General features: G+C 36.5%; 8 protein-coding genes, 2 long non-coding RNA genes and 1 other non-coding gene across 28 annotated transcripts; 6 read left to right on the forward strand and 5 right to left on the reverse strand.

Annotated features, from left to right (window-relative positions):
- The first annotated feature begins 9,563 nt into the window (after positions 1-9,563).
- LOC110819577 (pentatricopeptide repeat-containing protein DOT4, chloroplastic-like) lies at positions 9,564-11,474 on the forward strand. Its single transcript, XM_022048820.2, has one exon. It carries the CDS (start codon positions 9,564-9,566, stop codon positions 11,472-11,474), a length of 1,911 nt encoding a protein of 636 aa, XP_021904512.2.
- On the forward strand, positions 11,358-14,228 carry LOC148253707 (Calcium-dependent lipid-binding (CaLB domain) family protein). Its single transcript, XM_088220266.1, has 6 exons — positions 11,358-11,497; positions 12,677-12,796; positions 12,932-12,997; positions 13,097-13,235; positions 13,642-13,777; positions 13,877-14,228. The coding sequence occupies exons 2-6, from the start codon at positions 12,730-12,732 to the stop codon at positions 14,033-14,035; spliced, it is 567 nt and encodes a 188-aa protein (XP_088076392.1). The 5' UTR covers positions 11,358-11,497; positions 12,677-12,729; the 3' UTR covers positions 14,036-14,228.
- A 5,083-nt stretch (positions 14,229-19,311) lies between these two features.
- On the forward strand, positions 19,312-26,727 carry ROPGEF3 (RHO guanyl-nucleotide exchange factor 3). Of its 5 annotated transcripts, none has more exons than XM_088219499.1 (7): positions 19,312-19,937; positions 20,038-20,154; positions 20,250-20,404; positions 20,593-20,667; positions 20,741-21,034; positions 21,134-21,478; positions 24,174-24,334. In XM_088219499.1, exons 1-7 carry the CDS (start codon positions 19,610-19,612, stop codon positions 24,195-24,197), a joined length of 1,338 nt encoding a protein of 445 aa, XP_088075625.1. In that variant the 5' UTR covers positions 19,312-19,609; the 3' UTR covers positions 24,198-24,334. The 5 variants fall into 5 exon arrangements, with proteins under 5 accessions (XP_088075625.1, XP_021906313.1, XP_088075624.1 ...); XM_022050621.2 differs by lacking the exon at positions 24,174-24,334 and adding an exon at positions 26,402-26,727 and having other exon boundaries at positions 19,313-19,937; XM_088219498.1 differs by lacking the exons at positions 19,312-19,937; positions 20,038-20,154; positions 20,250-20,404; ... (1 more) ...; positions 20,741-21,034; positions 21,134-21,478 and adding an exon at positions 21,485-22,841 and having other exon boundaries at positions 24,174-26,180.
- LOC110820976 (uncharacterized) lies at positions 20,952-28,225 on the reverse strand. Of its 2 annotated transcripts, XR_002540986.2 has the most exons (3): positions 27,764-27,921; positions 27,029-27,447; positions 20,952-21,456 (listed from the first exon to the last, which is right to left on the reverse strand). It is a non-coding gene; the product is annotated as an uncharacterized LOC110820976 (long non-coding RNA). The 2 variants fall into 2 exon arrangements; XR_002540985.2 differs by lacking the exon at positions 20,952-21,456 and having other exon boundaries at positions 26,935-27,447; positions 27,764-28,225.
- LOC148253708 (small nucleolar RNA Z247) lies at positions 22,256-22,391 on the forward strand. The gene has a single exon (XR_015820855.1). It is a non-coding gene; the product is annotated as a small nucleolar RNA Z247 (small nucleolar RNA).
- A 2,957-nt stretch (positions 28,226-31,182) lies between the features above and the next one.
- On the reverse strand, positions 31,183-45,758 carry CCT (RNA polymerase II transcription mediator). Of its 3 annotated transcripts, none has more exons than XM_088219399.1 (13): positions 45,555-45,758; positions 43,738-43,918; positions 43,020-43,079; positions 41,813-41,918; positions 41,286-41,354; positions 41,124-41,177; positions 40,912-41,019; positions 40,140-40,289; positions 39,691-40,038; positions 36,949-39,374; positions 33,519-36,155; positions 32,988-33,318; positions 31,183-32,058 (listed from the first exon to the last, which is right to left on the reverse strand). In XM_088219399.1, exons 2-13 carry the CDS (start codon positions 43,863-43,865, stop codon positions 31,606-31,608), a joined length of 6,870 nt encoding a protein of 2,289 aa, XP_088075525.1. In that variant the 5' UTR covers positions 43,866-43,918; positions 45,555-45,758; the 3' UTR covers positions 31,183-31,605. The 3 variants fall into 3 exon arrangements, with proteins under 3 accessions (XP_088075525.1, XP_088075523.1, XP_088075524.1); XM_088219397.1 differs by having other exon boundaries at positions 43,738-43,932; XM_088219398.1 differs by lacking the exon at positions 45,555-45,758 and adding an exon at positions 45,352-45,525 and having other exon boundaries at positions 43,738-43,932.
- Positions 45,759-52,495: 6,737 nt separating this feature from the next.
- LOC110820888 (pre-mRNA-splicing factor CWC22-like protein (DUF3245)) lies at positions 52,496-59,192 on the forward strand. Of its 3 annotated transcripts, none has more exons than XM_088220119.1 (5): positions 52,496-52,893; positions 55,561-56,367; positions 58,210-58,311; positions 58,612-58,688; positions 58,771-59,192. In XM_088220119.1, exons 3-5 carry the CDS (start codon positions 58,243-58,245, stop codon positions 59,033-59,035), a joined length of 411 nt encoding a protein of 136 aa, XP_088076245.1. In that variant the 5' UTR covers positions 52,496-52,893; positions 55,561-56,367; positions 58,210-58,242; the 3' UTR covers positions 59,036-59,192. The 3 variants fall into 3 exon arrangements, with proteins under 3 accessions (XP_088076245.1, XP_088076246.1, XP_021906193.1); XM_088220120.1 differs by having other exon boundaries at positions 58,214-58,311; XM_022050501.2 differs by having other exon boundaries at positions 52,504-52,893; positions 58,234-58,311.
- Positions 59,193-59,757: 565 nt separating this feature from the next.
- On the reverse strand, positions 59,758-66,341 carry TRM15 (GPI-anchored adhesin-like protein, putative (DUF3741)). 2 transcript variants are annotated; one of them, XM_088219724.1, is made up of 7 exons: positions 65,060-66,341; positions 64,015-64,235; positions 63,668-63,735; positions 61,903-63,532; positions 61,572-61,735; positions 61,167-61,350; positions 59,758-61,088 (listed from the first exon to the last, which is right to left on the reverse strand). In XM_088219724.1, exons 2-7 carry the CDS (start codon positions 64,163-64,165, stop codon positions 60,451-60,453), a joined length of 2,835 nt encoding a protein of 944 aa, XP_088075850.1. In that variant the 5' UTR covers positions 64,166-64,235; positions 65,060-66,341; the 3' UTR covers positions 59,758-60,450. The 2 variants fall into 2 exon arrangements, with proteins under 2 accessions (XP_088075850.1, XP_088075851.1); XM_088219725.1 differs by lacking the exons at positions 64,015-64,235; positions 65,060-66,341 and having other exon boundaries at positions 61,903-63,555.
- A 16,837-nt stretch (positions 66,342-83,178) lies between these two features.
- Positions 83,179-88,571, reverse strand: PRD3 (putative recombination initiation defects 3). 7 transcript variants are annotated; one of them, XM_022050518.2, is made up of 12 exons: positions 88,279-88,570; positions 87,558-87,711; positions 86,927-87,080; positions 86,636-86,770; positions 86,207-86,259; positions 85,913-86,107; positions 85,693-85,755; positions 85,546-85,595; positions 84,870-85,023; positions 84,559-84,640; positions 83,844-83,946; positions 83,179-83,408 (listed from the first exon to the last, which is right to left on the reverse strand). In XM_022050518.2, exons 1-11 carry the CDS (start codon positions 88,341-88,343, stop codon positions 83,846-83,848), a joined length of 1,206 nt encoding a protein of 401 aa, XP_021906210.1. In that variant the 5' UTR covers positions 88,344-88,570; the 3' UTR covers positions 83,179-83,408; positions 83,844-83,845. The 7 variants fall into 7 exon arrangements, 4 of the variants coding, with proteins under 4 accessions (XP_021906210.1, XP_021906204.1, XP_088076157.1 ...); XM_022050512.2 differs by having other exon boundaries at positions 83,844-83,952; positions 88,279-88,569; XM_088220031.1 differs by having other exon boundaries at positions 87,558-87,708; positions 88,279-88,568.
- A 20,772-nt stretch (positions 88,572-109,343) lies between these two features.
- On the forward strand, positions 109,344-115,819 carry LOC110820940 (U-box domain-containing protein 33). Of its 2 annotated transcripts, XM_022050581.2 has the most exons (9): positions 109,344-110,017; positions 110,497-110,618; positions 111,248-111,369; positions 111,505-111,609; positions 111,853-112,303; positions 112,420-112,557; positions 112,830-113,357; positions 114,253-115,017; positions 115,515-115,819. In XM_022050581.2, exons 1-9 carry the CDS (start codon positions 109,747-109,749, stop codon positions 115,698-115,700), a joined length of 2,688 nt encoding a protein of 895 aa, XP_021906273.2. In that variant the 5' UTR covers positions 109,344-109,746; the 3' UTR covers positions 115,701-115,819. The 2 variants fall into 2 exon arrangements, with proteins under 2 accessions (XP_021906273.2, XP_021906275.2); XM_022050583.2 differs by lacking the exons at positions 109,344-110,017; positions 110,497-110,618 and having other exon boundaries at positions 111,249-111,383.
- Positions 115,820-137,218: 21,399 nt separating this feature from the next.
- On the reverse strand, positions 137,219-138,666 carry LOC148253709 (uncharacterized). Its single transcript, XR_015819104.1, has 3 exons — positions 138,594-138,666; positions 138,254-138,350; positions 137,219-137,356 (listed from the first exon to the last, which is right to left on the reverse strand). It is a non-coding gene; the product is annotated as an uncharacterized LOC148253709 (long non-coding RNA).
- Between the last annotated feature and the right edge of the window lie 5,513 nt (positions 138,667-144,179).

Below are 144,179 nucleotides of genomic sequence, written 5' to 3' on the forward strand. Positions count from 1 at the left end.
TGTTCTTGATTATTTTTGTAGTTTATATGCATGATGGTATCTTATTTATTTATTTTATAGCTTTGAAATGCATGTATGGTTTATTTTACGTGTTTACTGATGAATCGGAAAAAATGAAGTTTAAACGGTAAATAAATTGTGTGATTAAATGATTAGATGAAATGACAGCCTTACTGGATATCCTAAGAGATGGTGGACGTACTGGGTATATAGAAAACTCTACCGTGAAGGTTGTCTCATACCGGACGAGGTATGGGGACAGCCCACTTCACCATCATACTGGACAGGGTATTGAGATTTATTAAATTAGCGCTCATACCGGACGGAGTATGGGGACAGCCTATGATTGAGAATGATAAATGAAAGGGTTCACATGTAGCGGAGACATCCTTATGAACCCCCATGGATACCAGCAGGCTAGTGAAAAAAATGGTAGTTATTATTTAGTTTATTGATAATGGATATGGATTATAATATATATTATGATGGCTTATTATGCATGAAATATTGATCTGTATGATATTATTTTTTTTTACAGGTTATTTTCATAAATTCCACTATGGTAAGTGAACGAGAAATGATTTTATGATTAATAAATGAATTTGCTAAATTTAATGCTCTATTAGTGGTTTTCGATTTTATATCAACCTTTACTTCTGTGTCGGTGATATAGTGTGATATCCTTACTGGGTAGTGTAGCTCATCCCTTATTTAATCATTTCATATTAAAAGAACTAGGTTTCAGAGCCCGATCCGCAAGAAGATTGCGAGTAGATGCTAGATATTTTCTATTTTCCGTTTGTTTTCTTATTTCTTGTGTTTCTTTCAAATGATGAATTTCGTAATACTGTTAGTACTTTTAAGTTATTGTATAATGAATGTAAATCTTAATCTTTTATTTCGCTACACTTAAGTTATTATCTATTTCTTTTAAATATTTTTAGAGTCGTTACAGTTGGTATCAGAGTCGCATTCCTCGGACCCATTCTTTACTCAAAACCCTTAGGAAACACCGAAAATAATGAATTGTTATTCAACCTTTCCTTGTGAAATGCAAGTACAGATAGATGAGGAGAGGAAGACCCCCACTAAACCGAGCAGCCTGAGATGGTTCGCTTAGGGAAGACGTTGATAGAATGTTTGAGATGCTGGAGAGACTCATTGCTGTCCAGCAGAGGCGAGAAGAAAGAAGAGAGCTACTTGACCCTCCCCCGCTGCCACAAGTTGAGCCACCCTTGCAGCGAGAGGATCTTGAGCCACCCCAGTACGACCTTGCTCCTCCACAGTACCACCCGGCACCACCCCAGTATGATCAGGTGCCCCAGCTACAGTACCACCTGGCACCACCCCAGTATGATCAGGTGCCCCAGCCACAGTACCACCCGGCACCACCCCAGTATGATCAGGTGCCCCAGCCACAGTACCACCTAGCACCACCCCAGTATGATCAGGTGCCCCAGCCACAGTACCACCCGGCACCACCCCAGTATGATCAGGTGCCCCAACCACAGTACCACCCAGCACCACCCCAGTATGATCAGGTACCCCAGCCACAGTACCACCCGGCACCACCCCAGTATGATCAGGTGCCCCAACCACAGTACCACCCAGCACCACCCCAGTATGATCAGGTGCCCCAGCCACAGTACCACTCGGCACCACCACAGTACAATTCGATGCCCCCACCGTATCAGCCAGTACCACCGCAGGGTCATCCAATATGTCCTCAGCATGGCCTAGTCCCTCTTTTGCGGGACCCAGCTCCTCCTATGATGGACCCAGGCTATATAAAGAGGTATAAAAGATTAAACTCATATACTTTTGTAAGTAGATCCTCTTTTGAAGATGTTGAGTACTGGTTAGCAGAGACAGAGAAGGCCTTCAAGACTTTGGAGTGACTCCCGAACAAAAAGTCACCCTTGCTACCTATATGCTAGTGCGAGAAGCAGACTATTGGTGGGAACTCAAACAGACCACCCTGCTTGTTCAAATTACTTGTGAATAATTCCTGGCGGCTTTTCGTGCAGAATACCTCTCAGAGCATCTCTGAGATCTGAAGGAGATGGAGTTTGTACAGTTAGTTCAGGGAAACATCACTGTATCAGAATATGCTAGCAAGTTTCTAGAATTGGGCCGATATGCCCCTGAGACATTGTTGGATGAAGGCAGGAAGGCTAAAAAGTTCGAGTGGGGTCTCCACCTAGAGATTAGACAGCATTTATTTGTGCTGGAGCTCAGGACTTATTCAGTCGTTCTGGCCAAGGCACAGCTAGTGGAGAAGAGCTTTTGCACCCTCTTTTAGGCAGCAGGGAATCTCAGACCCTCAGCTCTACCCCACAGACCATCACCTACTATGCTTGTTCAATAAAACACAAGGCCCAGACTGGTGATCCAGACTCTCCCTCAAGCTCCAATGGTAGGACGCGGTAAGATCTGTCAGCATTGTGGTAGAGATCATGGGGACCGACCATACTATCGCCTCAACAACACCTATCACATATGTGGTAGTGCCCAACATTATGTGAGGGAATGTCCAAGGAACCAGAATCAGGGTAGACCTCCTATTCAGGGCAGAGTTTACAATCTCACCCAGTAGGATGCAGAAGCCAACTTGAACATGGTACAGGGTATGTACAGTATCTGTAACTATCTTGCTCATGTTTGGATTGATACTGGTGCATCGCATTCATTTGTTTTACCTATTTTTCCATCAAAATTTAATGTATTACCTGATAAACTTGATTCTATGTTGTTTGTGTCTACTGCTGGAAGTATAACACTATTGGAAAAAGTCTACAGGGCTTGTGTCATAGATATAGCATATAGGAAATTGAATGTGGAGCTAATAGAATTAGACACGTGGGACTCTAATGTAATTTTAGGAATAAATTGGCTGGCAGTGTATCACGTCACCGTAGATTATTTTAGCAAGAAGGTTGTATTCAATCCTTCTAATGAAGAGCCATTTATAAATTAATAAAATCGTTTAGCATTTATTCCTTTATGAAAATTTTTCTTATTTGTCGAGTACTTTAACTCTGTTATTTTCTCTAACTAGGAAAACCCAAGAAAGATATTTGTATTCAAGAGATTCCGGTAGTCTAAGACTTTTCAGATGTGTTTCCGGATGAACTACCTGGACAGCCAGTGGGCAGGGAAGTCGAATTCATCATAGACCTCCAGTCAAGCACTCAGCCTATTTCGGTTGCTCCTTACCGCATGAGCCATGTTGAGATGGAGGAACTGAGGAAACATATAACTGAATTGTAGGACAGTGGGTTTATCCAACATAGTGTGTCCCCTTGGGGTGCCAGAGTCACCTTTGTCAGAAAGGGAGATGCGATGTTGAGGTTATGTATTGATTATAGAGGGTTGAACAGAGTCACAATCAAGAAAAAGTATCACATCCCCAGGATTGATGACCTCTTCGATCAGTTACAGGGTGCCTAGGTCTTCTCCAAAATAGACCTGCGTTTAGGTTACTATCAGGTGAAAATCAGAACAGAAGATATCTTCAAGACAGCCATTCGAACCAGGTACAGACATTATGAGTTCCTGGTAATGCCATTTGGACTAACCAATGCCCCAGCCATCTTCATAGACTTGATAAACAGGATCTTCAGACAATTCTTGGATCAGTTTGTTACTGTGTTCATCGATGACATCCTGATTTATTCAAAAAGTAGAGAGGAACATGTTCATCATCTAGCTCAAGTTTTGCAAGCTCTTAAAAAAAAGAAGTTGTATGTAAAGTTAAGTAAGTGTAGATTATGGCTTGAGCAGACTACCTTCTTGGGACAGATCATATCAAAGGATTGAGTGTCAGTGAACTCTGAAAAGGTTAAAGCAGTGCTCGGCTGGAAAAAATTGATATTAGTTAAGGAGATCTATAGTTTTTTGGGGATGGTGGGTTATTACCATAGGTTTGTGGAAGGATTTTTTAGTCTAGCTACTCCCTGACTCGGCTCACAAAGAAGAATGTCAAATTTGAGTGGAACGAGAACTGTGGAAGGAGTTTTTCAGAGCTAAAGAAGTGGTTGACTATTGTACCTGTGTTGGCCTTGCCGAGTGGATCACGGGGATATATAGTTTACAGTGATGCCTCATACCTAGGCCTGGGTTGTGTTTTGATGCAGTATAGAAAGGTCATAACCTATGGGTATAGATAGTTGAAAAGTCATAAGAAAAACTACTTCACCCATGACTTAGAGCTTGTTGCAATCATACACACCTTGAAGACTTTGCGCCATTATTTGTATGGAGAGACCTTTCAGATCTATACTGATCACAAGAGTTTGAAATATATATTCACTCAAAAGGATCTCAACATGCGTTAGAAAAAGTGGATAGAACTTCTTAAGGTCTATGATTGCGACATCTTATATCATCCGGGTAAGGGCAACGTAGTAGCCGATACACTCAATAGAAAAAGTGCAGGTACATTAACCCATTTGATGGTTTCAAAATACAAGTAGATTGGGGCCATACAACAAATATGGCTTCAAGACTTGAGGAGAGTCACATATTTGGGTCACCTGACCGTTCAGCCTGAGTTAATCTAGAGAATAAGGGAAGCTCAGCCCGTCGATTCCACCCTAGTAGCCCTCAAGAGAGATGCAGAATAGGGAGATAACTCAGAATTTTGAGTCTCCACCAATGGGTTGCTCAAATTTCAGGATAAGGTGTGTGTTTCAGATGACAGTGAGTTAAAAAGGCACATTATGACAGAGGCCCATAACTCAAAGTTTGTCATGTATTCTAGAAACACTAAAATGTACCAAAGTATGCGACCTCAATTTTGGTGGAACGGGATGAAAAGAGATATAGCTTATTTTGTTTCTAAGTGTTTGGAATGTCAGCAGGTCAAGGCAGAGTATTAATGCTCAGACGGGCTACTTCAGTCATTACCAATCCCGGAATGGAAGTGAGAATATATCGCCATAGACTTTATGACAAGATTACCTAAGGCAGGCTCAGGACATGATGTCATTTGGGTAATTGTTGATCGGCTCACCAAGTATTTCCGCTTCTTGGCCATCAGAATGACCGATCCCTTGAACAAGTCAGCAAGAATGTATACCCAAAAAATAGTCAGATTACATAGAGTGCCAGTGACAATAGTGTCCAACAGGGACCCCAAGTTCACTTCTCAATTTTGGAATAGCTTTCAGCAAGCCATGAGAATGAAGTTATCTTTTAATACAGCATTCCACTCTCAGACTGATGGACAGTCAGAAAGGACAATCCGTACACTTGAGGATATGTTATGAGCTTGTGTCATTGAATCCGAGGGCCATTGAGATGACCATCTACCCTTGATAGAGTTCGCCTACAACAAAAGTTACCAAGCGAGTATTGGCATGGCTCCGTATGAGGCGTTATATGGGCGTTCATGCAGATCATCGATTTATTGGGAAAAAGTAAGCGATAGAAAACTGTTTAGCCCAGATCTAGTAGAGGAGACTATATCCAAAATATTTAAGATCAGGAAGAATTTTCAGACAGCTCAAAGCAAGAAGAAGAGTTATTCGGACACCTAGAGGAGAGATTTATAATTTAAGAAAGGCGATCAGATGTTCCTTAAGGTTACTCCTTTTAAGGGAATCAGTAGGTTCGACAAGAGGGAGAAATTGAACCCTCGATTTATTAGATCATTTGAAGTCTTAGACAAAATTGGTACTGCCGCCTACAGACTAACACTACCTCCAGAACTTTTCAAGATCCATAATGTGTTTCATGTGTCTATGTTACGCAAGTACAACTCAGACCCCTCTCATGTCTTAGCCCATGAGCCTCTTCCATTCCACGAGGATCTGTCCTACGAGAAAATACCGATCGACATTGTAGATTGAAAGAGCATATTACTCTGCAACTGGAAAATTCCCTTTGTAAAGGTCATATGGCAAAACCACATACAGAGAGATGCTACATAGGAGCTAGAATCAGACTTTAGAGTCCAATATCCTCAGTTGTTTGATTGAGAGTGAGAGAGAAATTTGAGGGACCAAATTTCTTTTAAGGGGGTAGAGTTGTAACACCAACAAATTTTTTTGTTTTAATTAAATAATTAATAAATATATTTTTTATTATTTTATTTTATTTTATTTTATTTTATTTGGAGTAAAAATGAAATAAAATTGATGGAGAATTAAATTGAAAATAATTTTAGAAAAATGGGTGAAAATTTGGATTTTGGAGGTATTTTTGAAAGAAAAATAAGAAAACAAGGGTTAAAATATAATTTAGAGAAGTTTTACCACGTCAGACGCCCGGTTATTAGCCCCGACCAACTAAAACGCGCCAAGTGGCAGAGACACTGACGCAAGAGACCACGTGGGTGATTTGCGTGCTGATGATCGAATGGCTGAGGTCAGTTCCTGTGCGCACGGACGACCTGGATCTGCTCCCTCCCCAACGCAATCGAACAACCTGATTCAAACACGATCAGACAGTCCAGAGTAGATCGCGATGGACGGCCCAGATTGGATCAATATGAACGACCTAGATTCACTCCTTATTTAATCGCGATCAGATAGTCCAGATTATATGCAATTGACGGCCCAGATCAAAAGCGAACGGATATAAATAAACCCCATACGCACCAAACCTAACCCTAGCCATCAAATCCCCTTGCCGGAAAAGACAACCTTGCCGCCGGAGAGCCGACCGCCGCCACCCGCTGTCGCACTAAAACCCTTTCCGACCGCTAAAAAAGGTAAAAACTTCCTCTTTTGCACTAAACTCAATTTTATGCTCACCCATGGCTAAATCAAAATAAAAAGATCGGTTAATTGGCCGAAAAATGCCGGTGTAGCCTGGCAGTGCCGTCGTGGGGAATTTCACAAAATGCCTCCAATGAGGCCCTTTTCGATTCCTATTTCGCGTAATTTTTCCACCATTGTGATCACTGTTTTCTTCTCTACAGGTTGACCGAAGCAAACACCCAACTGCAATGCGAGCTGGAGGAGCTACCGCACCGGAGAGCCCCCCCCCGGTGAGTTTTGATTTTTCGTATTTTTTCGGCCAACTGAGGCCCTTTAACATGTTTTCTCGCAAGGATCGATGCAAAATCGGTCGAAAACGGTTGACCCAAGGTAGAGCACCGCTGCGAGCGGCAGCGCCGTTGCTGGAGCACGGCAGAGCCGCCGTGCCGGAATTTCAAAATTGGCCAAGTGAACCCTAGGACTGATTTTGGGTTTATTTGAAATATTTGGAGGTACTATTAGTGCGTTTCGATTTTCCAAAAAAAAAAATCAAGGAACTCAGAGACCCCCGTAGGCGCCGTAAACAGCTTAACTTTTCGGGCATCAAAATCGAGTAAGGATCCCTCACCCTATTCTCTATCATAGAACTGAAGTTTAAATAAATAATAATATGGTATTTTATGCGATTTTAGTAAACATGCATAATTAATTACGGATTGCTAATGGTGCCAGAACCAGAAATTATCTATTGGTGTTGTTGATTATTTTTACAGTTTATCTACATGATGGTATCTCATTTATTTATTTTATGGCTTTGAAATGCATGTATGGTTTATTTTACGTGTTTACTGCTGAATCGAGAAAAATAAAGTTTAAATCGCAAAGAAATTGTGTGATTAAATGATTAGATGAAAAAACACCCTTACTGGATATCTTAAAAGATGGTGGACAGACCGGATCCATAAGAAATCCTACTGTGAACGTTATCTCATATTGGACGGAGTATGGAGACTTGATAATTTGGCGCTCATACCGAACGGGGTAGGGGGACGGCCCGCTTCACTTTCATACCGGACGGGGTATTGAAGTTTGGTAAATTGATGCTCATATTGAACGGGGTATAGGGATGTCCCATGATTGAGAATGATAAATGAAAGGGTTCACGTGTAGCAGGGACATCCCTATGAACCCCCATGGATACTAGCAGGCTGGTGAAAAGAGCGGTAGTTATTGTTTGGTTTATTGATAATGGATATGGATTATAATATGTACTATGATGGCTGATTATGTATGAAATATTGATCTGTATGATATTATTATTTTTTTTACAGGTTGTTTTCATAAATTTCACTATGGTAAATGAACGAGAAATGATTTTATGATTGATAAATAAATTTACTAAATTTAATGCTCCATTAGTGGTTTTCGATTTTATACTAACTTTTACTTCTGTGTCGGTAATATAGTTTAATATCTTTACTGGGTTAGTGTACCTCATTCCTTATTTAATAATTTTAGATCAAGAAGATCAGGTTCCAAAACTCAATCTGCAAGAAGATTACGAGTAGATGCTAGATATTTTATATTTTTCGTTTGTTTCCTTATTTTTTGTATTTCTTTCAAAAGATGAATTTCGTAATGCTGTTAGTACTTTTAAATTATTGTGTAAAGAATGTAAATCTTAACATTTTATTTTGTTTCCGCACTTAAGTTATTATCTGTTTCCTTTAAATATTTACGGGGTCGTTACAAAAATAATAAATTAAAAAATTTTAAAAATATAAAAACTAATTTGATGAAAAATTAAAATATGAATTGATTTCGACAAGAACTAAAAATATAAAAACTAAATTATTATTTTTGTGTTTACTATTCTATCAATTCAGGAGTAAATATAATGATATCGATACACAAGCTAATTAGAATCCATAAATATAATTAGTTAAGTTTACATTTACAAAGATAAAGTTTAAAAATTAAAATTTGAGATGAACTTCCTTGTCACAAATAAATAAAACATATCCACATTAGTTTATGTTTTTTTATCAAGAAAGTTATATATTTAATTTTTGTAATCAAATAAGTAAAATTTTAAATATTTGAAATATTTTTTAAAATTTAAATTATACTTTATTCTTTAATTTAATTATAATTTTGTATACCTTTTAATATGCTGAGGGTATAAAACAAGATGTTAGGTATAAAAATAAGATAAATTATTTTTTTATTAGAGTATTTTATGGTTATTTTTATTTAACTTTAAAATTTATAATGGTTGGAGTTTAATTTTTCAATTGTTTTTATCGAAAACTTTGAAACTGGACTTTAATTTTTCAAATTGAGTTATGAATATGTTTTTCTCAAAATGTTTGGAGCATTGCTAAAAATATTTGTTTTCTTTATATACATAAATGTACCTATATGTAAATATATCTTAAAAGTCAAAACGTTGTCGTTGTTTCTTTACTTACCTGGTTGCATAAGCATTTCAAATTAGAGCCGCTCATTAAGTTTCAGCAAGACATTTTACGGGGTCATATTTTATTAGCGTAGATCATAATTGTACTCTGTTTAAGACCAAATAATGTAAAACTGCGTCGTATTAATAGCTTACTCCACACGTTGCTGTATTTTGGTAGTTTATGTGCCTAAAAACGTTGCCGTTTTAGTGCCAGTCGACGCTGCGCTTTGGTAATTCTTCTCTTCTTCCCCACACTACGGTAACCTTTTTCAGTTGTTCGGATGGGGAGAAATTTGTCTCTTCAACAAGAAGGAAAATCCTTTTTCTCCACGCAATTTTCGAAAGATTCAAATAGTTTCTTTGCTCTGAAATCAGTGTAGCCTTGAGTTAATGATATCATGTATTCTCTTATTCGCAATCCATGCAAACTGCTTGTAGAAATTTCTAAGAGACACACTAATAGGAGATGCTGTACAGGAATCTCCTACTGCTGTTCTACTCTATGTAATAAACGGGCAGTTGATTTTTATATCGAAAACGACCATTTGATTTCTTGGACATCGAAAATCTCCGGTTTGGTGAGGAAGAATCAGCCTCAGGAGGCCATTGAGTTGTTCAGATTGATGCTCAGGAGTGCTCAAAAGCCTAATTATGTTACCATATTGACTGTAATAAGGGCTGTTAGTGCATTGAATTGGGAAGATCTGATAACAGTGGTTCATAGTTTGGTGATCAGAATGGGTTTTGAAGCAGAACCATCGGTTTTAACAGCTCTTCTTAGCTCATATTCAATATATAATGATATGGAGATTGTTTGGAAATTGTTTGATCAGATGCACGCTAATAAGGATGTTGTTTTCTGGAGTGTAATGGTCTCGGCTTGTGTCAAGAATGGACTGTACATGGAGGCCATTGATTGTTTCAGGGAAATGCAGTTTAATGATGTGAAAGCTAACCATGTGAGCGTTGTGTCCGTGTTGCCTGCTTGTAGTGTTCTTCGTGCTTTATCCTTTGGGAGGCAGATACATGGGTTTGCTGTAAGAAGAATATTTTTCCATCTCACCAACGTTCAAAATTCACTCGTAGATATGTATGCAAAATGTGGGAATCTTGACAACTCGATCCGAGTTTTCAGTGGGATTCAGCATAAGGATGTCATCTCTTGGAGGACAATGATCCGTGGGTGCATGGAGAATGGGTTTCCTAGTAAAGCACTTGGTACATTTTCAATTCTGCATCTTTCTTGCTCTCAACCAGATGAATGGATTCTTCAGGATACAATTTCAGCCATAGTTCATGAGGGAGAGGCTCAATCTGGACTTGCACTTCATTGCTATGTATTGAAAAGTGGATTCTTGGCTTTCACTTCCGTTGGGACTTCACTTCTACATATGTATGCTAAGTTTGGTGAAGTTGTTTCTGCTAGAAATCTCTTCGATCATCTGTATCAGAAAGATGTTGTTGCTTGGAGTGCAATGATCTCAGTGCATTCCCAAAACGGCCAAGCTTGTAATGCTTTTGAGACATTTAAGCAGATGATATCAATGAATAAGCAGCCTAATGAGGTTACTTTTGTTAGTCTCCTACAAGCATGTTCTTCAATAGGAGCTCAAGATCTAGGGGAAAGCATCCATGCTCTTGTAAGTAAACAAGGCTACTCATCAAATGTGTATTTGACATCAGCCTTGATTGATTTATACTGTCGATTTGGGAGGATGAATCAAGGGAAGGCCGTGTTTGATGAAGCTTCTACCAAAGACCTTATCTGTTGGAGTTCAATGATTAACGGTTATGGAATGAATGGATGTGGCATTGAGGCTCTTGTTACTTTCTCAAACATGTTGAGTCACGGGGTAAAGCCTAATGGTGTTATCTTTCTGGCTGTTTTGTCCGCCTGCAGTCATTGTGGACTGGAATACGAGGGCTGGAACTGGTTTTATTCTATGGAAAAGAAGTATGGTATTGCTCCAAAACTTGCACACTATGCATGCATGGTGGATTTGCTCAGTCGCCAGGGAAATATTGAAGAAGCTTTCGAATTTGTGAAGAAAATGCCAGTGGAGCCCGATAAGAGAATATGGGGATCTCTTCTTGCTGGTTGTAGATTGTCTTGCGGTACAATTGAGATTGCAGAATTTGTGGTCAATCAGCTTAGAATTTTGGATCCGTCAAACAACAGCTATTACTTGGTTTTACTAGATTTGTATGCAAAGGAACAAAGGTGGGATGATGTGGAAAGGTTGAGAAGGTTGGTGAATGGAAGTTTATTGGGGGAAGACAATAGCGTGAAGCATGACCTTGGCCATTAATCCTATTCTTTGTGATATCACAGGTAAACCATCATATTCATTTCTTGTATAACTGAATTTGCTTAAATCATAGTTGCTAAATGATGATATTTTCTGTTGTTTCATGTTTGATTATTCTTGACTAGGAATTCTTAGTGACTAGGAAGGAATAGCCATTGCAGTTTGGAATTAGGTAACAGTAGAAAGAGCTGCTTGAAAGTTTGAAAGGTCTTTTTCCTTGGAAGTCAAGGGGTAAAGTAGGCTGCTACTTGATTTAGAAAACAGACTTTAGGAAAGTCGTTCAGGTAGTTCAGCTGGTTCGGGTATACTAAGGACTGAAAAATCCATCATTGGTTCAAATCTACCTCTAAGTGGGCTAAGCGAAAAGAGGACGCAAGCTAAGAGTGAGCAATAATTTGAAATTCAAGCGAAAGAAGGCAGCTAAAAAATTTGATGTGCAAGAGGCAGATTTCACCAAAAAGGAAAGGCATTTGTTACTTAGCTTGGCTCTTGCTTTCTATGCTCAAAAAGGATGGATGAGTTTGGTTCTAGTGTCTATAAATCTGGTGGTTTCAAATGTTTTAGTTAGTGAAATCAGGTAAAGCCATCTCATCTGCAGATATGGATATGGCGGGCCGTAATCAAATCCTGCGATGATGAACAAGGATTTTAAATATCCTGTGACTCAAGCAAGGAGTGTCGTAAGTGGAGTGAGAGACGAGTAGTGAGAATTGGTTTGCTTCACAAGGAGTGCCATGCGTAAGTGGAGTGAGAGACAAGTAGTGAGAATTCATTTGCTTCATTTCTTCTAGAATTACTCGGTGACAAGTCCTTAATGCTAATAATGGCCAAAAAGAAATCAATCTGAACTGTTACTTCACTGAAGAGTAGAATTAGCTTCAAATGAACTTGGAAAGCAGTACAAACAGACTAGAATATTGTTCACTCAAGATTCCTTTCTCCACTTCAGTGTTTTTTCTTTGAACAATAAAAGATTTGTAACTGATAGATTCGTTCTCTATGCAATTAAATGCGCATTGAATTCTTTTAATGTAATAAATACTTAATGAGCCTAGACATGGCAATTTAGTTGAGTAATTGTCATATTTAAGAAACTTTCTGAAACTGGCACCATTCTTAAATTCTCATTTTCATATAGATTTGCAGTCTTTTTAGATGACTCAATTCTACTCACACATATTTGCACAAACACGTGCATGCAGGCAAAAAGGAAAGATACGTGCATATCTATGCATAAACACAGGATCTCTTGGACATGGAAGGAGGAAAACTTGAAGTAATTCTTGTTAATGCGGAAGGCATCAGACATACAAATCTTGTTGGTATTCTCTTCCCCCTCCCCCCCGATTCTTAATGCTTAGACCATTAGATGCTGTGTGTTTCTTTTGGTTGCAGCTTTTCTTGGATTACAATGTTCTTCCTTGAACAGTTTTTTGCATTTGCTTATTTGGTGATAGGAACGCCAGCCTATTATGTTGTCGTTCAATGTGGAGGCCAGGAATACAGTAGCAAAGTATCATCAGGTTTAGCGCCTTTCTACGCACTTTCAGTTGTTTGTTGGTGCCTTTCAAAATCCATTGTCAAATTTGTTCATGTATCCTAGTAACCATTTTTTTATGCAGGTGAAGATGACAAGCCATGGTGGAATGAGAAGTTCATATTTGATTTCCCACTGTGTGAATGGAGAAAGTATTACCATATCAAATTTAGAATCATGGACAAGGAATTATTCGGAAAAAATGGATTTGTTGGTGAAACCATGTATGGTTCCTTCCTTGACGTGATTACTATGAAATTTTTCCTGTCAAGTATATGCCTTAACATCCCAATTTGCCTTTGCTTCCAAAAATGGAGGTGCAGGAAATATAAATGAAATAATTAATTATGACCAAGCTTAAGATTATAGGAAATGATATTAATCAATTATTTATATTCTAGTAGTATACACACTCAACATGAAGGCTTCAAGATTTTTGTTGCCAACTTCTAACGTGGAAAAAAAATCCTGACTCCTGAAAGAGATGCTAGCCTGTCGAATCTATAAATAGGTTTGCATGAAGATATCAAGATTGTCCTGTGTATAGCAAGTGGTCTAGCTTTATTATCACTTGGAACGTTATGTAAGACAAGTTCACCGTAGATACATAAATTCGTTTTACTGATGCAGAATTCACCTGAGTGGAATAATTACTGAAGGAACTGACAGAGGATACATTGAACTGAAGCCAGCTCCTCACTGTGTAGTGCTAGATGATGATACCTACAAAGGACGGATAAAGATTGGATTTAGATTCACTGCAAATGTAAGTATTATGACACGAAATCTATTAATGCTTATGCCATTAGGTCTGCATCAGCAGTTATGTGTTTTCTCGAGATAGTGAAACAAGTCTGCTTTGCAGAAGGAACTCCAAACAGAGACGAGGGAATTCATCGCGGAGGAGAAGGATAAAAATGTGTCAATATTTAGATGTATCCGCAATCTCTTGAAATGTAGATGGTTGAAGATTTTGTCCTGTTACAACCAGAAGAATTTCACATGTAAGCAGAAGGGAAATTAAGAGGATCATATATTTGTGTTGCTCCATAGATTTTTTTCACTTTTTTTATAAGTTGCAGCATAAAATTTTCTTGATGTAGTGGGAAGGGAAGATAAAATTTTCCTCAGCATATTTTCTGCAATTCTTGGTTTGTATTATTCATGTCACCTTTTATATGCTGAAATAATCATATTTATAGTCAATGTTTATGATCGACTCACTATTGAATTACAATTGCGACTGAAATTATATATTTTGTAAGATATAAAAATCTTTCAAGTACAAAATTTATTACATTACTCATCTTTTTTCACCTTATAATTCTTAAACGTCAAATTTAAATGTTTTACAACGAATAAGATTTTTCTGTCCCATGTAAAATTGTCACTGAACTCGTTTTCTTAACCAACTTTAAAAATCATACTCTGGTTTATTTTATTTTCCAGGAAGAAAAATCATAGTATGTTAACTAAGTCAAGTCCTACCCTCCTCTTAACCGGGGCAAGCCATTTTGGGAAGGTGCAAAAAAATTAGGCCCGACTTCTCCAACCTGACCAATGAGCTTAAAAGCTCAGACTGGTCTGGTCCAATTGTTTTTTTTTTTTTTTTTGTCAATTTTTGGAACATATTTGAAAATATATTTTAATACTTTAAAGATATTTTTATAGTAATAATTTTTATTGAATATTTTTAATATAGTTTTTGATAATAACAAAAATGCATAATTAGGTTAGGTTCTCATTATTTAAGCCTAATTTTTTTTTTTTTAGAAATACCCATAAATGATGAACTTCGTACTAAAGCAAATTTGCAAAAAAAAAAAAAAAATTAATATGTAGTTAATTTTTTAAATAAAAATACGTATATATAAATAATTAAAAAAAATATCGTTAAAAAATAAATAATAATTAGTATTTGTTGTACCATATTATATAAGAATTTATTCAAATTATTAAAAAAAAAAATTAGCTTAAAAGAAAGAGAACAAACTTGATCGTAACATTTTGACCTTAATTTTTTTTATTAATTTTAAAAGATAATTTATTTAATGAATTTATGATTAGGCCGCTAGACTTTTTTGAGACATGGAATGCACGTATGTTTCACTACCCATTTGAGAAAAATTAAAAATTTAACCACCTTCTGTGCATATAATGAACGAATCCACATAGAAAATCTTATATTAATTTTTTAAAAAACCAAATTAATTTCCCTTCTTAATATATATATGTATATATATATATATAAACAGTTCATATTAGTAATATAGCTTTCGAGCTAACCTCCAACAATTGGCTGATGCGATTTTCCACAAAATATAAAGAAGCTGCCTAATTTTTATGTATATTCATATCGAACTCGGATCCTTTGTATGTGAACAGAGTCCCGGGTCCAAAGAATATAATTTTTAAATTATGACAGAATTCACTAATATAATTTTAATTAAAAGAACTTATTTTGACTAATATAGACCTTTAATTGAAAAAAAAAAGTGATTAATGTGAATTATAGTACATTTTATTCAATAATATAACTTTTCGATGATACATAACTGAGATACTCGATTCTACCGTGGTATTTTACTGTAGAGACTCTGGAAATCTAAAAAGAAATATATAATAATTTAAGTGCGGAAGCGAAATAAAATGTTAAGGTTTACATGTGTTACACAATAACTTAAAAGTACTGAACAACATTATAAAATGAATTATCTGAAAGAAACACGAGAAATAAGAAAAATAATAGAAAATAGAAAGTATCTAACATCTACCCGCAATCTTCTTGCAGATCGGGCTCTAGAACCAAGTTCTCTTGATTTAAAATAGTTAAATCAAGGATGAGCTACACTATTTTAGTAAAGATATCACACTATATCACCGGCATAGAAGTAAATATTGATATAAAATCAAAACAACTAATTGAGCACTAAATTTAGCAAATTCATTTATCAATCATAAAACTATTTACCATTCACTTATCGTAGTGGAATTTATGAAAACAACCTATAGAGACAATAATACCATACAGATCATAACTTCATGAACAATCAGCAACACATATCATAATTTCATATTCATTAACAATAAACCAAATCATAACCGTTTCTCATTTTACCAGCCTACTAGTATCCATGGGGGTTCATAGGGGTGTCTCCGCTACACGTGAACCCATTCCCTTAACAATCTCAATTATAGGGTCGTCCCCATATTCTGTCCAGTATGAGCGACAAGATATTAAACCTCAATACCCCAGTCTCGTATGAAGATGAAGCGAGTCGTCCTCATACTCCGTCCAGGATGAGTGCCAAATTACTAAGTCTCCATATCCCTTCTAGTATGAGACAACGTTCACGGTAGAGTTCCCTATGTATTCGGTCTGTCCACTATCTCCTAGGATATCTGTTTGTTTATTTGTCACACAACTTTTATGTTTTCCTTTTGTCTCCATTCTCAAATCAAACATAATCACATAAGCAAATAAACATGCATCAAGTAATGCAATCATGTCTCAAATCCCAAATCAAACGGTAGTCACGTAAGGCAACAATTCATGCATTCAAACTATAAAATAAATCAATAAGACACTATCATACTCTTAGACTATAAAATACATCAACAGAGATTAACAGAGAACAATTTCTAGTTCGAGCTCCATTAGCAATCAGTAATTAATTATGCATGTTTACTAAAATCGCACAAAATATCACATTATTATTTATTTAGACTTCAATTCTATGATAGGGAATAGGGTGAGGGATCCTTACTCGATTTGACGCCGAAAAGGTAAACGGTTTACTGCTCATGTGGGCAGTCCCTAGGTTCCCTAAATTTTTCTTTAGGAACTGAAATACGCTTATAGTACCTACAAATATTCTAAATAAACATAAAATTAGTCCCAAGGCCCGCTCGGCCAATTTCGAAAATCCAGTATAGCGACTCCACCGTGCTCCGGCGCTGCCGCCTGCAGCGGCGGTCTGCCTCGAGTCGGTCGTTTTCGATCGTTATTGGCCAAATTCGACCGATTTTGCATCAATTCCTACGAGCACACATGCTAAAGGGTCTCGGTGGGCCGAAAAAATACAAAAAACCAAAACTCAACCAGCGGCAGGGCTCTTTGGTGCAGCGGCTCATCCGGCTCACGTTGCGATTGGGTGTTTCGATTCAGTCAATCTGTAGAAAAGAAAATGATGATCACAATGGTGGAAAAATTATGTGATACGGGAATCGAAAAGGGCCTCATCGGAAGCGGTTTGTGAAATTTCTCGCGGCGTCTGCGTCGGTGCCGGGCTTCGTCGGTGTTTTCTAGTCAATTGGCCGGTTCTTGTTTAAAATTGAATTTTGTGCAAAAGAATTTTTTTTACCTTTTTTGGCAGTCAGAAAGAGTTCCGGTGTGGCGGCAAGTGGCGGTGGCAGGCTCCCTAGCGGCTGGGTTATCTTCTCCGATGAAGGGTTCTGGCGACTAGGGTTAGGGTTTGGGTGTGGATGGGGTTATTTATACCCATTCGCTTTTGATTTGGGCCGTCCATCATATTTGATATGAACCGTCCGATCGCGATTAAATAAAAAGTGAATCTAAACCGTTCATCGCGATCCAATCTGGGTCGTCCGTGCGCGATTCACTCTGGATCATTCGTGCGCAAAGGAATAGACCTCAGTCGTTCGATCGCACACACGCGGATCGCCCGCGTGCCCCCCCCCCCCCCCCCCCCCCCCCCCCCCCCCCGCGTGGCCTCCCGCGTCAGCGCCTCTGTCACTTGGCGCGTTCTGGTTAGTCGGGACTAATGACTGGACGTCTGACGTGACACAATTTTTCTAAATTATACGTTTTGACTCTTAGTTTTCGATTTTTTTTCAAAAATATCATCCGAACTCAATTTTTTATCTATTTTTTTAAAAATTATTTTCAATTTAATGCTTAATAAATTTTTATCCTTTTTTGTATTAAATTAAAATAAAATAAATTAAATAAATAATTATATTTATTAATAAAAAATAAAAAATAAAGGTTTTGGTGGGTGTTATATTTACAATATATTGTCGAGTTCAGTTAATAAAAATAAATAGAAAAAACACTGTTATATGAAGAAAAATAACAGTCAAAATTTAGATACATAGTTGAAGACTGCAAAATGTGACGCTGGCACAGCTGACTGAAAATCTCTTGTCTTTTGAGTCCGCCAACAATGTAACAAAGTTGCCCATCGCCTTGCTCAGTGCAGCTTGTGCTTCCTCTAGTTTTTCATGTTTGGAATGATTAAAATTTTATACGATCAATATGGCTTTTAAAAAACTTTATAATAAATTATTTACAGTCCAAGTTTTTATTTATAATACAAATTCTCCTTTCAATCAAATTAGAGAAAATTTTTGTAGCGAAATGCAGTAATAAGGAAAGAGACAATAATGTAATTATTAAAGAATTTTTATTCTTATCATATAAATTCCAAGTATATATGTGACAAAGAGTTTTGTGTTTTTATAATCAAATTATCAACACTAGTAAATGAAGACAAAAATTTAGGTGATCAGAGAGAGGAGGAGAAAAGAACAACCTTAATCTGGCCTGGCTGCTTACAGCTCTGTCAGCATCTTGTGACTTATGGTTCACATGCGTCTCATTGACCCACCTTCCAATTAATTATTAATTTCCTTCCAAATCAGAAAAATAATAATAATAATAATTTCATTAGAATTAATAAAATTTAAATTTTTAATTTTAATTAAATAACTTAATACTCCAAGCTTAATTGGTAGCGTTCGTGCACGTCCAGAATTTTTTTTTCATTAATTTAATTAAATTCTTTTCTCCAAATAATAATAAATTTAATGATAATAAAACATTAACGTCTTACTTATTTCAAAACATATATAATATTACCCCCCCCCCCCCCCCATAAAGACAAAACACTTTGCATGTCTTCTCTCCCCAGTCCGAAGCCTTAATTCTGTGAACTGGGTCCTGTTTGACCCGGCAATCGGGTCGGGTCTCTCCTGTTTGACTCGTTTAATTTCCACGATGACGAACAAAACGGGTGTTTTTGGCTCAATAGAAGTCCCAGTTTTTCTTTTGGAAAGACAAGTTTAAAACGGCAGATGTGTATGGGAGGGAACTGTTTTAAACGGCAGTTCTAATCTCCCAGCAGCTTCTTCAACGGTTCAAATTCAAAATCTACACTTTTAAAGGTAAAACATAAAGCCATCCTAGACCGTTGCCTTTTATAGTTTCTGTTTATACACGTTACTATATATCGTTAAAGATTTCTGCTTTATACATCACAAGTTTCAGTGCATTATTTAGGCTTCTGATCAAAACAACGACCTCTGAGAGACTCTCTTTAGCTTTTATGTTTGCAAGAAAGAGAACAAACCCATTATTTTTTCTTCTTTTCTTTTCCTTTTTCTTTCTTAAATTTCTTTTTTTTTTTTTCTGCTGCAAATTCAATTATTTGAGTGAATTCCCCGGTTAAAGTTTCAGATTCTGATTCCTTCTAAATACCCAATACTCAACTTCTCTTGAAAATGAATCATCAAGTCTCAAAAACTCCATGATTATATTATGCAGAGTTGAGTTACTTCTCCCGTACCTGCACTAAAAATGGATAACTCATTCAGTTCTGATGAGAACTTTGACCTGGGTTATCAACCCTCACCATCTTCTATCGATCAGAACGATCAATCAGCTGCAGAAACTCCGGTTTACTCGACAATGAGTGGTGATTCTTTGGTGTATTGCCGGACTTATTCACAGACTTCAGGCTTCTCAGATCCAACTGACGATCACACCTGCTACTGCAGTGAACCTTCGCCCTCTCACTGGCCTGTTAACAAATCTGGAGGTGCCAGTAATCATCCAGTTCTTACCAGGCTGGGAATGAAACAGCACAAGAATGATAAGCTTGATGACCAAGAATCCGCAGAAGCTGGTGATTTTTTCTTCATTTTCATCTGCAGATAATTTATTGATGACTTATTCTCCTTGGAGTAAAATTGTTGTGACACGAACTTGATCTGGAAATTTTGCAGAACTTGAGATGATGAAGGAAAGATTTGCAAAACTATTGCTGGGAGAAGACATGTCAGGGAGTGGAAAAGGAGTCTGCACCTCAGTCACTATTTCAAATGCCATAACTAATCTCTATGGTATATATAATAAAAAAAGATGTATTGTTTCAAGCAGAATTTCAGAGACAAAAAATTCTCGTTTTAGTTTCATATCTATTTTGTTACTTTCCCAGCCACTGTGTTTGGACAAAACTTGAGATTAGATCCTCTGAATCTGGAAAAGAAGGCGATGTGGAAGCGAGAAATGGAATGTCTCCTTTCTGTATGTGATTACATAGTGGAATTCATTCCTAAGTCGGGAAATTTAGGTGATGGAGCTATTGTTGAGGTAAACTTGCAATATTAGATAATAAATTCGTTAATTTTCTAATAGTTTAAATTTTGAAAACAAATTAATTGATTTTTATTCTCTGAAGTACAAGACTTCAAACTTTAATGTTTGAATCTGACTATCACTTCATTCTTGTTGATCAATTTCTTTTTCATTTGTTAACACTGATTTTTTTGGACATTTAGGTAATGGAAAGTAGGCCAAGAGCGGATATATACATCAACCTTCCTGCCTTGAAGAAGCTTGATGCAATGCTCATAGTAAGACCATGAATGTTCTCTGATTATCTCCCAGGCTGTCTTAACTTACCAATATTTTATGCTTATGTGACAGGAAATACTAGACAGTTTCCAGAATAAAGAATTCTGGTATGCAGAACAGGGTAGCATGTCGTCAAATTCAACTCGTTCAGGCTCGTTTCGAAGAGTTATTGTTCAGCGAAAAGACGAGAAATGGTGGCTGCCAGTTCCCTGTGTGCCCAAAGTAGGTCTTTCAGACAAGTCAAAGAAACATCTGAGACACAAACGTGACTGTGCTTACCAAATTCACAAAGCTGCTATGGCCATTAATAGTAGTGTTCTTGCTGAGATGGAAATTCCAGATTCATATATGGCAACCCTTCCTAAGGTTAGTCATTTTCATGATCCATTTCATATATATAAGAGTTATTCAGTGATTTCTCAGAAAATCATGGAATTAATTTCCTTCAAATTCCTTGTCTTTCAGAGTGGGAAATCAAGTCTCGGAGACTCAATCTACCGGTACTTGTGCTCCCCAGACAAATTCTCCCCAGATTATCTGCTTGATTGTCTCAACATCGCATCTGAACATGAAGCTCTTCAGCTTGCAGACAGAGTTGAGGCTTCTATGTACACTTGGCGACGCAAAGCATGCATAAGCCACTCAAAATCATCATGGGACATGGTGAAAGATCTCATGTCTGACACAGATCGAATCGACAAGAACCATTTTTTGGCTGGAAGAGCAGAGAGCTTGTTGTTTTGTTTGAAGCAGAGGTATCCAGAGTTGTCACAGACATCTTTGGACACCTGCAAGATCCAGTACAACCGGGTAAGTATCAAATCACATGTACATTGTTAGAATTAGTCAAATAACTGTTATGTAAGTGGAGTAAGATAATGCACCAGTTGGTCCTTAGAAATAGGATCGTGGTGATAATGGAACCATGTTTTTCTATGTAATCAGTTGAATCAATCTCAATATAAATAGAACTGCTCTCTATCGAGAGTTGTGTGGTTGGTATAATCATTTCATGGTATCAGAGCAGGTTGATTCACAAACTTCCAGCTTCCACTGCTAACCATGTCTACCTCCTCTCATTCAACACTCTCTCATTCATCTCCTCTCCAATTTAGCACTGTGCCTTCTCCATCTATTAACCAGGTAATTAGTGTAAAACTCACCCAAGAAAATTATCTGCTGTGGTCTGCTCAAATCCTTCCTTACTTACGCAGCCAAGGGCTAGTTGGTTTTGTTGATGGATCCACACCTGCACCTAGCCAAACAATCACCATTGAGCCGAGTGAAGCAACAAATGGCCGCAGCATTGTTATCAACCCCGAGTACACAGTTTGGTACCACCAGGACCAGCTGGTGCTCAGTCTCATCAACTCGTCTGTCACAGAAGAAGTTCTCGGAACTATGATCGGCATTATCACGGCACGAGAAGCCTGGACAACGTTGGAGAAACAATTCGCTTCTACGTCTCGAGCTCGAGCAATGCAAATTCGCATGGAACTCACCACGATCCAAAAGAAGGACATGAAAATTGCAGATTATTTTCGCAAAATCAAACGCCTCGGAGACACACTTGCAGCCATTGGCAAACGAGTAGAAGATGAAGAGCTTATTGCATACATGCTACAGGGACTTGGTCCAGATTATGATTCTCTGGTCACTAGCATTACAACAAGAACAGATGTCTACACCATCAGCGATGTATATGCTCACATGCTGACTTACGAGATGCGACACCTGCGTAATGGTACAATTGATCAGCTTTCATCTGCTAACAATGTTAACAGGATGACTACTCGAGGAGGCATCAATGGAGCTCGCAACGGTCGTGGTCGTGGCCGTCAATCATACGGTGGCCGTAGACAAACAGGGCGTATCGGAATCAATCCTGGACGTCAACAACCACGAACACAAAGCAGCTCAGACAAAAACAATCTCTGTCAAATTTGTGGTAAACCCAATCATAATGCCTTACAATGCTGGTACAGGTTTGATCAAGCATATCAAGCCGAAGACAACATCAAACAAGCAGCTCTAGCAACAAGTGGATATACTAGTGATGCAAACTGGTATATTGATACTGGAGCCACAGATCATATCACCAGTGAACTAGACAGACTTACCACCAGAGAACGTTACACTGGCACCGATCAGATTCAAGTTGCAAATGGCTCAGGTTTGTCTATATCTCATATTGGGAATTCATTAATTCCTGGTTCATCTAGATCTCTTGTTTTGAAACACATTCTTTATGCTCCCAAAATCAATAAACATTTAATTTCTGTAAAAAGATTGGCCTCTGATAATGATGCTTTTGTGGAATTTCACCCAAATTGTTTTCTTGTTAAGGATCGAGTCACGAAGGAGCTCCTACTCACCGGTAAATGTAAGAATGGTCTCTACATTCTACCAAATTCTTCCAATCAAGCCTTGCTCACAGCCAAACTTTCGAAAGAACAGTGGCACAGAAGACTTGGCCATCCTGCCTCTCCCGTTACTGTTAGGATTTTACAAGATAATAATTTAGCTGTAGATACTAGTGTTTCATCTTCCCTAATTTGTCATGCTTGTCAACTAGGAAAAGCTCATCAATTACCTTTTGCTTCTTCTCAGCATGTATCCACGGCACCACTTCAGTTAATCCATACTGATGTTTGGGGTCCAGCTATTTCCTCAGTAAACAATTCTAAATACTATGTCTCTTTTGTTGATGATTTTAGCCGATATGTTTGGATTTATTTTTTGAAATACAAGTCTGATGTTGAGTCTGTTTTCCTTCAATTTCAAAAACATGTTGAAACCATGCTAAATTCAAAAATACGCTCTGTCCAGTCAGATTGGGGGGGTGAATATCATCGTTTGCACAATTATTTCAAATCTACTGGTATTGAGCATCGTATCTCTTGTCCTCACACACACCAACAAAATGGGATCGCAGAAAGAAAACACAGACACATTGTAGATACTGGCCTTACTTTACTTGCTCAATCAAACATGCCTCTGTCATATTGGGATGAAGCCTTCAATACAGCATGTTTCCTTATAAATCGCATGCCCACTCGAACAATACAGCAGGACACCCCTCTTCATAAATTGTTCAACAAAAATCCAGATTACTTAACTCTTAGAGTGTTTGGTTGTGCCTGCTGGCCCAATCTCAGGCCTTACAACAACAAGAAACTAAGTTTCAGAACCACTAAATGCGTGTTCTTGGGCTATAGCTCTTCACATAAAGGTTACAAATGCTTAGACAGAAGTACAGGCCGAATCCACATTTCTAGAGATGTAATCTTTGATGAAAACTTGTTTCCTTTTAACGAATCTAAGTCACCAGCTAAAATCAAACACTCACATCAACCTGCTCTTCTTCCAGTATTAATCAACCCCACAGTCTACACTGAACATGCTCTCACAAATGTTGAACCAGTTATTAGTGATTCTCATATGAGTTATGGTCAATCTGATGATATTGCTAATGATGCATCTGTTTTAAGTTTGCTTCCTGCAGATAATACAACACATCATGAGGTAATTGCCGAACACGAAGCTGAAAATAGCTCAACCAACAATCAAAACCGAGCTCAAGAACAACTGCCAGAACATGACATTTCTCGTGATACAATCCCTGAAGCAAGTAATCAACACTCAATGAAAACACGATCGAAAAACAACATTGTGAGAGCAAAACAATTCACTGATGGAACTGTAAGATACTCTGACACCTCGAGAAGTTTTGCAGGAACTGCTGCTGTCAACAATTTGAAGCATACCATAATGACAGATGCAGTTGCTGAACCGAACAACTTGGAGGAAGCCATGCGCAACCCAGGATGGAGAGAAGCAATGAATAATGAATTCTCAGCGTTGCAGAAGAATGAAACTTGGGTTCTCGTTCCTCCCAAACCTGGAATCAATCTCATTGACAGTAGATGGGTGTACAAAGTAAAAAGAAAGGCAGATGGGTCAGTTGAAAGATTGAAAGCAAGATTAGTTGCCAAAGGGTTCAAACAAAGGTTTGGTATTGATTACAGTGATACTTTCAGTCCTGTAATTAAGCCTTCAACAATCAGAGTTATTCTCTCATTAGCAGTAACAAAAGGCTGGAATATGAGGCAAGTCGACATTCAAAATGCATTTTTACATGGTATTTTGGAAGAGGAAGTTTACATGAGACAACCACCAGGATTTCAAGACCCAGACAAACCACAGAATTACATATGCAAGCTCAAGAAAGCCCTGTATGGTTTAAAACAGGCACCCAAAGCCTGGCACTCAAGGTTGACTGGAAAACTTATGGAGTTAGGTTTCAAGGCTTCGGTAGCTGATTCATCTTTGTTTATCCTCAAAAACAGGGATATAACCATCTATATGCTCATCTATGTTGATGACATAATTATTGTGAGCTCATCTGATCAAGCCACCGAAAGTCTGATTCAAAATTTAAAAACAGATTTTGCAGTTAAAGATTTGGGTGATCTTAAGTATTTTCTGGGTATTGAAGTTAAGAAAACAAGAGATGGTCTCATACTATCACAAAGAAGATACGCTTTGAACCTGTTGAAGAAAGCAAACATGGAAAAATGCAAGCCAATGTCTACTCCAATGAGTTCTGCTGAACGGTTATTGAGAGAACAGGGAATACCCTTATCAACTGATGAACAATTCAAGTATAGAAGCACTGTTGGAGCACTACAATATTTGACAATGACTAGACCCGATCTAGCTTTTGCAGTGAATAAGGTTTGCCAATACCTTCATGCACCTACTGATACTCATTGGGGCGCGGTAAAAAGAATCCTCCGCTATGTCAAAGGTACGCTAGATTTCGGTGTTAAAATTCAAAAGTCTCAAACAATGATGCTGTCTGGATTTTCGGATGCTGATTGGGCAGGATGTCCTGATGATCGACGATCAACTAGTGGATTTGCTGTGTTCCTTGGAGTAAATTTGATTTCATGGAGTTCAAGAAAGCAAGCTACAGTGTCCAGGTCAAGTACAGAGGCAGAGTACAAAGCCATTGCAAATCTAACTGCAGAAATGATCTGGATCAAATCATTACTAAAGGAGCTTGGAGTGTATCAATCAAAGGCTCCTCGTCTCTGGTGTGATAATTTAGGAGCTACATACTTGACTTCAAATCCGATGTTTCATGCCAGAACGAAACATATTGAAGTTGACTTCCATTTTGTTCGAGAGCAAGTGGCACGCAAGGCAATGGAAGTTCGATTCATTTCATCAAGTGATCAAGTAGCTGATATTCTGACCAAACCACTGTCTAGATATCCTTTTATTACTCATTGTAACAATCTCAACATATCCAGAACTTGTTGTGATTGAGGGGAGCTGTTAGAATTAGTCAAATAACTGTTATGTAAGTGGAGTAAGATAATGCACCAGTTGGTCCTTAGAAATAGGATCGTGGTGATAATGGAACCATGTTTTTCTATGTAATCAGTTGAATCAATCTCAATATAAATAGAACTGCTCTCTATCGAGAGTTGTGTGGTTGGTATAATCATTTCATACATTATGTCGTAAAACCAGCAAACCATGTCATTTTTCATTTTCTCGACACTTTGTGTTGCCAAAGATGATATTAAGCTCTAAAATTGATCGAGAAAGAAACCCAATCACACTAAACAGGCTCATAAGAATCAATAGATTTATCTTGAGGCTAGCATGTCAGACAAGATTGTGTGTGAAAATAACTAAACTATTTTTTTTTTCTATTTGCAGGATGTGGGACAGGCAATCCTTGAGAGCTTTTCAAGAGTCTTAGAAGGGTTAGCATTCAACATTGTAGCTTGGATTGAAGATGTTCTTTATGTAGACAGGACCATGAGAAATCAAGATCAATAATACCTGCTACCTAGTTTCATCTATCTACCCAACAAGTTGAAGCAACATAATAAATTAGCAAGAACATAACCCCGCCTATGAACACAAAATCTAGAGAATCAGACCTGAAAATTACGTGCTTCTTTGCATGTGTTTAGAGCTTAGTTGCTGTTAATTGTCATCAAACTTGTAAATGAAAAGCCACTAAGACAGAATCCAGAATATCTCCAGGATTCTTCTGCTTTCAGTATCAGACTATTATGATTAGACAATGTTGCATATGTCCCATTTTGCAGAATCTATTAAAGCAAGACTCCGTATGAAACATTCAAGACAGTTTTCCGTTTCACGGATAAGCTAACAATATTGAATTTTCAAGTTCACACAAAAAATACCCAGTCGGTGATTCATCATGAACTATACACTAACTATACAGTAATCACCAATGACCTTTCAATTATTTCAAGAATCACATTCAACATTCATCAGGAACTGTACACTAACTAAACAGTAATCAGCAATGACCTTTCAATTCTTTCAAGAATCACATTCAACATTCATATGGGTTGCCATGAATCCTCTTTTTCAAGCTTGGTAGCCGTTAATTTCTTCAAACATCTGTTAAAGAACCTCTCTTGCGCCTAAAAGGCCCGATTGATTGTCTTGGAGGTGGAGGAGGGTTTTGAGAAGTAGAAGAAGAAGATAGAAAAGCTTCTATTTTTGCCTTGCATTTTATATGATCTCCTTTGTTCTCTTTTAAACATTTCTTTAGAGCCTCCTCTGCTTCTTCTTTAGGCACTGTCTTCTTCTTCTTCTCTGTTGCAGTCTCACCACCACCACTACCATTGCTTTCGCCCTTGTCACCCTCCATTGTTGCGGGTACCCCACAAGCTTTAAAACACGAATCACCAGCTTCTCCGCTCTGGAAACACCATCAAGAATCCCTAAAGAGGTTTAAATAACCGGAAACAAATCAGAAAAGTCCGATCACAGAGTCAATTCTTGGCTGCTAAGAAATAACAAGGAGAATCGGGTGTTGACCCACAAAAGTAACAATTTTGGTTCCTTCTCCCTTGGTCTCCTCCTTTTTGAAACTTACAAATAACCCATTTAATCGAATAAAGAAAACTTAGTCTACAAAGAATCAAGCCAAGAGAAAAATAAAAAATAAAAAAACGGAAGAATCACCCAAGGAGTGAGAAAAAACAAAGGAAAAAAAAAAAAAAGAGGAGCAAGAGAGGGAAGAGGTCATAGACTCACCGTGCAGAGAAGAAGATGGTGATTCGAAAGGTTAAAAAGTTCAAAGATTTGAGGAGTTGGAATCTTGTTGTGTTCTTGGATCTCTTGGTTTTGGGTTTGGGACTTGGAGGGCAGCTTTACAAGAGGACTTAGAAAATTTAGTTAGAAAACCAACACTCATGCAGATATAGACTAATGAACTAGTTAGGACACGCGCTTAATTAAATTAAATATTTTTACTAATTTGCTGCCTGCTGAGATACTTCCTATTACCAGTTTTTAACAAAAAAATTTTTTTTAAAAAAAATACTTTTTCAAGGAATAAGTTTCCTTTTTACAGAAGTTTAATCTTATATTTATCGTATACCTAACAATATAATAATGTAAGCATCTGGGCGCAAATAGATAATAATAGATTAGAAAGTATAGGATCTATATTTTAGGACACGTGGACGGAGATTAAGATGGGTATTTAAGGACTGAAATTAGGATTTCTGGAGATTCTACGTTTACCCTCGGTTTGAATGACGGTAAAATGTGGTTCATTAATATATGATATGGTAGTGAGATATTAAAATCATACTCTGTTTGAATGATGGTAAAATATGATTCATTAATATAGGATATGGTAGTGAGATGTCAAAATCATATTTGTTTGTTGATGTTATTATTACTTTAGGATTTTTTTATGGTATTTTAAAGATAAAATTTGAACAACTTTTTAAAACCACAAATTTAATAGTATTTTTGTTCAATTTATACACTCATTAAATTTTTATAATTTTTATTTTACCTTCGAAAAAAATCCTTCTCAACAATTCAACCTACTTTTTTTTTCTTTTCTTCTTTTTTCTCTTCTTCTCAATCTGTTTCTTTTTAAATTTTTTTAATTTATAATTATAAATTAAATATTATAATTTTAAATTAATTTTTTATACTAACTATAAAAAATAAATTTTTATTCTTCATAATAAATTTATTTTTTAATATTTAAAAAAAATCAATAAAAATTATAATTTAAATAATTTTTTATGTTAAATAACTTAATTACAATTTAAATAAAAAAAATTTCTCCTTCAATACTACATACATTAAAACATGGATAATTTGATAATTTAATTTAATATATAACTATATCAATCTATCAATTTAAACAAAATAACTGTTATTAACATATATTAATATGTTGTCTTTCCAAATATGTCATAATCTATCAATTATCATACTGCACATTTACCTTATATTAATGAACCATCACAAAAATTATCCAAACAGAACATTAATTCTGTATTTTGATCATGATAAATGGTATAATTTTAATGTATGATATTTTACAGGCGTGAGAAAACTATATTTATTTCAACTTCTAGTTGTAACAAATGATATTTGACTGACAAATTTTGGGATGAATTTTTAAACCGCCAAATTAGTGGTATTTGGTGGGCATTCAATTTGTTTTTCATTATACTCCCATCTAATTTAATTAATTTCGTATATGTCCTGACAATTAAAAATTTATTAAATTAATATGATAATATAAATAATTATTATTTATTTTATTAAATACAAAATTTTAATTTAATTATGTATAATAATTATTTATTTAAATACAAATATAATTATATTGATAAATAAACTTTTTTTTCTTAAATACTTATTTTATACCATTTACTATTACATATAATATATAGAAGTAAATTAATAATTTAGCTAAAAATATAAACATACCATCATATCATCCAAACAAAAATATGTCGTTAACATACATTAATATATCATCATCCAAACGTAAAAAAATTTTATCATTACAATCTTATATTATTGTTATTCAATTACTGTCATTATTATACATTAATTAACCATCACTGAAATTTATTCAAACAAAGTCTAAAATTACTCTAAACCTGACTGTTGATTTTTTGGTGATTTGGGTAGATTCAAAATATTTTCAACTTTTTTTTTTTTGTATATAATCTAATATGTTTGAAAATGTAAATATGAAAGAAATATTTTGGATATATTCTCACAATCTCTATGAGATTTACTATCCATCTCTCTATCTCGATCTCCCTTTTAAACTCTTATGTTCTCTTCCGATCTAACTTTCTATCTCTTTCTATTTTTCTCTCCAATCCCTTTATTTCTCATCTCACTCTTCATCTCTTTTTCTAAAATTCAAAACACATATTTTTAATATTTGAACTAGTTATTCAGAATGTGAGACTTATCTTAAAAATTAAATTATTTTGATTTATAGAACATTTATTTTTATTCATTATTCTTAAAAAGAATTATTATTTTCTTAAAAAAAGTACATTATATAATGTACTACCAATAAGTGTAATGGATATCTTACTTCCAAAAGGTAATAGAGATAATTTTATGATGAGTTGATATTAAATCAAGTTCCATAATTGTTTAAACAAATCAAATTACATAATTAGCTATAAGATTAATCCAAATAATAAAGAAGTATGTTTTTTGTTTTAACCATTTGAATTTTTTAATATAATGGTTCAAACTTTAATATTTTATTTAAAGGTCATGATTACGAACTTCACTTTAACGTAGAACTTGATAATTTTTTTTGTATTATGAATTAATGGTAATAAGATTATAATACTTAATTTAATTGGATTAAAATTTTAATTTATTAATGTGTTAGTAGAACTGTGATAACTAAATTTAACATGATCTTGACGAACTTATTATATTTTGAAGTAATCACAACGGGTTAAATACTCAATATATATTTTTTTTTTCCGTACTTTCTAATCAATAAAAGATCTTTAATATACAAAACTGATTTAGTAATAAATTTTACTGGAAAAATCCAAAAGTTTAAGTTGATTTAATTTAATTTATCATCGAATTCGGTCAAAAAATAATTAAATCTCTGACTCATTCATCCCCCAAATAAACAAACCATGATTTTACAATAAAATAGACAACATACTCAAGTGAAGCACAATCCCTACTTACATTGTAAGATTTATTTTGAGATTGGCGCTTACTGTTCTTAAAAAAGTGTTAAAATTATAGTGAAAGATAGCAAAGATTTATGCTCACAAACAATTCCAACTCCAACTTAATTGAAATTAATTTGTTACACTTCAATTCTCTTAATTTTCAAGGAAACATATAATTAAATACATTTTACAGTAATTCCATAATTACTAATTATTACACTCTGGTATTAAATCCATAACGTAATGCATTCATATTAATAAATGAACATATTGTTGAGAGCATATCGTTGAACTCTTTGCTCCAGATCCAGAATGATAATTGGACTTTTTCTATCTTCTGGTGGTTTCTCTCTTTCTTTCTGAAACACTCAGTGATTTGCATCTAAACAATGAATCCTGAGAGTGCTTACTCTTGAAAGATCTCATACAATAATACTGTGTGATCTAAAAAGAATGTTAACAAAAAGCATCTGAGCAAAAAAGACTTATTCTGAACCAGCTACATATCATTCTTGAGATATTTTACTCAGATCAATCATAAACTGAAACAATTATCCCTATATATACAACCCTCCAAAAAATGGAGGTGAACAGTCCAGATGGGGAGGGTTAAGCAACACATCTTTACATTTTCCTTCAACAATGGCCCTGCCCCTCATTCCACCCCCACCACCCAAACCCCTCTCTCAAAATTAAAAGAAAAATATATTAAGAAAAAATGACAAATGTCCCTCTCAACCAAGTGCCCTTCACCCTAGCAGAGTCAAGAAAGGCAAGCTAAGCACAAGGCTGATCCTTGTCGCCAATCATGAGAAACAATGATACATTAAAGTATTACCTGTTGAGGGATTTGCTCATTGTAGGCCAAATCAAAAATTGGAGGTTAACCTAAAATCAGCTGTCATCATCCACAGCACCAATATATGTGAGGTCTGTTCGTCTCACCCTTACAGCCCCTTTCAACCAACTGGAAGCTCGAAGGTTACCATGGTCAGCGCTGCCAATTACAGCAGCATTACTTGATGGGCCTGAACCTGCTGCATCTTCCAAGAGTGTCCATGGGTCAATTTCCATCTCAGAATCTTGTTGCAATGGCACTTGCTTTGACTTCACTTGCATGTTAGCAGAAGATCTTGCTAAATGAGCTGAACCTTTTTGGGGTGCATTTGAATTTCCAGTGTAAAACGTAGGAGCTGAAACATTGGATTGAAGTGAAGCAAGAGCACCAAGTGGAACAGATGGCAGCTGGCAAGAGATAGAACACCGTACAGAAGGAAGTAGTATCGGCATGGCAGCTTGGATTCGCCATCTAATCTTGTCAGGCAAATGCATTCGCTCTAAATCGTTCTGCATTCAACAGGACAAAAAATCTATATTTGAGAAATAGCACAATCAACAATAACCTCCATAAGTAGTCCATTTACTACCACACAAGTGATTGATTATGCTTGTCAAGAAACAATAATGTCAGATCTGTATCGGCATATTAGCACAACTGTTTTCTCCTAATCTGAGAAGAAAGCTTATGCAAACAGACCTTCTGAAGTTGTCTAGTAAAATCCAGAGTTGTAAAGAAACTATGGTGTCAGAACTATCCATCTTCATTAACTGATTGTGATATAGGAAGGAAACTACAACTAAACACCCAATTCAAATGCCTGATCAATAAAAGTTTTGATTCGCAACATCACCTTCCACAATGCCAACAAGATTAGTATTAATAAATAAGAAAAGAACCTTCAACTTAGCAACTATATCAAAGCTCGTGATTATGGGATCAAAACTAGCGAGAAGATAAATTTGTCACAAGAAACCGCCATCTTAATCATCTAGAAAACTACCATGCAGGACAGTGTATATTTGTAATTTATGACTAGACTATTTTCCAAAATGAACCAGTTATTAACCTTTCTAAGCTTAATACTTCGTCTTCCTAACCAGGCCTTTCCATCGCAGAACATCAAACTCTTGCCAGCAAAACATAACTTCAATAAAGAAAAGAAAAAAAGAAAACCTTCTTAACTCTCAGAAACCAAACTTGTCTCACAATTTTAGCAAATCATCACAAGGCAGAACTCTTAGACTTTTCTCAATTCTCTTCAAAATATCACAAATAAAATGTAGTCAAATCTGAGGAAGTAAGGCTTTCAAAAGCCAATTTCTTGAGCCATAATTAATCTGCTAAATATTCCCAGAATATACAACTAATGTAAAGCTAACTCTATCAGTTACACAAAGAGCTAAAATCTATAGGTTTTATATTGAAGAACACAAACCTGCAAACTCTCTGCTACTTCACGATCAAATGCTGAGAAATCTTTAGAAGATTCAGTGGTTGATTTTGAAGCATGCTTTGACTTTAGCCAACTTGGCTGGCAACTGCTCAACAAGCCATGCAAAATTAACAAAAACCGATCAAAAAGACTTTCACCATACACATCTGCGGATGCAGATGAAGGGTCCATTGGCGACTCCACCTCCCTCTTTGTCATATAGTTGTATACTGGATAGAAGGATAGATTTGCATCCTCATACACAACCCGATTGCCAAGGAGACGAATTATTACAGTGGCAAGCATGTGCCTCATGTTACGCCCTGAAGGCTCCCTGAAAAACAGAACATCTGAAACTTAGACAAAACAGGCGTATCAAAAGTTCATGGAAATAGGTTTCTCTTTTTCTACTGAGCATATCCATAAACTGAGTTAAATATAAAAAGACAAGCCGCAACAGAGTAGAACAATTAATAAAGGACAACTCTTGTTTGTCAGAGATTTCATAAAGAGAACCAGTGGTAATTTAATTACCCATCTGCACATATAACGGGAAGCAATCTAAGTAAAAATTGCAATCGCAATGACATAGAGGATCGCAAAGCTGAAGAGGATGGTGGGCCAGAGTCTGGTACTCCTGCTGCTGGTCGTCTGGCCAATCCAGGACTGCTACCTCTGATGCCCTTGCGATTACTCCCTTTACTTGCAGGACCTTCAATTCCAGATGGAGCTGCTCCAGTCTGTTTTGTTGCCCCACGAGTAACTGCATTTATTTGCTGCTCAATGCTATTCAACTGCTTGATTAAGTCATTTGCAAATGTATTGCGGGAATCATCGGAGCTTTGATCTATGCAAGGAAGAATTAAGTCAATGAGAGCCCTCTCAGTCACAAGCTGCTGGCTGACATTGGAACATTCAACATCAAATGTTTGAGAGGACCCCTTGCCAAACCTTTTCGAGTCCATGGCCTCTTCGACCACTTCGCCTTCTTCAAGAGAAGTGATTTCCAACTTCTTCTTCTCTCCCCTGTTTGCTACACAGTCAATGCCAGAACTGGACCAGCCCCAAGGCTTCCAATATTGTGCTTTAGTTGGAAGACTTTTACTCTCAGCAATATTTACAAGCCTTTGTCTGATTGTTTTCCGACCAAAAAGAACATCTTCACCCTGTAGGAACCATTTAGCCTGCATCAACACCGAATCCTCTAGTGACCTGCCGAAAAGATGAAACACCTCTGAAAAAAGAGGAACAGCATCAGGTCTGACCAATAACCTTGTCAGGACAATCTCAACAAAATTGTTCTCATTCTCAGAAGCAGCAGCTTTTTCGGGGCTGGGTGAAGAAGAACGGATAGCATCCAATATGGAAATATCATGATTATCAAGTTTCTCAATGAGGGCTTGTTCATTTAAAAGAAGCCTGAGCTCAACCCACTGCCAATGAAATTTTGCAGGCTGCAACGTATCTAACACGTGTACGAGCTTATCAAAAAGCTTCGTTTCACTCTCTGCATGTTGACTTTTAGCTTCACCATGTCCACTAACTCGATTACTTTCATGTCCACTAACTCGATTACTTTCATCTGCAGTATATATAGAAGATGGCATTTTACAATCAATCAAGGCATTCAGGAAAAGACGCGCCCGGAGAGGAACAAAGGCTGTCGATTTCACGTGCATGTCCAAGCCATTTAGCTCCAGCATCATTGCGAAGTCAGCATCAGTAGAATCTGCAGCAACAATATCATAAAGCCCCCTAGTATCTCTCATGCACACATCACGAAAAGGTAGGTGCTTTATGGCATCACAAATGGCCAGTGTTAAAGACTGATACAACTGATGGATGTCTTCCCGAGTCCCAAGGTTACTGTCCAAAATGAACCGCCTCCATAAAACAAATCCAAATATTGAGTATGCTGGTGGAAAGACCAAGTTGAGAGGAAGCATCCGCTGCATCCTTGAGAGAGCTACTATAGCAGGCTCACCCAAAAGTTCCACAACCAGTCCCTCAGAAACAGTTCTACAGTTCCCGATGAGCAGTCGAAACCAATGCACATAAACTTCAGTTGAGATCTCCACTTTAAAAGCCCCTATTGAGCGAGCATTACCATTAGAGTTGGATTTTGTACTCCTTACGAACTGAATGATATCTAAACCTTCCTTTAATCTTAAGATTGTCACCATTCTCTCCAGGGTGGTAACACCATTAGTTATCACCCCAATGACAAGTGCCGAAACAGCAGCAGCGACTTTAGTTGCTCTCCCAAGTGCTAATTTTGCTGAATTGTTTATATCACTAGACAAATTTGGATTTGAATCATACGAATCAGTAGACAATTGAAATTGGCCTCGGGAAGCCTTTCCAGGAGCAAAGACTCCAGAAAGAGCAGAGGAAGCTTCTGTTGCAAGAGCTATCTCAAATACTCGACTTTGACGCTCGCCAAGTGCTTCCTTAAGTAGGCAAAGGCAGGTTATATGGATACGCAAAATGCGCCTACCAAAGTTTAATGAATTTGCACCTGATGGATGATTTGAATAGTTACTTCCCGCCACAAAATCCAGCATCTTTGCAGTTGCTGGGCCTACATTATTAATAATGGCAGAAACAGCTGAAGACACCAAAGATGGATCCCCTTCTTGGGCAGCACCCCCAGTCTGCCTAAAGCAGTCCATTAATCCCATTATAATATCCTGAGCTATCTGATATCCATCATCCCATTTTTCAATGGCAGGACCTTTTGTTGAACCAGCAGCAAGGAGTTTCCTCTCTTTACCCAACAAATAGCGGAAGGCATCCTCAACATGTCGTTGCACCACCTCTCGCATGCTCAAACCCACTCTAGAAAGTCTTCCACCACTTATCTTTTGACGTAAATAATCATCAGGATCTTCAATTCCTGCTGGAACCCCAAGTGGAAACCCAAAATCTGCATCCATTGCTCGTCCAGGTTCAAGTTCCGAAAGAAGTCTCTTATCACATGCTGCTTTGAAATTCTTCTCCCATTCAATCACACTAGTTATATTGCCATATCTCTTCAATAGACGCCGGGCATAAACTAATGCTGGTGAAGCTGAAAGTCTTCCATTAGAAGCCATAATTGCTGCAGCACGATTCATTGTGGATGACAAAGCTTCAGGAATAAGATTGGCTGCAATAAGTATGTTCTCATACCTGGGCCAAATTACCATCGGGCATATCAAAGAAAAAGAAATGTTTCTTCAGTATCCAATTACCAAATTTATGCAAAGAGTGAAAACTTATTAAGAATGTGAATTTGCAAAAAAATTTCTTCCTAAGACAATAAACATAAATTGGTTAACAGATGCTGGAAAAATTACCTGTGAGTATGACACCACCCTAAACTAAGTACAGCAGAGAAGTAAAAACAGTAATTAACTCTAGAGAGTTCTTTTAAAAGGAAATAGAACCAAATCTTTCTCCATGGTAAATGAAGTCAACTAAATAAGTTGGTATAGGATATTATGCTTCTATGACAAAGCACAAATGAGAGGTTGCCCTTGAAATAACTAGTGTTGTATACAACTCAGAAATTCTATGCACTTTGGATCCTCTTAATCAAAAGAATGAGAATTTCATATAAGTTCAGACAAGGAATTAGATGAATCAAAACCTTTCTACCAGTTCCATTAAAAAAATATTAAGGCTTGAACAGCCTAATCCTAAACTCAACTACATTGTACAAATAAGGGTCAAATGTAATTTTCAATGCTTTTATTATGTTTACACCTACTTCCAATCTCTAAATGAATGAGTAACAATCGCTTTGGTAAGACAAGATAAAGAGATCATCTTATAGAAAGAAAAACAAGTGAAAGCCATCACATAATATACAATAAACAATCTCCAAATATAGCAGAACTAAACCATATCCACAATTCTGAAATTCATTAAATAGGAATGCAACACAGATTAAGATATAATATGATATAACAAAAAAGCGCACCTTCTAAGTGATGATAAAAGAAATGCTTCCCCCACTTCACAAGCATGATTTTCCACATTCCTAGACATCATTAGGAGGTTCCTCCCACTTTGAATAGTAGAATTAGGACCACTAAGAGACTTTGGCAACAACCAAAGAAGAAACTTCACTGCAGATACTAGGTCATCAGAAACATCCATTAGATAGAGTATGGCAGAGAGTTCATCTTCACCAAGTTTCCACTTGACAGAGCTCCTATCATCTATAGGAATGAAAGACCTGCTGAACTGACCAACCTTTGCCACAGTTTTCTCAGCATCCTCAACAAATTGCCGAACCACTGACAATAACCAAACTGTAATCGTCCTTTTCTCTACAAAATGCAGATGCTTTAAAGACCTCCCTATGGAGACAACATCTCCAGAATTAGATGTTTTCATTCCATCCACTGATTTAAGAGTTTCTCCTTCCATTCCTGTCCTATGGTGAGGGCAGTTCACCTTATTATCACATATATGACTTGTAGATGCCCCTTGACTACCTTCAATTCTAGCAGCTTGTAATTGTGCAAGACTTTGGGTTTTCCGTACAGTCTTTTGCCTTCCCCGAGAGGCCTGCTTTGTTGATTTCAGTGGAGGATCAACTTTCAAAGACTCCAAGGACTTAGTTCCCTTCCTCACCCACCATGTATCTTCATCATCAGAAGGAATTGGCGAATGTCCCTGGATGCATGAGCTCTTTTCCTCACTTAGCTTTTGTTTCTTTGCCCTTTTACAATCTTCGCACCCAGGTGTAGCTTCCACCACATCGATCTTGTTGGATACTGACCCAGCAGGCCTCTTAGCACTCCCTTGGGATTCATCCAGTCCTGAGTCTGTTGAAGTAGAAGATGACATTGGAAACTGCAGCAGAACTGAGATAGAAATCTTTAGTTCTTCAACATCTGAACTGCTCTTAACATGCTTAGCAGAAAACTTATTTGATGATGAATGAATGATTTTCCATTGATCAACTGAAGCTGAGGAAGCCTTATCCATTCCAGAGATTGGATTATGCTTTTGCTTCGGAGCTGATAAATTCAAATTATCTGCATTTTTGTGCTGATCAACTAGAAGCTCTCTGAGGACAATCCGACGTTCATTTGAGTATATATGAACAGCGTCTGAAAGTTGTGACCCTTCGGCAATTCTTGCTTCTTCCAAAGTGTCATGTATAAATTGCCCAGGCAGTTGCTTCAAGATTCTATAGTGTCTTCTCCTCCTTTCAAGATCAACAACAGGTCCATTTGTATCCAGAATCCCACCAACTATCAGCTGTCTCACATATGCCTGGGGGTAAAACAGTCCTGACCGTACGAGTTCAAATATAAGTAGTTGGGCGCGCTTAGCCCCTTCCCCCTTGTGCACTTCATGTTGATCAATCCAACAAACTATGATATCATGTAAAGGACCTGGGCTTTCAAATATATCCGATGAATTAATATTTCTTCCATCCACACCTTTTGTCGAGCTTTTAAGTTCACATGCATTTCCAGCAGAAGTCCGGCCAACAAAATTACTTATTTGACTAATATTTCTTCCAAGGCTAGTGACTCCAAGAGTGCCCTCATTCTTTCTCCATGATGCACTTTGAAGACCTCTAATCTTAAGTTTTAAAAGCTGGATAGCTATGTATACTTGTGAGAAATCTCTTCTACCTGTGAACTTTAGGCCCTGAGGAGCAGCAGTCCGGAAATCCCTAAAATCACAAGTCGCCCACTCGCAAAGGAAAAATACAGAGCAAATTAATGACCTGCCCACAGTCCCAATCCACTTCAACGATGACCTTAAGCACGGGCTAACTTCAGCAATCCAAGCTCCATCCACAGGTCTATCACAGAGATCCTCAAAGAGATGCCTGTAAGCCCCTCGGATGTCTCCCTGCAAAAGAGCTTTATCCAAGGCCTGCACAGCTTTAGCCACACTATGTTGAGGATATCCAGCACTTGCCCCCTTTGCAAGATTATCTGCGCTTCTTTGAATAGTTGAGACAACATGACTAAAGGACAGGGACTGATACTGGGCATCAACTCCTCTACTAGGAAATGCAGAAGCAACTTCTGTTGAATGATTTCTTATCTTTCCATGGTCCTCAGATGCCTTTGATGCAAAATTACCATCATTTACACCATAAGAAACAACACAAGGTGGTAAAGGGAAGCAGTCCAAAGCAACAAAAGTATCTGGTAGAGCCAATATCAAGTAGCGAAGCATCTCAACCAGTGCAGAAATTGTGTACGCCCTCCGTGAATTATCAACTAGATCAGATCCACCAGGAGAAGGTTCTCGGATGAAACGAACAGCTATTCCCACTAGACTGCGTACATATGTCTGAGAAAGAACAATGGTCTCTAGGACACCATATATAATTGGCAATAGTAACTGCAAGATGTCAAGCATTTCTTTTTCCTACAAAAACACAAACATAATAATAAGAAAACAAAGAAAAAAATGAAAGACCGCATGCTTGAAAACACTCTCCATCATTGTGGAACTACATCAGTCATTTCTTACCCCAAAGAGAAAACAATAAGTAAATAAAATAACAACAATGAATCAGAAACATTTTTTTTTAAATACAAAGTGAAAAGTATATTACTATGAGCACCAAGGGGGTGCAACCCATGTACAAATTTACAAAGCATTTATTGCAGCAAAAAGGCTTCTAAATTCCTCCTTTACCAATGGAGGGTGACCCAACAACAATGAATCAAAAACATAATACCTGTAATTGGTTCAGAACCCAATCAATGATAAGAGAAGGAAGAATAAGCCCTCCGGCATGGTGCCACTGCAGGAGCCGCACCACATACCACCACTTAAAATGTAGGGAAGGCTCCTCGCCATCAAGAACTGTCGATGTTGGATGATTCCTTTGTGGTACTGATCCAGCATAAGGAATTTGTGGTGATCGATCTCTATTGTGTGGAGTAGAATGTGGAATACTTCTCGAGGAAAATTCATCCACAAGGTATTGCAAGTAATCAATAACATCTTTAGTCCAGAGCTCAGTGCGAGAAAAATGAGTCTTGTCAGGCACTCCAGAAGAAATAGCAGCAGAACCAGGGCGGACCTGCAAAATAGAAATGTAATCTGACACCTTACAATATTAAAGATAGCCAACTAAAATAAAGTCAATATTGAAGTATTGTTACCAATACTTATGAAGCATACCTGATTAAGGTAAGTTACTTTTATAAACCAAGTTGCTCTCAGAAGTGGAACATTGTTCCTGATAAGAACTTCAAATAATGATTTCCTCCTATATCCATGGGGAACATGATCAGCCAAAGATCGCAACCGCTTATGTTGTTGTGATAAACCCTAAGAAAAGCAAACAAAGTTATATTAGAAATATATATATATTTAAAATGCATGAAGATTTAAATCGAAGCTCATCTCACTTTTCTAGGTTTTCCCTATGATCAAAGGAAACGTAACAACTGCAAGCAATTCTGATACATAACCACTTTTTTATGGTAAATCAAATTTTACAATTGACCAAACCAGATAAAATGACACCTAGCTAAACATTGCACCTTCTATCGCAAGTCAAATAATGCTTTAGAAATTATCTTAATCAAAGACTACCAATTAGGCCAATGTTAGGAGAGAAACCTTCTAAACCTTGCACTCTGAAAATATAAGTAGCAAACTAATTTTCATATTTATAATATCAAATTCTTAATATTTTCATTTCATTGTTTGGCATCTTCATAGTTGCCTGGAAGAAGTTATCATAAGAGTCAAAAGTTCCAAATGTCTTTATTGTCCCATTACATAATTAGAGGCCAAGTACAGTAAATAAGAAAATACCATGAACTGCCATTTAACACTTGTGCAAGTGTTTTCCGATGAAAGAACAATTATGCAACTTAACAGTGTATACTTCTATCAAACATCTTTCAATCAATACTAATGCTGATCTCAGCAGAACATTAAATACCTCAACCCACTTCTTCTTAAAGTCTTCCCCACATGCCTTTTGTTCAGGAAAGGCTCCAGGTTTAGTTACAAGTGAACCAGAAAGAGGAACACCATAGACCTGACCAGCCTGTTACAATAAGAATAATTTAAATTCTCCAACTCCAAAAGAACATCAGCACCAGAAAAAATGAAACAGTAAATAAATAAACCTCAATAGAAGAGATACATCACCTTACGCTTTTGTGCACGAGACTCGTTAATAGCTCTAAGACATTTTCTGATAGCCTACAGAAGAGAGCAACAAACAACATCTCATGCCAGTCACGGAGTAATTTTCTCATGCAATCAAACATAAAACAGGTGCAGATAAGCTTCACAAGCCAACCGATTTACCTCTTTGCACTTTAGAACAACAGGCTTATTGAAAGCTTGAACCTGGGATAGTGATATCTCTCTGGCTTCCTGAAAGAAAATGTTGTTGGGTAATGACAATATATTGAAACCTAAAAAACATGTTTTAAATGACAACCATATTTTGATAATTTTAACACCCACTCCAGGCAAAGTCCCAAACTAGTATCATTTGGAGACACATAACCTCCAAGTAGCTGTCACTTGTTATTCTAAACATAAAGGAACCCATACCCCAGAAGGTACAACAGGAATAAGGCCACCAACCAGAACTAAGGGCATGAATAAAAGCACAAAACTTTATATAAACTGAAAAGGAGCTAAGGTTTCTTCAAAAGAAACATTAAATTAAGAATATATTCAAGTGAAATTCATATGCCCACAGTGATAAACCAAGTTATAAATGAAGAAATATTGATATAATGACCACCAATATGTAGAATTACAGGCATGCCCACAAATGTCGCCATTTCAGCAAGTAACTAGTTTTAGTTGATTCTAGAATGTACCTCAATTCCTTCAACAGTTTCCCTGTATCCAAACTGCACATATTCTCTATTCAGAGTCTCCTCGGGACAATTTGGAGTCTGGGGATGGAAGTCAGGTGGACCAAGTCTACAAATGGTACAATGACAAACAGTTGATATTAGAGGGCCTAGCCAAGAGTATTAAAGGATGACAAGCAACTCCTCTTTAGAAAATAACAGAAAGAAAATTCAGATATTAGCTTTATAAAGTTCAAGTTAAACAGAAGTGTGCGTCAATCACTTCATACTATCACTATATTTGGATCAAGGGAAATGAGGGCATGCATGAAGAAAGTAAGAGAATCATCCACCTTTTCCCATATTAGAGCAAACACAAGAAAACAAAAAGATGGGGGAAGGTGAAGATCAGTCTCCCCACCTCTTAATTAAACTCCAATTTCTTTTTCCATTTTCCAAATTGTGGAAAATGAGGAAAAGGACAAGATAATAACTTCTAGTGATAAATTGTCTATATTCAAAGTTGCCTAATTATAACAGGACTCATGGTAATCTATTCCTTGTATCTTCACACCTAAAATTAGAACAAAAAGTTATAAGAATCTTTTCAGTTCTTTTCCTCCCTCAAACTTTAGTTATTCTAGGAAGAGAAAAATTTTCCTTTTCTTCCATTCGAAAACCTTTTGTTTCCTTTCCTTTACAAGTTTCTATTTAAACATAGTGCAATCATTTATTTTGGAGAGCGGGAGGAAGACAAGAGGAGAAAGTATGGAACATAACATAATAGCATGCAATTATATGGAAATGTAAAGCATTTTATTTACTTTGTTGAGGAGTAAAATGGAAATGAGGATTAAACAGTTTAAAAGTGAGAAAGAAAAAACGAAAGACAATGGCGGAGTTACTGATATTTAAACAGAATGTTGTGTTTCCAAGAAACTATTACATGTGAACCCGTTATCACAATAAAATACAACTTACTTCCGCGTATGCCAACCATTCTCTCCCAAATTGGATGGGAAGAATTTTTTGACATTAGAAGCAAATGACGAGGAAATTCAACCCCCCCGCAGAAACCCAGAAAAAGAAAAAAAAAATCCCTCCACAGTACACTGCTAAAAACTCTACCAAAGAACTTAACATGTTAGCTTCCTAAATTTCAATTCCTTTTTGTCTCCCTCCCCCTTCCCAAAGATGTAACTAAACTAATAGTATTCTATTGCAGAATTACCGAGAATTTAGAGGTTCCTTCTCGCACTTCAATTTGTATGCGGTTAATGGAGATGATCTCCTGCAAAAAAAGGAAAAAGAAAACATTAAATGGTCATTAAGAATCATTAAATAATTTCATTTTAAAAATGTCAATGCTAAAAAATAAAAGGCATCTGTTTGTCACAGTATTAGAATGAAAAAGATCATGCCAACTCCTTAGCAACATATCAGTAATAATAAGCACGCAGCCAATGTGCAACCTAACCCAACAGTAAGATAAACAAAGGTGTCTCTTTTCAAAAGGATAAAAAGAGATAAAGAAGTTCTGGAATCCAAATACAAGTAAAAACCAGTTTCATGAGTTTCACCATTCTTATTAACCATTTTGCATAGCTACCAATTGTTGACAAGTACAAACAATCAAAATATAGTATTACAGTCCCACAATATCCACATACAAATATGTTCATTCCAAAATGCAGATGACGGAATCCATACCACTGCATTTCCCAGATACTTCCAAAAGCAATATCAATAACCATATCAAGCACACAACATCCAATAACACTGCTGCAATCAGTGGGAAACAAATTGGAAATTCAAAAAATGAAATGACCCAAGAAATACCGGAGTGACAGAGCTTCTAAAAATATTAAATTAACAAGGGAGAGGAGATCAGAAGTTCATTATTAGCACATACACAGGAAGGCCAAGAATAACTTGAAATAAGCACATACCTAGAATTTAGGGGGAAATTAGCTGAGATTGAAGAGGAATCAGGTCGTGGTCCATCCCTGGTTGATGGCACACCTATTGCACTGTTATTCACTGCACTAGTGCAGCTGGCAGCATGATACCTTTGCATTTCTCCAAACAATCACCGGCATACTGTTTCTGACATCAATGCACTACAAAAAACTGTGCAAGCTAAACTGCATTCAGAAAGCATCATTCAATGTCATATCTATAGAAGCCAATCTGTTTTCCCCCATTCCTTTCAGGGTGAGTTGGTGGATCAAAAGAAATTCAAGAAAATCAAGTAATCGAAACAGCCAGCCAACCATAGCTATCTAATCATACAAAATGTAGCATTAAATATCAACTCCCAAATGTTTCCATACATTGTGATTGATGGCTGCATTTGCCCTCAACACCATATACTTAAATTAAACACAGCCCAAGGAGCACTAATTATGCTGCATCGTAAACACACTATCCAGCCTGTCAAAGATAGTGCTGCTATGGTAAGTAAAAACACATCATGGCAAAGCAAAGAGATTAGTTGGTTACAAACCCTTAAAAGAAATCCAACCAAGGAACACTAATTAGTAGCAACAAATTGCACTACCACAGCCAATAAAAGATGATGCTGTGGTAAGTAAAAATATATCATGGTCAAGGGAATAATAAGTTGGTCCCTACTGTTTTGACGTTAGTATGTACAGTGACAATAATCAGGTGCGAAGGAGACAGTTAGAACACACATACCCTTGAATTTTATCCTGGTATTATGTCAATTCAGGAAAAGAGATTAAGAGAATCTGTGCAATAGATGCTAATATCATAAAAATAGCATGGAATTATTTTAAAGAGGATTCTACAACCTAAATATGTTCGCTAATAGTTTAACGATGTTCCACTGAAGCAAAAAAGTCCATCATAAACCATCGCTTGGAAACATATAGTTTTGCATTTTAAAGATTCCCACGCTTCAACCCTGATGTTTCAGGCTAATCATATTAACGTTGCATAATAGTGCCAAAACTAATGGTGAATAGAAAAACTCCATAACTGCACATTCACATGTCTAAAGTGCTGAACTTTACAAGAAAGGAAGACATAGTTTGGAGTTCCCAGTGTGCCGAGCAAACCTAAAGGTATTATCTTTAAGCTCAAAAACTAAAATCACCAAACAAAATTTTTTACATAAATGTGTTAACCAGATGTTCTTAACTGAAAATTTAACTAGCACGAAATGCTACAACTCTCATCATTGAGATTCTCAAACAACCGCCATAAGATGATGCAATAGCAAGCCAGCGCCATAGTTAATCAAACTACTTTGATCTGCGAAATCAAATAACCTCAAAAACGAAACTTTACTCTATCCCCTCCAATCTACACCAAGCAAAGTGACGTGAATCGGCTGATCACTCAAAGAAAAGAAGCAAAAAAAAAAGGAACACTTCACGCCTCGGCCAAGAAAAAAAAATCCACTGAATCATGCAAATTCCAAACACCCATATCCCTTCTTCACACTAGAGACGTGCTGACACGCCGTAACCATCAAATCTATAACCAAAACCAGCAAATTTAAGAAACGAAATAAAAACTAGGGTTTTGTAACGAACTCTAATTCCCAGGCTCCGACCAAAGTGAGCTGCTCGAGATTAGACATCCGAGTAAAGTTTGGTTTTGATGGCAAATTCGTAATTCGAAGCCCAAACTCGATGATACAATTGGCGCTAACAAAGACTCACAGAGGTAGAAAGACAAATACATAAACACATAGAAGAAAAAGAAAAAAAAAAAAAAATGGGGGAGTCAGGCCTACCTTTGGGGAATTGGGGATTTGAAGAAAGTCAAAGAAAGATAACATCTGTATGTAGAGAACGTTTAGAAGGTTATGTGAGGGGGAAACGTGACAAGACGAGACGATACGAGTCTCGAGCTTTGACTCTTTAGCTTGGCTGATGATGACGATGATGCCTCTGTTGCTTCCTGTGCTTTGAATAAAAGAGAAAGCAAGCGATCTACTGGTTAAAATTTATTATTATATCTTTGTTATATGCATTCTTACCCCTCTGATTTCCCATTATGCCCCTACACGTTTTTGGTATTATGTGTGAAATTTTAGAATGCTGCAGCCAAATAGGGTAGGGACAAAATGGGTAGTACAAAAGACCCCGGACACCACAATTAAAGTTGGGAGGAGCCAAATTCTGGGGTAAGTTGGTGCTCATCATGTGCTTTGATTGCCTTGTGAAATTCTATTTAATACGGTGAGAATTTGAAAAAGCCCCCCCACTCTATCTGAAATCTTTGCCATAGTACTACTCTTTTCTAGGGTTATTTTTTAGGTGATTTGTCTTTTTTTTGAGTTCATTTCATAATTTTTTGAAGGACAAACATCTTAACTTGCTCTGGTGAGGGAGTAAGCGTAAGCCAAAAATCTTTAGTACTTTTTATGGTTTTGTATTATTTTATATTAATTATTAACTTTTAAAACAGCTATATGTTGATATGCTTGTAGACATAAGTATGTAGAAGTTTAAGATAAAGTATATTAAAACTATAAGAAAAACAATATAATAATATGTATGACAAAAAATTAAATCAAGACTAGTGCAGGATTTCAATATCTGTAATATTTTAATGTATTTTGTTTGCAAAATCAAATTGGCAAATCATGAACAATGAATGCTTAAAAGTCAGTAAAATTTCTTAAAATAAGATATTTCGTAAATTCTTCTATTCTAGAGGTTAGGTTGGAATATCAACCTAATTGCATTCAGAGAAGCATGTTAATAAGTTGTAATGACATTGAATATAATTTAAGGCAATTAGTTAAAAATGATCTTAAAATTTATGTACGGTTTTAAACCAATCTAACTCTTGTATTGTTATTTTTGTCTTTTCCTTACATCATAACTAATTTAGATGTAAAATAAAATTTTCATGTAACCAACCTTAAGGTCGCTCGATTTCTCTAGTTTATCGATCATGTATAATAGTATATTTATCTACATAAATATTTATAAAAATAAGATTTGTCGGTTAGTTTAACCTAGTAATTCACTTATATAAGTATAATAAACTAATAACAGAAATAGCTACCTAGTCAATGATAGACCAATTATTTTACTCTTTTTTTTTTACTAGATATTCACTAGTTGTAAAGTTTTTTACATATGTTATCTCATATATTCTTCTTTTATAGAGAATAGATTATAAAATTAATTTATTTATATTCGAAGAAGCATATTGATAAGTTGTAATGATATTGAAGATGGACTGAGGTAATAAGTTAAAAATGAGTTTAAGATTCATATATGGTCTGAAACCAATCTAGTTCTTTCATTATTGTCTTTGTTTTCTTCTTAAATTATAACTAATTTGCTATAAAATAAAATTTTTACATAACCAACCTTAAAGTCACTTGATTTCTAACTTATCGGTCATGTATAATAGGGTATTTATCCACATATATATTTATAAAAATAATATTTGTCTGTTAATCTAGCATAATAACTAACTTATATAATTATAGTAAACTAATAAGGTGAATAGTGAACTGGTTAATGATAGACCAATTACTTTATCTTTTTTGACTATATATTTACTAGTTGTAAAGTTTCTTACGTAACTTATCTCATATATTCTTCTTTTACAGATAATAATCTATTTATGTTCGAAGGAGCATGTTGATAGGTTGTAATAATATTGAAGATGGATTAAGGTGGTAAGTTAAAAATGATTTTAAGATTCATATATAGTCTGAAATCAATCTAGTTTTCTATTATTATTTTTGTTTTCTCCTTAAATTATAACTAATTTAGATATGAAATAAAATTTTCATATTATCAACCTTAAGGTCACTTGATTTCTACCTTATCGTTAATGTATCATAGGGTATTTATCCATATAAATATTTATAAAAATAAGATTTATCTATTAATCTAACGTAGTAATTAACTTACATAATTACAGTAAACTAATAAGGTGAATAGTGACGTAATTAATGATAGATCAATTACTTAGCCTTTTTTGACTGGATATTTACTAGTTGTAAAGTTTCTTACGTGAGTTATCTCATACATTCTTCTTTTACAGAGAATAGATTGAAAATTTCACCTATTTATGTTCGAAGAAGCATGTTGATAGGTTGTAATGATATTGAAAATGGATTAAAGTGGTAAGTTAAAAATGATTTTAAGATTCATATATATTGTGAAACCAATCTAGTTCTTGCATTACTGTCTTTGTTTTCTCCTTAAATTATAACTAATTTAGATGTAAAATAAAATTTTCATGTAATCAACCTTAAGGTCACTTGGTTTCTAGCTTACCGGTCATGTATAAATAGGGTATTTATCCACATAAATATTTATAAAAATAAGATTTGTTTGTTAATCTAACATAGTAATTAACTTATATAATTATAGTAAACTAATAAGATGAATAGTAACATAATTAATGATAGACCAATTACTTTACCTTTTTTGATTGGATATTTACTAGTTATAATATTTTTTACGTAAGTTATTTCATATATTCTTCTTTTATAGAGAATATATTGAAAAATTAACCTATTTATATTCGAAGAAATATGTTGATAGGTTGTCATGATATTGAAGATAGATTAAGGTGGTAAGTTAGAAATGGTCTTAAGATTCATATATAGTGCGAAACCAATCTAGTTCTTGCATTAATGTCTTCGTTTCTCCTTAAATTATAACTAATTTAGATGTAAAATAAATTTTCATGTAATCAACCTTAAGTTCACTTAGTTTCTAGCTTAACGATCATGTATAATATGCTATTTATCCACATAAATATTTATAAAAATAAGATTTATTTGTTAGTCTAGCGTAGTAATTAACTTATATAATTATAGTAAACTAATAAAGTGAATAGTGAACTACTTAATGATAAACCAATTACTTTGTCTTTTTTGACTGGATATTTATCAGTTGTAAAGTTTCTTACATAAGTTATCTCATATATTCTTCTTTTATAGAGAATAGATTGAAAAATTAACCTATTTATGTTTGAAGAAGCATGTTGATAGGATGTAATAATATTGAGGATGGATTAAGGTGGTAAGTTAAAAATGATCTTAAGATTTATATGTGGTACGAAACCAATTTAGTTCTTGCATTATTATCTTTATTTTCTCTTTAAATTATAACTAAATTTAGACGTGAAATAAAATTTTCATGTAATCAACCTTAAGATCACTTGATTTACAGCTTATCGGTCATGTATAATAGGATATTTATTCACATAAATCTTTATAAAAATAAGATTTGTCTGTTAGTCTAGCGTAATAATTAACTTATATAACTATAATAAACTATAAAGAATAATGACCTAATTAATAATAAACCAATTACTTTGCTTTTTTTTACTGACTATTTAGTAGTTGTAAAGTTTCTTACGTAAATTATCTCATATATTCTTTTTTTATAGAGAATAGATTGAAAAATTAACCTATTTATGTTCGAATAAACATGTTGATATGTTATAATGATATTGAAGATGGATTAAGGTGGTAAGTTAAAAATGGTCTTAAGATTTATATATGGTCTGAAACTAATCTAGTTCTTGCATTATTGTCTTTGTTTTTTTCCTTAAATCATAACTAATTTAGATGTGAAATAAAATTTTCATATAATCAGTCTTAAGGTCACTTGATTTTCAGTTTATCGGTCATGTATAATAGGGTATTTATCTACATAAACATTTATATAAAAAAAATTTATCTATTAGTTTAGCGTAATAATTAACTTATAAAACTATAGTAAACTAATATAGTGAATAATGACTTAGTTAATGATAGATCACTTACTTTACCTTTTTTGACTGGATATTTACTAGTTGTAAAGTTTCTTATGTAAGTTATTTCATATATTATTCTTTTATAGATAATAGATTGAAAAATTAATCTATTTATGTTCGAAGAAGCATATTGATAGATTATAATTATATTGAAGATAGATTAAGGTGATAAGATAAAAATGGTCTTAAGATGCATGTATGGTATGAAACCAACATAGCTCTTGTATTATTGTTTTTGTTTTTTTCCTTAAACCATAACTACTTTGAATGTGAAATAAAATTATCATGTAATCAACCCAATATCACATAGTTTCTAGTTTATAGATCATGTATAATAGAGCATAAATATAATAATATAGTTCATAAATATATTTTCATTATCTACGTAAATATTTATAAGAACAACATTTGTTTATTAGACTAGTATAGTTATTAACCTATATAACTATAGTAAACAAATAAGGTGAGTGGTGACCTAGTTAATAATGACAAACCAATTATTTGCTTTTATTTGATTGGATATTTACTACTTGTAAAGTTTATTAATTTAAAGTACTTCATAAATTCTTCTTTTCTAGAGGTTAGGTTAAAAAATTAATCTAGTTATGTTTGAAGAAGTATGTTGATGTGTGGTAATGACATCGAAAATGAATTAAGATGGTAAGTTAAAAATGGTCTTAACATTTACTTATGGTATGAAATATTGTTGTCTTTGATTTCTCCTTAAACTATAACTACTTTGGGTGTGAAATGAAGCTTTCATGTAATCAACATCAGAATCACTTGATTTTCAGTTTATCGGTCATATATAATAAAGTATAAATATGATAACACAGTTCATAAATATATTTCATTTATCAATATAAAAATTTGTAAAAAAAAGATTTTTCTGTTAGCCTAGTATAGTAATTAATTTATATAACGTAGTAAACTAATGAGTTGAGCGGTGACATAATCAATAATGACAAACTAATTATCCAGTTTAATTAGTCAAATAATTATAATGTGATTATTTTGAGATTTATTATCTGATAGTTATTTAATTATTAGATATCTGATGTCTACATCTTTAGGTATAATATGTAAATGTCATCTTTAACTAAATAAGTGTCACTTGTTATTTATTGATATTGATGTGCCATAGTCAAGTTTACAACAATAAGTATAATGAAAAGAGAATTCAAAGTATAATAAATAAGGAAACAAAATAAAAATAGTCATCATCAAAAAGATTAACACTAGTTATTGCACCCCAATTTTGTTAGAGTAAAATAAAAAAAATATATAATAATTAAAATAAATAAATAAAAAATAATAATTGTAATGATAATAATAAAAAGGATTCATGAAATAACAATTGAAAAAGTAAAACAAAATCGAATTTATCCATAGTTGCAGGATTATCATTATTACCATTATATTTATAGTTTCTTTAATTTTGTTACATCTTTACTATTTTATTTTATTATTATTTTATCTTTATTTTATGTTGATGAGAATGTGATTAAATGATTAAAAAAAGAAAAAAATGGTGATGAAATGAAAAAATGAGAAAAGATTAAAAAAAAATAAAAAATAAAAATAAAACAAACCGAGAAAGAAGATGAAAAGAAAAAGATAGATAAGAGTACAAAGAATAGAGATAAAAATCGAAAAAGAAAAAGAAAAAAGAATTTTAAAAAAAGCTCGTAAGAGATATTTGGTTTTTAGGAGTTCGAACTTTATTTGAGAATAGTTATACTTATTCTTGTCTTATAGATTGAAGTATCAATTTAATTTTTGTACACGTGATACTAGGTAAATATTTTTTATTTTTGTTTTGTTCATTGATCATGTGTCGTCATTTAAATTGAACATTGACAATATAAATCATATATAATTTGATTTTAATTGAATGATAGAATTTATGTTTTCTTCATTATGAAATCATATTATGTTTAATATGGATCTAAATAAATTCTTAACATATTATAAAATACAATGACAATAACGTTAGTCGAGATATTAGATAATTCGAAATATTTTATTTAATAAACTTCATAATCATTGAATTCTTCTTATTATATTTTGTTTGAGGACTAAAAATTAAGTTAACGAGTTAGTTGTTAAAATGAATTATTTCGTTCAAATTTGGTTATAGCTGTTGGGTTCATATGTTGATGGTAATGAAGAGTTTAACCCTAGCATATATGGAATACTCTTTATTTATTTAGATATATGTTAGTTTGAATTATTCAAGTATTTCTCATTAATTATTAGTGAGGTAGGACACTTCCTTAAGTATGAAAAAAATATGAAAGTTCATAAAAGAAAATAAACTAAGAGAAAAAAGAGATAAAATTTTATTTGGTATAATGACGTGAGTGAAAAAAAAAAAAAAGAGATCTCTAAAGATTATAAAAAATGATTGATCTTTTTTACTTCGTTATATTTTAGATATATCTAAATGTTATATTACTGCATGATTTAAAAATATTTTTAATTAATAAATATCACGATGATATATGAAACAACATTAAGAGTTATATTTTTTTTTATTCTCATTTTAGAAAATTTATGATTTTTAAAAAATGTATATATTAGAATTCAATTTCACTTAATTTATGCACAAAACAAACATATAAAAGCATTGAACCACGTAAGGAATAGGTATTTTTTTCCTATTACATAGACATATATGAAAAATATATATTGAAATTTACATAGATATATATATATATATATATACACACACACGTATTAAATAATAGGAGAATATTTTCCACTATTGTATATATATTTTTCTTACATTTTTCACCTTTAAACTGAATATTCTTAATTTCTAAAATTTGTGCATCAAATAATATAATAAGATCGACGCTCTCTCTCAGTTCTCATTTGCCGGTTCTGTTTATCTAAAAGAGAAGTTTCGGAAGAAGACGTGGACGGGAAATTTTTTTTTTTTTTTAAAAAATGAAGCAGAGAAGGTGAGGCGACCGAGATAAGTGAATAAGATGCGAACGCGTTTGATCGAAAATCAGAGGGAATGACTGGAGGTTATTGCTGCGGAAAAGAAAGAACCCGAAAGGAGGCAAGCTCAGATTCTATCAAAGGTGAAGAGAGATTGTCGTGGAAAATGGGGAAGAAGATGAATTAGAAGTAATAGAGGAGAGGCTGGGAAGAAGTAAAATGAAAGAAAAAAGAAGATAAAGAATGAGACAGGCACCAAGAACGAGCTTAAAGAGAAAGGAGAAAACCTTTTTGAATGTGCGGGTTTCCTCTGTTAGTTTTCTTTTCTCCTTTGCCTTGCACGATGAGGGCTCGGGATGAGTTAATTCGAATTTTCTTTTCTGGTAGGTTTCTGTTTAGCTTTAATCTTTTGCTTAATTTAATTGATTTTTGTGATGGGTAAATTCCAAATTTGTTGAAGATTTTGGATTTCGGCAAGATTTTCAGCAAATAATGTTTATTTATTTTTGCCATTTTTCCAAAATTTAAAGAGAGAGAGAGAGAGAGAGAGATAAAAGACAGAGAGAGAGAGAGAGAGCAGCGGTGTTGACTTCTGTTTTTTTTTTTTTCATGTGATAAGGAATTAAACAACCAAACAATTTTGGTTCAAAATTAACAGTTTTAGTGGTCTTAAATCTTGAAAAAAATTAAAAAGTTTGAACACTATTTTAAAACCAAAAAAAAATAATAATAATTTAGGATTAAGATAAAAATAACTAAAGTTCATAAATTAAATGTAGCAGACCCGGTAATTCAAAATAGAAATTATATTATAAATATTTAATGCGGAAGCGAAATCAAAATTTCGGTTAACATCCCTTACACGAAAACCAAAAACGTACTTAAAATATAAAAGATTAAACTAACTAAGAGAGAAACTCGAAAATAAAACTATGAGTATGACTACAGAGTCTCTAGGCATCCCCTTCGTCGTCCTCCTGCGGAACGGGCTCGGGAACCATGTCTTCCTGATCTGAAATGGTTAAATAAGGAGTGAGCTACACTAGCCCAGTAAGAACATCACGATATCTCACCGTCACGGAGGTAAAGATGGGTAGAAAAACACAAAAGACCAATGGAGCATGATTTACAACAAATCCTTTTTTATTTCTGATAAAACCTTTACCATCCACTTATCTCGGTGGAATTCATGAAGCAATATAAGAAAATAATAGCATTATCACAATCATAGAATAACATAAGCTGTAAAACATAGCACTTATCACGCATTTTGTAATTCAATCATTATACAACATATTCTTTTCTCATTTACCAGCCTACTAGTATCCATGGGGTCCATAGGGGTCCCGCTACCCGTTAACCTTTAACATTCATAATCGGTTTCCAATGCCGTCCCCATACCCCGTCCGGTATGGGCGCCAAAACCATAAGATCTCCATACCCCGTCCGGCATGTGAGACCACAATCCCGGTAGGGTTCCCTACGGACCCGGTCCGTCCACCATCTCCCAGGATATCTAGTCAGGCTGACTCCATCATATAATTATCAGTCTACACAATCTTTCATTTTCCTTTTCCTCAATAAGCATCATTAATTCACATTTAAACAAGCAAATCGTAATTCATGCCAAACAGACAACATACAGTATCAGTTCTTCAGTCATTCAACCCATAATTAATAAAACAGTAATATATGCACTCGAAACTATAAAATGAACACATCAAACCTCATAATGCATTTAAAGCTGTAAAACAGACCAAATAACAGTAAATCATCAATCAGACTAGACTCGGGCTCCATTAGCAACCTTAAGCAATTTCACACATGCGTTAATTCAAGAAATACCGTTTTATCATTTTGAACTTTAATACCGTGATAGGAAATAGGGTGAGGGGTCCTTACTTGTTTTCAGGATCCAAATACGATTCACAGTGCGCCTACAGGCCGTCCAAATTTTCCCTGAATTTTTCCCGGGGAAACTGAAACACACTAACGGTACTTGCACGTGTTCCAAAAAAAACCCAAATTAGGCCCAGGGCCTCTTTCGGCCCAAATTGCAACTCCGGCACGGCGGCTCCGCCGTGCTCCGGCGACAGCGCCGCCGCTGGCGGCGGCGAGTCGCCTCGGGTTGGCTGTTTTCGGCCGTTTTCGGCCGAATTCGGTCATACTCGCATCGGCCCCTGTGAGAAAACAGCTCTAGGGCCCTCGAGGGGCCAAAAAATCACGGAAAAACGGAGCTTACCGGCGGCGGCGCTCTCGGGTGCGGCGGCTCTCCGGTGAGGTTCGTGTTTTGGTGATTCGGCTCCGGTCAACCTGTAGAGAAAAGAATGGTGATCACGGTGATATAAAAATTGCATCAAACGGAGGCTGGGAAGGGCCTCGTCGGAGGTAAAAACCGAGAGGGGGCGCGGCGGCGCCGCTGGTCTTCGGCCGCGTATTCCGACCGTTTGGCCGGGATTTTGGCTTCGATTTGGCCATAGGAGGAATCAACGTGGAAAAACGAGTCGGGGGTATGAAATTTACCTCGATCGGCGGTCGGAAATTTCCCCGGTGCGGCGGCGGGTGGCGGCGGTCGGCCTCTGGTTCGTCTTCTCCGGCGAGCGGCAGGCGGCTAGGGTTTGTGGTCTGGTGTGGGGGTTCTATTTATAACCCCTTGCCCTTTGATCTCAGCCGTCCATTTTGTTTTAATCTGGGCCGTCCGTTTTTGATTAAATCTGGGTCGTCCGTGCGATTAAATCTGGGCCGTCTGATCACACAATTGATCTGGGCCGTCCGATCGCGCCCACGCGGATCGCCAACGTGGCCCGTTCAGGAGCGACGTGGTCTTGCCACGTGGCAGGCCCCGGTTGGCTGGGACTGCTGACCGGGCCTACTGACGTGGCTGCCGACGTGGTTTTTTTTTTTTTTTTTTTCCCTCGGTCCGGGCGCTACATTAAATCATTAATTCGTTCTAATAATAAAATAATTTTAATTTATTTTCTTGTATTTTTCTCTTTTAAACAAATTAAACATAAATAATTTTCATATAAATATGTTGTTTGAGATTGTAGGTTTATTATCTCTTGGATAAACCAACCCCAACAGCAATAAAGAGCAGTTCTTTTCGGCCCAAGACCCGTTAAAGCCCAAACCGAAGAACCCAATTTGGAAACCCAGCCCGTTACTAGCAATACCTTAATGTTTCGGAGGTGCTTCTGGTGTCTTCATCAGTTGTCCAGATCGATACTGTGAAGAGGGAGAAAAGCTGCCAAGATCGGAGAGAAGCTTGCATAGCACAGTGGGAGAGTGGTAGTCATTGGTCGAGGAGACCTTTAAGCGAGAAAGAGGAAGAACGTCGGTCCGAGGAGAAATCTAGAGAAGCAAACTTCGAGGAATCAGAGTTTGTGGTTTCGAGGTTGCAGCAAATCAAAGTCTGAAGCACAGGGAAGCAGAACCTTAGCAAAGAAAAACTCGGGTTTGAAAGGGACTGGACGGAGGAAGAGCTTCGAAGCTGGCGACGTGCTCTGGGTTCGGAACCCTCTTTCGGCTATATAGGGAAATTTGAAAAGCAGGAAGAGGGAGAGAGTGCGGACTTTGGGTTTGCGAGAGGAAAAATCTGAAAACAAAGGGGATTGGGGAGGGAGAGAAGTGAGAGAGCGAACGGGGAGGGAGAAGGGAGGAGTAAGCGGAAAGGAGTTTGAAAAGGAGTGAAATTAGAGGGTGATTTGGGGAGAGCAAGCCGAGGAAGATAAAAAGAGAGGGAGAGAAATTCGTGTGTGGGGAAAGCTAGGGCCTCGGGTTAGAGAAACTGAGGGAGATTGAAGAGTGGAAAAAGCAGAAAGAAGGACACCTGGCTTCGTGGTGATTTGCAGAAAAAGGTATAATCCTACTTTCCCTTCTAAAATAAATCCTCGCTCGCAGAGAATTGAACTTGTTTCAAAATTCATTGAGTAGCTAGAGTGACCATGTTTTATGTATTTTGATACTCGGCGGAGAATGTTTGTCCATTAAAGTTAAAGTTATTTTTATGATGTTTCTTCTTGATGAATCTTGATTGTTTCGTTGTTAATGCCTTTGTATCAGTTAATCATTATTCCTGTTGTTGGCTTAATATTATATAGGTTATTTGAACATCTTTTTTATGTTGCCTTCTAATTGGCATGAATCTTAATCTTGTTATTTTGCTAGTTGTTATCAAACATAAATCAGTGCTTATGTAATCTGTTTTTGAGATTTTATTCTCCCTTTTTTTTTTTGGGAACTTGCATGCGGGTTCTTGTTCACATCTGATTCAGTGGATTTAATGGAATGTGCGTTTTCATATCCTTGTTTCCTAAGTGAGAAGTATGTTGGGAGGATGGGAATTGATATTCTGGTGAAGACATTTTAACTTTTAAAGTCTTCTATTATTGTTTTTTTACTCTTGGGTACATGGAGGAACTAGAAGTCAATATCACTATTTGGAGCACATCCATAATCTGTTCGGTGATCTCTTGGTTGGAGTTTGGTGCCCAGTGTTTGTTTTGAGCACCTTGCAATTTGTCCTCCTTTACTTGGTTTTTCCATTATAGGTATTTTAGTATTGTATGTGCAATATTTCTCTTTGGTTATTTTGCCCACCATCATTCACATGATAAACATAAGTATTAGATAAAGTCCTGATGTTTATCATTTGGTTTGCCCACAGCAAGGTTCAGCCTCCTCTTTTAGCTGCATGTCCTACCTCAGTCTTTTCTATGGTCGATAATGTTTTATTGTATTTTGTTTGGAGGTCTAAAGGTGAAAAAAGAAAAAAAGGAAGTTTTTTAGTTGTTGTCTGTGGTCCATTTGCCCATTAAAATCTGGTCTTAGGTTTTTGATACGAAAATAACTTACTTTAGGTGCCTAACTAGACTTTTTTTAAATTTTCTTTTTCTTTGGTTTTTTCTTTGTTACTTCTTATTTATTTCCATTTAAATCAAAATCAAAATTTTTTAGTCAAAATCAATGAAATTGTGCCACCAAGTGGGTCCTTCACTTGTGTCCACTTAGGACTATTTTTGTGGAAGTCATATTTCTCTAAATTGATCAGCACATGTTTTGATGTCTAATCCCACCTTGAATGGATTAATTCCCCGTATAATTTTATAAAAAAAAATATTATATCTTTATGGAGTCCTTTTTGGTTCTTGCATTACTGTGGTTGTGACTGGACCAACTGGACTGGACCCTCCTGTTTGGTTTGGTCTTCAATCCTGAAAGGACCTGACAAATCATCTCAGTCTGCACCCTCATGGTTTTGTACCAATGAACACCGATGACCCATAGGGGAAGTGATAATTGAGACATAGCAGCAGTCGTAAAGACTACTTTATTGTAACTTCATATGTTTGTTTTGTATATAGACTAGTTAATTAATGTTCTCCTTACCTTATTTTAGCTTTAGTGCGATTTCATCTTTCTGATGATTGACTTTTTGATTACATGGGGTGTAAAGCCTATCCAGTGGATAGACACCCATCGTTCTCTTGAGGGAGAATGGGTTCAAATCCCCACATATGCTGCTATCTTGTGCCAAGAAAAGAAAACATTCTACCAAAGAAGAACCTTTAGTTACACATAATCGATAAGTTTGATTGTCACACGCAGTTTTTACTATTGAATTGAGTTGCATTTTAACTGAAGTCCCAACTTTACCTTGAATACAAATATCGCAACTGGGATTCTTCCTTGGGAGCTAGTTAGGCTAACTGTTAAATTGGCAGGAAGTTGAAATGAGCTCGGCAACATCCAAAAAGAAGGGAACTCCTCAGATTGTTACATTGGATAAAGCATTGAAACTGGTAAATCTATCCCCCTCCACTAGTGAATTCATATTTTAAGTGTTTTATGTTGGATCCTGCGTCTTTTTCTTTTTTTTTTTTGAATAAGATGTTGGATCCTATGTCTTAATAGCTTAAAGCATTTAAGGCCAACATACACCAAAAAAGAATTGTACACATGCATAGTTTTTTTTACGCATACAAAAAGGAAGTGAGCAAGGCGGACTAAATACATAGCCACATTGTGGAGATTTCCTGTAAATCTTCTTTTATGTGCCCATGCTTCTTTTGGCATCGAGCTAACACACTACTGATGTGCAGGCTGAACAATGGGTTAATAGCATGACTTCTGCAGAGGATGAACCTACGAGTGTAGAATCAGAGGGCAGACCTCCAAGGTCAGTGCTGCTTGCTTTACATTCTCTCTCCTGTCTTTTTTTTTCCGCTGTTAGCTGAGTTCTCTAACTTTTTTTTTTATAGGCTTGGACTAGGTGCAAAAGTATCACGTCAATTCAAATTCCGTCCTTCAAATGATCCAGTTGAAAGGAAATTACATGCCAAGTTGGATTCTAGGAAAAGAAAGGCTGCCAAATATACAGAGGAGTCCAGCCCAGCAGCTAGAGACGAATGCCTTGACGATGATGTTGATGAGGAGGATTTGGAAAGCAGAAGTAGTGTGTTTGCCAAGAGGAGAGCAGATCGTAAGGCTTCATCTTTACAAACAAACAATAAACAGAAGAAGTAGTAACTTCTAGCCTTTTGATTGTAAACATCCTTATTATTTTCTTCATGTAAACCTGATAGGTTTCCATTTTCAGGCAACAGAGAAATACCCTTTTTTGTCTACTTCGCGCTTTACGTTCAATAAATATGGTAGTGAATGAATATATACAGTTCAGTTAGTTGGAGTTGGCCTTCTATGCGCTTTTGAGGCTTATAAAAGCAGGTGACCGTAGGAGAAGAAATTCATTACATATAAACGCTCCATCACAGTTCAATAGTTTTCCTATGGTTAAAAAGTGCAACGCAACATAGCACTTAAGAGAGTAACTGGATTATAAACTAAGAAAAAAAAAAAAAGAAGTTTACAGATAAGTTTGAGCAATTTTAGACTTTCTGAATGTTCAAAACTGCAATTTTACACGTCACAATCATGAACTGAAATATAGTTGATGTAGGTGCTTCTATAGATGGAGGATGAGAGGACACTAGTATATTTTAGTGTAAGCAGAACTAGCAAGAAGTAATTAGCATAATCCCCTTATTAATTTTCATCAAGTCAAATTGTGAAAAGTAAACTAAGAAAAAAACAAGTTTCCAGATAAGTTTTAGCATTTCTAGACTTTCTGAAAGTTCAAAACTGCAATTTTACACACCACAATCATATAGGTAAAGTAGGTGCTTGTATAGATAGAGGATGAGAGGACACCAGCATATTTTAGTTTAAGCAGAACTAGCAAGAAGTAATTAGCATAATCCTCTTTATTAATTTTCATCAAGTCAAATTGTGAGAAGTACAACAATCACAGTTTCTGCTCCATACATTCAAAGAGTTGAGGAACAGATCTTATTTTCTCTTTCCTTTTATGCAAATCAACAGTAGTCAAAGCTTCCAACACTCCCAAACTTGTAGATACAAAAGAAATAAAAATGAGATTTTAAAAGATCAATTCATAAAGATGAAAGAGAAGAATTAACGGAATCAAACCAAGAAGAAAGAAACCCAAAAAAAAAACACCCTCAACACACCAAATTCTACAAACTCTACAATGAGAAGAACATTTTCTTTTTGTAGTCAACTAGTGAAAAGCACAGGTAAGAGCTATCATATTTGTCATTGCCAAGAAAAGACAGAAAAACAGAGTTGGTATTCTAATACCATGCTGATGAAGAAAGAATCCTCCGATACTTTCCGCTTTCTAGAGCTTCTGCACTAATTGCTAAGGGATATAAATTCTGTAGTATCTACATGATTTCAGTGGCAAGGTCAGTAACAGCAGTGGAGTTGTGTGTAAGGTCTATGAGACTGTGATAGTTAACCTAAAGCCCATCCCAGCTTCGCACGACGTTGATGCACAGGATAGAGGCAATTTTCCCCCACTCTGATGTAAGGTGAGTTCAATTATTGATGTGGAAAAAAATGAGCACCACCTTTCCTGCTTAATCCTGTCCATTTTCCTTGGACACAGCCAGAAGAGCAGAATGTTCAGACTCTACACTAGCATTGAAAGAGCTGAATATAGTTTCCTCAATAAGTTCATCAAGTATCATTTCACCCATCTCAATGCCGATACAATCTGTATCAAATCGGAGGTCCATCCATATTCCAGCTTTAGCCATGTCTTTCCTGACTATCTGCTCCAGTGTACGAGGCAGTGGCATGGGAAGCACATGCAAATAGACTCTTTCCTGAACCTCACAGATAATATTTTCCATTTTCGGAAGAGGCTGAAATTTTGGTTTAACAAATGATACCCAGGGGGAGCAGCCACATTGGTTCCCACAGACCTCTGCAATAACTTCATTAATGCAATCAAAGAGGAGCTTCTGGTCATAACAAAGCTGGTTGGGAAAGAACTCTACTTCATCGCACAATGATGGTTCAAGGAGCTGCTCTGAAGAAAGTGATTTGATATATATTTCTTCCCAGTTCATGCCCGCAGTTTCAAGAACCCCTCTCACGTGCTCAAATAATGATCTCTTGTCATCCATAAAAGTTGTCACATGGTTACCTTGATCTGTGGCTGGAGAGTCATTTTCTTCAAATTGAATACGCAGCGGTTGCATTAGTTTTTCAACTGGAAGTTAGTAAATAGATTAGCTCAACATCAATAAGTGGATAGTTGAAACACGTAGAGAACTTTTCTTATGCCTACCAGAATGGAGCCTGGTATTTGCAGGACTGATGTCATCCTCTGTAAATAGTGGCTCAAGAACAGATACAGGACTTGGCCGCTCCAGAACATCACTAGCACTGTCTTGATATTCCAACTTTTTAGTAGAAGAGTTCAATGGAGAAACTAGAGGAGATGGTGGTGGTGGGCTCTCATCAGAGCGATCCTGGAAAGAGACATAGAGGTTTTCCAATAAATTAGGACTCCTATAAAGCCATAGCAACTGAAGAAAGAAACTACAAGGGTGAAAAATTTAATGAATCTCCCGTTGTACTTAACTGTGGTTTGTACACATGCTAAATTCACCTCTAAGTACAAGACTTTAGCATCTCGTGTCACAGAAAGGAAAAATCAGTCTATAACTATCTACAAGTAATAATAGTAAACCTGTTTCAAGCATTCGGGATCCTTCTTTCCATCACGAACTTCAGATATATCACCACATTGATCATCTATTTCAATGGAAGAAATAGATGGTTCTATGGATGTGTCCAGTATTGTCTTCTCTTCCAGTGCTATAATTTCAGTTGCTTTAGAGATCTGGATACTACCTGAAGAAGTTTTATAAGCAGGCAACTATTAGTCTCAAAACAGACTTTTGTGAACAGCCAGGTATTAGTCTAAAAGTATTAGTGTTAAAAAATAAAAAAACTTCTGTCTCTATGCCTTTTACAATCAAAATGGAGAATTGAAATTGAAAATTGAAAAGAAACAGTACCTTCAAAAAACATTTCCTCTCTATTAGAGCAAGTCTTGTCCCCAATGTTATCATCTTCTTCCGTTAGCTTAACAGGATCTAGGTTAAGAGCTTCTATTTTACTGTCAAGTCTATCCTCTGAAATGCATGGTTGAGCCTCTGGGTTTTCTGTTGTTTGTCCTGAGAGGCTAACATGGTTTTCTTGCTCATTTTCATTCACCTTCTGGAACCTTTCAGAGATTGAAAATCTTTTTTGTGCTGTGACAAAATTATGCTCCCAATCAGTTCCAGGGCTGCCAATGGGAGTGGTGTTATATTCAGGAAGAGAAAGAATCCTCCCTAAGGTTTTTGGAATTTTTTTGCTTGAAATATCCACATCATCATCCCCATTGCTCAGCATCTCAGATAGATGTTTCTTGGCCTCAAGATAGATGTTGGACACCCCTTGATTTGGACTCCCACTTTCATGTTCCCTACCTATTTCATAGTCCTTCAGCTTGTTCCTGTCTCCTTTCTTCATCCAAATTGAAGGTTTTGCCATTTTTTCAATAAAGAAGTGCTCTTTTGATGGGGAGTTCCTTCTAACCTTTTCCTTAGTCCCTTTGTCAGAGTCCCCTGAATTTTGATGCTCAGCAGAAAATCTTGTAGAGACTCCATCTGAAGAGATTCTTTGCTGCTCCTTTCCAATAGCATATTTCAACTTTCTTTTAATTTCACTAAGAAAAAAGTGGGAACCGACTCTTTCACTCTGCTCCTTCTCTCTCACAATGTAGTGAGACTGGGGTGATGAGCCAACAATGTCTCCAGCTTCAGAATTTAGAAAGGTTTTTGGCCCTGGCTTTAAAATAACAATTCGATTTGAAGTTTGACTGGGTTTATTTTCATTCAAAAGGTTTCCATGCTGAGACTTGGCCTTTCTCCTGAAGAAGTTGTGCTGTTTTCGACTGGCAAGTACATCAGATTTTGATACATCACCAAGCTCTTTTTCTGGAAAGTTATGATCTACAACTGGTTTGAGGTTTTCTTCTTTCTCTGCCTGAGCATTTTGCAAGTCCTGAAGATCTTTTGACAATAGTGAATCTGGATCTTGTAGGAGTCTCAGAAACAATTCCTCATCTGAACCCAAAATCTGGAGAGCTTCTGCGAAGTCCTTGGATGAAAAGATTTCGCCATCCTGTGATGGATATTTCCCATCTATGAGCCTCTGACTTATCAAGAACTTGATTATCTCGGTGAATTTTTCTTTAAATTCACGATTATTATGGTTCAATCGGGAATGCACTTCACCAGGCTGGTCATGCTTCATGCAATCTATACTTTTTTGATGGATCTGGTGGCAGAACTCTTCCATCATATTGTCTATATCAAGACTATTCATTGTTTGATGCCTTGAGTATTGATAACACTCAGACCCCAGATTTTCATTTTTATTTATATCATGAATGTTATCACAGCTTTTCTTACGGCTTCTTTTTCCTCTTCTTCGGTTCTTCCTTTTGTGCCCTTCATATTCTGAATCAGGCTGCTTTAAAATTACTTCAATATTTGTTAACTCTTTCTTTGCATCGTGCTCACTGAACATTTCTTCTTCTATGAGTTTCTTCACGCTTGGCTTGAAATTTCCTGGTGCAGCATCTTTGTCTTCACAATCCTGAAACAAGTGATTCATTCCATCTTTGAAATGTAAGTTCAACCTCTACATTCAAGACTAGTCCACAACCTCCATCCTTAAGAGAGTAAAAAAATTGTTCTTGAAGACAGAGAATCAAATTTGTCCAAGACTTACTATGGTTCCTTGACAATTCTCATTGGAAGAAGTTAATTTGTCGATCTTATTCCTTGGACGTCCAGGACCTACAAATTAAAAAGAATTTCCAAATGAACAATAGTGAAAAAGATAGGAACACAAGGCAAGTACACTACAGAAAAATCTATAATAACAATTTAGAGCAAGTACTGTACACTTGCTTCTAAAATTCATTTTTGCTCAATGAATTTCAGCAACAATAAATAGTAGAAATAGGCTATCTCACTATGTTAGTGCCTTCTTTTTACACAAACAATTTCTGTGTTTTTTCATGTCTTTACATGCTAATTTTAAGTTTCCATGCCAATCCTAGACAAAGTTCTTACCAGCAGCATGTCGGGTTCCACGTCTCTTATCTGCCAGCAGTTTCTGAGTGGATCGACCATTACGGAAATCAAACATACTCATCAAGCCCCACATACAGCCAAGCTGGTCTTTCTCATATCGCATGGGGCGTTTCTGAGATTTTTTCGGCATACTGAAAGCACAATTTTTTCGAATTTGTTATGTTCTTTCTCGTCCCTTCCAAACTTTGCTCCTTGGAAATCTGCCAACACCAGAACAGAAAAATATAGAGAGATAGAAGTTATTAGGATATCATGTGGGATATAATATCCCTCTCCAGTTTGACAAGGAAAGGAAAAATTAATAAGTGGTTTGCTTATCAGAAGGACGACGAACACCACCAGTATGAGAAATTACATATCAGTGGATATACCAGTTTCAGGTTTCCATATAGAGCTCCCAAGAGAGAAAATTTCCAATCATGAAAAGATTTATCTCAACTTTTGAACAGTACCAACATACTAAATTCAACATCTTCCAATCAAGAACTAAAAAAATCCCATTTTGTGAATCTTAAGTAAAATTGTTAAAACAAGAAAAAGAGATAAACATAAGGCTCTTATTGTAGAGTTGACTACTCATGAATGTGACTACTATCAAAAGATAAAAAAGAAAGCAAATCAAAAGAAAAAAACTTCTCCTTCTTCTCACTTCACAATGGACATCAATGGAGGCAATGGAATTTGGTGCATTCCACAAGCAGATCCTCAGACAATTTCCATATAAATTTGTAATTTCTTTAAAAGTAATAATAAAAAAATTTCCATTAGATTCATTTAGTTTATTAGCTTTATTGCCTGATCTTTTATTAAACCCTTGACTTTTATCTCACTCACGCAACTCAAGATCATAATCCAGTGTTCCCACATCAATTTGCAATCTCAATGTTAGCGAACTAATTGCGCAACAGGGAAAAAAAAAGGTGGTTTTCCATAAGGAGAAAAACTAAAAAGAGCAAACCTATCAAATTAAGTACTCTTTTTCTGTTTGAAATAGACAGCAAAGTTGGATGCATGAGACGATTACCTCAATTTCCTCTGATTCCTTTAAGCTGATAAGACCAAGAAGAAGAAGCAACAATGTAGCTGGCTATATTACCAAAACAAGTATAATCTACAACACTCCAAAGTTTCCTAAAGAGTTATGCTCAAAGATCTCATTCACCCTTTTAATCAATCACAATCCTTCAACAAGTGTGTAGAACTTATAGAGGTTGAAAAGGAATCTCTTATTGTTTGATCTTCCCTTTAACGGAGAGACCAATCCACTTCATGATCTCGGATAAAGAATTCAGTTCTGATATCCCAATTGACAAAAACTAAGCCAGGATCAACTGGGCAAGATTTGATCAGAACATACTCCATATTCAAACTAGCCTTCATAGGCCACGGGAAAACCAAAATTGCCCAGAAAACATGATTCTCTGCAAGCACAGTTTAACAACTAGGCAGAAAGAAAAAGTTTCACTGCATGCGATATCTTTAACTCTAAATCTCTGCAATTCAGAATGGAAATCTGAGAAGCAAGCCTTTTCTGGAATCCCACAATCAAATTTCTTCAAACTCACCGACAATTATCAAAACAAAACAAGTTTTCTTCAAAATTCTGCTTCAACTTCAAAGCTCCATGCGCCAGGAGGAATGTTGATACACACCCAAAATCCTCTCCTCTTCCTTAATAAAAATAATATACCTCCCGGGAAATGGAAGAAAAAAACAACTAAGGAAATGAGAAGGAAGAAGAAAAACGAAGATCAAACACTCAGAAATCTTCAATATTCAACACAAAACAAGGACTTCTTTTTTTTATGGGTGGCTAACTTTTGACAACCAAAAAGAGAGACTACATCACCGACCCACTATTTTTTATGAGGAAACCTCTGATGGGCAGGCATTAAAGACTGAGAAAAAGAGGAAAGAGAGAAGTGAGAGAGAAAAATGAGAAAGTGAAAGGAGGAGGGTGAGAAAGAGAGAACTTTAACAATGGGGGAGAGGAGTAGAAGAGGAAGAAGAATACGTGACAGTTGGGTTTTTGATGGGCCCATTTTTGAAGAGAGAGAGGCTTGGCAATGAAGAAAAGTCTCCATTTTTCCTCTCTCTACCTCCACATTCACCTATCATCCCTGTCAAATCTCTCTCTCTCTCTCTCTCTCTCTCTCTCTCTCTCTCTATATATATATATATATCTATTCGTTAGCTCTTTTGCAGAGAGAAAGAACAAAGAAAGTATCAACAGAGTGGCTACTTTATGTGGTTTTGTAGATGGATGGAAATTATGGCCATTTGAGACCTTGAGAAGATGTTGAGATATGGCTGATTTCCATTCCTTTATATATATTTATATTCTTTTACTCATTTGATACTATTTGCTAATATTAATCCATGTTTCAACTATAAACAACTTTTCATTTTTTAATTACTTTTATTTTACATTAAATATAATGGCCTAAGGTTTATATATTCTAAAATAATCTGTTTAAGAGTTCAATTAACTGACGTATTTTACTATTCAATTTTTTTTACATTTAAATTAAATTAGATAAACATGAGTTTATAAATAAATAAAATAGTGAAAATATAAGATAATAAAATTTCATAAGGTTACAATTTTATAGTTATTTTCAGCAACAGTTTCCATTTTCATTCTTTTTGTTAATTTCATCAAATTCAATCATTTGTTCTACTTTAATTTAATCAAGTTTTAAAATATTTAATTTAATTAAATACCAAAAATTACTCATTTAATTGTAAAATTTAAATCTAAAATTATATTTTGAGCAATTTAAATCCGTTTATAAAATGGGTATTTAGAAAAATAATTAAAATGAGTAAAATGGTGTAAATATAGGGGGAGAAATGAGACAATGATATAAAAGAGGAAAGTAGGAGGTAAAAAAGGAAACCTGTATTTAGAGAATGGAATACACGTCACTCCATACAATGGAGTTGGCACGAATATTTCATTTTGCTCTTCTGTCATCTTTTGGGTATAAGAATAAATTTTCAACAATAAAAAAAGTATCAAAGGAATTAAAAAAATCAATAAATTCCTTTTCCTTAGTTTTTTTTTAAAAATATAATTTTTTATTTTATTATTTATTTCTATTTAATTTGGTCTTACCTCAATTGGTGTTAATATATTTTTTATATTCTCAAATAATATTTAAATTAACTCATTTTTACTACTAATATAAAAATCCGAAACTGAAAATAAATTCATAAATTAAATGCGGAAGCGATTAATAGAGTTATAATTTATATTTCTTCCACAATAATTTTGAATGCCCAATAGAACTACATGAATGTCTATTCTAAAAAACAAACGAAAATTAAAGAAATAAAATAAAAAATAAATAACTAAGCACCCTACGACAACATTCACTAGAACTTAAAGGGAGTTCGGATAGTGAATTACTCACAACTCTCTCACTGATGGTGATCTGGATCTTAATCCTCTTAATCTGAAATAGTTAATAAAAGGGTGAGTTACACTAGTTCAGTAAAAATATCACACTAATCACATATACGGAAAATTGAATATTGGTAAAAAAATAAGATAAACAACTAATGGAGTCCTTACTTTATTTAAATATATTTAAAACTTGAAGATATTAATTTAATACTTACCGTAACGAGTTTTTCAAAAATAATCTATAAAGACTTACATTCATATCCATATCACTTTTCATTTTTATTCATAAGAGAATGAGAAACAATAGCTTTCATTTATTACCTACTTACCGGTACTCCTGGGGGTCCATAGAAGTGTCCCTCCTACTTGTGAACCCAATATCTAATTTTACAATTGACTAACCATCTCCATACCCCGTTTGGTAATGGACGCTAAACATTCAATCACTTCGATACCTCGTCCGATATGAAAGTGAACTTTATCTCTCAAACATTTCTGGTAAGGGATTTTCCAGCTCCGTCCGACTGAAGTAACGTTCACGGTAGGGTTTTCTATGTACCGGACCCATCCACTTTTTTCCTAAGTAACCAGCAAGTCTTTTACACATTGATTTTCATCAACAAACTAATATTAATATCTCATATCACATTTACATATCAATTAAATTACATTCATGCTAACACTATATAACCAAAATAATCAAATAAGTTGACAAGACTATTGAGCTATAAATTAAGAACATGTACTATATGAAAATCAAACAAGTAGGACAGTACAGAAAAATAAATAGGAACTCAAGAAAATTGTGAACTAACTAGTTTCGGTTTCACTAGTAACCTGTAATTATTTTTAAGATTTTTTTAATTTTTTACAAAAACAGAATTATGCATTGTTAAGCCTCAATTTAGTGTAACAGAGAATAGAGTAAGGGATCCTGACCCATATTGGTATTTTGATATGTTGAGCTATCTATTACGCCTCCTAACGAGTATTGGATTCCCTGAATTTTTTTATATGAAATTTAAAATACTCATCACATACCTAAAAATACCATAAAAAATCCAAAATCGGTGTTCAAAACTAATTCCGACCATTTTTAAGGTTCCGACACAACGCCATCGTCGTGCTCCAGTGCTAGTGCCAACACCCACAATGGTGGTATGCCTTGAACTAGCTAATTTTGATCGATTTTGGTCGTACCCTTGCAGAAAAATACGTTAGGAGCCTCGATTGGCCGAAAAATTACAAAAATATCGAACCTATTGACAGGGGACCTCCGTGGCTGAGGTTCTTTCTTTAACTACCCTGCACAGAAAAGGACAGTGAATACAATGATCGAAAAATCACGTGAAACAGGAATCAGAAAGGGGCTCATTGGAGAAATTTTAGGATTTTAACGCAGCAGTTCTGCCAGGCTTTGCTCGTAGTTTTCGGCTCATCCGTCATCTCTCTTACTCCGATTTAGCCGCAAGAGTATTCAAAATCAAATTCTGAGCGGGTAGAGGAAATTTTTACTTTTTTTGCAGTTGGCATTGGCTCTGGTGCGGCGACGATCGGCGATCGGTCTTCCTCTCCAACATCTGGTTCTTCTTCTCCGGTAAGAGCTGACGACTAGGGTTTAAATTCTCGTGTGATGCAAAGTATTTATAACCATCTCGCATTAATCTAGACCGTTCATTACGATTGATCTCGTCCGTCTAATTATGCCTAAGGAGGAAATAAATATGAACCGTTTTTCGTGATTGATCTCGATCATCCGATTGCATCTAATGAAAAAACGAATTCGAATCGTCCATACGTGCGGGATCAATCCTGTGTCGTCCGATCGCGGGGCACGCGGATCACTAATGTGGCCTCTCACGTGGCACCAATGTCAATGCACCTTGCCACGTGGTGGACTCCGGTTCATCGAGACTGTTGACTGGACGTTCCTACATAGCTAAACTTTTTCTATTTGTACTTTGACACCTGTTTCTAATTTTTCTTTAAAAAACACCTCTAAAACCTAAATTTTCACCAATTTTTCTCAAAATTATTTTCAGTCTCATCCTTAATTCATTTTTTCTCAAAATTCTACTTAAATAAAAATAAAATAAATTAATCAATTGTTTTAAATTAATAATTAAAGAATAAAAAATTTATTTCGGGTCATTTTTCGGGTTCAGATATTACAACTATTCCTCTCTTAAGAAAATTTAGTCCCTCAAATTGGTCATTCTCTCACTCAGTCGAATACCTGCGGATACTGGGCCCTAAAGCTTGATTCTAGTTTCCAAGTGGCCTCTTCCTACGTATGGTTCTGTCATAGGAACTTGATGAATTGAATTTCTCAATTGTGGAATACCTTACTCTTCTGGTCTATAATGTCTACCGGTACCTCCTCATATAATAGATCCTCCTAAAGTAAAAAGGGTTCATAGGACAAGATGTGTGAGGGATCCAAGTTGTACTTGCATAGTATAGATACGTGAAACACAATATGAATCTTGAATAGCTCTGGAAGTAGTGTCAATCTGTAGGCACTCATACTAATCCAGTATAACATCTCAAATGGTTCGATGAACCAGGGATTTAACTTTCTTCTCTTGTCATAGGACAAGATGTGTGAGGGATCCAAGTTGTACTTGCATAGTATAGATACGTGAAACACAGTATGAATCGTGAATAGCTCTGGAAGTAGTGTCAATCTGTAGGCACTCATACTAATCCAGTATAACATCTCAAATGGTCCGATGAACCAGGGATTTAACTTTCTTCTCTTGTCAAATCTACTGATTCTTTTGAAATGAGTGACCTTAAAAAACACTCAATCACCTTTCTCAAATTTTAAATCCCTCCTCCAGGAGTCCGCATAACTTTTCTGTCTACTCTAAGCTGTCTGAATGTTCTTCATGATTTAACTATCTTAGTTGTAGTCTTCACCACAAGATCTAAGTCGAATAATTTTCTATCACCCACCTCTTTCTAATAGATCGACGATTTGCATGGGCAGCGATACAATGCCTCGTACGGAACTAAATCGATACTTACCTGGTATTGTTATTATAGGTGAACTCTATCAGAGGTAAGTAATCATCTCAATGGCTCATGAAGTTTAGAACACAAGCTCAGAGAATATCTTCCAGTGTGCGAATCGTTCTTTTTTATTGTCCATCATTTTAAGGGTGGAATGCGGTGCTAAAGGATAATTTCATTCCTATGGCGTACTGAAAAGTAAATCAAAATTGAGAAGTGAACATAGAATCTCTCTCGGATACCATTGACATTATAACTCTATGTAATTTGACTATCTCTCGGATATACATTATTGCTAGCTTGTTCAAGGGGTCGTTTATCTTGATAGCTAAAAAGTGAGAAGACTTGGTGAGCCAGTTGATAATTACCCAAATGGTATTATGTTCTGAGCGTGCCTTAGACAACCCCGTTATAAAATTCTTTGTGATATATTCCCATTTTCACTCTAAGATTAGTAATTACTGAAATAATCCATCTGAGCGTTGATGCTCTGCCTTAATCTGTTGGCATACTAGACACTTAAAAATAAAGTCGACTACTTTTCTTTTCATCCCGCTCCACCAAAACTGAGGTCGTATACTTTGATAGATTTTAGTACTTTCGGGATGTATGGCGAACTTAGAGCTGTGAGCCTCTCTTTCATGATGTCCCTTTTTAGTTCATTGTTATCTATAACACACACCTTGTACTAAAACCTGAGCAATCCATCGGCAGAGACTCGAGATTTTAGATGTACTCCTTATTCTACATCTTTCTTGAGGGCGGCTATCATGGAATCGGTTAATTGGGCTTCTCTTTTTCTCTGAATCAATTCTGGTTGGATAGTCAGGTGAACCAAACATGCAACTCTCTTTAAGTCCTGAAGTTGTATTTATTGTGTAATTTATATTACTATGCATTTAGAAATCATTATGTGAGCTAACATATCTGCACTTTTTCTGCTGAGCGCGTCAACTACTACATTGCCCTTGCCCAGGTGATACAAGATATTACAATCATAATCTTTGAGGAACTCTATCCAGTGCCTCTGATATATGTTCAAATCCTTCTAAGTAATATGTGCTTCAAGCTCTTATGTTCAGTAAAAATCTCAAAAGTCTCTCCATATAGGTAGTGACACCGGGTCTTCAAGACGTGGATAATGGTGACAAGTTCTAAGTCATAGGTGGGGTAATTTTTCTCATAACACTTCAACTGCTTGAACCCATAGGCTATAACCTTGTCATGATGCATTAGAATACAACCCAACTATAGGTAGGAGGCATTACTGTACACTGTATATTTACATGTCCCACTCGGTAAGGTCAATAAGGGTACAGTAATCAACCACTTCTTGAGTTATGTAAAACTCATTTCACAGTCCATTTTCTATTCAAACTTAACATTTTTTTTTATGAGTCAGGTCAAAGGAGCGGTTAAGCTGAAAAATCCTTCTACAAACCTATAGTAATAACCTGCAATTTCTAGAAAGCTATGAATCTCCTTAACCGAGGTCAATTTTTTCCATCTAAACACTGCCTAAACTTTTTTGAGGTTCACTAATACTTTATCGCTTGATATGATAAATCATAGAAAGGTAGTCTACTCGAGTCAGAACTCACAATTGCTCAATTTTGCATACAGTTTCTTTTCCTTAAGAACCTACAAAACCTAAGTCAGGTGGTAAACGTGTTCTCCTCTGCTCTTTGAATAGACCAGAATATCATCGATAAACACAATGATGAACTGATTCAAAAATTGTTTGAAAATCCTGTTCATCAAGTCTATAAAAATGGCTGGTGCATTGGTTAATCCAAAGAATATGACTAGGAACTCATAATGTCCGTACTTAGTTATGAAAACTATCTTGAGAATGTCCTCTAGCCTGATATTTACCTGATGATAACCTGAACGTAAATCTATTTTAGAGAAGACTTAGGCACCTTGCAACTGGTCAAAAAGGTCATCAATTCTGGGGATGGGATACTTATTCTTGATTGTCACTCGGTTCAATCTCCTGTAGTTAATACACAATAGTAATGTCCCATCCTCTTTCCTTGCAAATGTGACTCCAACACCCCAAAGAGATAGGCTATGTCGAATAAACCCACTGTCTTGCAATTCATTGATTTGTTTCTTCAGTTCTTCCATCTCAACACGACTCATGTGGTAAAAGACAATAGAGATAGGCTGGGTACTAGATTAAAGATCTATGGTAAACTTAACTTTCCTGTCTACTAACAATCGGGGTAGTTCTATAGGAAATATATCTGAGAAGTCTCGGACTACTAGGATCTCTTGAATGCAAATTTTTTTCTTATGTTTGTCTAATGTAGAGAAAACAATAAAGTTAAAGCACTATATAATGAAGAAATTACTATGGGGAAATAATATTTAAAATTTTCATTAACTTATAAATCCCTCTTCGTTATGAGTTAAAACAACAGAGTTAAACCACTATATAATGAGAAAATTACCATGGGAAAATAATATTTAAAATTTTCATTAACTTGTAATGATTCTTCGTCAGGAGGGTTGAATAGAAGTTTCTTATAAAAATAATCTACGATAGCGTGGTACACCACTAACCAGTTCATTTTCATGATTACGTCAAAGTCCCCCGTATGAGTCTCTATTAGGTCCACACTCAATTTCTTACCTCTTATGTCTATTATACAAGTTTTGTATATAACATTCTCTAGTCGTGTCATGCTTTTAGGAGTATATACAAATAACATAAAATCAAGTCTTTCTAATGATACATTTAAGTTTTGTATAAAAGTGTGTGGGACAAACGAATGTGAAGCACTAGTATTAATCAAAACATATGCAAGATGATTACAAATAATGTACGTATCCTGTATCACGTTCGGGTTGACTTTAGCATCCTACTGAGTTAGGTTGTAAGCTCTGTCCTGGATAGAATGTATTGTCTGATTTTAATTTCGTGGGTACTCTCTCACGTAATGTTGGGTACTCCCACATATGTAACAAGTATTATTAAGATGATAGCAGGGTCGGTCCCCATGATCCTTGCTACATTGCTGGCAAGTCCTACCGCATCCTGTTACTGGAGCCTGAGGAGGAGCCTGAGTCACTGGCCTAGACTTCTTGTTCTACTGAACCAGTGCAGTGGGTACTGGTCTGCGGTGTAAAATTGGGAGTTTGAGATTCTCCACTACTATAGAAAAGATGTGAAAGTTCATCTCCACTAGCTATACCTTGGCAAGAATGGCTGAGTAAGTATTAACCTCAAATACGTACAGTTGTTGTCTGATCTCAGGATGGAGGCCCCACTCAAACTTCCTTGTCTTCCTGCCCTTATCCATCATTCTCTCATGAGAATATGGACCTAACTCTAGGGACCTTCGGGCATACTCCTGCTTGAGCTGCCACCAGCGGCTGCCTCTCCCACAGGCATGTATGTGGTAAGTACAACTTTTTGTTCGGGAATCACTCCAAAAGTCGTGAAGACCTCTATCTCAGCTAACCAATACTCGACCTCTTCAAAAGAGGATGTACCTGCAAAGGTGAATGAGTTTAGTCTTTTGTACCTTTCAATATAGCCTAGGTCCATCATGGAAAAGGAATTGGATTGTATTGGGAAGGGACTGGGTGGCCATATGATAGTGTCGGATGATACGGTGGAGGCACCGGGTTGTATTGTGATAGTACCAGATGATGCGGTGGAGGCACTAGATTATATTGTGGTGGTGCTGGATGGTACGGTGGGGGAACAAGATTGTACCGAGGTGGCTCTAGATCTTCCCGCTGCAAGGGTGGCTCAAATTGTGGTAGTGGGGAGGGTCAGACAGCTCCCTCCTTTTCTCCCAGGCCTACTGAGTATAGATGAGTTTCTCCAACATCTCAAAGAGTCGATCAACATCCTCTCAAAGTGAGCCATCCCGAGCTGCTCGATTTAGTGGAGGTCTTCATCTCCTCATTTTCTTGTACCTACATTTCATAAGGAAAAGTTGAGTGATAGTTTGTATTTGGTATTTTTAAGTCTTTGTGCAAAGAATGGTTCTGAAGAACGCGACTCTAATACCAACTATATAGGCCCATAATTTAAAGAAAAATAAATTCATAAATTAAATGCGGAAGCGATTAATAGAGTTAAGGTTTACATTCCTTACACAATAATTTTGAATGCTCAATAGGACTACGAGAATATCCATTCTAAAAGACAAATAGAAATTAAAGAAATAAAACGAAAAGCGAATAATTAGGCATCCTAGAACAACCATCACTAGCACTTAAACTCTTGTTGATTGGGATCTAGATCTTGGTCCTCTTGATTTAAAATAGTTAATGAAATGGTGAGATAAACAACCCCAATAAGAATATCACATTAATCATATATACAGAAAACTGAAAATTGGTAAAAAAATGAGAAAAATAGCTAGTGGAGCTCTTGTTTTATTTAAATACATTTAAAACTTGAAGACATTTGTTTAATACTTATCATAACGAGTTTTCCAAAGTCAACCTATGAAGACCCATATCCATATCTATATCCATATCACTTTTCACTTTCACGCATAAGAGAATGAGAAACAATAGTTTTTCTTTCTTACCTACTTACTGGTACCCTTGGAGGTTGATAGGGGTGTCCCCACTACTCGTGAATCTAATATTCAATTTTAAAATTGACCAGCCGTCCCCATACCTCGTCCGCTAATGGGAGCCAAACATTCAATCGCCTCGATACCCCGTCTGGTATGAGGGTGAACATTATCTCTTAAACCTTTCCGGTAAGAGACTTCTCAGCCCCATCCGACTGAGGTAACGTTCACGGTATGATTCCCTATGTACTGGACTCGTCTGCCCTTTCCCTGGGTAACTAGTAAATCTTTCACATACAGATTTTCATCAATAAACAACTAACAAACTCATACCAATATCTCATATCACATTCATAAATCAATTAAATTACATTTATGCTGACAGTATATAATCAAAATAACCAGATAAGTTGATAAGACTATTGAACTATAAATTAAGAACATGTACTACATGAAAATCAAACAAGTAGGACAGTACAATAAAATAAATAGAAAATCAAGATAATTGTGAACTAATCGGTTCCTGCTCCACTAGTAACTTGTAATTATTTTTAGGATTTTCTAATTTTTATAATAAAACACAAAATTATGTATCGTTAAGCCTCAATTTACCGTAACAGAAAATAAGGTGAGGGATATTTACTTAAATCGGTATTTCGAGATATCGAGCTGTCTACTACGCATTCTAATGGGTACTAGGTTCTCTGAATTTTTTCTGTACCATTCTAATGGAATTTCAACACGGCAACGCCATCGTGTTCCACTGCCGGCTCTGGAACCGACGATGGTAGTTTGCTTCAACCTGATCGGTTTTGATCGATTTTGGCTGTATCCCTATAGAAAAACACGTTAGGAGCCTTGGTTGGCCGAGAAATCACAAAAAATTGAACCTACCAGTGGGGGAACCTCCGGGTGCAGTGGTTCTGCTGGTCCTCCTTCGTAACTGAAGTTCTTTCTTCAGCCACCTTGCACAGAAAAAGATGGTGAATACAATGATAAAAAAATAACGTAAAATGAGAATCGGGAAGGGGCTCATCATAGAGATTTTAGGGTTTTAGTTGCAGCGGCTCCACCGGACTTTGTCCGGGATTTGCGGCTCACCCGTCATCCCTTTTGCTCCAATATGGCCACGGAGATACTCGAAATCGAATTTCGAGCGGGTAGGGAGAATTTTCACTTTTTTTGGCGATCGACGGTGGTTTCAATGCGGCGATGGTTGGCGGTCGGCCTCCCTCTTCGACATCTGGTTCTTCTTCTCTGGTAGGGACTGACGAATAGGGTTTAGGTTCCCATGTGATACGAAATATTTATAATCATCCTGTATTGATCTGGATCGTCCATCGCGATTAATCTCGTCTGTCCGATTGCGTCTAAGGGAGAAACGAATTCAGGCCGTCCACGCGCGAGGGATCGATCTTGGGCCGTCCAATCGCGAGGCACGCGGATCGCGAGCGTGGCCTCCCGCGTGACACCGACATTAGCACGCCTTGCCACACGGCGCATTCCGGTTTGTCGAGTCTGCTGACTGGGCAGTTCTACGTGGCCGAACTTTATTTATTTGCACTTTGACCCCCTATTTTTAATTTTTCTTTCAAAAATACTAGTATAATCCAAAATTTCACTTATTTTTTTCAAAATTATTTTCAATTTCGTCCCTAATTTATTTCTTTTCAAAATTTCATTTAATAAAAATAAATTAAATTAATTAATTATTCTAAATTAATAATTAAATAATAAAAAATTTATTTCAGATCGTTTTTTGACCCAAATATTACAACTAAGATCTAATATCGTTAATTTTAAATATTACATATAAAATTTTTTGACACTTTTTCTAATATGTGTAGATTAGATATGAAAAATATATAATACATATATATTTTATAGTTTCTGTATAATATAAAATATATATGTATTATTAGTTAGTCGATTGACAAAACTTAAACTACTTTAAAAAAATAAAATTTGATATTGAACAAATTGAATAACTGCATATCATAGATATCATTGTTATCCCTAATAAAGACATCCTCAAATTTATTATAACTTTCTAATACTAACTTACCCACATACAATATATATATGTATATATATAATATCAATATTATCATTTTAAAATTCAAGTTAAATAGAAGGGTCAAATCCTCATTTTTTTTAATTATTTTTATTGATAGAAGTAGCGAATATTGTATACTAAGAAAAAAAAAAGGTGCACTTTTTTATGAAATAAAATAATTAAAAGGTGAGAATAGGAATGATGAAGATTGCCACTAATCTATGGATTGTGATTGACTCAACTTTATTTTGTAATGAATTATGAGGGTAATTTTCATGCTTAGGATTTTGAATTTAAAGTTTCTCCCTTTTGCATATTAGACTTTTCCATAATTCCATTTTGCCCCTAAATTATGTATTTACTTCCTAATTTAAGGATTAATTGATGTTTTATTGACTAATTAAAACTTGTGGGAAGAAAGAATAAATTAAAGATTATCAAGTTTGCTTTATTATGTTTATATATCATCCTTGTGATAATCATCATAATTTAATAAATATAAAGCTAAGCCAATATCTTGTTATAATAATGTTTAATTTAAATAGATACTCTAACTCCAAAATGTCAAAACAATTATACTATGTGTATGTGTGTGTGTGTATATATATATATATATGATTATTTTGGGTACCAAGTAGACGTAGGCATTGATATGGTAGCATATTTAAATTAATATTTTAATTAATTACTAAACAAATAAAATGTAAGTTTTATTATGTTACCAATCAAATTACAATATGGTATCAATATTTGCCTGTTATATGAAATAGTTTTGTTACATATGTATCTTGAATATGATGAGAATAACTATTAAATTTATATAGAATAACTATTAAATTTATTATTACACGTTTACAGAAGTGATAATTACCAAGTTTCTTTTTCCCTAATTAATTTATGAAAATCAAATGATGGGATTAGATTTTTTGTGACCAACAAGCTAAATACAAACATCATTAGAAATTTGGTCACTTACAAAAGTCAAGACTCGCATTTACATGTAAACCATTTAACTTCTCAACTTTATGCAACTAAGTTTGGGAGTTTATAGTAGAAAATTATGTTTTTTTAAAAAAATAATTTTCTAACAATTTAAGAAATTTAATCCTTAAAATGATTTTAAATGCTATTTTAAACAAAAAAAAAAATATTTGATAATTTAATATATAATAAAAAATAAATTATGATAGATAAGCATTCACATGTAAAATAATAATATGCCAACAGCCATGTAACAATAATCTACCGGTGTTATATTTTATTGGTTTAATTGTACCTAATTACAATGGTTTAGGAACTTGAATGCACAATTTCAGAAAGTTGAGGAGTAAATTTTAGTTTTTTGGCCGTATATTCCGTCACAATTTTTCATGATTAATAATTATCATCATTGAGCATAGTCTTTTAACCTACATTAAAAATTTGTTATTATTTACCAAATAATTCCATAAAAAATGATTTCTAATTTAAAATAATTATGTATAAATAGTTAATAACCATAATAAATAATAACAAAAAAAAAACAAAAAGTGATAAAAAATGACACTTAAAAACGAAAATAATAAATAATTAAAACTATCATTTTTAACCAAATATTTAATTCTTCCGTCCATTTAGAAAAAAAATATAATTATAAATCATACTGTATATTTTAATGCGTCCCTGTTAGAAAATAAATAATTGGTACGTGCACATATATATATATATGTATTATTAAAACATAAATAATGAAAAAGATAACCATTTTACTTATTGGTAAATAAATACTGTGTTATTGTGTACTTGTAGGCCGTAAGGTCACTCTTGCAAACAATAAGAGGAAGTAGAGAAGGGAGAAAATCAAATATAGCAAAAGCGACGCATGTGAGGAGCAGTTGGTCCAATGTGCAGTTTAAAATGGGCCACAACCAAGAAAAACCTCTTCTAGTGTGGGTCCCACTTCATTCACCAACTCCAACGCTGACTCACTGTCCTCCTTACAACAACAAGCCCATATCAGACACCCTTACTCACATTTTTGTATGCTGATGCTTTAATATATATATATATATATATACACACACACATATATATACACATATATGTTCAAAGATTATATAAAAATAAACAAATAAGAAAACTAATTGAGTGTTTATCAATTATTTATATTTAAAGTCAGGAAGTCATAAAATGCCAATTGTGCTTATGTCTGAATCTGACTACTTACGGAATCTAATAGATATAGATATAGATATATATATATATATGTATTTATGTGTAGCCCAAATGAAATCCAGTTAATAGGAGCAACTGATATCGATTTTGTTTTAAGTGAAACCAAAGTTGTGGTCGCTACCCTACATTGTAGCAAAACCTACTACATTGTTGATAATAATCATTAAGATGCAGTTCATTTATACATGTATACATACATACATATATATATATATATAGACAGATAGAGATTGCCTAACTTGATTTTTTGTTGTCATATGTTTGTTGTTTCATTTAACTAATATGAGAGTGAGTGGCATCTATAATCATGGACAAATAAGATCTCGCTCTATCTACTATATATGTAAATATATTTTTTAACAAAAGACATATATTTCATAATTAAAAAATATATACATATAAATTAAAACATAATTTTTAATAAAAATATACAGAAATATATAACACAAACAGACAGCTTATTATAAAGGAGGAGAGAGAGAGAGATAACAATAATCCCATCAAAAACTTTGCTTATACAAAGGCTATTTGTATGCCAACATTGAGGCAGCTTTTTTCTGTCGCTTGGTGTCAAAGATATTTAAGAAGGGAAAAGTTGTGTGAAGGTGATGGGATATGTGCCTCCAAGTGAGGACCACCAACAAAACCACACACGTCCCTTAAAATTAATAATCAAATATCACCAAAATTTCATTCCACATGCAAGCAGTGGTCGACTGCTTCCCCCCCCTTCCCTCCCGTTATAATTATGTATACATAGCTCTAGTTACCACGACCATCTCTAAAGCTGACAGGAAAGGAACAAAGAAAACAAAATAAATAAAAGGGAGTATGTGTGTGTGTGTATTTATGTAACGTGTAACACACATATTGACCAATATGATTGTTTACCCAGATGCTATTATATATTTCTGTTGGGAATTTAAAGATATTTCTAATGGATATTAATAATATTTATTTGGTGCCGTTTGAATTCACCGCCTGAAGGCTCAACATACAAATTAATTCATCATTCATGCCATTGTTGACTCAGCAAGGATGTAAAGCCAGAATATGGAATCACAGTTTGTTGAAATTAGATAATCAGAGTAGGTCATTACATTACATTACATTACATTACAATATTCAATTACAATTAGATATAAATTTTTATTAGAGTCAGTCCATAAAATGGTTGTTGTGAAGTTAAATAGCGAGGGAATAAAAGTGATGTCAATCGGCTGACCTTGTTGCTCTCAACTAAATATTATATGATTAGTTATCGTTTCAATAAAGATATTATATTGTTAAGTTATAAAACTAATCAAGGTTTGGTTTGGATTTTAGTCCAAGGAGGTTGGGCAATGCATATCCAGAAGATTGATAGGAGTATGGCCATTACTTTATTGCCTATTAAAGTTATTTGTTTATCAAGTTAGTAGATGCACTCGTAGAACTTGTAATGAAATTAACCTTTCTTCTTAAAAATGGGGCTACTTTTCTTGGCCATTAAAAGTGGGTCTCTATAATTTTTTGTTCATCTTTTAAATTTAGAGAGAATTTTCATAACTCTATAAGGTAGGATGGAAAATCTTTAACTTACCCGTTCTAGCTTTTTATTGAGGGAAGCTGTCAAAATCATATTTTTATTCTTGGTGCTGATAATGTAATTAATTTTTCGGTGAATTTAAATAAAATACTGTTTAAAATTAAATTTGAAATAGATTCAGAATTTAGGTGAAACTTATATTTATTTTTACTAGGTAAAATTATTAGGAATTTAATGTAAAATTAGAACAATGTACTTCATTTATGTAAATTTAATAGGATTAAACATGCATAATTTTAATTTTATATGAAATTTTATATGAGCCTATGTTTATCATTTTAAATAAAATTAATGATATTCTAACTAATATAAACATAATTTTATAAATAAATTCATCATAAATATTTTTTTTTTTCAAAATATAACTTTAGGGACTTTGTTGTTTAGAAGACCGTCTAATTTTCAAATTCAAAATATTTTTATAGGGACTTTAAAAGTTATAAATAAAGAAATTCTCTTTATACCTAGCCAATAAGAAGGAAAGATTTTCATAAACCTACAGTAGAATCAACTTTTGCAAGCTCATCGATGAAAGAAAAATTGCAAGTTAATTTTGCTTATTTATGTAAATCGAAGTTAAACCCTTCATCCTTAATTATGTCAGTAAATTTTCTTAACAAAAAAAAAATTGTCACATAATTAAGATGGATAAGGATGATGGGCTTTGGATCTTCCATTCCACTGCAACCATTCTCTTAAAGCATTGGATGCTCCCCCTCTTTTGGGCATCAAAAAGTCTTGAAAAGTGATGCCCAACCCACACACAATCTCGAAAGACAGAGTAAAAGGCTCAATCAATCAGTTGCACTAATCAACTGTACAACCCCAACAAAGTAGTGGAGGTTATATATGGTATGATGGTGTGTATTCGTTGTTTTGGTGAAAAAGTAAAGGTGGGATTTTAGTATGTCATGTAGGGAGGATAATGAATTGGCCAACCGCCAACTTATGTCCAGTGGAAAATCATGATTCATTGAATAATTCGACTCACATTGACATCCTCATATCATATGGTACATCGACTAACAACGGTTCACAATTGAGGAGGGTCCATATCTGTTTTGGCCTTATCATGCTCTTGCCACCGTTTGATGTAAATAAGTTTGTAGGTTAACTTTATTGAACAATGATCAAAACTAAGAGGAAACAATACTAAGACTAGATGTAAGATGCTTTGTTTATGATATCAAAATAATTGAAAAAGCAGTTTGTGATTGTGATTCATTGAAATTAAAGACCTATTATTTAGTTGAATCCTCATACTAAAGACAAGATAGCCGTCGCTGTTGATAAATAAACAAATGGATTATCCACTAAGCAATATTCTTAGGGATAACAGTTGTTGAAGGAATTAATTAGAAAAAATCAAAGGAACCTCCATAAAATATTATGCAATTGAAAATGGCCTTGTGTTTTTTTTCAAAAAAAAAAAAAAAAGAATGAAAACTTTAAATATTATATCTTCTTTTTAATCGAAAAAGAACAACTGAGGAATAGCCATGTAGAGTTTCTGGGGACAGAGGGCCCAAAGCTTCGAAATGATTCTTTTGCTTTGGTTTCTAAAGCAACAATAATGATAAAATACTATTCTGTTTATCTCAAGAAGAGAAAATGATTTAACAATAATATGTGCTTTCGGGCACGCCTTGAATTTGCAGTGGTCAGGAGGGGTCGTATAGGATATCAAAAAAATATTCATGATATATGAATGTTTCGTGCAGCAACTTCGATTAGGATGCCCTTCGTTCTATCTTTCAAAGGCTCTTTCCCATTACTACAAAAACAAGTAGGACTCTAGACAAAAAAAGGGCTTCCAAAGATTTCTAGCAAGACAATCATAAGAAAGAACCTAAAGCAACTAATTAACCTCCATATGGGCTTGCTCCTCCTTTATTCCTGTTAATGTTCTTTTACCAATTGAAGGAATCCACCATCCTCCATCAAGATAATGGGACATGACTATAATGGTCATCAACATCGTTCGGGTAAACTATACATCATCATTGTCGGCGGAAACCTACTTCCTACCCTCGTCTCATAAGCCTATTTGTCTTTAATAATTTAATAATTGCCCATTTCAACCTCCAATTATTGTTGGGCTAAAGGGGCCACATTTCCCACATTTTGGGCAAGGTCACCCTAAATTTCTGCCAAATGTTGGTTCCATGGTGGCCCAAGGAAAAAATGATTTCGCTAATAATCTCCGTGGGAGGGGCCCATTTTGGAGAGGCTCAAGGTAAGCCCATGTGGTTCGTACTGCATCCCAAAGGACTGGAGCAGAAAAGCATTTAATATATTGAATTCTAAGCTCTAGAGATAAGCGTCAATGGACGATTTTCATATATTGGCTTCTACAGAGAAACGTTAATGATACAAAATAATCTGAAGCAAATAAGGGAAACCAAGAAAAAGAACGAAAAACCTTTTGAAACGTCGCAATTGAGTGTGGCAAAGAAGAGAGATTCAACCTTATAATGCTGCTTGGGAGCTCCAGCAAGTATTCCTCAACTCTTTTGACACTTCATTATGACGTGAAGTGCCTCGTCTCTGCACATTTGAAATTTTTATAATGCATACTAATACTTAGGGAAAGAAAAATACTTGACTTTTGGGCTTTGCGTATGCATGAAAAGCTAACAAGGGTAAGGACATCACTAGAGAGTGAGTTAACATTGCAAGCTTTCTCATGTATCTAGAAATTTTCAGAAGTTTTTGTAAACAACTTTTCTACTGTTGGTTTCAGATATCATATGCCTGTTTTTCTGTTAAGTAATGTTGAGACCAATAACAACTAACATTAATATTTAACTGACTTCTTAAAGAAATCCTAAGTTATGCAAAGATGTTTAGCTCTATTACTCATCTTTTTATTACGATAGTTATTTATCCAAATAATCTAAAATCACTTCTCCTGCTTAAATAATTCAAGAGCTCTAGCATAATAGCATGTAATAGAAAACAAGAAAGATTGCACAAGTCTACCTTCAATTGATTATTATAGGGTTACTGTATTTCCTCTTTATCCTCCTTGCTTTTCTCAAGATCCGTCTAGTCTCTTCCTTTGCTTCCTCTATGTAATTATTTCCTGCATCTTCCAAATGCAAAACATGGTATTAAATTAACGAATGATTATCATGATCTCAAACAAGAACATACTTTTGTTGTAAGTACTAAAAAGTAAACTAACTCTTAAAATGCAGCATATCCCAGGCGAAAAAAAAAAGGAACCAATTAATTAACAGTTACAGTCTCCATGTGCCGCATGTCATTTTGGTGCTTCATTACTACTCCTGGAAATAAAGTTTAACAAAGAGTCCCTACTGGAATCTTTTTGGGTAAAAAATTTTCATTGTTGGATTACTCTATTTTATCAGAAAGATTTCATACTTTGGTCATGATTACTTGAAAAACCCTGTCTGTACAACCGCAGAGTAACTTCTCTAACTACAAGTTAATCTAGAAATCTTCACTTTTTCATCTTTGGAACACAGAAAGCACAGTAGTATATTTATTTCACATAAAAATACAAAGAAAAAGGAAATCTAAAGAGAACTGATGCCTGATATTTGAGGTAGACCTTTGTAAAAAATTGAGGTGTTTAAATGGGGATTGAACATTCACTCAAGAAAAAAATGAGCAGGAGCAGTTCCAGGCAAGAATAAATTCTTCTTCAAATTTCACATCCCTTTTTCTTTACCTCCTCCCTTTTCTTCAAGCAAGCAAGAAAAGCCTGCATCAATTTCTCCATCTGAATCAATAATCACTCTACATATACTTTCCTGCATCACAGATTGTTATCCCAAATGGGATAGTAAGTAGAAACCATCCCACGTAGCAGATGCAGTAAAAGGTTGACTTTCACCATAAGTTGTATGCCATAAAATATAACTTGATTTAAATCAATTTCTTCTTCAGTACCTTGCTAAAGAACTAAGACACTGACCTATTTCAATCAGAAAGCTGGCCATCATGATGAACAAGGAAAAGTGGGAAGAAATGAAAACTAACCTGTTCAATGGAAGAAACGTCCTTTAGTTTCTGCTCCTTGTATGGTGGTCTCTTTCTGCAAGTAGCTCGTTCCAATTTTACTGACCTCCAACTTCCAACTTCTACTTTTGGAGATAAAATTGTTCTTGCAGAATCCAGAGGACGCTTAGCTAGGCTTAAGACAAGAGAAGCCTTTTAGATTTCTTCTTTATTGTCTTGAAAGGCTAGACAAACACAAAAAAGCATTGAAGGAACAATAAACTCTAGCAATTCGAAGCCCCTGGAGAAGCTTTCATAAAATAAAGACAGGTGGGGATTCAATGAGAAAGAAGCGTTAGACTAAGCTTTCTATAAAGCAACCATATAGAAATAAAACTTCAAAGTTCCATATAAGATCAAAACCATTCTTCAGATGCATTACTTGAAGCAACCATATAGAAATAAAACTTCAAAGTTCCATATAAGATCAAAACCATTCTTCAGATGCATTACTTGAATCCTGTATAGAACTTCTCTATAAAATTATGGCATAAAGGAATTAAATTAACGGGGAAAAACTCATAAGATGATCTTGAAGTTGATCTAATCCATGCATCTTTTCGGACTTCCACTCAAGATAATCAGTATGTAGCATCAAGTTATGCAGAAAATAGAATGACAATCATCATGAAATTAATCAATATTGAATTCTTCATACTTGTGCTGCTGAGGTGTTATCTTTGTTTGTGCAGTCTGACCGCCAGTAACCTGCAGATTTGCAAATATGGATGTCTTTTACACACATTCACACAAAATAAGCGCCTTCGAAACTGCAAGGCATCATCCCAAGGAAAGCATAAATTACCTTTGCTGGAAGAATGTTTGCAATAGGACCACTTTTATCAGGGATCTTCAGCTTGGCGATTGCCTATAAATGGAATGAGCTCTAATGTCTATTTCTTCCATTTGGCATAAAAATTAATTAATCTAAAATCTTGCTATTGATTATCCTAGAAAATTCAGGAAAACAACTTAAAAGTTTTTATTTTTGCATGTGCCCCAGAATTGTCCATTACAGCACGTACCTGCATATCTCTAATAAAAGTGCTGCAGAGCTCATTTTGCAACTTCCGCAAAGAAGTGCCCATTTGTTCTGGTATGGCAGAAAGCAACAGGAAAATCTGCTGTAGCCTTTCCTGATAGGCATCCTTGCTCAGTTGGTCAGATACAGATTTAATGCCTGCCTCAAGGCTGGCTTTTGTATCTTCCTGTCCTTTGTTCTGATTTACCACTTCTAGGATGTTACTAAGTTCACGCTAAATTGATTCTCTAAAGAACTTCGATGAAGAAAGTAAAGAGGGCCATCATATAATACTTACCAGTAGCTGCAGTAAGGTATCATGAAGAATCAACTTCTGCCTTATGCTTTCAGCTGAAAAGAAAACTTAAGAGTAAATCAAAAAAATTTGGACATCATGACTTTACAGGTAGCAAAATGAAATTTGTGCTCATTCATGCTTCAGTAAACGAATTTAATTCAAATCTGATGTCATGTGATGGAAATATTCGAAAAAGGATGGTAACCATTCAGATGGTATAAGTAAGTCATCACCATCAAGATTAATAGTGAAAATCTTAGCTGCCTAGAAGAAAGAATCTGTAACTAGCTTTTACTTCCCATGTTGAGAATCACAAGCTTATAACAATATTTGGTAGATCTGGGCAGAATTCTCTGCGATAATTACTGCGTTAATTATTTTTCTCATCAGCACCTAGATCCTGATCCACTCGTGAATCAGAGTACTCACTCTCCATCAATATCTCTTTAGTTCCTCTGTTGACTTGCATGACATCACTCTGAACAGAATCCAATATTATTCCGTATCGGTTTAATGAAGTTTCCATTGCCCCAATCCGGCGTTCAAGTTCTTCATATATCTGACCTACTCAAAGAATAAACAAAAGTACTAGTTAGGCCAAGGTATGACATATTGAAAGGAAATAACACAAGTAAACCTTTTATTAAAATATAATAAACATAGATTTTATTACGACCGAGATGTTAACTTATCCATGTAATGGAAAGGAGAAAGACGTACATTTATGATCTGCAACAGAAGCAGAATTCCACTTAAACATTACATTTGCAGAAGATCTAGAGATTGGCATTGGGCTCTCTTCTCTTGTATAATTGACTGAGGGCAAGCAAGGAACCTTCTTCAGAGACTTCTCTCGTTCTTGAGAACCAAACCTCTGCAAAGATAAGATGCACAAAACCAAGAGTATATTTAAGAAATTAAATGTTTACCAAATTTGGCATATGAGTTTGGTTTGAGTGGAAAACAAAATTGTTATCATTTATGGAAAAGATTACATGTTGTACTAAAGCTTCAACTTTGCAAAGAAAGTGATTGAACTAACATGAACTATCAGTATGCAAAAATCTGAAAGCTCAAGTATAGAAGTTTTAACAATGAACTCAGCACTTTATAGCACTTGTTGTGAACTTGCATGGTTTGATTCCAACTAAATGGCAGTGGTATTGTTGACTGAATAAGACAAAAAGCTCAAGTCAAATTAGTCCTAGAGCTAATCAACTAAGTTAAGCTTAAAGTATTTCAATTTCTCTTTTTAACCAAACAAACAAGCATTTGAGGAAAAACACTACTCAGCAATATCAGACTTTCCATTTTAAGAGAATTCCTGACTGCAACAATGAGATTCACTTACCTGATCGTTCATCATGGCTTCATCAAGTGAATTTTGAGTGAGCTGAGAAAAAGTGCCATGGTGAGATGAAATTCCTTGTGAAAAAGACTGTTGGGATGGTTGAGACCGGAGCTGTGATGATTGTGGTCCATTTGATGGAATGCTTGATCTTCTTCTTATGATGACCAAACCAAACAGTGAAGTCAGTAAGAAAACAGGAAATTTTCATGAATTAAATTTCAAGCTCACATTACTCTTCCTCTCTGGTTGCTAACATGTAAATTGAGAGAGACTTTGGACTTCCCGAAATCTAGTGACTCAAATGTATGTACAAGAAAATCTTAAATCTCACTAATTTTTTCCTATAATAAATTAAGAACTTAATTTCCAGCGACAAAAAATATTTAACATGATGATTTATAAGATGAAGAATAAGTTATAATTATTTGATTACCAATGGAGTTTGATCTCTTTAGCATCACAACCAAAACATGCAAAAATAAATAGCAGAACTCAATCATTCAATTAGGATGCCGAGAAGCATAATCGTAATAGACCAAAATTAACAGAAAATTTAGGGGAAAACAGCAAAACTATCATCAACTAGACCAGAAAAAGTTGAATTAGAGGCAGTGGAGTTAAAATGCCCTAAACAGCAAAGCTTTCAGAATCAAATTCATTGAAAAGTTTGCTGCATCTTCTCATAGCGCCAAGCAACGAGTAAGTGACAGAGAAACCAAACCTTGTGTGAGGAGGAAGGACCGAGATGGAGCTAAGATCACAGGCTTTGTTGATCTTCAACTTCATTTTAAGAGAGATTCAGGTCTTTCGAACGGCAGCGAAACACTGATTGATTATTTGAAACCCGAACTGATCAAAGAAGAAAGACCTCTAAATAGAATTTTCCGACAAATTGAATTTTTAAACCGTGGAGACCCGAAAGAGAAATGTCATTACGTCGGTGTATGTAGTTGTGAATTAGAACGAACGACTGAACAGTGCGAATCTTGTATGCGGCATGGGTCGCGTGGCGGGAAATGAAGTTACGCATTTGTTAATTTAGGTACAATTATGAATTTTAATTTCTTAATTTAGTAACACTTAACATTTCATTAACTTTGTTAAAAAAAGTTCATAATGTAATAATTTTTTCAACAGTGAAATAATATTACAATTATTTACAACATTACAAAATTATTAATTTTTTTAAGTAATTATTAACATCTTAGTTTTTTTTTTAAGAAAAAAACTAATAACTAAATTTAATAGCTGACGTAAGAAAATCTGGGTTCAATTCTTTTAGCATAAAATTGGGAGAATTTTTACATAAATTTTATGTCTCAACTAAGTATGAAAATAGGTTGAGTTCATGAAATTGTGTAAAATGTAACTCCAACAAATAAAGATTCGATGGCAGCGCGCCAGGGAAAGGGCCGGCCAAATTTGTGCAACAATCTGAACTTCAAACTAAGCACTCTTATGTCGCTTGGATGTTGAAGTATAATAATAATGCATTTGTTATCTTAATATAATAATATTGATTTCTTTATACCCTGTTTATTTTATTTCAAATATAGATTGAATAAAATTATACCAAATAAAAAATAAAATAAAAGTAAAAATAAAAAACCACAATGACTAAAAAAGTTATGAATATATGTCTTTAATGCTAAACACATAGATATGTTTACAAAATCTTACATGGGATTTTTCTATCATTTTTTTAATTACATTGAATATGAATTTATAGATAAATTTATTTTTACACATAATTTAAAAGTAAAATTTAAAAATTAAATTTTTAGATTTGTTTTTAACATAAGATTAGCTCCAAAATAACATGCATAAATATATTAACATATTTATATATATTTATAAATATATTACCCAGAGATAATTCCTAAAATATATATATATATAAACTAATGTAAAATATAATAGTGTTGTTAAGATCTAGTTTAATTTAACTACCATAAATATATTAACATACTACTGAGTTAAATATTTTTATTTTATTAAATAAAATATTACATATTATTTAAACTAATATGATTATCAGAATCTACCCAAATTTATGACGTGTAATAATCTTAATTTTCTCATTTTATGGCAACATAAAATATATATTTAAATAACATTTGGTTATTTAAAATATGATAAAAATTAAATATTCTATTTTATATTTTTATTTTTGTAATATTCTAATTCGAAATTTGGTCCGGAATGTATTATTCGGACTCAGAATTTGGCCAATGATTAATTTTAATATTTTAAATATAAAAAAATTATTTTTAAATTAATTTATTTTAATTTTTTATTAAATTTATGAAAAAAATAGATTATGGATGAAATTGAAAATAATTTTGGAAAAAATGTGTGAAAATTTAGATTCGATGCGTATTTTTGAAAGAAAAATCAGAAGTTAGGGGTCAGAGTGCAAATAAAAAAAATTAACCACGTAGGACCACCCAATCAGCAACCCCGACGAACCGGAGTACGCTGCGTTACAAGACACGTTGACATCGATACCACACAGACGATCCACATGCCCAATGATCGAACGGCCCAAGATCGATCATGCGCGCGTGGATGGTCCGGATTTATTCTCTTTTTAAACGCGATCAAACTGTCGAGATCAAATCGTGATGAATAGTTTATATTCATTTTCTCTCTAAACGCGATCGGACAGTCGAAATCAAACGCGATGAACGATCCAGATTAACACGAGATAAGTATAAATATTTTGTATCATACTGAACCCAAAACCTAGCCGTCAGCCTCCCGTCGGTGAAGAAGGACCAATCACCGGAGAAGAGATCTAACCACTAACCACCGTCGCACTAGAGCTACCTCCGACCGCCAAAAAAGGTAAAAAATTCTCCTATCCGCTTGGAATTTGATTCCAGGCACCCCCATGGCTAAACCGGAGCAAAAAAAACATCGGGTGAGTTGGAAACTGCGGGCAAAGTCCGATGACGATGCCTCGGGCAAAATCCATAACCTCATCCGGTGAGCCCCTTCCTGTTTCTCGTTTCGTGCGATTTTTTCACTATTGTATTCATGGTTCTGTTTTCTACAGGTTAACCGAAGAAAAACTCCCAGCCGCGAAGGTAAGCCAGCAGAGCCACCGAACTCGAAAAACTCCACCGCTGGTAGATTTTTATTTTTTAGTTTTTTCAACCAACCGAAACCCTCTAACGTATTTTTTTTGCAGGGATATGTATAAAGTCAGATGAAACTGATTAAAATCGGCCAAAAACAGCTAGGCTGAGGCAAATCATTGCCGCGGGCTGGTGCCGTCGCTGGAGCACGGCGGCGTCGTCATGCCGAAACCCCGAAATTAGCAAGAAAGAATTTTTTTCACCGATTTTGAATTCTTAGGATATTTTTAGGTACGTGACAAGTGTTTTGGATTCTGCAGGGATAATTCAGGAAATCTGGGGACAGCCAGTAGGCGCAGTAGAAAGTTCAGTATTTCGGACACCAATTCAGTTAAGGATCCCTCACCTTTTTTTTGTTGCGGCAAATTGAAGCTTAATAATTAATAATTGTGTGTGTTTTTTTTTTAAATTAGAGAACCCTAAAATTAATTATAGGTCACTAGTGGAGGCGGAACTAATTAGTTTACAGTCGTTTTGATTTCTTATTTATTTTCCTATATTACCTATATTTGTTTACTATTATATTGCGTGTAACTATATTGATGGTTTTTAGGGTCTTTTTGGTTATTTTGTTATTTATTTTTTCTGTATTACGTGCCAGTATCCAGGTCATTGGTTATTTAGCGGTGTAAAACTATATTGTTGTTTAAGTGAATGGTGAGTATAAAATGAGATATGGTTATTGCATGGTTGATTATTATACTGATGAAAATCTGTATAGGAAGGACTTACTGGGTAGCCAAGAAAGGACGGACGGGCCCGGTACATAGGAAACCCTACCGTGAACATTACCTCAGTCAGACAAGGCTGGGAAGTCCCTTACTAGGAAAATTTTGGAGATATAGTTCACCCTCATACCAGATAGGGTATCGAGGTAATGGCATGTTTGGTGCCCATACTATATGGGGTATGGGAACGACCAGTTAACTGTTTAATTGGATATTGGGTTCAGGAGTATGAGGACATCCATATGGACTCCCAAAGATACCGGTAAGTTGGTAAAAATGTAAAATGATCGTTCTTATTATCTTCTATGTGATAAATAATAGTACATGAATATGAGTTTTCATAAGTTATTATTATAGAAGACTTGTTGCACAAAATTGAATAAATGGTTTTCTTTATAGTAAATGAATCTATATTAAATTAAGGGCTCAATTGGTAGTTTTCTAATTTTTACCAATCTTTCTTTTTTCGTATCTGTGATTAATGTGATATTCTTACTGAGTTAGTGAAATTCACCCATTTATTAACTATTTCAGATAAAGAGAACCAAGATCCAGATCCCAATCAACAAGAATGTTGTGAATAGTTCACCACCCAGACTCCCTTCAAGAGTTAGTGAAGGTCGTCACAGGATAGTTAGTTATTTGTCTTTTATTTATTTCTTTGATTTTTGTTTATTCTTTCAGAAGAGACATTCTCGTAACCCTATTGGGCATTATAAATTATTGTGTAAGGAATATAAATTCTAACTCTATTATTTCGCTTCCGCATTTAATTTATGACTTTATTTCCATTTAAGTTTTGGACTTTTACACGGGATCAATTTTGACAATTTCAAAATAAATAAAAGAAAATTATTTATAAATTAATTTAATTTAATTTTGTTAAATTATTAAAAAAAATAAGTTAGGGATATAATCGAAAATAATTTTAAGAAAAATGGGTAAAAATTAGAGTTTGCGATATGTTTTTGAAAGAAAAATTGGAAACATTGGGTCAATATGCAAAAAAAAATTTGGCCATATAGGACGGGCCAGTCAACAGCCCCGACGAACCGGAGCACACCACGTGGCAAGCACACTGATGTTGGGACCACACGGGAGGCCACGTGGCGATCTGCGTGTCCAACGATCGGAGGCCGAGGATCGATCCCACACACGTGGACGGCTCAGATTCGTTTCTTCTTTAGGCACGATTGGACAGACAAGATCAATCATAATGAACAGTTCAAATTCGTTGCCTCCTTAGACGCGATTGGACGGACGATATCAATCGCGATGAACAGTTCATATTCGTTTCCTTCTTTAGTGCGATTGAACGGATAAGATATTCTCGATGAACGATCCAAATTGACGTGGAATGGGTATAAATACTTTGTGTCGCATGGGAACCCAAACTCTAGCCACCAGTCCTCGCTGGAGAAGAAGAACCAGGCGCCGGAGAAGGAGGTCGACCGCCAACCATCGACTGCTGCTGTATCGAAGCCACTGTCGATCGCCAAAAAACCCAAGAGAGATGGCGAATTCTGAGAATCCCTATGGCAAAATCAGAGTAAGAGGGATGGCGGATGAGTCGAAAAACTGCAGAAAAAAATCAGCGGAGTTGTTACAGCCAAAACCCAAAAATCCCTCTGATGAGCCCCTTCCTACTTCCTATTTTATGCGATTTTTCAGTCATTGTATTCACCGTTCTTTTATATGTAGATTAGCTGAAGAAAAAATCCCAACTACGAAGGTAGACCAGCAAAGCCGCCACGCCCGAAGGTCCCCCCCCCCACCTTCACCGATAGGTTCGTTTTTATGATTTTTTGGCTAACCGAGGCCTCTTAACATGGATACGTGCAAAAATGGCCAAAATCGGCAAGGTTGAGGTAAACCATCGATGTGGGCGTCAGAGCGCGGCGACACCGCTATGCGAGAACCCCAAAATTGACCAAAAAGAGTTTTATACACCGATTTTGAATTTTTAGGATATTTTAGGTATGTGACGAGTGTTTTGGATTTTCATAGAAAAAATTCGGGAAACTCAGTACCCATTAAGAAGCGTAGTAGACAATGCGATGCCTCGAAACACCAATCTGAATAAGGATCTCTCACTCTATTCTCCGTTGCGGTAAATTATAGCTCAACGATGCATAATTTCGTATTTTTATGAAAAAATAGAGAACTTTAAAAATAATTACAGGTCATTAGTTGAGCCAAAACTGGTTAGTTTAGGATTGTCCTGATTTTTTGTTTATTTTTCTGTATTGCTCTATTTGCTTGTTATTATATAGTGCATGTTCTTAATTTATATTTTTTATAGCTTAATCGATTTATTTGGTTTATTTGGTCATATACCGTCAGCATGAATATAATTTAATTGATGGAAATTTTTATGTAAAAGACTTACTGGGTACCTAGAGAAAGAGTAGATGAGCTCGGTACATAATGAACTCTACCGTGAACGTTACCTCAGTTGAACGAAACTGGAAAGTCCCTTACCGGAAAGGTTTGGAAGATATATTTCACCCTCATACCAGACACGTTATCGAAGTGATGGAATGTTTGGCGCCCATTATCAGACGGTGTATGGGACTATCGGTTAATTGTTTAAATTAGGTATTGAGTTCACGAGTATGGGAAAATCCTTATGGACCCCTAGGGATACTAGTAGGTAGGTGAGAAAGAAAAATTATTATCTCTTATTCTTTTATGCGTGAAAGTAAAAAGTAACATGAATTTGGATCTTCATATGCTATTTTTAAAAAACTTATTACAGTAAGTATGGAGTAAATGATTTTCTTTATATTAAATGAATTTACTAAAATTAAGGGCTTCATTAGTTATTTTATAATTTTTATCAATATTTAATTTTTTTGTATATGTGATTAGTGTAATCTTCTTACTGAGCTAGTGTAACTCACCATTTCATTAACTATTTCAGATCAAGAAGACCAAAATCCAGATCCCGATCAGCAAGAGGGTTGTGAGTAGTTCATCACCCGAACTCTTTTTAAGTACTACTGAAGGTTGTTCTAAGATGTTTACTTATTCACTTTTTTTTTATTTCTTTAATTATTGTTTGTCTTTTAAAAGGGACATTCCCGTAGCCCTATTGAGCATTCTAAATTATTGTGTAATGAATGTAAATCCTAACTCTATTAATCGCTTCTGCATTTAAATTATAAATTTATTTCCTTTAAAATTCCAGATCTTTACAGTTAGTATCAGAGTTGTATTTTTCGAAACTATTCCTTATATAAAGAGTTAAAAACACCAAAAAACAAACTATTGCTCAACTATTCCTTGTGAAATACAGGTACAAGAATATGCAGAGAGGAAGATCCCCACTAAATCGAGCAACCCGGGATGGTTCACTTCGAGAGGATGTTGACCGTCTTTTTGAGATGTTGGAGAGACTCATCTCTGCCTAGCAGGCCCGAGAGGAAAGAAAGGAGCTACCTGACCCTCATTTGCTGCCACAGCCACCCTTGTAGGGAAAAGATCTATAACCACCCCGGTAAAATTCTGCTCCTCCATTGTACCATTCGGCACCACCACAATATAATCCGGTGCCTCCACCGTATCATGTGGTACCGCCACAGTACAATCCGATGCCTCCACTGTATCATCCGATACCATCACAGGGCCACCCAGTCATTCCCCAGCACAATCCAATCCCTCTTTCACAGGACCCAGTTCCACCCATGATTGACCCATGCTACATTGAAAGGTACAAAAGACTAAACTCATCTACCTTTACAGGAGCATCCTCTTTTTAAGAGGCCAAATATTGATTAGTTGAGATAGAGAAGACATTCGTGACTCTTAGGGTGGTTCCCGAATAGAAAGTTATACTTGCCACCTACATGCTAGTAGAAGAGGCAAGCTGCTGGTGGCAACTCAAGCAAACCACCCTACCCATTCCAGTCATTGGGACCAATTCCTAATGACCTTCAATACAGAGTACTTCCTAGAGCACCTCCGACATTTGAAGAAAATGGAGTTTGCAAACTTAGTATATGGTGATATGATTGTATCGGAGTATATCCGAAGGTTCCTTAAGTTGGGCCGGTATTCTCCTTAGAGCATGATGGATGAAGGTAGGAAAGTAAGGAAGTTTGAGTGGGGCCTCCGTCCTGAGATCATACAGCAGCTGTACGTATTTGAGCTCAGTACTTATTCAGTTGTTCTTGCTAAGGCACAACTACTGGAGAAGAACCTTCACATTTTTCCTCAAGTAGTGGAAAATCTCACACCCCTGATTTCACACTGCAGACCACCACCCACTGCATCGGTTCAACAGAACAAAAGGCTTAAGTCAGTGACTCAAGCTCTTCCTCAAGCTCTGGTAATACGCCGCGGTAGGACTTGCCAGTACTGTGGTAAGGATCATGGGAACCGACCCTACTATTGTCTTAACAATACCTACTGCATATATAAGAGTGTCTAACACTATACGAGAGAGTGCCGGCGAAATCAGAAGTAGGCTAGATCTCTTATTCAAGGCAGAGCTTACAACCTCACTCAATAGGATGTTGAAGCCAACTCGAATGTGATACAGGGTACGTACATTATCTGTAATCACCTTGCACATGTTTTGATTGATACTGGTGTTTCACATTTGTTTGTCTCACATACTTTTATATAAAATTTAAATATATCACCGAAAAGACTTGATTTTATGTTGTTTGTATCTACACCTAGAAGTAGGACACTACTAAGGAACGTTATATGAAAAACTTATATCATAGACATAGCAGATAAGAAATTAAGTGTGGACGTGATAGAGATTGACACAAGAAACTTTAATGTAATCGTAGAAATGAACTGGTTAGCAGCGTACCATGCCACCGTAGATTATTTTCACAAGAAATTTATATTCAACCCTCATAACGAAGAGCTTTTTATAAGTTAATGAAAATTTTAAATGTTATTTTCTCATAATAATTTTCTTATTACATAATGTTTTGACTCAGTTGTCTTTTCTATATTAGACAAACCTAAGAAAGAAGTTTGCATTCAAGAGATCCCAGTAGTCCGAGACTTTTCAGATGTATTTTCTGATGAATTACCCGGACTGCCAATGGACAGGAAAGTTAAGCTCACCATAGATTTTCAGCTTATCTCGGTTTTTCCTTACTACGTGAGTCGTGTTGAGATGAAAGAACTAAAATAATATATCAATGAGTTGCAGGATAGTGGGTTTATCTGACATAGTGTGTCTTCTTAAGGTGTTGGAGTCACATTTGTAAGGAAAGGGGATGAGATGTTAAGATTATATATTGACTATAGGGGATTGAATAGGGTCACGATAAAAAATAAGTACCCCATCCCTAGAATTGATGACCCTTTTGACTAGTTGCAGGATGCCCAAGTCTTTTCCAAAATCGACTTACGTTCGGGTTACCATCAGGTAAAAATTAAGGTATAGGACATTCCCAAGACAACTTTTAGAACCAGGTACAGACATTATGAGTTCTTGGTCATACCATTTAGATTAACTAACGCACCAGCCATCTTTATGGACTTGATGAATAGGGTTTTCAGATAATTTCTGAATCAGTTCGTCATTGTATTTATCAATGATATCCTGATCTATTTAAAGAGCAGAGAGGAACACACTCACCACCTGACTCAGATTTTAAAGGTTCTCAGGGAGAAGAAACTATATGCCAAATTGAGTAAGTTTGGGTTCTGGCTCGAGCAGACTTTCTTCTTAAGGCACATCATATCAAGAGATGGAGTATCGATAAAAGAGATTCATAACTTTCTTGGAATGGCAAGTTATTGCCGCATGTTTGTGGAAGAATTTTCTAGCCTAGTCGTTCCTTTGATCTGACTCATAAAAAAGAATGTTAAGTTCGAACGGAATGAGTAATGTGAAAGGAGCTTTACAGAACTCAAGAAGCAGTTGACTACTACACCCGTGTTGGCTTTATCGAGTGAAACAAGTGGATATATAATTTATAGTGATGCTTCCTACTTGAGGTTGGATTGTGTTCTAATGCAGCATGACAAAGTCATAGCCTATGGGTCTAGGCAGTTGAAGAGTCATGAAAAAAATTACCCTACTCACGATTTAAAACTTCTTATCATTATCCACGCCTTGAAGATCTAGCGCCATTATCTGTATGGGGAGACTTTTAAAATTTATACTAACTATAAGAGCTTGAAGTACATATTCACTCAGAAGGACCTCAATATGCGTCAGAGGCGTCGGATAGAGCTTCTTAAAGACTATGATTATAATATTTTGTATCACCTGGGTAAGGACAATGTGGTAGCCGATGCGTTCAGCAGAAAAAATGTAGGTATATTAGCTCACCTAATGATTTGTTGATGCAGGATAATAGGGGTCGCACAACAAATACGACTTCAGGACTTGAAGAGAGCTGTATACTTGGCCCACCTGACTGTCCAACTTGAATTGATTTAGAGACCCTATTAGCTCTCAGGAAGGATACAGAATATGGAGTAAATTCAAAATTTCGACTCTTTATTAATGAGTTGTTCATATTTTAAGACATGGTGTGTGTTCTAGGTGATAGTGAACTGAAAAATGACATCATGACAAAGGCTCATAGCTCAAGATTCGTCATACATTCTGGAAGTACTAAAATATATCAAAGTATATGACTTCAATTTTGGTGAAGCGGGATGAAAAGAGAGGTAGTCGACTTTATTTTTAAGTATCTAGTATGTCAACAGGTTAAGGCTGAGCATCAACGCTCAAGCGGGCTACTTTAGCCATTACCGATCTTAAGATGGAAGTAGGAAGATATCATAATGGACTTCGTAACAGGGTTGGTTAAGGCATGCTCAGGACATGATGTTATTTGTGTAATTATCGACCGGCTCACTAAGTCTTTTCACTTATTGGCTATCAAGATGACCGATCCCTTGGACAAGATAGTAAGAATATATATATGAGAGATAGTCAGGTTATATGGAGTTCTAGTATCAATGGTATCCGACAGAGACCCCAGGCACACTTCTCGATTTTGATCTAGTTTTCAGCAATGTATGGGAATGAAATTGTCCCTTAGTGTCGCATTCCACTCTCAAACTGATGGACAATCAGATAGGACGATCCACACACTGGAGGATATACTCTGATCTTATGTTCTAGACTTGGGACCCATTGGGATGATAACCTACCTTTAATAGAGTTTGTCTACAATAACAGCTACCAAATAAGTATTAGCATGGTTCAATACGAAGCATTGTATGACCACCCATGCAGATCGTTGATCTGTTAGTAAGAGAGGGTAATAAAAAATTATTCGGACCAGATCTTGTGGAGGAGACTACATCCAAGATAGTAAGATCAAGAAGAACATCTAGACAGCTCAAAGCAGGTAGAAAAATTATGCAAACACACAGATGAGGGATTTAGAATTTGAGAAATGTGATCAAGTATTTCTTAAAGTCACTCCTTTCAAGGGGATCAGTATGTTTGCCAAGAGAGAAAAATTAAATTCTCGACTCATCGGGCCATTTGAGATCTTAGACCGGATTAATACAATTGCCTACAGACTGACATTACCTTTAGAGCTATCTATGGTTCATAATGTATTTCATGTATCTATGCTATGCAAGTACAATCCAGACTCCTCAAACATTCTGCCCCACAAGCCCCCTTCATGTAATATCCGAGTCTAAAATTTGACCCGGAATTAATTTTAACATTTTCAATATATAAAAGATTTATTTTTAAATTAATTTATTTTAATTTTTGTTGAATTTATGGGAAAAAAATAGATTATGGATGAAATTAAAAATAATTTTTAGAAAGAGGGATGAAAATTTGGGTTTGGATGATGTTTGTGAAAGAAAAATCAGAAACTAAGGGGTCAGAGTGTTAATAAGAAAAATTTTACCACGCAGGACTGCCCAGTCAGCAACTCTGACTAATCGGAGGACGCCGCGTGGTAAGGCACGTTGACATCAATGCCATGTAGGCGATCCGCGTGCCCCGCGATTGAACGACCTAGGATCAATCCCGCGCATGTAGACGACCTGAATTTGTTCTCCTTTTAAATTTAATCGGATGGTCGAGATCAAATCGCGATGAATGATCCAGATTCAGATCCTCTTTAAATGTGATCGGACAGTTGAGATCAAACGAGATGAAGGTCCAGATTAACGTGAGATAGGTATAAATATTTCGCATCACACTGAACTCAAACCCTAGCCGCCAACCTCCCACCGGAGAAGAAGAACCAGTCGTCAGAGAAGGGAACCGACCGTCAACTACCAACCACCGCCGTACTGAAGCCACATTTGACCACTAAAAAAGGTAAAAATTCTCTTATTCGCTTAGAATTTGATTTTAAGCACCTCCATGGCTAAATCAGAGCAAAAGGAACGGTGATTGAGTCGAATATCACGATCGAAGCTCGGCGGTGCCATTGCGGGCAAAACTCGTAACCTTCTCCGATGAGCCCCTTTCAGTTTCCCATTTCGTACAATTTTTTCATCGTTGTGTTCATCATTCTGTTTTCTACAGGTTGACCGAAGAAAAACTCCCAGTTGCGAAAGTGAGCCGGCAGAGCCACCGCACCTGAAAAACTCTACCGCTGGTAACTTTTCGTTTTGTAATTTTTTGGGCCAATCGAGACCCTCTAACGTATTTTTTCGTAAGGATACGTATAAAATCGGTCGAAAACGGCCAAAATAGTCAAAACCAACCGAAAACGGTCAGGTCGAGGCAAACCACTACCGCGGGTGGTGGTGCCATTGTCGGAGCATGATGGTGCCGCAGTTATGGAGCCCTAAAATTGGTAAGAAATGATTTTTTTCACCAAATTTGGATTTTTATGGTATTTTTTGATACGTGAAGTGTGTTTTAATCTCCACAAGAAAATTCAGGAAATCCAGAGACTGTTAGTAGGTGCAGTAGAAAGTTCGGTATTTTGAATATCGATTCGGGTAAGGATCCCTCACCTTTTTCTTTGTTACGGTAAATTGAATATTAATAATTAATAATTGTTTGTTTTTATGAAAATTAAAGAATACTAAAAATAATTACAGGTCACTAGTGGAGTCATAACCGGTTAGTTCACAGTCGTTTCGATTTCTTATTTATTTTCTTATATTGCCTATATTTATTTACTATTATACTGTGCGTAACTCAATCGATAGTTTTTAAGATCTTTTTGGTTATTTTGTTATTTGTATTTTCTACATTGTGTGTCGATATCCCAGTTATTAGTTATTTAGCAATGTGAAATTATATTGTCTTTTAAGTGAACCAAAGTATAAAATGAGAGATGGTTATTGCGTGGTTGATTTTTATACTGATGAAAATCTGTATAAGAAAGACTTACTTGGTACCTGTAAAAGGGCGGACGGGCCCGGTACATAAGGAACTCTACCATGAACGTTATCTTAGTTAGACGATGCTGGAAAGTCCCTTATCAGGAAGGTTTGGGAGATATGCTCCACTCTCATATCGGACAGGGTATCGAGGTGGTGACATGTTTGGTGCCTATACCAAACAGGGTATGGGAATGGTCAGTTAACTATTTAATTGGATATTTGGTTCACGAGTAGGAGGGAATCCCTATGGACCCCCAGGGGTACTGGTAAGTGGGTAAAAAATATAAAATGATTATTTTCTTATTATCTTATATGTGATAAATAATAGTGTATGAATATAAGTTTTCATAAGTTATTGTTGAAAAAGACTTGTTATACAAATATAGAATAAATTTCTTTCTTTATAGTAAATGAATTTACATTAAATTAAGGGTTTCATTAGTTGTTTTTTCTGATTTTTACCAATCTTCAGTTTTTCGTATCTGTTATTAGTGTGATATTCTTACTACGCTAGTGTACCTCACCCCTTCATTAACTATTTCAGATCAAGAGGACTAGATCCAAATCCCGATCAATAAGGAGGTTGTGAATAGTTCACCACCCGGACTCCCTTCAAGATATAGTAAATATCGTCCTAGGATTGCTTAGTTATTTATCTTTCGTTTATTTCTTTGATTTTTATTTGTTCTTTTAAAAGAGACATTCTCATATCTTTATTGGGCATTCTAAAGTATTGTATAAGGAATGTAAACCCTAACTCAATTATTTCGCTTCTGCATTTAATTTATAACTTTATTTCCATTTAAGTTTCAAGCATTTACACTTCACTTTAGGAGAATCTATCCTATAAAGAGGTACTAGTGAGCATTGTAGACCGAAAAAATAAAGTACTCTGCAACAGAGAAATTTCCTTTATCAAGGTCCTATAACAGAGTCACACACAAAAAGAGACCACATGGGAGCTAGAATCAGATTTCAGAGCCCAATATCCCCAACTGTTTGACTAAGTGAGAGGGTGACAAATATGAGAGACCAAATTTCTTCTTAAGGGGGAAGAGTTGTAATACCCGAGCCCGAAATTCAGTCCGGGATCAATTTTGGCAATTTTAAAATAAATAAATAAATATTTATAAATTATTTAATTTAATTTTGTTAAATTATTCAAAAAAATAGATTAGGGATGTAACCGAAAATAATTTTGGGAAAAAATGGCAAAAATTGAGTTGGAAGTATTTTTAAAAGAAAAATTAGAAACAAGGGGTCAAAGTAAAAAAGAAATTTGGCTATATAGGATGGCCTAGTCAGCAATCCCGATGAACCGTAGCACACCGCGTGGCAAGACACACTGATGTCGATGCCATATGGAAGGCCACGCAGGCGATCCACATGTCTAATGATCGGGCGACCCAGGATTGATTCCATGTGCATAGACGACTCATATTCATTCCTCCCTTAGGCGCGTTTGGATGGACAAGATCAATTACGATGAACGGTTCAGATTCGTTTTCTTCTTAAGTGAGATCGGACGGACAAGATTAATCGTGATGAACGGTCTAGATTAAAGCGGGATGGGTATAAATATTTTGTGTCACATGGAAACCCAAATCTTAGCTGCCAGCCCCCGCCGAAAAAGAAGAATCAAGCACCGAAGAAGAAGGTCGACCGCCAACTGCCGACTGCCGCTGCACTAGAGCCACCGTTAGCCGCAAAAAAGGTAAAACTTCTCCCTACCCGCTAGAAATTTGATTCCAAGCATCTCTGTGGCAAAATAGAAGTAAGAAGGACGGTGGGTGAGCCAGAAATCGCGGGCAAAGTCCGGTGAAACCACTGCAGTCAAAACCCAAAAATTCCTCTGATGAGCAGCTTTTCGCTTCCCATTTCATACGATTTTTTAGTAATTGTATTCACTATCTTTTTCTGTTCAGGTTAACCAAAAAAAGAATCTCAGCGGCGAATGAAGACTGGCAGAGCCGTCGTACCTGGAGGTCCCCCCGTCGATAGGTTCGGTTTTTATGATTTTCACTTAACTGAGCCCCCTAATGTATTTTTCTACAGGGATACATGCAAAGCTGGTCAAAATCAATCAGATTAAGGTGAACCACCACCGTGGGCAGTGGAGCCGGCGCTGGAGAACGACATCGCTGCCATACTGGAACCAAAAATTGACCGAAAAGAGTTTTGGACACCAATTTTAGATTTTGGAGTATTTTTAGGTATGTGACAAGTGTTTTAGATTTTTACATGAAAAATTCAGGAAATCTAGTACCCATTAGGAGGTGTAGTAGATAGTGCGATATCTCAAAACACCGATTCGGGTAAGAATCCATCATTTTATTCTCCATTACAGTAAACTGCGGCTCAATGATGTATAATTTCGTATTTTTATGAAAAATTTAAAAATGCTAAAAATAACTATAGGTCACTAATATGGCCGAAATTGGTTAATTCAGGATTGTCCTTATTTTTTATTTATTTTCTTGTACTACTCTCTTTGTTTGTTATTATATGGTGTATGTTCTGAATTTATATTTTCTACATCCTTATCGATTTATCTGTTTATTCGGTTATATACCGTCAGTATGAATGTAGTTTAATTGATTTATAAATGTAATATGAGGTAGTGGTATGCGTGGTTTATTGCTTTGTTGATGGAAATTTTTATGTAAAATATTTATTGGGTACCTAGGGAAAGGGTAGAGGGACCTGAAGGAACCCTACCGTGAACATTACGTTAGTCGAATGTGACTAGAAAGTTCCTTACTGAAAAGTTTGGGAGATATGGTTCACCTTCATACAGGATGGGGTATCAAGACGATGGAATGTTTGACACTCATTATCGGACGGGGTATGGGGACGACCAGTTAATTGTTTAAATTAGATATTGGGTTCACCAGCAGATGACATTCCTATAGACCCTCAGGGGTACTAAAAGAAATGAAAGTTATTGTCTCTTACTCTCTTATGCGTGAAAATAAAAAGTTGTACGAATACGAAACTTTATATGTTGTTTTTGAAAAACTCGTTACGGTAAGTACAAAATAAACAGTTTTCTTTATATTAAATGAATTTACTCAAATTAAGAGTTTAATTAGTTATTTTATAATTTTTATCAATATTCAATTTTTCATATATGTGATTAGTGTAATATTCTTACTGGACTAGTATTCCTCACTCTTTCATTAACTATTTTTGTAGCACCCGGAAAGGAGGAGGAAAATAAAAAATAAAAAAAAAAAAAGGGGGGGGGGGGGGGGGGCCACGTCAGCAGCCACGTCAGCAGGCCCGGTCAGCAGTCCCGGCCAACCGGGGCCTGCCACATGGCAAGATCGCATCACTCCGAAAGGAGCCACGTTGGCGATCCGCGTGGGTGCGATCCGATGGTCCAGATCAATCGCGCGATCGGACGGCCCAGATTCAAACGCACGGACGGCCCAGATTCAATCAAAAACGAACGGCCCAAATTAAAACGAAATGAACGGCTGTGATCAAAAGGCAAGGGGTTATAAATAGAACCCCTACACCAGACCAAAAACCCTAGCCGCCAGCCGCTCGCCGGAGAAGACGAACCAGAGGCCGACCGCCGCCACCCGCCGCCACTCGCCGCCGCACCGGGGAAATTTCCGACCGCCGATCGAGGTAAATTTCATACCCCCGACTCGTTTTTCCCCGCTGATTCCTCCTATGGCCAAATCGAGGCCGAAATCCCGGCCAAACGGCCGGAATATGCGGCCGAAGCCCAGCGGCGCCACCGCGCCCCCTCTCGATTTTTGCCTCCGACGAGGCCCTTCCCGGCCTCCGTTCGATGCAATTTTTATATCACCGTGATCACCATTCTTTTCTCTACAGGTTGACCGGAGCCGAATCACCAAAACACGAACCTCGTCGGAGAGCCGCTGCACCCGAGAGCGCCGCCGCCGGTAAGCTCCGTTTTTCCGTAATTTTTTGGCCCCCCGAGGGCCCTAGGGTTGTTTTCTGACAAGGACCAATGCGAGCGTGGCCGAATTCGGCCGAAAACAGCCAACCCGAGGCGACTCGCCGCCGCCAGCGGCGGCGCCGTCGCCGGAGCACGGCAGAGCCGCCGTGCCGGAGTTGCGATTTGGTCCGAAAGGGGCCCTGGGCCTAATTTGGATTTTTTTTGGAACACGTGCAGGTACTGTTAGTGTGTTTCAGTTCCCCGGAAAAAATTCAGGAAAAATTAGGGACGGCCTGCAGGCGCACTGTGAATCGTATTCGGATCCCGAAAACAAGTAAGGACCCCTCACCCTATTTCCTATCACGGTATTAAAGTTCAAAATGATAAAACGGTATTTCTTGAATTAACGCATGTGTGAAATTGCTTAAGGTTGCTAATGGAGCCCGAGTCTAGTGTGATTGATGATTTACTGTTATTTGGCCTGTTTACAGCTTTAAATGCAGAATGAGGTTTGATGTGTTCATTTTACAGATTTGTGTGCATGTACTACGTTTTTATTAATTATGGGTTGAATGACTAAAAAACTGATACTGTATGTTGTCTGTTTGGTATGAAGTACGATTTGCTTGTTTAAATGTGAATTGATGATGCTGATTGAGGAAAAGGAAAATGAAAGATTGTGTAGACTGATAATTGTATTATGGGGTCAGCCTGACTAGATATCCTGGGAGATGGTGGACGGACCGGGTCCGTAGGGAACCCTACCGGGATTGTGGTCTCACATACCGGACGGGGTATGGAGATCTTATGGTTTTGGCGCCCATACCGGACGGGGTATGGGGACGGCCCGTTTTCACCCTCATACCGGACGGGGTATTGAGGTTTATGGTTTTGGCGCTCATACCGGACGGGGTATGGGGACGGCCCTGGAAACTGATTATGAATGTTAAAGGTTAACGGGTAGCGGGACCCCTAGGGACCCCCATGGATACTAGTAGGCTGGTAAATGAGAAAATGATATGTTGTATAATGATTGAATTACAAAAGGCGTGATAAGTGCTATGTTTTACAGCTTATATTATTCCATGATTGTGATAATGTTATTATTTTTCTTATATTGTTTTCATAAATTCCACCGAGGTAAGTGGATGGTAAAAGTTTTATTATTGATAAAAGGTTTTATTGTAAATTATGCTCCATTGGTCTTTTTGTGTTTTTCTACCCACCTTTACCTCCGTGACGGTGAGATATCGTGATGTTCTTACTGGGCTAGTGTAGCTCACTCCTTATTTAACCATTTCAGATCAGGAAGACATGGTTCCCGAGCCCGTTCCGCAGGAGGACGACGAAGGGGATACCTAGAGACTCTGTAGTCATACTCATAGTTTTATTTTCGAGTTTCTCTCTTAGTTAGTTTAATCTTTTATATTTTAAGTACGTTTCTGGTTTTTCGTGTAAGGGATGTTAACTGAAATTTTGATCTCGCTTCCGCATTTGATATATTTAAATACTCATTTCATTTTAAATATTTCCGGGGCCGTTACAATTTTAGATCAAAAAAATCAAGATCCAAATCTCAATCAACAAGAGAGTTGTGAGTAGTTCACCACCCGAACTCCTTTTAATTGCTAGTGAAAGTTGTCATATGATACTTATTTATTCGCTTTCATTTTTATTTCTTTAATTACTGTTTATCTTTTAGAAATGACATTCTCGTGGTCCTATTGAGCATTATAAATTATTATGTAAGAAATGTAAACTATAACTCTATTAATCGTTTATACATTTAAATTATAAATTCATTTTTTTAAAATTCCGGATCTTTATAATTCAAGTAAACCAATCACTTACGACATATATCAAATAGCATTACGAGGAAAATTAAATGAAAAAAAATTTTGTGACCATATTATTTATATTGTTTAAATGAAAAAAAAAATAAAAAAAGAAAAAAGATATTTATTAGATTATTTGGGGAAAAAATGATGAAACTGGAAAGAGAAAGTTAGGAGTAGGATGTGGGAATTATTTTTGAACTTTTGACTTTAAGTAAAAAAGATAAATTTAAAAAATATTGAAAATAAATTATTACAGTTAAATTCAATAAATATTTTAATAATTACGTGGTTGGACGATGATAGCTTCGAGGAACGAGACAGACCTTTGCGTTGCCAATTCTCCAACAAACTTTATAGGATTAGATAATATATTTTGCTGGGTTTGCTTAGCTACTTCAATTTATTGATCAAATTAAATTCAAATCGAAGAGATCTACATTAAGTCCATTATAGTTGACCAGACTGTACTTATCGAGTAGAACAACATTATAAAATTTTATGCTAGATTATTATGGTGACATATTTTGAAGGTAAATAATTGAAAGCATTAAACCCATATAGTATTATGTGCTTTTAAATGAAAACTGATAACATTCTTCTCTAGCATGGTTAAAAAGTATATTGTTAACAATTAGATAAAATAATTTATATATTTGATCCATAATTATAATCTTGTAACAAAACTAGTAATACATTTTTTAACATTATTAATTTTGTTCAGCCCCAACCATTGTTAAAAAAATATAAAAATTTATAGATTGATCGTTCATAAAGATTGAATTTGTTTTTTATTATTTTCAACATCGATCCAAACAAAAGGGTATCAAAATCCATAATTTTTTTAATATGAGATAATATATATTACCTTTATATTAAACAAAAAAATTTAAACATTTGATATAATTAAAAATATAGATAATCTCGGGTTAAATTCTAATCTTAAATTAGTCAAAACCGCGTTCAAGGCTCCAAGAACCGATCACATACTATGACAGCTAGTAAATGTATGGACAAAACGGTAAATCCAACGGTTAAATTAATGCCACGTGGATACCTCATTTTCGAAGAAAAAGCCAGAAAGAGATTTTCCCGTTGATAAAAAAATAAATAGTCAAAGGTGGCAAGTATCGGCCTGTCCGGACCTAGAATATTCCTCTGCTGCTTGCTTGCCCCGCCAACTTTTTCCTATTCATGTTGACTTTTTGACTAAAATAAATACTACCAATTAAAAATTACATAAACTGGCGCCATCTCTTTCGTTTTAAGATGAATATTGTAAAACGAGGTTTGAGTTTATAATATTAATAAAAAAATTAAATGTCATTGTTTTGAGTTTTGGTATATTATGTAAAAATTAATTTAATTTCAAACATCAAAGTCATTATTTATTTTACAAAATTTTTAAAATATTTTTTATTATATAATTATATTATCATTAAAATCAAATAAATCTACATACTATTTTTTAAGGAAAAATATGCATATCATTTAAAGTACTTAAGTATATACAACTAATGGCATCAATAAATTTTAAAAATTAATCTTATTTATTTTTGTATATTATATTTTATATTTTTAATTATATAATTTTTATATATTATATTTTTTTAATATAAAATTTAACAGAACAGTAAAATTATAGCTGTATTATAAAATTTTTTTATAGTAATTTTCTATCAATAATTTCTACATAAATAAAAATACGAGAAATTATACACGGACTCATTAATATATATAAAAAATCTCATATTTCATATTGCTAAAATATTACATATTTTGAAATGATAAAATATTACACTTTTTGCTAAATAAAACACCATATATATATTCAATTTGATTATCTCTTATATATTAATATTAATATTATTTTGTAAATATTATACTAACATAAAAATAAATATATAACTATTGATCTCATTTTTTATATTAATTTATTTAATTCAAAATTAATTAAATAAGATTTGCACAATAATAATTTTTATATAGTGTATTAAAATTTTTTTATTTTGACATAATTAACCAATTTGATTGATTTCTAAGCAAAACTTAAACTCAAATCAAATTTTAATAAATGAGATATATCCAAGTCGAATAGAAATTTAAATATTAAATCAATAATTGAGAAAACTCTATGATAGTGTGGTGACGATTTCTATCCATTTTGAGACATCAATATTTTGTTATATACGAGTTTGGGCCCCATTATTAATATATTCTTATTTATTTAACTTAAAATAATTGTCAAAAAATTAAATAATACTTATTTGGTGATCTAACATTTTATTTGATTAATTAACTTCAAAAAATCATTAAATATAATTAGACAACTAAAATATTTTCTTGTACTTCACTAAATATTATAATTCACACCAAACATAAAAGAACTCATCTCTCTCTACAAAAAAAAAAGCCAATAATTCCTTTTTCCATCTGTCATGCAAAGGAAAATTATATTGAAATTGAAATAATTTGGTTTATTACAACTAAGTATTTTTAAGAATTAATAGCATATAAATCAGAAAAATGTAATTAGTTAATTAAAGTTATAAATGTTAATAATTTTTAAATTATAAAAGAAGAAGAACAAGATTAAATAAATAATTATTCAATTAAAAAAAAAATATAATGCAGTCAGTCAAGGTACAGCTTCACCAACAAAGCAGTTTACCAAAACAGACGTTTTTGTGTCTTACGATATGAGGACTCACGATGGTATCGTGAGGGCCCCCACATATTAATACTCTATCGTCTTTTTCATTTTTTCACCTCAATTTCATAAACGTTTACTTGAAACCGGACCCACCGGTGACAGTAGAAGCTTCAGCTGCAAGCAAGCAAACTGATGAAGGAGCAGAGACCGGAAGAGAACCAAAATTTAAAAAAGAAAAAATTCTTTTGGGATTCCTAATTTTTCAGTATCTATTTGGCTTTACATTTTTGTCACTAGAAACGAAGACGAACCTTCTCTTTAGCGCCAATCGTAGGCTGCTAGCTGCTGCACGTACCCAGAGCCTCTTCGTTCCACTTCATCTTCTCCAAGAAATCGCTTTATTCTCCATTTTTTTTTTCAGTTAAAGCTAGGGTCTCTGGTTATCCAAACAGCCGGAGACAGCTGCATAAGGAAGATCGCTTTAGTTTATGGGAGGTTTTGACTGTTAACTCAAGGGTTTCTTTCGGTTCCAGAGCTTGTTAAGAGGGATCGAATTCGATAATTGAATGTAGTTGATTTTGTGATTTTGATGTTTGAGGTTCTCGATAAATTTGACAATGGCTGTGGTGAGTCCTGTGCCTGCTATTGCCCAGGGGGTCGATTCGATGAGGTTTCTTGGGGCTAGAACCCCTAGAATCATGGCGAGCAGGAGAGAACTTGTGGCAGAGTCGGTGGCGGAGATAATTGAGGAGAGGATATTTGTTGCAGTTGGTAAAAATGTGGAGAAGAGCGAGTCCACTCTGTTATGGGCATTGAGAAACTCGGGAGGGAAGAGGATCTGCATCGTTCATGTTCATCGGCCGGCGCAAAGGATCCCACTCACTAACCGTATGACTTTTGTGTGTTTAGATTACCTAGTTAGAAATAGCGAAGAACACCTCAAATTTTTCGATATAGTTAAATTGAATATAATTTTTCTGTTTACTTGACGTTATTGTTATCATTTCATATCTTATCACGGATTATGAAGTAGGATTGAGAAGGCAACAATTAAGAGTAAATATTGTTGAATTTATAAAAAATATGCTCTCGAGCTTGATTATGATATTTTTAGGGTTTTCAATACAGATTAATCTCAACCAGATGAAAAAAAAGAAAGTGTATAGAACGTTTATGAGATATCTTTTATTCTAATTATTGTTAAATTTGAACATTTAGGAATTATTAATTTTGAGGGTTTTCAAGAGATTAATCTCAACCTGTGAAATAAAAGAAGCGCTTAACATTTTTGTGGTATTTTGTATGCGTTTTGTGTTTACTTTTATTTTAACTATCAATAATTTAGAAATCATCCTCTGTATTTGCAGTGGGCACAAAGTTTCCAGCGAGTTCACTGAAAGAGCAGGTAGTCAGAGCATACCGGGAAATTGAAAGGCAAAACATGGACGAGATACTGGAAGAATACCTTCGCATCTGCCGTCAAGTGGGGGTATTATCATCTTTTCTGTTTCACATCTAGGAAAAAGAGTGTTTGACTTGGCATAAGATAGGGGTTCTTCACTACCTTGATAACTAAGCTGTATGTTTGACTGAGTTTCTCCTTCAGTTTTTACTGTTAGAAAGCAGATCGTTTGGCAAGATAGCACAAGATAGAAATTATTTTAAAGTAAAAATAGAATCTGTTTTTGACTTACTGGTAAGGTCGAAGTTAGAAATAGGCATACGAGTATATTTACTAATTATATGTTTTATTAATTTATTAATAAATTGTTTTTTAAAAATGTAATAGTTATTTATTATTAATAATTTAATATTTATTGTAAATTATATTTTTTATTTTAAATATCATTATAATTTGAAATTAATAATTATATTAAACAAAATAAATATAACAATTAAAATAATTTTTTTAAAAAATAAGTAATACTATTAAATGATTGTTTTAATTATCACTTTGATCTAATAGTCATTTGCTGCAGTTTGGAATGCCTATATTCTTGTTTCTGTATGATATAAATAGATAAATATTAATGTTTTATGGTTTTAGAGTGTTGAGGTTACTGAATTGGCAGAACTGCTAAATTCTGATTTATCCAAATAAATAACGAACCATTGTAGGTTCGGGCAGAGAAACTGTATACTGAACTGGATTCTGTTGAGAATGGAATTTTGGAACTGATCTCTCAGCATGGGATAAAGAAGCTTGTCATGGGAGCAGCAGCAGACAAGCAATACTCGAGGTAGGAGCCTTAAAGTAATTATATTAACTCTTGTTTCTCTGAATATTGACTGTAGATCAACAGATGAAGCAGTTCTATGCTGCACGTCATATGCAATACATGTCTATTGCTTACCCTAGTGCTTTAATGTTGCAGAAAAATGACGTACCTCAAGTCCAAGAAAGCCATTTCTGTACTCAAAGAGGCACCTGCTTCTTGTCACATATGGTTCATTTGCAAGGGACATCTCATCTACACTAGGTATGCATATATTTGCCCATCATATCTTTCAGATTGTGTCTGTAAACCATATTGCTAAAGTAAATGGAGTCACCTGAAGATGTGTATAATCTACATGAGATCTTCTATGTTTTATGGACCACCTTTTACTAGATGCTCGCATATTGGTATTTTGGATAAATTGGACACTTCTGTTAACTAAAACCTTGTCAATAGCTGATTTAATCAGCTTGAAACTAACACAAATACCATATCAAAATATAGGCAAAGTAATTTATATGGAACGGATTTGGAGGTTGCACCTTCATCTCTACCTGCATATCCAAATACAGAATTTTCAAATCACTTGAGATCGCAGTCTGTCAAACTTCAGCAGAATCATCGAGTAAAACTCTCCAATCAAGCTCAAGATTTATTATTTCGGATAAGGTCCATAGTTCTAGATAGACATGGAGGAAGGTATGCAACTCTTACTTCCCCAGGTGCTGGAGGGCTGTCAACTCCAAGGAGCAGGTCAGATGCAGAAGGGAGTTCTGACAAAGGTGATCATTTCAGAAGGAGCCTTTCTGGAGGTTTTGGTCGTTTATTGTGCTCTTCCAGTGGAATGGCTCTGAATCTGATTGAGAGGTCTGAGGAGATTGGCAATACATTAGAAGGGAGCGGATTCCATCTGTCCAAAGAGGATATTTATCGCTTATCTCCACCCAGTGTACTGGTACATGCGCAACAACATGATTTCTGGAAGATACTTTGTCTCTATGTAGCCGTTTAATGTCTAGAAGTGCAAGTATGAGTGTTTTAACTTTGGTTTAATCTTCCATATTCTAACAGGATGGAAGCATAGATGATAATCTTTATGATCAACTTCGACAAACTATGGTACAGGCTGAAAGTTCAAGACGTGAAGCGTTTGAAGAGGCAGTTAGGCGTGGGAAAGCAGAAAAGGATGCTATTGAGGCTATTCACAGGGTAAAATTTTTAGTCAGACTGTCTTACTTCAGAACTCATTTACCAAAAGTTATGTAACTTATTTCCTGTAGGAAGGTGATTTTTTTCAATGAAAGACATTTTTTTTTTGCACATTCTGCATTGATTTCTTGTCTGTTACCATTGGACCTTAAATCTGAGATTTTCCTTTAAGAGGTCCATTTTCTGTTCTGAGGAATAGTAGTCTGCAAGGACCATTAAGTGTAACTTATAAAATCTTATTATCTTACACGTTGTTCGCTACTAATTTGCAGGCTAAGGCGTCAGAGAACTTGTATTCTGAGGAGTTAAAACAGAGGAAAGAAATTGAGGTGGCATTAGCAAAAGAAAAAGAGGAACTTGAGAAGGTGAAGAATCACCTAGTCAAAATTACGGAAGAACTTCGAATTGCCTTGGAGCAGAAATTGAATTTCGAGAGCCAATTGGCAGAATCTGATCAGATGGTAAAGGAGTTGGAAGGGAAGATTATCTCGGCTGTAGAACTGTTGCAAAGCTACAAGAAAGAACAGGATGAGTTGCAGGTGGAGCGTGACAATGCACTCAGAGAAGCTGAGGAGCTGGGGGAAAGTCAACAAGAGGTCTCATGCATGCACTTGCCTCAATTCTTCACTGAGTTCTCTTTCTCAGAGATTGAGGATGCAACTCAAAACTTTGATCCATCTCTGAAGATAGGAGAAGGCGGATATGGGAGCATTTATAAAGGTCTCCTGCGTCATACCCTTGTGGCCATAAAGTTGCTTCACGCCCACAGCTTGCAAGGCCCCTCTGAATTTCAACAAGAGGTAGGGTCCTATGAATGTTAAATATGGTTTTAAACTTCACCTGAAAGCTGAAGTTTGTTTTTTTGTTTCAAATGCAAGATACAAATGCTGCCAATGAATGTTGGTATTTCTCAATGCAATGCCTGTAATTACTCTATTAGTTGCTGTCTTGAGGTCTATTCAAAGATTGATTATTGGTGCTTCAGTTCTTCATTTTCTGGATTTTGGAACTGTTCCATTATGGCCTTGTCTTTCATTTTTCTGAAAGTTATTTTAAATTTGCACAGTGCTGAAATAAACTGGTTCTGTGGGGATTTCACCCATTGTCCAAGATTCCCGCTGCTGGCCCCCCGGGAGTCTGGGTCATGTCTCAGTCCCTGTGTAGCTGATCATCCGGAAAGACCAGCTAAGAATTATTGGCTTAGTCGGCCTTTACCTGACCAACTACCTAATACTACACAGGTTCATCAAACAGCACGTTTTAGCTTTCTTCAGGATTTGGCCCAAACCGCTTGGCAGATTCCCACACATTACGCACCCATTTGCCACTTTGTTCTCAACTGTTCCCATCTCCCGGGCTAGACAAGCTACCTTGAGCATTGGAGCCTCTTTTCCTTCTGCCTAGCTCCCTGAAAACAACAATCAACTTGCATGTGTTAAGCATATAGCTAGTGTTCGTTCTGAGCCAAGATCAAACTCTTCTTTTGAATGTGATTGTCCCTGCAGTGGTAGAACCTGCTGAACCGAGTGTGCTACTTTATTTAAGACCTTGACTTTCATTTTTCTGATGATGCCTTCTCCAATTTAAATGTGTTCTGAAAAATGATACTACATTTTGTACTGGCTTTAGAAGGATCAAAGTGATTTTGACTGCATGTTTCACTTGGAATGACCTGATCTTTTCATTGCATGGCAGGTTAATGTATTGAGTAAGATGCGTCATCCCAATTTAATCACTCTTATTGGAGCCTGTCCAGAGGCTTGGACTCTCATCTATGAGTATCTTCCGAATGGCAGTCTTGAAGATCGACTCTGCTGCAAGGGCAATTCTCCTCCTTTATCATGGCAGACTCGAATACGCATTGCCACTGAGTTATGCTCTGTCCTGGTCTTTCTCCATTCAGGCAAAGCTCATAGCATAGTTCATGGTGATCTAAAGCCTGCTAACATTCTACTTGATGCCAACTTTGTAAGCAAATTAAGTGACTTTGGGATATGTCGTCTCATTTCTCATTGTGAAAATTTAAGCAGCAATGCAACCCTATTTTGCAACACAGATCCTAAGGGCACTTTTGCATATATTGATCCTGAATTCCTTGCTACTGGGGAGCTCACACCAAAATCAGACGTTTACTCATTTGGGGTAATATTATTACGCTTGCTGACTGGGAGACCAGCTTTGGGGATAACAAAGGAAGTGCAGTATGCACTAGATACTGGAAAATTGAAAACCCTCCTAGATCCTCTAGCCGGTGACTGGCCCTTTGTGCAAGCTGAGCAGTTGGCTCACTTGGGATTGAGGTGTTGTGAGATGAACCGAAGAAGCCGTCCAGACCTTGGGACAGAGGTTCTGAGGGTTCTTGAGCCAATGAGGGCATCATGTGGAGGATCATCAGCATTTCATCTTGGTTCTGATGGGCGGTGCCAGCCTCCATCATATTTTATATGCCCAATTTTCCAGGCAAGCTTTCCTTCTCCTAGTTTGCATTTTTCAGAGTTTTTGGAACTTGAAAGTTCAAAGGAGAAGAAAGAAATGGTACTGAGGGGAAATGAGAGGAAACATGTGACGTATAAATAGTTTTCCAAAAGCTAAAGAACTTCAAAAAGTTTGTTGTTTTTTCTATAAAAGAAATAAAACGAGAGAGACTTTTGTTTTTATAACTAAAGGAGTTTTGTGGAGTGATTATTGAAAACATCTTCTATTTGGTTTTTCTTACATATAATATTTCAAAGTATACATGAGCAGAGGGAAATGGAGGTTAAAAAATTTCTTTATTTCCATTTTTACCTATTTATTTAAATCACTGACAGTAAGTAGGATATAATTTCCTCCGGTTCGTATTATTTCCCTCCCTTCAGTCTCAAATGCATCAATGTCATCTAAAGAAGGCTTTGCGCATAAAACTTAGCTCAGATTAGCATAGAAAAATAAAAATATTCCTTGAACCTGCACTGCAGGAAGTCATGCAAGATCCACATATAGCTGCAGATGGTTTTACTTACGAAGCAGAAGCATTGAGAGGATGGTTAGACAGTGGCCACGACACTTCACCCATGACAAACATTAAGCTTGCACACTGCAATATTGTCCCCAACCATGCTCTGCGTTCTGCCATTCAGGAATGGCTCCAGCAACATATTTGAGTAACATTTTCTTTCTACTCTGATATATTTGCATATAGTCAGTTTTTTTTTTCTTTTTCAAAAAGGTAGATACTGAAGAAGATAAACTGTGTTCAGATATATAGACATATAGTTTTCTCCCTTTGGCTTCATATACATGTGTATGCATATACATAAACTGTATATGCATACACACACACATATATATATATATATAATTTGCACTCAAGAGTTCAATATTATTTTGACGTAACTCATTGTACAGAGGATTGTATATTTGAACATAGCTGTTCAAAATATTTTTTAAATATAATTTAATTCTTAAAATTATAACTATTTAAATTTATAAAATCAATTTTAATTAATCTTTTTTATATTTAAATTTATAAAATTATTTAAATTTATCATTTTAAATACAATTATGACAACTTTGAAATTGACTTAAGATTTTCCAAATGATAGTGTGTGTGTATATAATACTTGTTTATAAAAATTAATCATTGATGGAGTTACGAATTTCCTACCATTAATAATTAAAAAGACTTCAATTTATAAACCCATGAGCATGAGGCAGATTTAATTAAAAATCTATTTTAATTTGAATTATTCATGAAATTTTATTGGTCAATATGCGGTTATTGTGTTTTAAGATAAATACATTCTAATTTTATGGAGAAATATGTAAAGTCATTATACAACAAAGTGTTTTGATAAATTTCAGTTTTTATTTTTAGAAAAATATTAAGGAAGGTGTAGGGGCATCCTCCTCAGAGTAGAGGGCCTCATAGAATCCATTAGCAGCCCGATTGAGGCCGACCACACTCTGTTCTTGATAAATAATTCTAATTATTGTGTTTTTGTCATCTTTACTATTCGTATTTCTATACCCTTTATTAATCCAAGTCATTTCGGCTTATTTGGAACAGAAAACGTTCCTCCCTCCAGTGATAAGGTCAGAGAGAGAGCCTTGAGGTTTTCTGAAAAAGAGAGTTTCTGTTCTGAAATATTTTTTGTATACCAAGAATCTTTCTTTGGAGATGATTTTTGGTTTGTGTAATGTGATCAATTGTGTTAATAATTCATATGTTAGCTTTACTTATAAATTGAGAAATCTTCTTACCTATGTGACCAATATTAGAATAAGATTTAATAGACAAAGTAACTGAAATCATGATGTGTTTTCAATAACTTTAAACATAAAATGATTGCCTTTATTAGAATGAGAACGTTTCATAAAAAAAATAATATTGATAAGTAGTGATTGGAGTAATATTTAGCAAGATTGTTGATTTTGCCTTGTTGAAATGTGAGTTTATTTTAGATAGAAAAAGACATTGTTGAGGTGAACTTTTGTATCACCTCTAAAACCATGTAAGGGGCCTTTAAATCTCAATCAAAAAGGTCAAATTATTTAACTAAAGAGTGGAAGTTAGGGGTCCAACAGTGAGAGTCATTGATTGAAGCCCACAATTTAGTTAGAAAGAGTGCCCAATATCATTAAAGTTATCAACTATTATGTGGGGCTAGAAGCGATAGTTCTCATGTGCTCCCAAAAACTTTTATATTTAATTTCATGAGAACTAATATATCCAGTGTTAAAGTACCATGTAGCAGCACTGTAAGTACTTTTTATAATGGATACTTTGCTTGAATGTGTGAATAATTTGGAGGTTTAATATAATGTCATAAAATCTAAATTTCTCGAAAGAATGTCTTCTATTTTTATATGAACAAATTTTCAAAGAATAAACTTGTTAATATTGTTCATAGTGGTAGTTGCAATACAAGGTTCTAGAATAATTAAAATATCTTATCTGTGAATACAAATTAGTTTTTTTGCATGAATCCTAAAAAAACTATTCTCAACCTTCAACAATTTCAGAAAATAATATTAATACTCATTACAAAAATAAAATACATATGATAAGTTTAATAGACCAATTAATATATGAAATGATTTAAAAAATCAAGTAAAAAATTATCCAGTATGAGCTGGCTGGACTAGAGACTGCTTCCCGTCAGCCTCAGGAGAACCACGTTCATGGTGATTCTATAGGCCATAATGAAGGTGGTTGGGCTTATGCTTGGGAAGCACTTGGTTCACGTGCTTAAACCAATATAGGGTAGATAATGGTTGGGCCTTCTTTTGTTTTGGGTCTTTAATAATTGTTTTGAGCTTGAACTTAACTGAAAATGTTCTTTTAATATTGGAATGGACAATATTATTTTATTTTGGGTCTTTAATAACTGCTTTAGGTATGAACTTAACTGTATGAGTTTTTTAATATTTAGTTTGAACAAGTACGGAAGCTAGGACCAGACCCAGTCACAGGCCCCAAACCAGACCAATGCCCAGGTCCAAGCCCATAACAAAACACAAGACCATGAACCAGGCCCAGAATCATATCCAAGCCCCATGACTTAGGCCTAGAACAAGACCCATGCCAAAAATTAGAACTAGGCCCTGGTCCAGGCCCAAACCCAAAACCAGGACCATACCCAGGCCCAGAAACAGAACAAGGCCCATGCTCTAGCCTAGGCCCAAACTTAGCACATACCTAGATCAAGTCCTAGCCTAGATCTAGACCCAAGCCCATGACAAGACCTAAGCTTAGACTCAAGCAGAGACCCAGATCCAGCCTCGGCCCAGACCCATATCCTGATCTAGGATCAGGCCCAGACTTAGACACATATCTAAGCCCAAGCCCAAGCCCAAACCATACATAGGCACATACCTAGGCCCTGACTAGCCCATACCCAGACCTAGACCTGGACCTAGACACAGACTTGGGCCAAGATCCATATCCAGATCAAGGCCCAAGCCCAAACCCATACCTTAGCCCAGACAGACCCATACCCAAGCCTAAGTAGGCACAAACCTAGACCTAAATCCATATATAGGCCTAGACATGCCTAGACCTAGGCCCGACCCAGACCTAGACCCCAATCTGGGTTTAGGCCCAAGCCGATACTGAGATCCAAACAAGCACAGATAGGCCTAAACTCAAGCTTAGGCCCAGACTCAAACTCAATCCAGGCCCAGACCTAGACTCAGACCCAAGCCTAGCTCCAAAACCAGGCCCATGTCTAGACCAGACCCAAGCCCAGACCTAGGCCCAGACTCAGATATAGGCCCATACCCAGGCCCATAACCCAAACCCAGATCTAAGCCTAGACTTAGGCCCACGCCTAGTCTGAGATCCAGATCCATGCCTAGAGCCATACCCATACTGAGGCCTAGACCTAGGCCAATCTTACAGAAGCTATTAACCATATAAATTACTACATTTACAGAAACTATTTTTACACCTATCTTTATGAATTCAAAATAATGTAGTGATTTACCATTTTCGACATAAACCTTTTGTCTTCCTCCTATAGTTCTTTCATCATTATTGACTTGACTTGTAAACTCCTTCTCGTAAACTGTAACAGCCCCAGAAATTTAAAATGGAATGTATATTAAAAATATCAAATGCGGAAGCGAAGTCAAAAATTCGATTAACATCCCTTACACTAAAACCAAAAACGTGCTCACAATATAAAAGATCAAACTACCTAAAGGAGAAACTTGAAAGTAAAAGCTATAAATATAACTATGGAGTCTTTAGGCGTCCCCTTCGTCGTCCTCCTGCGGAACTGGCTCGGGAACAATGTCTCCCTGATATGAAATGATTAAATAAGGAATGAGCTACACTAGCCCAGTAAAGACATCACGATATCTCACCGTCACGGAGGTAAAGGTGGGTAGAAAACACAAAAAGACCAATGGAGCATAATTTACAACAAAACCTTTTATCAATAATAAAACCTTTACCATTCACTTACCTCGGTGAAATTCATAAGACAATATACGAAAACAATAACATCATCATCATCATGAAATCATATATAAACTGTATAACGTAATACTTATCAAGCCTTTCGTAATTCAATCGTTACACAATATATTTTCCTCATTTACCAGCCCACTAGTATCCATGGGGATCCATAGGGGTCCCGCTACCCGTTAACCCTTAACACTTGAAATCAGATTCCAGGGCCGTCCCCATACCCCGTCCGGTATGGGCGCCAAAACTATAAACCTCATTACCCCGTCCGGTATGAGGGTGAAACGGACCGTCCCCATACCCCGTCCGGTATGGGCGCCAAAACACATAAGATCTCCATACCCCGTCCGGTATGGGAGACCACAATCCCGGTAGGGTTCCCTACGGACTCGGTCCATCCACCATCTCCCAGGATATCTAGTCAGGCTGACCACGTTATATAATTACCCATTTACATAATCTTTCATTCTCTTTTTCCTCAGTCAGCATCATCAATCCACATACAAACAAGCAAAACGGTAATTTATGCCAGATAGACAACATACAGCATCAATATCCTGGTCATTCAATCCATAAGCAGTAAAACAGTAAAATATGCACACGAAACTATAAAATGAAAACATCAAACCTCATGCTGCATTCAAAACTGTAAAACAGGCCAAATAACAGTTAACCGACAAACACACTAAACTCGGGCTCCATTAGCGACCTTAAACAATTTCACACATTCGTTGATTCATGAAATACCGTTTTATCATTTATTGAACTTTAATACCGTGATAGAAAATAGGGTGAGGGGTCCTTACTCGTTTCGGAGTCCGAACACGGCTTCACAGTGCGCCTACAGGCTGTCCTTAATTTTCCTTGAATTTTTCCCGAGGAACTGAAACGCACTACTGGTACCTGCACGTGTTCCAAAAAATCCCAAATTAGGCCCAGGGCCCCTTTCGGCCAATATCGCATTTCTGGCACAGCGGCGATTCGCCTCGGTTTGGCCGTTTTCGGCCGAATTCGGCCACACTTGCATCGATCCTTGCGATTAAACAACTCTAGGACCCTCGGGGGGCCAAAAAATACAGAAAACCGAAGCTTACCGGCGGCGGTGCTCTCGGGTGCGGCGGCTCTCAGGTGAAGTTCGTGTTTTGGTGATTCGGCTCCCATCAACCTGTAGAGAAAAGAATGGTGATCACGGTGATATAAAAATTGCATTAAACGGAGGCCGGGAAGGGCCTCATCGGAGGCAAAAACCGAGGAGGGGCGCAGCGGCGCCGCTGGGCTTCGGCCGTGTTTTCTGGCCGTTTGGTCTGGATTTTGGCTCCGATTTGGCCACAGGGGAAATCAGCGTGGAAAAATGAGTCGGGGGTATGAAATTTACCTCGATCGGCGGTCGAAAATCCCTCCGGTGCGGCGGCGGCCGGCTTCTGGTTCGTCTTCTCCGGCGAGGGCAGGCGGCTAGGGTTTGTGGTCTGGTGTGGGGGTCTTATTTATACCCTTTTGCCTTTTGATCTCAGCCGTCTATTTTGATTTAATCTGGGCTGTCCGTTTTTGATTGAATCTGGACCGTCCGTGCGATTGCATCTGGGCCGTCCGATCGCACGTTCGATCTGGGCCGTCCGATCGCGCATACGCGGATCGCCAACGTGGCCCGTCCCGGATCGACGTGGTCTTACCACGTGGCAGGTCCCGGTTGGCCGGGACTGCTGACTGGGTCTGCTGACGTGCCCCCCCCCCCCCTTTTTTTTTTCTTCTTCAATTTCCCAGGCGCTACATAAACAAGGAAATTAGTGGGTAATTCAGCATTATGATTCGTTTCCACTTTTCTTCCATATAGACAGCTCTCGGTAATTAAAACAAGTGCAGAGAAAAATGGCACGCATGGTTCATGATGATACAGTTTGCGTTGTTGTAGGGAAAGGTGTTGAAGAAAACAATTTACATATCCTATAAAGAAATAAATTTTTGTCTAAATGAGATTTTCATTACATAAATTAAATAATTTTAAAAAATTTATATTTTAATTTAGTGGAATAAAAGAATCCTCTAACAATATGAATAAACCCTTTAATAATCAAGTCAATTATCATACATATTAAATATAGTTACTCTTACCAATTGTATCTGAATACAACTTTCATAAATTTCATATTTTTCGAATTGTTCAGTCAATTGATATAAAATTAAAATAATTATTTTCATATATACATCTTATGCAATAAATAATTTTATTTTATTCTTGAACTGTAAATCTCCTATTTGTCATACTGTTTTTTATAAATAAAAAATAAATAAATTTATTTATTTTGATGATAAGCTACATAAGATATTTTATTATCATGAACTCAATTTTAAATTAGAAAATATAATTACCAAAATTGTAGCGCCCGGGGAAATTGAAGAAATTGAAGAAAAAAAAAAAACGCGCATGCCACGTCAGCAGACCCAGTCAGCAGTCCTGGCCAACCAGGACCTGCCACGTGGCAAAACCACGTCGACCGGGGACGGGCCACGTTGGCGATCCGCGTGCGAGCGATCGGACGGCCCAGATCAATCGTGCGCACGGACGGCCCAGATTTAATCGCACGGACGGCCCAGATTTAATCAAAAACGGACGGGCTAGATTAAAACAAAATGGACGGCTGAGATCAAAAGGCAAAAGGGTATAAATAAGACCCCCACACCAGACCCCAAACCCTAGCCGCCTGCCCTCGCCGGAGATGACGAACCAGAAGCCGGCCGCCGCCACCCGCCGCCGCACCGGAGGGATTTTCGACCGTTGATCGAGGTAAATTTCATACCTCCGACTCGTTTTTCCACGCTGATTTCCCCAGTGGCCAAATCGGAGCCAAAATCCCGGCCAAACGGCTAGAAAACACGGCCGAAAGCCAGCGGCGCCGCCGCGCCCCTTCTCAATTTTTGCCTCCGATGAGGCCCTTCCCGGCCTCCGTTTAATGCAATTTTTATATCACCGTGATCACCATTCTTTTCTCTACAGGTTGATCGGAGCCGAATCACCAAAACACGAACTTCACCGGAGAGCCGTCGCACCCGAGAGCACCGCCGCCGGTAAGCTTCGGTTTTCCGTAAATTTTCAGCCCCTCGAGGGCCGTAGGGTTGTTTTATCGCAGGAACCAATGCGAGTGTGGCCGAATTCGGCCGAAAATGGCCAACCTGAGGCAAACCGCCGCCGCAAGCGGCGGCGCCGTTGCCGGAGTTGCGATACTGGCCGAAAGGGGCCCTGGGCCTAATTTGGGATTTTTTGGAACACGTGCAGGTACCAGTAGTGCATTCAGTTCCCCGAGAAAAATTCAGGAAAAATTAGGGATAGCCTGCAAGCGCACTGTGAAGCCGTGTTCGGACCCCGAAACGAGTAAGGACCCCTCACCTTATTTCCTATCACGGTTTTAAAGTTTAATAAATGATAAAACGGTATTTCATGAATCAACAAATGTGTGAAATTACTTAAGATCGCTAATGGAGCCCGAGTCTAGTGTGTTTGTCGGTTAACTGTTATTTGGCCTGTTTTACAGTTTTAAATGCAGCATGAGGTTCGATGTTTTCATTTTATAGTTTCGTGTGTATATTTTACTGTTTTATTGATTATGGATTGAATGACCGGGATATTGATGCTGTATGTTGTCTGTTTGGCATAAATTATCGTTTTGCTTGTTTGTATGTGATTGATAATGCTGACTGAGGGAAAAGGAGAATGAAAGATTATGTAAATGGAAATTGTATAATGTGTTCAGCCTGACTAGATATCCTGGGAGATGGTGGACGGATCGGGTCCGTAGGGAACCCTACCGGGATTGTGGTCTCCCATACCGGACGGGGTATGGGGACGGCCCTGGAATATGATTTCAAGTGTTAAGGGTTAACGGGTAGCGGGACCCCTATGGATCCCCATGGATACTAGTGGGCTGGTAAATGAGGAAAATATGTTGTGTAACGATTGAATTACGAAAAGCTTGATAGGTATTATGTTATACAGTTTATATATATGGTTTCATGATGATGATGATGTTATTGCTTTCGTATATTGTTTTATGAATTTCACCGAGGTAAGTGAATGGTAAAAGTTTTATTATTAATAAAAGGATTTGTTGTAAATTATGCTCCATTGGTCTTTTTGTGTTTTCTACCCACCTTTACCTCCGTGACGGTGAGATATCGTGATGTCTTTACTGGGCTAGTGTAGCTCATTCCTTATTTAATCATTTCAGATCAAGAGGACATCGTTCCCGAGCCGGTTCCGCAGGAGGACGACGAAGGGGACGCCTAAAGACTCCATAGTCATATTCGTAGCTTTTACTTTCAAGTTTCTCCTTTAGGTAGTTTGATCTTTTATATTTTGTGAGCACGTTTTTGGTTTTAGTGTAAGGGATGTTATTCAAATTTTGACTTCGCTTCCGCATTTGATATTTTTAATATACATTTCATTATGAATTTCCGGGGCTGTTACAAAAATAATTATAAAAAATATAATGATTAAATTACTATTATAAAATTAATTTTATTAAAATTATCTATATGTAATTAATTCTAATAAATTTACATCATATGTAATACTTAAATCAAAATTACACAAAATAAAAATATACATGCAATTATTAAATAAAGATTAAATATAATATATATTTACGAAAAAAATATTTCAAATTTTTTTGTTAATATATAAACAAGATATTCAAAAAAATAATAATTATTTTCACCCACACATTATGCATATATATACATCTCACATATACATATGTTATAAGATTGGGTAGTGGCTATAACCACAAAATAATTATTTTTTTTAACACAATATATGTATACATATTGGTGCAGGGGTATAGCCCCAGCCCAATTTATCCTCTTTTTTTTTTTTCACCATCCATATTATATATATATATATATATATATACATCTCCAGTATGTATATGTATTTCTGCGGAATGACAGCAGAGGATACAACCCAAATTGTTTTTTTTTTCACATTATATAAGTATATATATTTACTGTGCCTAATTTCCAGCACATCTAATTTTTGGAGCAACCCCAAAGATTATGTGTATATATATCTTGTAACGGCCCCGGAAATATTAAAAAAGAAATGAGTATTTAAATATATCGAATGCGGAAGCGAGATCAAAATTTCAGTTAACATCCCTTACACGAAAGACCAGAAACGTACTTAAAATATAAAAGGTTAAACTAACTAAGAAAGAAAACTCGAAAATAAACTATGCGTATGACTACAGAGTCTCTAGGCATCCCCTTCGTCGTCCTCCTGCGGAACGGGCTCGAGAACCATGTCTTCCTGATCTGAAATGGTTAATTAAGGAGTGAGCTACACTAGCCCAGTAAGAACATCACGATATCTCACCGTCACGGAGATAAAGGTGGGTAGAAAAAACACAAAAAGACCAATGGAGCATAATTTACAACAAACTCGTTTATTAACATGAAAACCTTTACCATCCACTTACCTTGGTGGAATTTATGAAAACAATATGAGAAAAACAATAACATCATCATAATCATTGAATAGTCTAAGCTGTAAAACATAACACTTATCACGCCTCTTGTAATTCAATCATTGTACAACATATCTTTTTCTCATTTACCAGCCTACTAGTATCCGTGGGGGTCCATAGGGGTTCCGCTACCCGTTAACCTTTAACATTCATAATCAGTTTCCAGGGCCGTCCCCATACCCCGTCCGGTATGGGCGCCAAAACCATGAACCTCAATACCCCGTCCGGTATGAGGGTGAAACGGGCCGTCCCCATACCCCGTCCGGTATGGGCGCCAAAACCATGAACCTCAATACCCCGTCCGGTATGAGGGTGAAACGGGCCGTCCCCATACCCCGTCCGGTATGGGCGCCAAAACCATAAACCTCAATACCCCGTCCGGTATGAGGGTGAAACGGGCCGTCCCCATACCCCGTCCGGTATGGGCGCCAAAACCATAAGATCTCTATACCCCGTCCGGCATGTGAGACCACAATCCCGGTAGGTTTCCCTACGGACCCGGTCCGTCCACCATCTCCCAGGATATCTAGTCAGGCTGACCCCATCATACAATTATCAGTCTGTACAATGTTTCATTTCCCTTTTTCCTCAATAAGCATCATCAATTCACATTTAAACAAGCAAATCGTAATTCATGCCGAACAGACAACATACAGTATCAGTTCTTCAGTCATTCAACCCATAATCAATAAAACAGTAATATATGCATTCGAAACTATAAAATGAACACATCAAACCCCATAATGCATTTAAAGCTGTAAAACAGTGTAAAACAGGCCAAATAACAGTAAATCATCAATCACACTAGACTCGGGCTCCATTAGCAACCTTAAGCAATTTCACACATGCGTTAATTCAAGAAATACCGTTTTTATCATTTTGAACTTTAATACCGTGATAGGAAATAGGGTGAGGGGTCCTTACTTGTTTTCGGGATCCGAATACGATTCACAGTGCGCCTGCAGGCTGTCCCTAATTTTCCCTGAATTTTTTCCCGGGGAACTGAAACACACTAACAGTACCTGCACGTGTTCCAAAAAAAATCCAAATTAGGCCCAAGGCCTCTTTCGGCCCAAATCGTAACTCCGGCACGGCGGCTCCGCCGTGCTCCGGCGACGGCGCCGCCGCTGGCGGCGGCGAGTCGCCTCGGGTTGACTGTTTTCGGCCGTTTTCGGCCGAATTCGGCCACTCTCGCATTGGTCCTTGTCAGAAAACAACCCTAGGGCCCTCGGGGGGCCAAAAAATCACGGAAAAACGGAGCTTACCGGCGGCGGCGCTCTCGGGTGCAGCGGCTCTCCGGCGAGGTTCGTGTTTTGGTGATTCGGCTCCGGTCAACCTGTAGAGAAAAGAATGGTGATCACGGTGATATAAAAATTGCATCGAACGGAGGCCGGGAAGGGCCTCGTCGGAGGCAAAAACCGAGAGGGGCGCGGCGGCGCCGCTGGGTTTCGGCCGCGTATTCCGGCCGTTTGGCCGGGATTTCGGCCTCAATTTGGCCATAGGAGGAATCAGTGGAGAAAAACGAGTCGGGGGTATGAAATTTACCTCGATCGGCGGTCGGAAATTTCCCCGGTGCGGCGGCGAGTGGCGGCGGGTGGTGGCGGTCGACCTCTGGTTCGTCTTCTCCGGCGAGCGGCTGGCGGCTAGGGTTTTTGGTCTGGTGTGGAGGTTCTATTTATAACCCCTTGCCTTTTGATCACAGCCGTTCATTTCGTTTTAATCTGGGCCGTTCGTTTTTGATTGAATCTGGGCCGTCCGTGCGTTTGAATCTGGGCCGTTCGATCGCGTGATTGATCTGGGCCGTCGGATCGCACCCACGCGGATCGCCAACGTGGCTCCTTTCGGAGTGACGCGATCTTGCCACGTGGCAGGCCCTGGTTGGCCGGGACTGCTGACCGGGCCTGCTGACGTGGCTGCGACGTGGCTGCTGACGTGACCCCCCGTTTTTTTTTTTTTTTTTTTTTTTTTTCCTCCTCCTTTCCGGGTGCTACATATCTCATATATATTTATATTGCAACTTCCCTAATTTTATGTATATATATTGCAGCTACTTTATTTTTCCAGCAGCTCAAATTTAAACATTTTTTTTAATTCATCGTATGAATAAAAAAACATTCAAATAAAATAAAATAAACCAGATAATAATATTTGTACTCTTTAAATATTTAAAATATAAGATCAAAAATTAAAATTTAATAATATAATTTAAACACAAAAATTTATAAAAATTATAATATGTATATAACACGCATCTAAAAATTATATTATAAGTTAAAAATTAAATATAAAATATATCTGACTATAAATTTTCAAATTAAAATTATTCAAAAATATAAATACTCTATGCGTATCTACACCAAAATCAACATTTCTTATTTAATCCTTTAGTTAATGGATGTAAGAAAAATTGAATAATATATATGTTAAAATTTTCTCACCAAATTTTAACCTAAAACTTTTCCAATTTTTTTTCTTTTGGTGTGCCGCTAATTTTTTTTAGCTCTTCTCTCCACTTTTTCAATCCCCACTCATATATATATAGGTGGCATGGGTGTTGATATTATTTTTTCACTTCTTCCTGTATACGTTCAAATCAAATTGAACTCATCTACCTTTTTTTTTCTTTTTATTTTTAACACCCAATCATATATATATATATATATATCTCATATATATATGTTTCTCATTTTTAATTATTATTATTTAATAAAATAATTTTATAAATCAATTCAATTTTAAATTAAATTTTATAATAATCTTAATTGTTATAATAATCAAATATATTATATTATTACACTAATAATATAATAATTAAAAATATAAATATTAATTTCTTATTTTAAAAATAAAAAAATTTAATTTATCTTCAATATTAATTATATTTTCAGTACTAGTAAAAAATATAATAATATTTTATTTGAACAAAAATTTTTATTTATTTAATTAAATTAAATTCTTTAATTTAATTTTTAAATAATTAAAATAATTAATCAATTTAATAAAAATTAAAACATTCATTAGTGTACAATATCATAAATTCAATACTAAACCGGTAACAAATTGGTCAAACCAATTTATTAATTAAAGTTGACGTTTAGTAACACTTCTCAACGACTGAATAGTATGAAATGTACAATTACCCTTAAGAACCTACTAAATAAAGATGTAATATTTCCTTTCGTCATTATTGCTCTGACTTAACCCTAAAATATGGTTTAACTGTTAAGTCTCAATAAGTAACCAATTATATTTCATGTCAATTATAATTGACTAATGAATAACATAAGAAACTCTTTTATTCTTTTATTCAATTGCGCTGCCCAATATCTTAATTTAGTCGTTATAATAAATAATAACATATAACTTAAACTTATTACTAAAGTTGATAGATTCCGTCTTGATCAATCATTAATTCTAAAAGTATTTAATTATATTTAGTATCCTTTCAACTATAGTTCTATGATTATAGGTGTCTAGAATCATAGTATAATAAATGATTTATCAATTATTATGATGATTTCAGGTATAAAAAAATTCTTATATCTCATCATTTTAAGAGAATACTCTATTGATAGTTTAAGATAACATTAACTATTAGAAATTATCAATTAGGTCGGTTCAATGATCGTAACTGCATATGCATCGTCAACATATGTGATTTACTTAATGAGATCAACTAATCTTTATCTTATAGAGATTATCACATATATATTAGTTTTACCGGATAATCAATTTCCTATTTTGATGATCCAACAACTAAGAACATTTTAAATTAAATCATAAAAGATTTTACTCTCATTATCAAGATCCCCATCTTGATAAAAAATTTGTAAATTTAATAAAAAACTTTATAACATAAATTAAATAATAAAATAATAAATATAATAATAAAAATATTATTGTCATACATTAAAATAAATTTTTAAATAATAATATATTCAATATATTACACGAATAATTGAATCATGGGCATAACACTTATATCTTTGACATTTGATATTTATATTTTAGAGTAATGAGAAAGAGAAATTCTATAAACTGCTGTTAATTTGATTTGCTTTTCCTCTTGCGATTGTGGTAGTTAATGGGAATTTTCTGGTGGACGAACTTAGAGAAGATGAACTCAGGACAATCAAAGAAGTGGAGAGAAAAATCATGTATAGGATCCTAGACGATTACCTTGACATTTATCACCAAGCAGAGGTACTTTTCTTTCCCATTCTATGAACTATATGTATTGATTTGTTCTCCTGCCTCCCTCTTTCCCCTTAATTATGAATATTTACAATGTTAGTTCCAAAAAGTGGCTTGTCATGAACCTTATTTCAACGAGTGAATTGCAAAGTCAGCAATGCATATTTTTTTAAGAAGACTCTGTTTTCAATTTATTGTGGTGTTGGAGTTTTGTTATGCAAATAGGTAAATCATTGAATAGTTAGTGAGCTAGAAAATTACACTTGACAAGAATGTGCCATCTCTTTATCAAACCTAGTCCTCAATATGCTCAATTCTCACAAAATTCTGAATAATGCCATTCCAGGAGCAAATGCATATATATATATATATAGTGACTTCAAAAAAACCTCTAAAATAACACGCTTAACAAGTTTCTTGGCCCTCAACTTGCAAAACAACATTGGTTGGTCTGTGAGTATTTTTCTAATGGTAATACTCCGATGCCTAAGGCATTTTCAGTGTATTTGCTGTATGGAGGGCACTTTTTATTTCCAACGGTTCATTTTCCTGCTCAGTAAACTACAATTGAAGTGTTCATCTTTTCAGGTCAACTTTAGTTTGATCTATAAGTGGTCATGAAAGCAACAAACAATAACTGTCTTTAAAAATGGGTAGTCTGCTTGTACTTTTACTTAATATGGCATTCATGTCTTTCTTCTGCAAGTGAATGCAAAAAAAACTTCTTATTGAGATGGATGTTGTTAGAGAGGGTGTAAAAAAACTTAGCTGGGTAAGGTAGAGAGCATTTAATGCTCATTAATTTTCTACTGTATCATTATTGAATGGAACCTTAGGAATATATATACATACAGGAAAATAAAAAGGAGATGAGGGTGGTCTCTGGAAACGTTAGAGACCACCAGCTTTCTCCAACCTTTAAAACAGAAAAAGAAAATCTGGACCCTTCTTTTTAGGGTTTTGATATGGGCGGTCCACCTATCCATTTTTTTCAGCCTTCTTATTTTCCCTTAATTCTTTTCACCCGTTCCTCAAGATGAAGTTAGTTTGCTTTCGGTTCTTCGAGTTCCTCACATATCTTCTTTGACTCTTTGAACTCTCTTGTTGCAGATGCTTCATCTTGAACAGAAGTCGATGATGTGCTGAAGTTCCTAAAGGTTTTGTGGGCAAATCAGCGAGCTGTTCCCTCGAGGTGACATGCTTCGTTTCAACGAAGCCCTTTTGAACCTAGTTGCGAACTATGTAACAGTCAATGTCAAGGTGTTTTGTTCGTTCGTGAAAATATGAATTTGCTGCGATATGCTCGACGGCTTTGTTATCACAGTTCAATGTTACGGGTAAGTGCGGTGTTATTTAAAAGTTCCGAAATAGATAGGTTATCTAGTGAACTTCGCATACCGTGGATGACATACTTCTGTACTCAGCTTCTGTGGAAGACTTGCTCACCGTAGTTTGTTTCTTTATTTTCCAGGAGATCAGTGCAGGCCTAAGGAAGATGTAGAAGCCTGTGAGTGATTTGCAAGTTATCAGACATGATGCCCAGTCCGAATCACAAAAAGCTTGAACTTTAAAATCATTCTTTCTCGAAAAGAAGATGTCTTGCTCTGGATATTGCTCTAGGTATCTAACAACGTGTAGTGCGACGTCAAGGTGCAGTTGTCTGGGTTGTTGCATGAACTGACTGAGGTTTTGAGTGGAGTACGTTATGTCGGGTCTGGTGAAGTTGAGGTAAAGCAAACGGCCGATTAAGCGTCTATATCTCTCCGGATCTGGTAAGATTTCTCATTCTTCTGTATTTAGTTTTAGTCCAAAAGGCAGGGGAAAGTGGCTTCCTTTTGCATCTTCCATCTTTGTATGTTGTAGAATATCTCTGGTGTATTTTTTTTTTGTTGATGTAGATTCCTTCTTTTGACCTAGTATCTCGACTCCAAGGAAATATCTTGCTTGACCGAGGTCCTTGACTGTGAAGGCTTCATTCATGGCACTTTTGACTTCACAAATTTCTTCATCATTAGGACCCGTGACAAGTAAGTCATCCACATATACCACAACTGCAACTTAGTTTTTTTTTTTGGTTCCTTTTGTGAGTAGACAGTGGTCGGCTTCTGACTTGGTGAAGCCGATATATTGGAGCTTTGAGGTAAGCTCCTTGTTCCACTGGGACTTGCTTGTTTTAGGTCGTACAAGCTCTTGGTTAGATGACAGACTTGCCATTCACTAGCCTTAAAATAGCCCTATGGAGGTTTTAAGTATAACTCATCTTCCGCAAAACCATGTAGGTATGCGTTATTGATGTCTCTACTGGCCAATCGCTTGCGGCTACCACGGCTAAAAATAGTCGAACCGTGACCATTTTGGCCACTGGTGAGAAGCTATCATGATAGTCTATGCCGATCTCCTGGTTGTAACCTTTAGCTACGAGTCTTGCTTTGTATTTATCAACTGATCCATCGGCATTGTATTTTATTTTGTACACCTATTTTGAGTTGATTGCCGTCTTCCCTTTTGGTAATGTAGTTAGTTACCATGTTCTATTTTCTTCCAGTGCGGACAGTTTGGCTTGTATGGCCTCAACCCACTTGCTGTCCCCGTTAGCATCCTTGTATGACATTGGTTCTTGTGTAATAGACACTTGTGTAATAAAATTAACATAGCCGTGGTTGTATGTAGGTAAGGTGGACATGAGGAAGGGGAGCTCAGACATAGGTTGTTCAGTGGTATGGGCGACAAAGTTTTCCATCCAGGTGGGCCTGTTTCTCACCCTGATGCTCTTCCTTACTTCAGAATCTTGGAAAATGATGGTTGGTAAGGGAATTTCTTCTCCTCTTTGTGGCTGGTTTTCAGGTGTGTTAACTATGTCGTCGCTTGGTATTGGTAGTGGTGTGTCAAGGTAATCTGGTTTAGGGTGTTTTGTTTGGTATGAGAAAATTTGTTCATGAAATATGACATCCCTTGACAAAACTATTTTTCTGTTTGTTATATCATATAATTTGTAAGCCTTTGCATCGGGTGCATACCCTAAAAAAAACACATTTCAAAGCCCTAGGTTCAAACTTGTCTTTTTGAGGGGTGACATTTGTAGCAAAACATAGACAATCGAAAGTTTTTAAGTTTGAATAATCCGGCTATTTTTTGTATAGAATTTCATAAAGAGTTTTCCATTTTAAAACAGAGCTTGACAAAATGTTTATTATGTGTGTGGCTATGAGTATGGCTTCATCCCAAAAATTTTTGGGTAGTTTTGATTCAAACATCAATGCCTTAGCAATTTGTAATAGGTGCTTATGTTTCCTCTCCATCACCCCATTTTGCTGTGGTGTGTATGTACAGGTTTTTTGATGCATGATTCCCTTTTCTTGAATTTTTTTTTTGCATGAAGTGTTTATGAACTTAGTGCCATTATTTGTCCTAACTGTTTTGATTATTTTCTGAAATTGATTTTGTATTAGATTGTAAAACTATTTCAAGGTATTTGGTACACTTATTTTTTCTTTTAATAAATAAGTACAAGTGGCTCTTGAGAAATCATCAACTATAGTTAAAAAATAAAGTGTACCAGAGGTACAATTAACCGGGTATGGTCCCCAAAGATCAATATGTATTAAACTAAAAATGTCACTGGTATTTGATGAAACTTTTAGAAAAAGATAAGCACTGCTGTTTTGCCAAGGGACAAATTTCACAATCATGTAGAGCTGCACTATCTGGTAACTTTAGACTGGGAATGTGGATCAATTTTTTGTGTGGATGTGTGGCTGAGTCTTTTGTGCTATAGTTGTAGGTTGTTTTCTTAGGTGTGGCTGATGCATGCTTTGTTAGGGTCAATGTCTTCATTCAGGGTATACAGGCCCTTCATTATTGTTCCATTCCTCAATATTTTGTTAGCTGTCAAATCCTGCACAAAACAATGGTTGGGATAAAAGGAAATATAGATTTTTATAGCTTGGGTTAGTTTTATGACATAAATAAGGTTACAAGTGAATTTTAGTATACAAAGAACATCCTGTAGAATTAAGTTATCACACAGCTTTATGGTTCCTTTGTGGGTTGAATGACTCGTGGTTCCATCTGGTAATGAGACAGGCATTGCTGGTTCTAGTTTTACGGGTTTTGAAAGCATTTTGAAATCATGGCATATGTGTGATATGACACCTGTGTCTATTATCTAAGTTCCTATGTCATTAAAGGTATGTAAAAAATAGCATTTAAGTTGCTTACCAAGGGGCCAGAGTAGCCCACACACCTTGCCAATTCTGCCGTGTTTGCTCATTGGTTCTTCAAGTACTTGCTGATCTCTTGTTGTATGAGTGTGGTCATTTCTATGCCCCAGTTTGTGTTGAATACTTCTGTTTTGGTGTTATCAGGGGCATTGTTTGCCACTGCATTAGCCTTTTCTTTGTTTCTTTACCCTTTGAGTTCTATAAACCATTCTGGGTAGCCGTGGAGCTTGAAGTATGTGTTCTTTGTGTGCCCTGTGTTTTTGCAATAAGTGCATGCCCTGCTATCCTTTTCCTTTTTTCGGTTTGAGAAATTTGGATTGTCTTTTAGGTTGGTATAAAATGCAGCAGACATCCCCTCAAATGAGTTACTATTGTGTACTTTCCTCTGTTTTTCAACACTAATTACCATGGAATAAGCTCTACTCACTCCGGGTAAGGATTCCATGATCAATATTTGGTTTCTAACATAGTCATATGAGTCATTAAGACCCATTATATATTGGATTAAGTTGTCAGTATTGTCTATTTCACTGTGTTGTGTTGCAGCATGGCAGGTGCAAGCAGGTAAGGGCCTTAGGTGTGTTAACTCATCCCATAGCCTTTTGAGTTTTGTATAATAGGCTGTGACAGAAAGATTAGATTGTGTGATGGAACTTATTTCACGTTTTAGCTGATACAATAGAGGTTTGTTGCTTTCACCATACTTTTCTTTTATTTCATCCCACAGGTTTTTTGCTGATGTGGTGAATAGGAAGGCGCTAGTGAGCTCTTTGTTCATCAAGTTCAAAATCCAAGACACCACCATACTGTCTGTTTTGTGCCACTGTTCATATTATGCTGCATCTGGTTTGGGCTTTTTACATCTGCCGTCAACGAAGGCCAGCTTATCTTTGGCTCTCAATGTGATCACCATGGCTCGGCTCCAAGACAAGTAGTTGGATCCATCAAGTGTGGTTGTGACGAGTTACATTCCATGCTGGTATGAGTGTAGGAGTGTCAACACATCTGTATTAGGGTTTGCCATTGAGCAGTAAGGTAATATTGTAATGTAGAAATCAGGAGAATCATTGCTTATTACATGCACTACTCTGATACCATGTAAAGAAACTTAGCTGGGTAGGGTAGAGAGCATTTAATGCTCATTAATTTTCTGCTGTATCATTATTGAATAGAACCTTGGGAATATATATACATACAGGAAAATGAAAAAAAGATGAAGGTGGTCTCTGGAAACGTCAGAGACCATCAGCTGTCTCCAACCTTTAAAACAGAAAAAGAAAATCTGGACCCTTCTTTTTAGGGTTCTGATATGGGCGGTCCACCAGTCCATTTTTTTCAGCCTTCTCATTTTCCCTTAATTCTTTTCAGAGGGGATTATGGAACTTATTTATCAGCATAGTGTGAAGAAGCTTGTGATGAGAGCAGCAATCGATAAACACTATTCAGTATACAAATGAATTAAGAAATGATTTTCATTTAACTTGAAATCATTGCATTTATTCACTTGTTTTATATTTATTCCATACCACATTTGCATGACGTGGGGAGGATATTGGAGTGCAGATCTTCTTCAAGTCAATGGAACGGTGAAATTTGAAAACATCGAACTTAGTCAATGGCCGAGCGAGTTAGCAGATGAATTCGCGCACCTGTGCTAACATTGCTTATAAAAACCTTTAACTATATAGGAGAATGATGGATCTCAAGTCAAATAAAGCCAAGTACGTGCTCTGAAATGGGCCTCCATCTTGTCAATTTTAGTTTATCTACAGAGGGCATCTTATCCATACATGGTAAATATGTTCTTTTTGTTCTATTTGTTTTTGCCTGTGTATTTAATGGTTGAGAGACTTATAGGCTGCTAGTTGTAACTAGAGTGCCTTTTGGAAATATGACTTGGCTTCTTGATTTCCTTTTACTGTCTCGTGTCTTCATGTTATTTTTCCTACTTAAGATATTCTATTTCTTGATAATTGGCCTCTATTTTTCTCACAGGAATGAAAATGATATAGAGTCGAATATTCAGCCTATATATGAAGATCATCATTTACTTTCATCTATTACTCTGGTATATATTCAGTTGGTACATGTCACAAATTTTAAAATTATTCAAAGTACCGAGAAAGCCATTTTTTAAAATTTCTTGTTGTGGTGTTTTTCTGGATCTTTTATTTTCTTAAAAATTTAAATATTTTGTCTATGTCTTGTATGGTGTCCGAAATTTTGCAGGAAGGAGGTGGTGATGATCACTTCTACGATCAACTCGAGCAAGCTATGGAGGAGGCTGAGAAATTAGAAGAAAAAAGCTTTCGAAGAGTCTCTTAGATGCATCAGATCTGATAGAAGTCTCCTTGAGGCTACCCGTAAGGTAATCTAGATAATTTTTCAAAAAATTTGTTACAGTTTATGTACATAATATAATTGTTGTAGATAGGATATGAAAAGACTACTGAACAAGAAAGATTCATGATCATGAATACCATTGTATATAGTAATATTTGATAAGAATGCTATTAGCGGACCAAGTTTTGAATGATTCAACCAACAAAATGATGGTTTAATGGTTAAGAGATTTATATTTTACTTGAAGGCCAACAAAATTAGTCGTTTTATGGATGTATTATGGTTTGATAGTGCTGATCCATAATATTTCATTTAATAAGACTAATAATTTAGTTTAATAGTGTATTAATAGAATTGTAATGATCAAGTTGAGATTAGTCTCAGTGAGTATATTACGTTTTTGCATGAATGAAACATTATGCAATAGTTAGATTCTCTTAACTAGAGTAGTCACACAAGTTAAAATTCAATATAACCTTTTTAATTCATGGAACTTATTCTTATTAAATAATGATTATAAATTGGTATAAATGGGATCATAGTTAATTGGTTATGCATAGAAATGAAGGGTTTAAATTCCAAAGTTACTCTCAGTGCCTCCAAAATGGATGGTTTTATGCTCTCTAGATTATGTTTAGTGGAACATCCAATGTGCATAGGCATCAATATATTATACTACCTTTTAGTAACTTCTTTTCTTCAGGCTAAAATTTGTAAATCTGATCCGATGCAATTTCCTAAACATAGTAAATGATTATAGGCTAGAACATTGGAAATATTGTACAATGAAAAGTTAAGACGTAGGAAAGAAATTGAAGTTGTGTTAACAAGAGAAAGAAAAATGCTGAAAAGATGAAACAGGAACTAGATGAAGAGTGTTTGATTGTTATTAATAAGAAATTGCTACTGGAGGGCCAAGTTACGAGTAGTGATTATATGATGAAACACTTGTAGGATGAGTTGGCTTCTCCTATGGAACTATCACAAATTTTCAAGAAAGAGTGGGATGACTTTGAGGAAGCACGTGACAATGCTCTCAAAATAACTGAGGAGCTTTTGGAAAAACAAGGAGAATACTCCACTATGGATTTGCACCAATCCCTCTATGAGTTTTCTGTATCAGAGAGTCAGGAAGCAATCTGCAACTTTGACCCATCTTTGAAGATTGGGGAAGGAGATTATGGAAGCACTTACAAGGGTAAAATTCGGCATATCCCAATAGCTGTAAAGGTCCTGCACGCAAATAGCCTACAGGGGCACTTAGAATTTCAGTTGGAGATAAGGTGCTTTAACTTTTAGTTTGTTTTCATTCTGATTATCAGTGTAGTATAACATATTGTTTGTAGCAGCCCCGGTAATTCAAAATGGAAATTATATTATAATTATTAAATGCGGAAGCGAAGACAAAATTTCAGTTAACATCCCTTACACGAAAACCAAAAACGTACTTAAAGTATGAAAGATTAAACTAACTAAGAGAGAAACTCGAAAATAAAACTATGAGTATGACTACAGAGTCTCTAGGCATCCCCTTCGTCATCCTCCTGCGGAACGGGTTCGGGAAACATGTCTTCCTGATCTGAAATGGTTAAATAAGGAGTGAGCTACACTAGCCCAGTAAGAACATCACGATATCTCACCGTCACGGAGGTAAAGGTGGGTAGAAAAACACAAAAGACGAATGGAGCATGATTTATAACAAATACTTTTTATTTATGATAAAACCTTTACCATCCAGTTAGCTCGGTGGAATTAATGAAACAATATAAGAAAATAATAACATTATCACAATCATAGAATAATATAAGCTGTAAAACATAGCACTTATCACGCATTTTGTAATTCAATCATTATACAACATATCCTTTTCTCATTTACCAGCCTACTAGTATCCATGGGGGTCCATAGGGGTCCCGCTACCCGTTAACCTTTAACATTCATAATCAGTTTCCAGGGCCGTCCCCATACCCCGTCCGGTATGGGCGCCAAAACCATAAAATCTCCATACCCCGTCTCGCATGTGAGACCACAATCCCGGTAGGGTTTCCTACGGACCCGGTCCGTCCACCATCTCCCAGGATATCTAGTCAGGCTAACCCCATCATACAATTATCAGTCTACACAATCTTTCATTTTCCTTTTTCCTCAATAAGCATCATCAATTCACATTTAAGAAAGCAAATCGTAATTCATGCCAAGCAGACAACATACAGTATCAGTTCTTCAGTCTTTCAACCCATAAATAAATAAAACAGTAATATATGCACTCGAAACTATAAAATGAACACATCAAACCTCATAATGCATTTAAAGTTGTAAAACATGCCAAATAACAGTAAATCATAAATCACACTAGACTCGGGCTCCATTAGCAACCTTAAGCAATCTCACACATGCGTTAATTCAAGAAATACCATTTTATCATTTTGAACTTTAATACCGTGATAGGAAATAGGGTGAGGGGTCCTTACTTGTTTTCGGGATCCGAATACGATTCACAGTGCGCCTACAGACCGTCCCTAATTTTCCCTGAATTTTTCCCGGGGAACTGAAACACACTAACGGTACCTGCACGTGTTCCAAAAAAAACCCAAATTAGGCCCAGGGCCTCTTTCGGCCCAAATCGCAACTCCGGCACGGAGGCTCCGCCGTGCTCCGGCGACGGCGCCGCCGCTGGCGGCGGCGAGTCGCCTCGGGTTGGCTGTTTTCGGCCGTTTTCGGCCGAATTCGGCCACACTCGCATCGGTCCCTGTGAGAAAACAACCCTAAGGCCCTCGGGGGGCCAAAAAATCACGGAAAAACGGAGCTTACCGGCGGCGACGCTCTCGGGTGCGGCGGCTCTCCGGCGAGGTTCGTGTTTTGGTGATTCGGCTCCGGTCAACCTGTAGAGAAAAGAATGGTGATCACGATGATATAAAAATTGCATCAAACGGAGGCAGGGAAGGGCCTCGTCGGAGGCAAAAACCGAGAGGGGGCGCGGCGGCGCCGCTGGTCTTCGGCCGCGTATTCCGGCCGTTTGGCCAGGATTTTGGCTTCGATTTGGCCATAGGAGGAATCAGCGTGGAAAAACGAGTCGGGGGTATGAAATTTACCTCGATCGGTGGTCGGAAATTTCCCCGGTGCGGCGGCGGGTGGCGGCGGTCGGCCTCTGGTTCGTCTTCTCCGGCGAGCGGCAGGCGGCTAGGGTTTGTGGTCTGGTGTGGGGGTTCTATTTATAACCCCTTGCCCTTTGATCTCAGCCGTCCATTTTGTTTTAATCTGGGCCGTCCGTTTTTGATTAAATCTGGGCCGTCCGTGCGATTAAATCTGGGCCGTCCGATCGCGCGATTGATCTGGGCCGTTCGATCGCGCCCACGCAGATCGCCAACGTGGCCCGTTCAGGAGCGACGTGGTCTTGCCACGTGGCAGGCCCCGGTTGGCCGGGACTGCTGACCGGGCCTGCTGACGTGGCTACCGACGTGGCTTTTTTTTTTTTCTCTCCTCGGTCCGGGCGCTACAACTCTCCCCCCCCATAAAGAAATTTGGTCCCCAAATTTGCCTCATTACTCTTGATCAAACAGATGGGGATATTGGGCCCTAAATTCTGATTCAAGTTCCCAAGTCGCCTCCCTAGGCGTGTGGTTCTGCCACATGACTTTTACAAATGATATTTCCCGGTTGCGGAGTATTCTGCTTTCTCGGTCCGTGATACTGACCGGTATTTCTTCATAAGACAAGTCATCTCGGAGTGGAAGCGGTTCGTGAGCCAAGACATGAGAAGGGTCCGGATTGTACTTACGTAGCATAGATACATGAAACACATTATGAACCCGGGAGAGCTCAGGAGGCAGTGCAAGTCTGTAGGCAGTGGTACCAATCTTGTCTAAGATTTCAAAGGGTCCAATATATCTGGGGTTTAATTTTCCCCTCCTGCCGAACCTGCTAATTCCCTTGAAGGGGGTGACTTTAAGGAACACCCGGTCGCCTTTCTCAAAGGCCAGGTCCCTTCTCCGGGTATCGGCATAACTCTTCTGCCTACTCTGAGCTGTCTGGATGTTCTTCTTGATCTTAACTATCTTGAACGTGGTTTCTTCTACCAAATCCGGGCCAAACAATCTTCTATCGCCCACTTCCTTCCAACAGATCGGCGACCTGCACGGACGCCCGTATAGCGCCTCGTATGGGGCCATGCCGATGCTTGCTTGGTAGCTGTTGTTGTAAGCAAACTCTATCAGGGGTAGGTGGTCGTCCCAATGGCCCCCGGAGTCAAGGACACAAGCTCGGAGCATATCCTCCAGAGTACGAATTGTCCTCTCTGATTGTCCATCGGTTTGGGGGTGGAAGGCAGTACTAAGAGACAGCTTTGTTCCCATAGCTTGCTGGAAACTATTCCAAAACCGAGAAGTGAATCTGGGATCCCTGTCGGATACCACTGTTACTGGAACTCCATGTAGTTTGACTACCTCCCGGATATACATCCTTGCCAACTTGTCCAAGGGATCAGTCATTTTGATGGCCAGGAAGTGGGAAGACTTAGTGAGTCGGTCAACAATTACCCATATAGCATCATGTCCCGATCGTGCCTTGGGTAGTCCCGATACGAAGTCCATGGTGATATGTTCCCACTTCCACTCCGGAATCGGTAAGGGCTGAAGTAACCCGCCCGGGCGTTGATGTTCTGCTTTGACCTGCTGACATACCAAACATTTAGATACAAAGTCGGCTATATCTCTCTTCATCCCATTCCACCAGAACTGAGGTCGCATAGTTTGGTACATTTTCGTACTTCCTGGATGCATGGCGAACCTTGAACTATGGGACTCTGTCATGATGTCTCTTCTTAACTCACTGTCGTCTGGGACATACACTCTGTCCCTGAAACGAATCAATCCGTCGGCAGAGATCTGAAATTCTGAGTTCACTCCCTGTTCTGCATCCTTCTTGCGGGTTACTAGGGCGGGGTCGATTGACTGGGCTTCCTTTATTCTTTGGATTAACTCGGGTTGGATTGCTAGATGGCTCAAACATGTGGCCCTCTTCAGATCTCGCAGTCGAACCTGCTGCGTGGCCCCAATGGACCTGCATTCTGAAACCATCAGATGGGCCAGGGTGCCTGCACTTTTCCTGCTGAGGGCATCGGCTACTACGTTGCCCTTACCTGGATGGTATAGGATGTCACAATCATAGTCCTTGAGGAGTTCCATCCACCTTCTCTGACGCATGTTGAGATCCTTCTGAGTGAAGATGTGCTTCAAACTCTTATGATCGGTGTAGATTTGAAAGGTCTCTCCATACAAATAATGGCGCCAGATTTTCAGGGCGTATATGATTGCGGCAAGCTCCAAGTCATGGGTAGGATAGTTCTTCTCATGATTCTTTAGCTGTCTAGACCCATATGCTATAACCTTTCCATGCTGCATCAGGACACAACCCAGACCCAGATAGGAGGCATCGCTATAAACTGTATACCCTCCTGATCCACTCAGTAGAGCCAACACGGGTGCAGTAGTCAGTCGCTTCTTCAATTCTGAAAAACTCCTTTCGCAGTTCTCATTCCAATCAAACCTTGCATTCTTCTTTGTGAGTCGGGTTAGAGGAGCCGCTAGACTGGAGAACCCTTCGACAAACCGGCGGTAATAACCTGCCATCCCTAGGAAACTGCGAATTTCCTTAACTGTTGTCAGCCTTTCCCAACCAAGTACCGCTTCAACCTTTTCGGGGTTCACTGACACTCCTTCCTTCGATATAACATGTCCTAGGAAGGCGGTTTGCTCGAGCCAAAATCCACACTTGCTCAACTTTGCATACAACTTCTTTTCCCTGAGTACCTGTAGGACTTGAGCAAGATGACGAGCATGTTCTTCTCTACTTTTTGAGTAGACTAAGATATCATCGATGAACACGATGACAAATTGATCCAAGAACTCTCTGAAGATTCTGTTCATTAGATCCATAAAGATGGCCGGGGCGTTGGTTAGCCCAAACGGCATAACCAGGAACTCGTAGTGTCCGTACCTGGTTCGGAATGCCGTCTTGGGGATATCCTCCGCTCTTACCTTTACCTGATGGTAACCTGATCGTAGATCTATTTTAGAAAAGATCTGTGCGCCCTGCAACTGATCAAAAAGGTCATCAATCCGAGGAAGAGGATATTTGTTCTTGATTGTTACCTTGTTTATCCTTCTGTAATCAATGCACAGTCTCAACGTTCCATCTCCCTTCCTTGCAAAAGTAACCCCGGCACCCTATGGGGAAACACTGTGCCTAATGAAGCCACTGTCTTGTAGCTCAATGATCTGTTTCCTTAGTTCTTCCATCTTGATGCGACTCATTCGGTAAGGAGCTACTGAGATGGGTTGGGTGCCTGGCTGTAAGTCTATGGTGAACTCGACCTCCCTGTCCCTTGGTAGACCGGGCAGTTCATCCGGAAATACGTCTGGAAAGTCTCGGACTACTGGAATCTCTTGGATACAAACTTCTTTCTTGGGTTTACCTAGTTAGAGAAAATACAAGATTAAGGCACTGGAAATCAAGAAAAACTTGCCATTCGGGAAATCAGTACTGGATAATTTTATTAACTTGTAAAAGGCTCCTCGTTGGGAGGATTAAATACAATCTTTTTATTAAAGCAGTCTATGGTGGCGTGATACGCCGCTAGCCAATCCATTCCTAGGATTACATCAAAATCCCCTGTGTCTAACCCTATAAGGTCTACCCTCAATTTTCTATCTGCTATCTCCACGGCACATGCCCTGTAGACAACCTCTCCTAACAATGTCTCCCCCCCAGCGGTAGATACAAGCAATAATGAATCAAGTCTATCAGGTGATACACAAATTTTGGAAGCAAGAACATGTGAAATAAAAGAATGTGATGCACCAGTATCAAACAAAATATGAGCAATGTGGCCAGAGATAGTATACATACCATGTACCACGTCCGGGTCTGCGTCGGCATCCTTCTGGGTAAGATTGTAAACTCTGCCCTGGATTGGAGGCCTTCTCTGATTCTGGTTCCTGGGGCATTCCCTTACATAGTGCTGGGCACTGCCGCATATGCGACATGTGTCGTTGAGGCGGTAGCAGGGTCGGTCCCCGTGATCCCTGCCGCAGTGCTGGCAGATCTTCCCACGTGCTGCCCCCATAGCCTGAGGAGGAGCCTGAACGGCAGGCCTGAGCCTCTTACTGGGTTGGACAGGCATGGTAGGCGCTGGCCTGCGGAGCGGGGCTGAGGGTCAGGAACTTCCCGCTAGCTGAGGGCGGGTGTCGAAGCTCCTTTCTATGATCTGCGCCTTTGCCAGGACTGCCGAATATGTCTCGAGCTCCATCACCAATAAGTGCTGTCTGATCGCCGGGCGGAGGCCCCACTGGAATTTCCTGGCCTTTCGGCCCTCATCCAACAATGTCTCCGGGGCATGTCGGCCCTGCTCCAGGAACTTGTGGGCATACTCCGACACTGTCATATTACCCTGGACCAATTGAGCAAATTCCAATTCCTTTAAATGTTGGATGTGTTTAGGGAGATACTCTGCATGGAAGGCCGCTAGGAACTCCTCCCAAGTAACTGGTACAGGCAGGGTGGCCCGCTTGAGCTCCCACCAGCGTACCGCTTCCCCTACCAGCATGTAGGAGGCAATGGCAGTCCTCTGCTCAGGAATTACTCCCAAGGTCTCGAAAGCTCTCTCAGTCTCTGCCAGCCAGTATTGGGCTTCTTCGAACGAGGATCCCTCTGAGAAGGTAGAAGGGTTCAGTCTCCTGTACCTCTCTATGAAGCCGGGGTCGATCAAGGAAAGAGCAGGGTCCCGGGGTAGAGGGACTGGGACCGGCTGAGGGTGAACTGGGGGACCTTGTGGTGGAACCTGCTGATGTGGTGGGGGCACTAGAAAGTGCTGTGGCGGTGCCTGCTGGTACTGTGGCTGTGGTACCGGGTCGTACCGCGGCTGTGGTGCCGGTTGGTACTGTGGAGGAACAGGCTCCTGTCGGGGTGGTACGGGATCAGCCTGCTGTAGTGGGGGCTCAACCTGCGCTAGCGGAGGAGGTCCGGGTAACTCCCTTCTCTCCTCTTGCCTTCGCTGGGCAGCTACGAGAGCCTCCACCATCTTATACAGTCTGTCAAGATCCTCCCAAAGCGAATTATCCTGAGCCGCTCGGTTTAGTGGGGGCCTTCCTCTCCTCATTCCCGTGTACCTGCATTCATAAGGAATGATTGAGTAACGATATATCGGTGAGTATTTATCTAAGACACTATTGTGTAAGGGATGGGTCCGAGGAAACGCGGCTCTGATACCAACTGTAGCAGCCCCGGTAATTCAAAATAGAAATTATATTATAATTATTAAATGCGGAAGCGAAGACAAAATTTCAGTTAACATCCCTTACACGAAAACCAAAAACGTACTTAAAGTATGAAAGATTAAAC

Source organism: Carica papaya, chromosome 5 (assembly GCF_054855325.1).
Source record: "Carica papaya isolate Zhongbai chromosome 5, ASM5485532v1, whole genome shotgun sequence".
Taxonomy (NCBI): Eukaryota; Viridiplantae; Streptophyta; class Magnoliopsida; order Brassicales; family Caricaceae; genus Carica; species Carica papaya.

Excerpts from the sequence above, each read along its gene's own strand:
- LOC110819577 (XM_022048820.2), top strand. The coding sequence starts at position 9,564 with ATGTATTCTCTTATTCGCAATCCATGCAAACTGCTTGTAGAAATTTCT.
- LOC148253707 (XM_088220266.1), top strand. The coding sequence starts at position 12,730 with ATGGAAGGAGGAAAACTTGAAGTAATTCTTGTTAATGCGGAAGGCATC. Across the intron at positions 13,236-13,641 it reads GGATTTGTTGGTGAAACCAT|AATTCACCTGAGTGGAATAA; the intron begins GTATGGTTCCTT and ends TTACTGATGCAG. Across the intron at positions 13,778-13,876 it reads GATTTAGATTCACTGCAAAT|AAGGAACTCCAAACAGAGAC; the intron begins GTAAGTATTATG and ends TCTGCTTTGCAG.
- ROPGEF3 (XM_088219496.1), top strand. The coding sequence starts at position 22,070 with ATGATCGGCATTATCACGGCACGAGAAGCCTGGACAACGTTGGAGAAA.
- CCT (XM_088219399.1), bottom strand. The coding sequence starts at position 43,865 with ATGCAAAGGTATCATGCTGCCAGCTGCACTAGTGCAGTGAATAACAGT. Across the intron at positions 41,919-43,019 it reads AAGGAACCTCTAAATTCTCG|ACTTGGTCCACCTGACTTCC; the intron begins GTAATTCTGCAA and ends TACCATTTGTAG. Across the intron at positions 32,059-32,987 it reads AAGTAGCAGAGAGTTTGCAG|AACGATTTAGAGCGAATGCA; the intron begins GTTTGTGTTCTT and ends TGTTGAATGCAG.
- LOC110820888 (XM_088220119.1), top strand. The coding sequence starts at position 58,243 with ATGAGCTCGGCAACATCCAAAAAGAAGGGAACTCCTCAGATTGTTACA. Across the intron at positions 58,312-58,611 it reads TGGATAAAGCATTGAAACTG|GCTGAACAATGGGTTAATAG; the intron begins GTAAATCTATCC and ends ACTGATGTGCAG. Across the intron at positions 58,689-58,770 it reads TCAGAGGGCAGACCTCCAAG|GCTTGGACTAGGTGCAAAAG; the intron begins GTCAGTGCTGCT and ends TTTTTTTTATAG.
- TRM15 (XM_088219724.1), bottom strand. The coding sequence starts at position 64,165 with ATGCCGAAAAAATCTCAGAAACGCCCCATGCGATATGAGAAAGACCAG. Across the intron at positions 61,736-61,902 it reads AGAGGAAATGTTTTTTGAAG|GTAGTATCCAGATCTCTAAA; the intron begins GTACTGTTTCTT and ends AAACTTCTTCAG. Across the intron at positions 61,351-61,571 it reads ATCCCGAATGCTTGAAACAG|GATCGCTCTGATGAGAGCCC; the intron begins GTTTACTATTAT and ends GTCTCTTTCCAG.
- PRD3 (XM_022050512.2), bottom strand. The coding sequence starts at position 88,343 with ATGAAGTTGAAGATCAACAAAGCCTGTGATCTTAGCTCCATCTCGGTC. Across the intron at positions 85,756-85,912 it reads CTTTTATTAGAGATATGCAG|GCAATCGCCAAGCTGAAGAT; the intron begins GTACGTGCTGTA and ends TTCCATTTATAG. Across the intron at positions 84,641-84,869 it reads ACGTTTCTTCCATTGAACAG|GAAAGTATATGTAGAGTGAT; the intron begins GTTAGTTTTCAT and ends TCTGTGATGCAG.
- LOC110820940 (XM_022050581.2), top strand. The coding sequence starts at position 109,747 with ATGGCTGTGGTGAGTCCTGTGCCTGCTATTGCCCAGGGGGTCGATTCG. Across the intron at positions 112,304-112,419 it reads TATCTCCACCCAGTGTACTG|GATGGAAGCATAGATGATAA; the intron begins GTACATGCGCAA and ends ATATTCTAACAG. Across the intron at positions 115,018-115,514 it reads TTATATGCCCAATTTTCCAG|GAAGTCATGCAAGATCCACA; the intron begins GCAAGCTTTCCT and ends CCTGCACTGCAG.